General features: G+C 34.1%; 1 protein-coding gene across 6 annotated transcripts; it reads left to right on the forward strand.

Annotated features, from left to right (window-relative positions):
• The first annotated feature begins 56,920 nt into the window (after positions 1-56,920).
• LOC144246390 (uncharacterized) lies at positions 56,921-120,519 on the forward strand. 6 transcript variants are annotated; one of them, XR_014955569.1, is made up of 5 exons: positions 56,921-58,755; positions 102,452-102,484; positions 104,230-104,297; positions 115,904-116,090; positions 117,888-120,519. XR_014955569.1 is itself a non-coding variant. In XM_085580206.1 (4 exons), exons 1-4 carry the CDS (start codon positions 58,627-58,629, stop codon positions 117,896-117,898), a joined length of 360 nt encoding a protein of 119 aa, XP_085436332.1. In that variant the 5' UTR covers positions 56,921-58,626; the 3' UTR covers positions 117,899-120,519. The 6 variants fall into 6 exon arrangements, 2 of the variants coding, with proteins under 2 accessions (XP_085436332.1, XP_085436331.1); XR_014955571.1 differs by having other exon boundaries at positions 104,234-104,297; XR_014955570.1 differs by lacking the exons at positions 115,904-116,090; positions 117,888-120,519 and adding an exon at positions 105,153-112,111.
• The last annotated feature ends 6,895 nt before the right edge of the window (positions 120,520-127,414 follow it).

Here is a 127,414-nt window from a genome sequence, read left to right on the forward strand (position 1 = left end):
GCACCTAAAAGCAGCATAATTTATTATACCAGTATGATCATTTATATTAGAAAGGAGAAAAAAGATTTATTACCAAAAATTGATTGCAACTTTTGAAGTTAGAAAACTGTATGTGCTTAATTATGAATATATTAATTTTATGAAATTGACTAATGTCCCTGGCTTTAACAAGAAATTTAGGCTTTTAATTTTTTGATTCCTTGCTTAGAAGACAGGTTAATTTGCTTAAAATATTTGCAATATAATTTTGAATATATTGGAATGGACTATATTCTGATCTTTTCCCAATAAGTGATTATCTATTCTGTGTAACATGTTATATTACTTAATACACCTATTAACCTTTTTTTTTCTGAATATCTGATAATTTTTAATTATCTGTTAATCTCTCTGTGAAGGAAGAGAGTCACTTTCCAAACATCATTGAATAAAATTTGTGTTTATGGTATTTGTGGATGAAAACACCTACAGGAAGAAAATAGTATTCTTAGAAACAAAATTGCATAGAGAAATATTTTATAATTATTTTTAGATCAAAATATTATCTTATAACTGGGGTCATGATTGTATTGGGAATACTTCTTTTGATGTGTTTATAAAGGATGTATTTATACAGGATGTATTTAATATGATCCTTCCTCTGATGCACTAACCATAGAGTTGTAATATTAGCCTGTAAATAGATTGATATCTTTAAGTCTCAGTGGAGAGCCATTGAGCATGTTTATTCTGTGAAGTTTGTAATCCCATTTTGAAATCACTTATGGTTCTAGCATGTATAAATTCCTGAAGCAATTCAATTCTAGAAAAAATTATCTGTACTATAAAAAAAAAAATTTGTTTTACAATTACTTGAATTCAAATACATGACAGATCATGGATATAGTTAAATAACTGAAATTGAGATATGAAATCAAATATTAAAAAGTAGGATGAATCACAAGACAATTCCTACTCCTTCAAATACCTGCCCTATGTTTGCAATCTAGGTCTTGTGAGGGGGTCAGGAATAGTGGCTGCTTTTGAAAGATTTCATGACTCCTATAGTCATGATATTTTGTTTAATAGCCTTGAGTCCTGGTTCAGTGCTCAAGGTGTGACTATTGATCATCATACCCTAAGGCATAAGACTTTTATCATGTAATAAATCAGAAAAAAAATAATCATATGTATGGGAAAAGGAATTGGCAATTTTGTGTAAATAATGAGAACCTAAGTTTATATTCACACAGGCAGTTAACTCTAAGTTTAATTTGATGTGAAAACTTAGATCATACTTACATTGACTTGCATTTAAAAATATATTTTTCTTTAGATTATGTACAGTACACAATATTGTGAACAGCAGAATTGCTTCACTACATGTTTTCTTCAACAAACATTTAATCAGACATTAAGAACTCAGTTATCAGATACAGAGAAACAGCTACCATATCCATTAAATGCATTCTCTGTAGTTACTGTAGATTTCCTTAAAGCCTTAAAAAGTCACTCATGTTGCAACATGCATAGAGTTCTTTCAAATCAGTGTCAGGAATGTCAGTAAGCCATGAAGTCCGGGAAATAATTACATATATCCTCTGAAATTATCTTAATGACGTTTCAGCTGAGTAAACAGAATAACAGTAGTGAAGAAAGGAATTGCATCTCAGTGTAAGAAAATTAAGACACTGTTATCAGATTCCTATTAATAAACCTGAATGCTTTTTAAGTTCATTAGTAACTGCAGTCGGGTAGAACTGTTTTTTCTCGTTTGTCCTCATTTTGTTTTTGCCTTCTCCTTTGTCAACTGGCCACCTTATGGAACAAAATGTGCAACCAAATGACTGTTTTTAACTCAGCATACCTTTGTAACAGATTCAGAGTTTTGGCTTGTTCAAGCAAGCATTTCTTGCTCTTAAAATATAAAAAAGATTTATGCAGAAATCCAGGGTAAGATGCTTCACCCAAATATGGTCATTTTGATATAAACCTGTAAGAGATTTCAAAGGTACTTCAATTTTGAAAATTTTGTTCTGGTTCTTGTAAAGTTATAGCTTGTGAGACTTATGCAGATCTGCAGATAGATGTATACATAGTATAGTTCTGTATTACCTCCCCTGTTAGGTCTACCATCTGGAAAGTGGCTGGGGAAAGCAATCAGAAAAGCATCTTTGCACAGGGCATAGATGGTCACTAAACTGGCAAAAATTATTGGAATAATTTTGGGTACATTTTAATTTATTTTAAGAATAATTTTCAAAAATATAATAAGGCATTGGATATAAGAATTTCTAAGAGAGACCTGAGTTATTGTCACTCCTTGTATTTTGAGTAGTGAAATATTTCCCATACAGTAGTTGCACTACTACAAAAGTAGTGAAATATTTTTTCTGAGCTGCCAGAAAAGGACCTAAGGCAGCAACATCAAGAGAGTCTCAATATCACCTGATATATTTGTCTGTCACTGGCCCCACTGGAACATTTTCACTGACACACTTGCACACTTGATTTGTCAGAGAGGGGCTTGAAAAAAATTTCATCTACTTAAAAATACAGCAGGTAGAGACTTAGTCTCCCTTCTGAGAATAAGCTGTAGCTTCTTGAGCACACAATTGAGTTTGAAAGATTCAAACGAATCTCAAAAATATGGCTCTGTTTCAGACCTATCCCATTTCTGATTAGACTGGAAATACTAATAATGTGAGATTATACCTTTGTTCAACAGTAATCTTTGAGTGACAGTAAATGAAAATTAAGTAATGTAAGATTCACTATATGAACTCTAATGACACATTCTCACCAAGTCCTGAAAACTTAACAAACTGCAAAGGATGGTAACTTTTCAGTGAAGCCTTTAGAAAATTAGAGTTTCCTTGTGATTAATGTGCAGAAGTTTCTCTGGAGTTATAATTCAACAAATAATCTTCTTTGCTTCCTTTATTATTTTATTTTATTTAAAAAGGTGTATCACCAGTACTAACCTTAATAACCAGATATCTGTAACATTTTATTATGTCTCCAAGGAAGATCATCTTTTTGACTCACAAATTCAGCACTCTTTGATCACAATGCCATTCATGGTTAAGAATTCTTAACTTTTGTTTTGTCTTGAATGTCAAAGAGCACTTTATTAGCCATGAACTTCAAGAAATGGAAAGAGGGGAGGGTAAGGAAGGTGAGAAAAAGAGAGAGGTATTATGAACATTCACTATTTGAGACTAAAAATATTGGGTGTTCAGAAAGCAGAATTCGCTGTCCTGAGAAATAAACCTGAGAAATAAACCTTTCCTTCTGCATATGAAGTTCAGCTTCTAAATAAATTTCTTATTTTTTCCCCCCACTCTATTCACTCTTCACTGTTTAGTTCACTCTTCATTGTTAAGGTAATTGAAAATTCAATCATAATGTGCAATTTGATAAGTATTAGATGAAGCAATGGCTATAATTTCTGGTGAGGCCTTGTACTGTGACCTAAATCAAGTTAAAAGGGAAAGAGATTAGCTTGTCTAAGTATTCATTTGTCAGTGATAAGTTTTTAGAAAATCAAAATAGATATTAATATGTATTTTGAAAGACAGTAATAACTTTACTGTCACTTGTATATCAAATGTCTATTCATGACAAATTCCTATGAACTGTGAAGATTACTTAATATCTGGATTTCATGAGCATTTTTGTTTAAAGACAGACAAGTGGAAATTTGTTCTACCAATTGTATCTGACCAATTATATATGAAATTATGTAAACAGACATTACAGAATGCATCTTATTAATTATTCTGACGTGCTCATCTGCCTTGTTTCAGCAAGTGGCTTGCAATCTTTCATGATAGTAGCACAGTACTCACACACTAGAATTTAGATCCTTAGACAATTCAGGATATTTTAGTTGCAGTTTCTGATAAGTTTCTTTTCCCATAAACACAATGTGCTGGCTGTCTGTACATGTGTCATTGGTAGATTGGTTTGTCATTAATCAGAAAAGGAGAGCTGAAGAAATTCTTGTGAACACCTTTTGACATGAGAAAGCAGAAAGAAGGGTAAAACTCAGAACACAGCATTCAAGTATATGAAAACATTCTTACAGCAAAATTTGAAAAAAATTACAAATTTAAAATACTTTCTATAAATTTGCCTGTTTTGTTTTGCATCATATTTTGGAAACTAAATTAAAAAAAAAAGTTTTCAAAATTTAAGATTTTAATGTGCATGCCCAAATATTAGTACATTTTTTTTCAGGGAATAGCAAAAAAAACTAAATACACCTACACATCAGTAAAATTTCTGTATGCAGAGGTTTCTTTTCAATAGCATTCACCACTTAGTGGTGAATAACTGGACGTGGAAACAGGATAATATTCTTTGTAGCTTGTGAGAAATTAATATACTCTCTCCAAATAGCCTCCAGCTCTTGTAGCTGATCTATATTAAATGTGCTTTGACCTAGAACTGTGGCAGCAAGGATATGAGCCTTCTCTGTATCAAGCTCATTAGAAATAGAGAAAAGAATGATGGCCACTCTACAATTTATTTAAAATTTACATGTGCTGACTAAACTGACTGTTGGAGATTAATCAAGATAATGACCGGATGAAGGGTCAGTCTAGATTAAAGCAAGACAGACCATCAGCACTTTAACACTGGTTGACTGCTTGTTTCTTGTCCAACATTATCAGTGCCTCCATTCACCTGCTCCATTTGACTTTTTTGCCTGCCTCCTGAATGGGATACTTAATTGAGCTCATTATGTGCAACATATAAGATATTTGCTGATCAAATATGATGTTGAGAAGCACACTCTCACATCACATTTGCCTTCATATTTATCTGTTCTTTTCCTCCATGGTAATTGCATCTGTAATAACTGCACATCCCTACATGTATCTATTTTAGGTTTTAAGATATCCTAATAAAACCACTTGTTTCATATCTGAAATAGAGGAAGTCTAATTAGAAGAACATACTGTAGTAGTCCCAGATCAAAAGGAGAAGACAATGTTCTCCAAGGCTGTCCAGGAGCCAAACTGCCACAAAAGAAAGGGAGAATTTGCTTAGTATAAATTTTACATCTAAAACAAAACTTGACTCTTCTATCAGCATTTTTAGATCTACAAGGTTTTTTTGCATTTCCAGGAAAATTTGCGGGCTTGCTCTTACTCATGCCCTTTTAAAAGAAATACATTTTAATTTTGTCTATTCATTTTTAATCTTGCCTATTTGAAGTTTCTTGTGACAATTCTCTCTATCTGGCATTTTCACATCCAAAATCAGAGATTTTAATGGCCTTTGGTTTGGTTTCTCTAAGGCATATGTTGATAGAAATTTCTGGTGAAACATCACTGAATTTGATGATCCTCTCTGCATAAATAGATTCATTCAGTAGGATTATTTCCCCCAATACTTTATGCTTACAATTTGAATGTGATTGACATAGTTTTAAAAGAAAAGGAAAGAAGATCTTGCTATGAAATAATAAGACATTTTATTCTTTGGACTGCAAATATATCTTGCAGGGAGAATAAGAGTGAGCAAATTACTGTGGAATGCTTTGGTTTATGATCACTTCCAGAAAAAGGTACCTGGGAAAGAAAGATGTGTTTCTGATTGGATTTAAAAATGAAATGCTACAAGAGAACCGTTCTGGTTTCTGCTGTAGTAGAGTTAATTTCTCCTCAGTAGTTGTCACAGTGCTGTGTTTTGGATTTAGAATGATGATAACACACTGATGTTTTGGATTTTTGCTAAACCATGTTTATCCTATGTAATTTTTTCCCTTATTTTCCTTTATTTTCCCTCCTTGTCTCATGCTCTGACAAGTGAGGAGGTCCATGAAAGAAACTGGGAGAGAGTATAGCCTGGAAATGTGCTGCAAACTGACCAAAGGTGTATTCCAAACCACAGAATTTGTCATGCCCAGTGCATAAACTGAGGGGGGGTCACCCAGAAGTGGGGCTGATCTGGGTTCTGGAAAAGGGGTCTGGCACATTCAGTGGGTGCTGAGCAGCTGCATTGTGCATCACTTGTTTTTTCCATTATTATAATAATAATAACTAATTTTATTATTAACCATTATTATTATATTTTACTTAATTTTCAATTATTAAACTGTTTTTATGGCAACATTTAATTTTACTTTGATTCCTTCCCCATTCCACTAGTGTCAAAGGGTTGTTGAACAAGCACGTGGGTGGTGTTTTATCTCCGGCTAGGCTTAAAACCATGATGAGGAAATGCTTGATATAAGGGACAATATGGATTTTCACCTTCTAATCTATTACAACTGTGAGAATTATGCATGTATTATGCATGAAGTAGGACATGTGACCTTATGGTTAGAGCAGAAAGCCCACCTAGTGAGGGGTCCCAGAGAAGTCATAGTGATTTGCAATCTGGGAATTTTGCCATCAAGTTCAGTAAGACAAAGATTTTGTTCTAGAAACAAGTCCTAAAATAACTTCTTTCTCTTTATGTGATTTCTTGTGGCTGAGTTGATTCCACAGACTTGTGATATAAGAGTATTTTCTTGGCTTAAAATTATAGTTATACACTCTGCATTCTCCCACTGCAGAAGTAGAAAAAACAGCAATTTTACTTTGAAATTACAATAAGCAAGAACAGTTCTGTCATTCTGAAGGATGGCTGCTTTTTTTTTACTTCCTTTGATAAAAAAACCTGAAATTCAAGTGATTTTAAATTCATATGTGAAAACTAGGCACTGGACTCAAAGTTGTTGATATATTTCTCTCTCAACAGGGCATCCAAATATGACAAGATATGTGGGACCTTTTCTAGGTCTCAGGCAAGTATATTAAAGGTATGCATGATATGTATGTATGTAGATACATAATATATCTCTACATATTTTCTGTTTGCTTTATCTTCCAGCACTTACATTACACTTACAAATGTTTTTGACCTGTCCAGAGATATTTAAAAGATGCCCTTACAGGAAATGTGAGATTATATTCAATATTTAGTTACCTATATTGAGGTAAGATTTTTAGGATTGGCTTTTCTGAAATCCAAGAAAAAATATGCATGAACTGACTAATGGTTCATTTATAGAACAATAGAACAACTTAACATAATTCAGTACAACATAACATAATTCAGTATTTTTGCAAGTTATAAACAATATGGCAATCATAATTACTATGAATGTCTAAATTTAGGATTATGCAACATTATCAGAATAGGTTAATATCTCAATTGATGATAAATTTGGGTGTAAGCTGCTTAACAGAGTAGAGTTTTAATGAGATATATTCTGGAAAGGTACATACAGTCTTAGCACTAATAAATTCTATTTTCAGGCTTCCAATGCCAAAGAACAAACCAAACAGCTGCTGTCCTGCAATGATGTAAATAAGTAGCTTTCTGCTCCATATGAGGCCATTTTCCAAAGTCAGGATGTTATTTTGGCTCATGATAGAGACCATATTTAGTGCTTATATGCACATACAGAAGCCTGCCATGAAAAATGAAAGGTAAAAAAAATCCACACTAGTTACCCACACAGTTTTGACAGTGAGGAACTGCAATCACTTCCCCTTAGGTAAGTTTAATATAGAAATTTGCTGAACAAGAAGAAAATTGACAACTCTGTGAAAAAGATGGAAAGACACCAAGTGATCAAGATAGATGGATAACTGACAGTGTGAGCAGCAAACAAGCAAGCATACTGTACATATTTTTATTGCTCAATAAGAAGTACTATTACCCTCAAGAATAAATATATAGAGGCCTGGCACTATATCAGAATAAGAAAGTATGGGGTTCACTTATATGTGTTAAATGGAGTTATTGCCAAGTGCAAGCAGGTTACCACACCTGCTCACAATAAAGCACTGCTAAACAAGAAAGGAGGCTTGCAGGGTTTGTGGAGCGGAGATTTGTGTCTTGGGTAAGGCTGCAGCTGACTGAAAACCCACTAGAAACAGAGGTGCAGTCCAGTAATCTGCCTCATCGTGAGGAGAAAGACCTGGCCCTTTGGTGGAATGAGGAAAGGAGGCCTTCAGAAAGGTGAGTTTCAGGCTTTCTCTGCTGTAAATCTTTACAGGTGGATGGTTTTCTATCTCTCTGGGTGTCTGCAGTGATCTATTTATATCTAAGGAAGAAAAAAGCTCTTTGAAGTTTAAAGGGGAGGATTGGCAGCTTAGTCTCAGAAAAAGGTCTCGGAGGGGGAATGATGCTCAGTAGGTGAAATAGTTAAAAGCCCTTGCTTTTATTATTACACTTTTATTTTAAACTTTTATGCAAAGAGTTTGGATTTCCTTATAATCTTTACTACCCAGGAACCTGGACTAAGCAGGAAGTTCTGAGACCTGCCTTCAATTAGAGTTACTTGAGGCAGATTGATTCACACATCCTGGGGTAGCAGGTTCTGGAAGGCATTCTTCTGAGCCTCCTAGGGAAATTTAGTCAGCCTAGAAGCAATAGAAGCAAGCAGGTTGCTGTTTTTTAAGAAGTTCTTTAGAAATACACTTTTCTAGATAAAAATCAGGCCAACAAAGAAAATATGTATTTTGACTAGTGAACGCTTCCAATTGATACATTACTACCAGATCTTGTGGTATTTGCTTGCATTTCGATTGCATCTCTGAGCTACTTCATAGCCTTGTGTTAAATCAGAAAGGAAGAGTCTCTACAAACAGTTGAAACTGATCATATGTTGGCAGTTTGCACTGTTTGTGCAAACATCTATAACAATGCTTGCAATCTCCTTGGTAGAATTTCATTATGAAATAAATGATGAGGAGACAAAAGTTACTGGTACCTATTAATTGGATGGTGGCTGATGATCCTCAAATGTCTCAGCTGGGCTATAAGTGCATATAATTTTTTATTTTTTTCTTTGCTGGATTGCTAAATGCTGAAATCAGAAGATTTGTAACCTTCAAATCTATTGTTCAGATAATACATTCAAAAAATACCCTTTTTATTTTTGCCTTTGTTCTATAACATTACATGATAGTGACTACAGGATGCAAATATGTTCTTTTTAATCTAGTGCATGTTTTAAAGAACTACAATGCTTTAAACTACTTAATTTCACTACAGTGCAACAATAGTAAACACTGATAAATTATACAACAGCAGGAGGAAAATAGTAAGTTTTCTGGAGGGACAATGAGACATGTTTATTGCCTGTTCTCCAGGGATGGATTCCTAGAACATCAGCTCATACCTGTTGGTGATGTGTGAACGAAGTTGTGGATTATTGCCTTATCTAGCACACTTAATGTTGTAAAGTTTGCACTTGGTAGAAGAGAAAATATCTATTTTCACTGACTCTATAGAAAAGTTCCTTTTAGGCTCAGCAAATGACAAAAATATAAATTGAGTTATTAAGAAGTTATTCAATACTGCTCTTTTTTACTTTATTTTATAATTTCCAATGGATTAACAATAGGGAAATATTAACTATATTTTTCTTCAATTTTAGAGTCTGTGCATTTGATTTGAAATATAAAGTGCTTATTTGTTTACCTAAACCTTATGTGGTCTAAAGAGTTATGCACGTAGGTAACATTGCTCATGGGAGTGTTCTGGGGACTGAGTAGATGCTCAACCAAAAACCTTTGCAAGGTTTAGGCTTTTCTCTTAGACCCTAATCTGCAGGATAGCCAGATGTCTTCTGCACTCAGATGTGCATGAGTTATTGTAATTTGTAGTCATGAATTGTTGTCCTCTGGTGACTCACATTCCCTCATTTAAGCACTTAGAGACCAAATCTTACCAAGGAGACACTGCTTACACCAGGACATTTATTTACCAGGACAGTACAAAGGCATCTTTCATCTTTGGGATGCATAGGCCAAGAATTAAATTTGACAATGGGACTGTATTTGCTGAAAAAAAGGTGAACATATGTTAAAAACAGATATTAGAAATACCAAATAGTATGAAAACAGAATATTAACAGTGTGACTATCAGGAGAAAAGCAAGAAAAAATGGTAGAAAAAATAATAAGCAGCATCTGAAGTATCTGAATGTCAGCACCTACAGTAAAAAATCATGAAGGCTTTGTTACATATTGCAATATTTACCAAATTGCAGCTAATAAAAGTTTTCATCTATTGGCTGGCTATTCCCTTCTACTCTGAAGTAATATTAATAATGAATGCACTACAGAATTTCCTGGATTTTCTTAGGAAAAATCCCTCACCAAACTATTTCAAAATACCATTTTTTTATTAATAAATTTTGGATAGCAACCAATGCACAAATTCACTATCTTGACTTGGAGAAATATCAGTAGGACCTGAATTACTAGTTAAAATAGTATAGAAAAATTTTATGCATTCATGGTTAAGTAATATGACTTTTAAAAAGGAAGCATTAAAAATTCTTGATCAGCTATTACATTAAGATTGATTTTTTTTTAATAAGAGAAAAAAAGATTTTTAGATTCCTTTCATGCTATATTTTAATTATTTAGACTTTTTTTAATCTGTGTTCCAATCAAATATCAAAAAGTATAGAGGGCCCTCATTAACAGATCACTTTATGAAAATTAATTAATTAAAAAATTAATTAATTCTGTGACTATCAACCCTAATTTGGAGGACTTGAGAGTTGAAGAAGCTGTCTGACATCTGTGAGTAAATGTTAGTCAACACGAGAATGTTTAACTACTTGTGGAATAAATGGCCTCTTACACAGTGAAAACAATGGATTTGCCACTGCCCAAAGGGTATTTTCTTTTCAGTTATGCCTAGAAAGCACATTCATTTTCTAAGACAGTTTTTCTTGTCTCATTGATATCCTATTTTAAACTGGGATCAATCATCAGATGTACCAGGACCCTTACTTTCTTAGACAAATTTTGATAATGGTGGATTTTTAGGGGTTGAATTTAGAACAATTTAGGTCTTAGTGAGGTTGTTTTAAATAACACATTGCTGAAAAGAGAAACCACTAAGCCCATGAATGTGATGAGAAATAAACTGGTTTCTTATCTCTGGTGTCTTATTTCTTAAGATAAATTTAAGTTCTTATCTTAAACTGGATTCTTATCATTGATTACCTGGAGAGTGTCTGAAGAGTCACTGGAATTAACATAATTAATGGCTAAGAAATTAAAATAACACTGTTGATTTCCATGTTTGTTCATTTTTATTGCCAGTGCTGTGAATTTTGAAGGGCATCAGCACTAAGATAAATCAAAGATGCACTAATATTTATAATGATGCATTAAATATCATCATTAAACTAAGATCTCTTAGATTCTTTCTACCTCCCAATTTGTCTTGCAGTGCCCCCTCATGTATAGAGCAGTACCCAGGCTTCAGTCATACATCTCTTGTTCTAGGAGTTAAGCCTTTGAAGCCAGTTTGTGTCATTAAAATGGGGCAGATTTATGTCCACAAAGTCAGGCACAAGCTGCATGGCAATTACAGCAGCTGAGATGTTAGGAAGCTCTTCATACTCATCCTTTATTTACTAATTATTGTAGTTGAACTGATAGAGTACAGTTCTATCCCGTGACAGAACAAAAGATGAGACTAACTGAAATAAATTCCAGTCTTAGCTAAAGCCTGTACTTGCCTATGAAGAGACTGTCAAAACTTGAGACTTCCTGGATTAAAATGTAAGATGAATGTTGTTCTTCTACCATTCATTTCAAATTCCATGAAGATGAAGGACATGATTCTATAACTCCTACCATCTAGGCAAAGGTTTCTTGTTTTTTTGAAGGTCCAGAGTAATAAGCCGTCTGAAAAAGAGTTTGCTTGTTTGATTCCAGAGCTCAGTGAAATGAATCAAACTGGTTACTAGGTCACATATGTTGTGGGATCAAAACAGAAATCTGGATACTGAATTACTGGTGGGTTTTTTTTATTTGTTTGGTTGGTTTTTTTCTTTTTGTTTTTTGTTTCTTGGGGGTTTTTTTATGTAGTAGTGTAGTAGGAAGCAAAGAGATTAAGTATGCTGAAAATGCTTTTTAAAAAATCTTCCTGTCTGGTTTACAGAGGGCTTGCTTAATCTAAAGGTTCTAGAACAACAGATGTGTTTCTAATTACATTCTTGAAGTGAAATTCTGTTATTCAGAATCTGCAGTGCAGGAAATATCCTTCAGCAAAGGGCAACAGCTGCAAACCAAAGAGATGAGCTTTAAACATTTATCTAGTGATTGGCAGGTTTTTTGCCCCCTTAGGCCTTATAAAGTTTGTATTTATTCATGTAAAATGTGAAAAGAGGATTTTTAGCTGCTTTAAAATACACTAAACCATTTGCCTATTCATATAGTAAGTGGCCTGAAATGAAAGGAGACAGTGGCTACCTGTAGTACAAGATGTTGTGATTTAAATGAACAGTGTATTTTCAGGTAATAAATGTTTTAGTCACCCAAATACTCCTGTAAACAAAGATATGCCGACATTATTCATCTGAAGAGATTCAATGTTTCTATATAGACAGTCTAACTTTTTTAATACATCCATAGTGCTCATTAATTTTGAACAAAGGTGACAAAAATATTAGTAGAATTAGTGACTAGCCAAAAAATTATACCCAGGAAATTTACATGTGTGACTGGTTATGTAACCAAGAGAAAATCTTTTGTGCAAAAGCTATTTCTTGGTCATTGTAATAAATACTCCCTGCCAGTTTGAGGAATAAAGGGCTTTCTGTATCAAACAAAACAGCACTTTTTCATTCACTTATGATTTCCGCTTACTACTTCATGGTTTTTTTTACTTTCTTTTTTGGTGTTTTGTGAAAGGGAATGAAATAGATCTATGTGAAGAAAACATTCTCTTTTTCTATCATTAGAATGAATAGATGTTGAACTAATTCCTGCAAGAAGCATGTTTCCACTTGTGTTCTCTGGAATATCATACGGGATTGTTTAAGATACAATTTGTGGTTACTTGGGACAGTTAAGTCTTGTAAACCTGGACCACGGTGATAATCCAGTCTGTTGAAACACAGATTATGCAGAATCCAATATAATTTCTAATAATACTTCATTGAAGATTTCTGGTAGAAAAGGTACTGGTATTATAACAGTATTATTATTAACTCTCTTGAAGCAGATGACTTCACAAACATTTCTCTCCCCAACTCTGTCACCACAAAGTTCAAAAGAAAGGAAGTTTTTTGAGACTGCGGTATGGCAGAAATTTGTAAGGCACAATATTTGCAAAACTAATTTAGTTGCATATGGTTTATACCTGTATAAATTACATAGCAGCAATATCTACTCTTAAGAATTTTCCATTTGAATGGTTTATTAAATTTCTTATGCACATATGTAACATATACTCTCTAGATTTTTCTAAATACATATTATTGATGATTCAATGGCTATAAGATACAGAGAGAGCACATGATTTTCTTATGAATGTCTTCTGCTAGGAAAGAGCCACATTAATATCTTTTGTCTGTAGAGAATTCCTCCCCCTTGCAACTTCAATTTTGCTTTGCCAATACAGGATTAGAAAAGTTGGACTATTAAAATAAGTACATAAGAGATTTGTTATTTCTGCTTCACTGGACTAAAATTATATATTGCACAATCCATCTTTTGTGAAGCAGATAAAGAATATCAACTAGTTTTATTGCTGGGAAAAAAATGCAGAGAGATCAAGTGAAACAGAAATTATTATTTACTTTTAAAATTTAGAATATATATTTATTTATATTTTATATATTATATATCATATATTATATATTGTATATTGTATATAATATATTATATATTTATATATATTTAATTAATATATTATTTAGAAAATACCCCTGAAAACCACAAAAGAAAACTGAAGAACAGATGTCATTGTTTTGCGAAGAAAAAACATAAGGAAATGGAAGAGATGAAGTTGAAAATAGTGTAGAAAGGATGTATGCATGTTCCTCTGTAAAAACTCATAATTTCAAAAAGGATACTTTGTCAGTATCTAAATAGAAAATTTTATCTTCTGCCTGCATAATATTATATTGGCACTAAATTTTAGGAAAGGATGTTGGCCAAATGCATGACACTGGAAGGAAACAAGAAAACATTCTCTCCAAAGAGCATGTCAATGTCAATGATGCCCTGCACACAGCATTCAGGGTGGTCACTGGTGAATAGCTGGACTGGACAAAAAACTGCAGCCCAGAGAGCTGCCCCTCCCTGTACCCCAGGCTCCTGGGCCACACATTCTGGGGGCTGGTCTTGCCCGTGAAACCAAGGCCAAGAAGGTGTTCAGTAACTCTGCCTTCTCTGCATCCTCTCTCTGACACCAGATCCCTGCTCTAATTTACTAATTCTCCTTAGTTTTCCTTTCAATACTGGTTTATTTGAAGAAGACCTTCTGGCTATCCTCTACAGCCTTGGCCAGATTTAATTCTAAATGAGTCTTTGTTTTTCTTGTCTTATTTCTACCTTGAAAATGTGTCTATATTCATTTCAAGCTACCTGTCCCTCCTCCTGCCTTCTGTGTATCTCCTGCTTGTGTCTGAGTAATGACAGGAGTGTTCTTTTTCATCCAAACAGGTCTCTCTTCCTGTTTTGCACACCAGTGTTTCACTGGTGTGCAGTATCATGGAATTACAAACTTCTGTGCTGACTCACATTTAAAGATAACATAGAAATAAGTATCTGGAGGCAGGCAAAAGAGAATTGTTTAAGACAGAGGTATCATCCATTAAACAATTTATAGAATTATACACTGCTTTCCCTTAAAAGAGTTCAGAGTTTTATTGGCCACTGTATCACAGGTGAAATTTAGTACTTAATTTTGAAGGTACTGACTCACAGCAAGTTTGGGAATATTTCTCTTCTTGTCAACATATATAATATTATTATATATATGAAATCAGAGCCAGTGCATATACAGCACATATATATAGTCTTACCATGCTGCTGATTCTTTCTTTAGAAATCACTTTAAATTATAGGGGTGTATATTAAATTATACCCTCTGTGTTGTCTTATTAAATGACACAAATTCCTGTAATGTTTTGCAGTGGTGATTCATATTATTAAATTAAAACAGAAAAAAACGTTATTTTCTTCCTAGAAATCTGGTAATTTAGTTATGATATAGTCTTTTTGGCCATCACCTATAAATTCTTAAGTTTCATTGCATTCACCAAAAGATCTCCTTTTTCTTTTGAGATGCCACTGTTATTTATTCTTAAGACATCTTTTTTCACTTCTATACTCAAAGAGACTTGTCGTGCAAAAAAATCATCACTGAGTATCATTGGTGTATTTGTGTTTTTATGAAGCTTCTGCTCAGATCACCTCTGATGAATAAAAATACCATCAGCCATCTGAATAGCACAGTATATAGGAGCAGCCAAAAAGTTGTGCAATCATAAGTCCTTATGTGGCAGACAAATAATTTTGGTGATAAAAGGCAAAAAATATTAGGTGTAGCTACCCTCACTTAAACAGGCTAGTTTAATGGGGTAGCTAGAAATATTTTTTAAAATTTTGCTTGTTTTCTTTAGGAAGAAGTTTCTTCTGAATATATAAGATTCTTGTGACTATTTTGCTTTGATGTTAATTCAAAAATGGAGTTTTATTAAAATGTGAGTATTTATGCATTGTAGAACAAAATTATTTCCCCCATTAAAGTGAAAAATCCAAATTAAAAAAATAATGTATTTGTGCAAGGATGAGAAACTGCTGATAAACAAAAAATAATAAAAGAAAGAGGTTTGCCCCTTTCCACTGTCTCATCCATGGGAATTCTGAAGAGGGTACAGAGGGTAAGAACAGAAGGAGAATATTCAGTATAGTATTAAAGTGATATTAATGTAAGCAAGTTCTCTAGAGTAATGATGATCTCACACATGATTTATGAAGCATTTTTCATCCCTATATCTCCTGTATTGCTTCTTTTTATGAGGCAAAGGACAAGAACATAATCTGCAAATTACATATAGTGAAAGGATACAAAACAATAGTAGCAAAAAATAGTAGTTGTAAATCTTACAGCCTGTGAGCACAATTTTTTTATTTAAAAGAAAAATTAAAAATTGAAAAAGAAACCTTAGATTTGTGATAACTGTGGGTTTGATAACTCTCCTGAAATGCATCTACATTTTGTTTATTTTGTTCTGTGTTTTGGTAACAAATGTTCCCTCCACTTGCTCTTTCACAATGCCATTAAATATTCTTAGGTCTTGAATCAGATTTAATTGAAAATAAGGGTAATTAATACCATAAAATTAAAAAGGTTCTCAAGACTCAAAGTGTCAATCAGTGAAATTGCAAATGTGATGTAATATAATTTTTTGACTCATCATATTTTCCTTAGTTTCAATGGTTCAAAAAATGTTTCCATTTTTGGGTGGCTGGGCCATTGAAATTATGAAGAAAATAAAAATTCATTGCTAGTTGCAGACAAAGGCAAGAAAAGCCTCTGTTTTTCAAGATAGGTTCCCATCTTACACTTTGGAACAATTAGCTACTCAAATTCCATTTTATCTCTTTCAATTGTTTCTGGAATCCGCAGATGTACATTATTCTGATTATATCTAAGTAGCCTGGAAGATTACACATTTATTTTTATTTTATTTTATTTATTTTTTTTTTTACCAATATATAATTTTTGGGGCTGTCCACGCTATTAATCAGCTTGTGTGGGAAAAGTAGAGAATGCTGTCTCAGTAATCTCTTCATACTGTTTTCTATAGCTAAGAATCCTTCAACAAGCTCAAATTAATAATTAGTATTTCATCCTACAAGTTCAAAAAGTGATTAACTGTTCCAGAGTCCTAATTTTTATGCCAAAATTTTGGTGTCTTCTCTATATAGGACATTCATAAAATGATGAAGAGTTAGATCTTTCAAAATTGCCCCCCCATCAACACCTTAATACTGAAGAGTATTCATCATTTCTATTTACATTCCTTGCATTTCTAAATTTCATAGTTTGGTAGAATTAGAGTAACTTTAGTCATTAGCGTATGCAAGGACATGAGAAGTAATACGTATTTTCTTGCTAAGGAAGCAAAGTTCATCTTTTGATTACAATCTGCTAATCTCAACTTCCCCCGAGACAACTTCAGGCCATTCCCTCAAGTCCTGTCAGAAAAGAGAAACCATCAATATTATTTTGAAATGCAAACTGAACAATTTTCCCCAAGTGAAAACTATTTAAATTTGTTCTGATTTTGCCTATGTGTGAAAATATGTTTTCTTTTGGGTTTATCTGAAGAACTACACCTATTCTTATCAGAAGATTAAAAGGATAGATGGGCCAGCTAGCAAATTCTGCATGTGGAAATGTAGATCTGTATACATTTCTATGAATATGCATATATATATATATGCCTATTTTTATTATTTTCCTGAAAAGGCACTAAATATTTAGAAATATTTTATATTAACTAATTATTACATCATACAGTGAAAAATAAATCTGTAAGAAATTTAATTCCTGTTTCTTCATTGTCCTGAGTTTTTATGAGCAGGATAGAAAAGAGGAGATTGTCATTGTAAATATTAATTATAAGTAGCTCAAAATTAATTAAAACTTTACCTTGTGTCAGTGTGTAGGAAGATTTTTAAGGAGATTTTCTTACTTTTGGAGATTATAATCCATGAAATAAATGCTACCTAGTTTTTGTGTTACCTTATTTTTCTTTCCAGCATTGGATTTCATAAATAATGTCTCAGCTTGCTCCAGTCATGTGAGATAATCTTAATCTGTTGTTGAGTTTTGTGGAACTAGAGTGTGTGGGTTCTATCCTACAGTCTCTGAGCATGAGCCCAATTTAAGTGTTAACTAAATCTGTTTTCTGAATTTTATGCATTGTAATGCTTAATACTAAGTAATTTTTTTTTAAATCTCCCTTACATTATGTTAAACGACAAAGACTCTACACAAAGTTTAACGTTAAAGAGTTATATTCAGTTGTTTCAATGTAAATTTCTTCTATGGAGACCTTAATGTTAGACAAAATTTTATTTCTTACTTTGAGAGAAATGTAGATGCACTTTGAATTGGTTTTGGGTAAAAACAGTCAATGTTTTGTTAATTCTGGTGCTGCTGAACTGACTAGATTAATTCTGTTGTTTATGTATGTGTCTCACCTCCTGAAGCCCTCAAGGGCTTTCTCCATTTGTTTTTAAATACCCAGCATTTATAAAATACAATATAAAAAAGTATTAATATGAATATAAACAAGATTTGTAGCTAAATTCTAGAGATAATATTCCATCAGGGATTTGGAGGAGTAGTCTAACATATGGTAATTACATGAAGTGAACCTCAAAGAACTGGCAGGTTTAAAAGGACCAGGAAGAGAATTTCAAAGTTCAACATTTTCAAGTGAGGTTGAATTTTGAATATCTCAACTTCTTTTCAACCATTTAGTCAGTTTTCTATAACAGCTAAAGGAAAAGGTAATTAGTGAAAAGACATTAGGTTCTGCAAACATCTTTGATATTTCAGAACAGTTCTTAATTATATGTCCCTTTCTCTTATGATCCTAAAAAAAGGGTTACTCTCATCTGGGCATTTATTTACTTCTTTATTCCCATAAGAGTATGTAAGAGGGGCAGTAGAAAACTGGTGCCACTGAATAGCTACTTATTTCTTTGTACTTGGGACAGAATAAGTTACATGAAGTACTGAGGGGAAAGGAGGAAAACCTTAGCCAAAGAAAAAGTTAGAAAGGGATGTGTGTCACAGATAGGAAAGGCAAGATACTAGAAAACAAGAAAAACCTAGAGAGCAGGCAAGGTTACAAAAAAGCTGGAAGCCCTTGAATTGGCCACTGCTATATATTCTCAGGTTGTGGGTCTAATAGGACTTTTGAAGCTCTTTTTCTCTCCTACCTTCTCCTTTTATTTTCTTCCCCAAATATTATATTTAGCATCTCACTGTCTCAACCCTTATTTTCTTTTTATTATATTTTATCTGTTTTTCAGTCTCAACTCTTATAGTCGCTACACTGATACAGCTGTCTCAAGTTTTACAACTCTTAAAAAAATTGAGCAAACAATATTAATTTTATTTCATCTGCTCTTCATTTCTTTTTTATTTCTTCAAGTAATCTGTTTTGTTCCATTCAAAATGCTAAACTAGCTCTTACTCAAATTAAATGTCAGCAGAGATATATAGCAGCTATATGTTAGAAAATTATGCTTTTGCACTTTTGTTTTGTAAGCATTTAAATATCTTTTTATAAAAGATGCAATAATCGAAATGAATGAACACACTGATAAGTATGATGGCCATATCTCGTCTCTGAATTACAAAATTCTCTTCATTGATAAATGAGGACCCATCCTTTCTTTCAGATTCAAACTTTCACTGTTAAGATTGATTGGTTTTATGTAACTATTTTGCTTAGAATTTTTTCTTGTGTTTGCAAAAATGGAAGTGCTCTGAATAGAGAAAGAAAACTCCATAAAATTACTTAATGAATGCTGTGTGTATGTTATTGAAATTTATTGCTGCACTTATTAAGTGCTCTTGTAAGTGAGTGAAATATTGTGTTGATAGCATTCAGACTTTAATTTTGGTTACCTGGACTTATAAAACTTGTGCAAACAAATTACTGAATGCAAAAGCACGATGAGTTTAATTTAAATGGCTTCTGAATTTCTGAGTTTTAGTGGTTTAAGGATTCATGATGGATATTGTTGCATTATGACCAATTTTGAATCCCCAGCAACACCTTGCCAAGAAAAATCTATATTCCTTGTGCTTGTAATGGGAGCATACTAAAAGCTAGTATCTCTTTCCTCCTCTCAGAAAAGCAGACTAATATTAAAGAAGTTTTAAGTATTTAATAGGAAATAAAAGCTGTTATATCTAGATCTTAAATTGTTATTAGGTTTTACTAAGTGGAAATTATCTCCCACACTCTTCACTGTTAGGCCTTGTGTTAGGCTATCCTGCAACAGAAATACTGTCATGGCTGGAATGTCCTAGTGGGGCAGAGAATGGAATGGAATGGAATAAGAAAAGAAATTAAAATACAGAACTTTTCTAAATATTAATTAAGAGCAGAGGATGGTCATTGTATTGCCATTTATGGTTTCATTTTTGAATTATACTTTCAGCAGTAAAAGTTATTTTTATTTTTTCTCCTGTTAAGATTAGGGACAATTTGTGCCTTAGTGTACCTGTAAACAAATTTTATTTCTGTCCTGTCTGCATTCTTTCCAGTACATGTCCTGTCACAATTATATTTAGTGGTATGATTTTATTCATGAAAGTTTAGGGATATGATGTAATTCAAGAACGGCACTCCTATTAGTGTGTGTAATAAAGACACAGACAAATACTTGTTGTTAGTAGTGCTGTGAAGTGAGCTGTGTAAATAGAAAAAAGAAAAGCAACTCTTTAAAGCTAGGGATTTATATATCATTCACATAACCTCTGTGTCTGAATTAAATTCCAGTGGATCCAGGCTTTCTAAATGGATTCCACACACTTAGTTCTGCCCACTCAGAAGCCAGGCCAAACCATGACAGTGGCAAGTGCAATAAACACAGCCCATTTCACTTGTCTGCACAAGTTATCTACCCTTTGCATGTGGCTTTTTGAGAAAAAAAAAGAAGCCCTCGAAGTTCTGTCTCTGTTCACATGTAAGATATTGTCATGTATTCTGTCATCTCACAGGCATGGCAATTTCCTTGAAAAAAAACTGTTGGCTCTAGTCATCAGTAAGAGGAAGAACAACTTATATTTGAAATCAATGTTATATTTGGAAAACCTGAAAAATATATTCTAAACAGATTAGAGGAAATTAATAAAGCCCTCCAGTTGTCGGCAGAAGTAAGAAGTTTAACAGTTAGGTTTTATGTCCAGGTGGATAGTCAGCTTTCAAGCCCTTCTGCCATAAATTATGAATTATCTGAATACTTTGTCATAACGCCTCAAGAAAATGTTTGTAACTGTGAATATGTTTTTATAAACATTGAAAAATTGCCTTTTGTTAGCTCAATAGCTCCATTAAGCTAAGAATTGTGAAACTAAAGTTATTTGCATACTCATTTACTAGCAAATGTATCAACTTAATAGTTATGATGCTTTTCCATAAGTTAAAGACCCCTCAATTCATTTACATAGTTTTCAAATCTTGATTCTGCTATACCCATAATCAGTCTGTTATAAAACCTGTTCAGAGTCCCAAATGACATTAAGGAGTTTGTCACAAGAGAGACATAAGTAATGAGCAGTAAACAAGGTAGCATTTCTAGCAAACTTTTGGCAATGAGCATGTAGACATCATCAGGACATTACTGGGGAAAAAAAAGAAGAAATTTAGAGCAGCCTTTATGATTGCTCAGTAATTTAAAGACAGCGGGTTTGTTTTTTTTTTCCTAGTTCATTGTCTGTGCTTTTGGAATATGTGGAGGTTTGATGCATTTCAGCACAATTTTTTTTAAATACATGAGACTTAACAACTAAGTTAAAGAGACAAATCCCATGGTCTTCTCTTCTTCTCCTACATCATACTTTTATCCTCAAAAAACTAGATTCTGCTGGTATTGACTGTGTTTATCAAAGAGAGTGGAGTTAAAAAATTATATTCATCCAAGTATGATGAAGATGATACCTGGTTAGACGATAGATAGGATTATCTAGTTCCTAAGTTCATAGCTAAAGCACATACTTCATACTTGAAGACTTGAATATGAACAACAAGAGACAAATAAAACTTGTGAAATGTATCTAGGAGTGAACTGGGTGGAAAATGCTTGGAAGAACACCAGGACACAACACAAACCTAAAAAGCCACTAAGTTTTCATCATTCTACTGTTGTAGCAGAATGACGCATGTGTATTTTTAATCTTTTTTTTATTTTAACAATGAAGACTATGAATAACTATCTAAACTATGTTTTCGGATATACCAGAGATAAGCCATGTATGTGTGTTGTTGTTCCTAGAAAAAGGTATTATGAGCAAGATTTATTTTATTTTGCATCCCAGGTTTTTTAAGTAAATTACTACTTTGTATAAAATATTTTATTACCATATAAGGATCAAAGTTGAGCATTTTTCTTAATATGCAAACATTGTGAGACAATTTTTATAGTGTGTCTTATGTGTGTAAGTCCATCAGTTAATGGAAAAAAGTCTTGTCTCATGGTATTTCTTCTTTTTACTGACTGAAGTCTGTCTTGTGCATTCAGAATTATTTTTAAACCCCTCCCTTTATTCCAGAAGAGAACGTGTACTAACAGGAAGATATTACATATCCAAATTTAACTGAAAATTCTAGCCTTTTGGGATTTTAGCTGTGAATTCCAAGTGTGTTATTATTTTCTGCCGGTGGGTATTTTTGGAGTTTTTAGTGATGTACCAACTTTACAACATTCCTCCATCTTTACAACAAAGCAAGAAAGTCTGGTTGTGTTGGGTATAAGCACAAAGGTAATTTCGCACCATAGTAAGGCACCTTCAAAATTAGTCTGCTTTTACGTGTGCAAATTTTCACTTTTCTGTTTTTTTTCCTCTGAGTAAGACAAGTGTATCTCAGGCAGGTAAATATAGTAGAGTATAAATAATAGAGTGTTTGCTTGCTACTTGCATTTATCTTGGTAGAGCTACAATAATATTGGAGAAAGGGATTGCAACAGATTACTTTTGTATTGCCCTTTAAGCAGTGCGACTTTGCATAAACCATGTATTTTGGCAGAATCTGCTAGAAGAATCAGCTGGAAAAAAATAGATTAAATACCTTTAAATGTAGTGAGGATCTTTGTTTCGTGTGCAGAATTTTCCTGCTAGTGGCAGAAGTTTCATATTGGCCTTTGTTTCAACAATAAATCATGTTTTAGACTATTTTCCCTCCAGAGAGTGCCAGAGTCTTTTGTCCTCATACAGGAGTGTGGCTTGTGGCTGGCTGTCCTTGTATCTATGACACCATCCTCTGGTTCGCTGAGAACCAGGATAAGCTTTGACATTAATTTTATAACTCATACAAGAGAAAGGTAAATATTTCTTTAGACAGGTGTTAAGGCACCAAGAAGTCTAATTTACAATGGGAGATGATAATATAGCTAATGGCTATTTAAAACAAGAAGTGTGAGCAAAGAGGGTTGTTCTCCTATCATCAGTGATAAAGGAAAATTTAGGACCAAAAGAGTAGGAAAATGGAAGACTAGAACTTGAAAGACTACAGTTTAAACTCAAATGTCTTTTACTTCCATTTGATTTTATATTATTAAGGGACAATGAGCTATATGAAAACAGTTATACTGTTCCTCCAAATTTTAGTTTTATTCTTCTCAATTTTCTAAGTTCACTCTAAGAGAAAGGAAAACCTTTTGAAAATTGATAACTCTGCTGAAACAGGAAGCCCTTAATAGTTTTTTTCTTGTTATTAACCCAGCTGTTCTAATACAACTTGAAATATGCTCAATAGGTCTAATGTTCTAATCCAAGGCTTAGTCCATATGTCAGTTTTTAGACTAATATCTAGTCAGAGATTTAAAAAAATCATTTGAAACAATATGTGTTTAAAATTATAATTTTTAAAGAATTATCATTTTTATCATTATTATTTTTGAATTCAAAGTGGGTATTTCTTTTTGGTAATGTAGAAATAGAAAGTGAGAAAACAGTTATGAAACAGTCAAGTATATTTTGGTTTCTTTGTGTTTAGGCAAGCAGAAGAGAACTTTTAAATATGCATAGAGATCTAATGACTCCTGAAGATAAATTTGTTTGAGATATCATTTCATGTCACGAGGCCTGAAAACAAACAGTACTAAAAGTTTAGTCATAACAAAACCTTTAAAAATATCAGCTTTTGGCTCCATTCCTCATGTACTATGAAAAGGTGAATTGCCTCACAGTGGAGACACACTATCACTTTCTGGAATAGAAATATATTTTGGTTAAAATGACTTAAATCACAAATCTTAACAGATTTTGTATGGCCCTAACCAGTTACCTCTATATCACTCTGTTCAACTTTGGCCAACATGTATCATTGTCTTTGAAATTTCAAGAACAGATGATTTATGTTAGAATTTATTTCTGATGTAATTTCACATCTCTTTATTCATACAGCATGAGGTCATGGCAGAACTACTTTCATCTGTACAGAATGTTAAGATGATTATTACCTTGGAATGTTGAAAGTGGCAGATATTTGTTTTTTCTTGCTTGTTTTATTCAAGTGGTCAGGCTGAAATAAATATAATCTGGAACATTTCTGTGTTTTCACAGCCAGGGGTAAAGTAAAAGTACATTTACGTGTAAAGCATACAAATATGTTTATGAAATTCCTCAAAAGTTTATAAATTAGTGAATGCAAGGCTTCAATTTTGTCTTAACTAATTTTTAAAGCTAAGCTTAATTTTAAAAATGTATTTGTATTTGGCATTTATATTAGTTATTTGGATTAAACAATGAGAAAGCAATGAAAGCTTAAAAAGCTGAGAACAATTTGGTCAGAGATGAAGATAACCTACAAAAAATCTCTTTTAAATAAATATTTAATCAGTAAGTTATTGTATATTTAAGGATTTAATATTTAATAAGAAAATGAGCTGAATTGCAGTTTGATGGTGTCACATTTGGAAAGTTCAGTTCTTTAAACCTTTTTGAATCAGATTTTAATTTTTTGTGAAGTTCAAAAGAATCTAAGAAATAGTATTCTAGAAGATCTTGGGGTTCTGGTTGATTTTTTTTTTTTTTAATTTAATTCACAGTTTTAAAAATGCATTAAATAAGTGGATGTTATTATACCAAAATATTTTATCATGCCTACAAAAGTTCTTGAATTTGGTGGATTGATCTTAGCTGGATAACAGGTGCCTATCAAACCACTCTACCACATCTTCACAGGAAAGCAGGAGCAGGAAATAAGGGGAAGTAAAACACACATGGGTCAAGATAAAGGCAGTTTAATAAAGCAAAAGCAATAGTTGCATGCATGAAAGGAAAACAGAAGATTTTATCCCCTACTCCTGATCAGCAGACAATGTTCAGCCACTTTCTTGGAAGTTGGTTTTCAGCACGTGTAGTGGTTGCTCTGGAAGACAGACATCTTAAAAATGAATATCCTCTTTCTTTCACATAGCTTTTACTGCTGAGCATGTGTCATACATATGGTATGGAATATCCCTTTGGTCACTTTTGGGTCAGATGTCCTGGCTGTGTCTCCTCCCAAGATCTTGCCCATTCCCAGTCTGCTGGTGTGTGCGAGATGAGTGTTGGGGGGACAGTGCTATTCAGCAGTAGCCAAAACACTGGAGTGTTTACCAACACCTTTCCAGCTACCAACAGACATCACAATACTCTGGGGGCTGCCGTGGGGAAAATGAACTCCATCTCAGCCAGACCCTAGAGGCTGAACCAAAAAAGAGGGCACATTCAGCAACAAAGCACACAGTAGTGTGAAAGACAGTTTTTCTCCGTTTAGAAACTTTTGAGAAAGGAGAGAGCTGAATGTCCCTGAATGAATTGTTTCATAATTTCTGACTATTCTTCCCCAAACCTATACAACATTTCTTGCAGCTGGTATTTCCGCAAGCAAAATGCTTGAGAAAAACATTAGATACACAGGAGAATGAAGCAATAAAGCCATTTCCTTATTGAGAAATGACATCACAATATAGGAACTTCATGTCATTGTTGGCAAGAGATATTTGTCAAGCAGTACCAAGAATCTGGGGTATTTTTCTTTATTTTGGTGATTCAAAAAGCTACTGAAATACTATTGTGGCTCAAAGCAGCAATCATGTTTAGTACAATGTTGCTTGCCCTTGAAAATTCCAGCCTCATCTTGGTGGCTCTTAAGAGCACACAGAATGAAGGTTTGTTGAATGAAGTACTTTACTTGTCATACATACATTTCTATAAAAACTGAAAACAAAAAATTCCTAATCTTAGTGGGCAAATCTTGAGAGACACTGTGAAAATATAAAACAAAGACCCATATATCCAAATTTCAGAGAAGAGACCGAATTGCTAAAATATGTCTAAATGTCATTGAATATTGGTATTTTACAGGATTGTTGCTCTCTTATTGTAGATTCTTTGTTTATTTGTTTGAACTAGACTTTTTCATTAGATTATGACATATTTTGTGTTCCATCATTATTTCTCGTGAGATAAGTGAAATTGTCAACCTGCAACAGTTCAAGACAAAAATTTATATCCAAGAATTACTGAATTCTGTTTAATGAAACTCAAAACTAAACTAGTTTTAATTCTGAAGCATGAGATTTTAGTACAAGCAGTACTTTTGTGAAAACTTGCGCTCTCTATCCTTCTGCATTTGTGTGATAGCGTTCTCACAAGAACATGCTGAAAGCTCAAATGTGAAGAGCATGCCTCTGTGTCAGTAATTTCTGTTTATGTGAAAGGACATGATTAAAACTTGATGCATAAAATTATTTATGATCATCCTGGAAGTTACAAAGCTTTCTATGATTTTACATGCTGCCATAAAGCCTTATGCTATTTTGTAGTTCCCAAAACTTGAGGTCACATAGTCAGCAAATAAAAAAAAAAATCAAAAACAAACAACGACAACAAAAACCAAAAACCCATGCATGTTGTACTGCAGCATTTTGAAAAACAGATTCTATTTCAAATAATACTAAATCCTTGGCTACAAATAAATTAGTTTAATATATATATTTGGACAAATTACTGGGAGAAATTAACATGGACATTGAATTTCAGATTCCAAAGCAGAAAAGAAGAATGTGATAAATAATAACTCTGCTGTGCTTTTTCTTTTTTAGTGATTTAATTATTGCAGTGCTGCTTAATGCTCAATTTAATTTTCAAAGCTTTAAATTAATATGTAAAATTAAATCCAGCAAAACAAAACTCAGCAAACTGGATGAACCCTGCTCTCTTGGTAAAGATTATTTTCCATTTTAAAGTACAGAGATTGTCAGAAAATCCAGGGTTTGTGGCTTTTAGTTGTTTTCCTTATTTAGTTTAAAACTTAAAGTGAAAAAACCACACTTTTGTGTCTCCAAATATTTTTTTTTGTGTGTGTGAAATAGAGTTCTAACAAATTTTGTATAGTTCTGACCAATAGTGATAGCAGTGCAGCATATGCTCCCAAAACTCTCCAGCAGTGCTACATGATACTGATGTTCTTCCTGTCAGAGCTATAAGTCACTGTCCCTGAAAAATAGTCAAGAAATTGAGAAGTGATTCCTTAAACCACTGATCTGAAAAACTTGCAGATGCTATCACCCAAAATCTAGTTTTCTTAGAAGAACATACATTTTTCTTCTAAAATATATTTTTCTTAGCTGGAAAATACAGTTTTAGGTCAGCAAAATTACATCCATTATGTAGTTTTCTCAAGAAACTCTATAAAAGAAGATTTGAAATTTTCCTACATTTTTTATTGACGCACTTGGTATTCCAAATGGATGTCTTAGTTGAATTGGATTTGTTCGTATATTTAATAGGGGTTAAAGAGATAGAAAAATGCCCAAAAATGAGTTTAAAAACTCCCAAACCTGTAAAATATTTGAAGGGCTTTCTTGACAGTCTCCTCATTTAAGCCACCAAATAACAAATTAGTGTTCCCTATGAATCCTTTATAGATTTCAGTACGTTATTTTACCAGAGCCTATGCAAATCCTGAAGATATCTGTAACAGAAGTTGCCCAGATCTGTATTGTAGAGAAGGGAGCAGGGAGATCAAAAGGATAATCATTGTAAATTCAGGAAATAAAAGCAATTATCTCTGGATTTCCATCACTAATATAAGGTTAGCTTATACTTGCACTTTTTCTTTAACAACTTTTTCTCAGATTTTATTGTATTCTATTTTCTCAGCACAAAACTTACTCCATTTTCATAGCAGTGGATTTTTCCCTTCCCTTTTGTACCTCCCTGCTGACAGGTTAATCAGGTTACTTACATTAGCTGTGCTAGCATTCCACCGCATTTGACTATGTTCAGGCTTCTGCAAATACCTAAGCTGGATTTTTCAAAAATACTCAGTGTTAACCTCATTCCTCTTCTGAAACCAGCAGATAATTGAAGTCGTGTGTTCAGTGCAGCAGACTTGAGCCAAAGTGCCTAGAGTTTCTGAATAAAATATTCTTGATATTGAGCAAGTTTAGAAGTCTAATGCCACATTACAAATTCTCCACTGATACAGCATTTCATTTCTATTGCTCTTACCATGCCAAAACACAATATTCATTCTTATTCTATTTCCTTAAAAGCTCTTCTCAAGGTCTTCCTGATGTTTTTCCTTCCTTTCATCTTACCTTTTCTGGTACTTCCAAGAGCTTTCCAGAAGAGAAGACTGTGACTGCAGCACAGCCTTAACCCTCAGAGACAATGACTGTCTTTGGCAATTTTCACTCTGCCCAACACTTCATTGTCTGTTTCTCTAAATATTCTCTAAAGTGAATCTCACCAAACCAAACCAGTTTTACTTGGAATGTCAGTATCTTAAAAGAGGAAGAGCTACAGAGGAGCATTTGCAAGTTCTAATGTGGAGTTTATATACAAGTAGCCTACCACTCATTCCTCTTCCTTTCAACCTTTAAGCATTGCTAGTTGTAAAGGAATCTAACAGCTAGGCTGTAAAAATGGCATTAAAGGAAAATATCCCAGGAAATGAGAGTCATTCTTTTAGCTCTTGAGTTCTAAAAGTGTGGAAAGTGTCTAAAATCACAGCTTCCAGGTATCATTCCAACCACCACTTGGCAATGGAAAACTTGCACAAGTACCTGTATTATCACACAGGTATTTGCTGGCACAAACAGTCCATATGACCTGCAGCAGGAAATTTTTAAAACCTTCATGCTCATAGAAACCTCTTTAAAATATGTAGCTTTTCTTTTACACTCCCCACAGTCTTTTTGCTTCTGTAAAAATCCCAGAAATTTTGGGTCGCATTTAGTGCCTATTTTGAGCTCAGATTTTTTAAATTATGGATAAGTTAACCTAAAACTAAATTTATAAAATGAAGGGTAGCTAAAGTGTTATGAAATTTTAAGAAAAAAGAAATTCACCCCAGAAGGTGGGTGTAAAGCTTTTTTATGTAAAGCTGAAAAAGCAAGGTGGGAAAGATTCAAGAAATTGAGAATTTAACATGGAATTGAATGCTGTCATGTTGCATTAGTATTACATAAACATTACTGATGTATTTTAATGAGAATGATTTAATTAATTTTATTTTTAGTAGATTCTGATAGAGTAGAATTTTTTTAATCATCATTCTATAAACAAAATTGCTTTTCAAGTTAGCCAAGCTGTCAACATCTTTTTCTTTTCTTTTCTTTTCTTTCCCAAAGATGCAAAGAAAGATTTTTTTCCTATAACAAACTTAATAAATTTTCTAAACTGAGTTAGGATTTAAATCAGTTTGCTAGTGAGCATTTTGTCAGAATCCAATTACAGAACAAAATGAGAAAAAATTGTTCTTGTTCAATTCACACTTTTATAATGCTTAAGCATTTATAATACCTGTGGAATCTGAGCACTTTTACCATAATAGAATGCTGTAGCTATGATTTATCATAGTCTATTTACATTCAGGAATTTCTTTGGTGTATAAATTTATAAACTTGTTAGCCAATTCATGAATTTTCTAATATCCAGCACAGATAATTTTTATGAAAACACAAGCTTTTTACCTTTTATTTTTTTCTTACATAAACAATGACTTCAGAACATATCTCATGAGGCAGCTGGTGATTCTAGATGCAGGATAGAATGCAGTTCACTCTGGGAGTCTGCATCCCCTGTTATTAATGAAGTTCACAGCAATTCAGAGCCGAATATTTTTGAGCTTGTTTCAGGTCAGCTGTTGACATGGATGAAGCAATTAAATTACATTACTCATGGAGGTTGGTGATCTTTTTTTGGCCATGATTTTTCATTCCTACTGTCAAGCAAGGCATGAAATCTGCTATTCACAAGCCATTGCAACACAGCAGAAGTGATTTAACAGCAAACATATCTCTGCCTTATGGCTGGAGTACTGAACTATGCTTCTTCTGTATTACCTAAGGGATTCAATTTTAGCGTTTAAAGTTTTCAGATCTCAAGGTGCTCTTAAATTCCCAGATAAGCTGCTAATTCAACTTTCTCATCATAATGGAACTTGAATTAAAAAAAAAAAAAACAAAAACAACTGATATCTGTTTACTGGAATTGCCTTTGGTCTGATGTGACAGTTTCTGTATTTTCCAGGTATGGAATCCCCAAAAGTGAAGGAAGATCCCAAAACTAGAGTGACTCTTGGTGAATCCAATTAGCACATCTCATTCCAGGAGTGATTTGTATTCATTCACTCATGAAAATGATACAACATTTCTATCCTCACTGGCATCAGTGATTGGCAATAATATCCCTTCTGAGTAATCCACCACAAGAAATGTGTTTCTCTAGTATTGTAGAGATATAATAAAAAGATAAATATTATTTTTAAATAAATATAGTATATATAAGGCATTATAATAACATAAGGTCTCATATAAATATAAATGTATTTATATGTACATATAAATATATGTACGTCTATTTATTTATATTTTTATTTATATTTTATATATACATATTTACCATACTGTTTTTCAATTCCTTTCAGAGTTTAATCTATTACATTTGAGCATTACAAAAGGGTGACTTTTCATCCTGCAACTTTAGCTTCTGTTGTCTTTAACTTTTGTCCTGAGTCTAAATGCTGTGCCCAAAGAGGAAATTACATTAAGGTAAATAGCAAAAAAGCTCTATATAGGCTCTTTAATTTATGAAAATGGAGATGTGGTGATTGCTAAGGAAACAAAAAAAGTCCACAACTTTGACACTGCACCTGAGGCATTATCAAATCATTATAGACCAGAAAAGAAGATGAATATAAATATTTCATAACACGATTGGAATTTTCCACCCTTTTCTGGAATCCTTTGAATGTAGCCGTGATGGGATTTTTAATACTGAGGTCCATTTTGCCACAGAACCATGTCTGTGATATATATTCACCAACTTTTTGATAACTATCCAGAGAGATTTATTAGTGGATTTGTTAATGTCTCTGCCAACATGGAGTACATCGTGCTTCATTGTCAAGAATAGATTTAAACCTCATGAATATGCTCTGAAACAGTGGGAGGTCTATCAGAAATACTGTGATCTACAACTAGAGTAAACCCCTTAGGAGAGCTGGTTTCTTTTTGTTTTGCTTTGGTTCCATCACCTCCTAGGGTAATAGCAAGTAGTGAGAATTGTTCTAATTTGTAACTTTTATTCAAAGGAAATTACAGGGATGCACAATATGCTGGCTTTGGTGTTCATTTGGATCTTTGTTTTCTGCAGCTCCTAAAATGCTCCATTCTTGCCTGCTTCAGAAATCCCTTATTAAGAATCTGGTGATACTGAGTTTGTTCTCTCTTTTATGAGTTTTGGATACCATTAAACCCATTTAGCAGGGGAAAGAACTGGCTGCTAACAGTGACATGCAATCCTCATTTCCTAGATAATCATCTAAAAGAGAGTTGTTTCAGAGCTATGAGAATTATAAAAGTGCCCATATTTAAATAAACAATTATGTCCAATTTGTGAGAGACTCAGGACATATACTTACCTTAACAATTTTGAACACAAATTAGCCATTAATATGTTCAACTAAGTTAATATTAAAAGTAACAGACTTCATGTTCAAAGTTTTTACCACTGTTTTTCTTTTCCCCCTCATCGCTTTGCTAGTATGACAATTTCTTTATTCTCTAATTATTTAATGAATTTCACATCAAATTAAAACATTTACTATTTCCTTTCTGATATTTTAGTGAAAAAGAAGCAGGCCTGATGAAACATTCTAAACATGTATTGAACACACAAAACAAGCCAATATAAGCCTACTGCTTTCACTTTATATTTGAAGGACCATCTCCTTATTATGGTACAAAAAATAATCAATTTATTTGTATTATACCCATGGAACTAGAAAATTGTGTGCTTTGACACACTTTGAAGTGTAAATACAATAAATACCTGTCAGTCACTGGAGCAGGTTTTAAGACTAGACCACAGCAATTACTCTAAATCACAATGACCTGATTAAAATTCTGATTAAATAGAAGGGGAAGCTGTTACTCACAGAGGGCTGAAATTTTCTTTTTAACCAATGACAAATTACTTCTTTTTTACAAGCTTAAAAGCACAGTTTTGTTTTTGCTAATTTTTGTTTTTGTTTTCCATTGGTTTTCATTGCATGCAGATGTGTTTGATATTCTTTGGAACAATGAAAAAATTAAAACCTGGTCAAAGGAAGACACTTAAGATGCTGCAGATCTTATAAGCACATACACACTTTCTGTGTATGAAAAAATCAAATAAATCTTAGAGACTACATTTCAACATATATGAATGGCTCAATTCTGTTAGCCATACAAGAATAATATTCTCTTTATATCAGCTGTGAAATCCTTGTTCTGAACTGTATTTTGGATCTACCTCATGGGAAAAAAAAGTGACTTAAAAGTGTAACAGCTTAATCATATTAATTCAAAATTAATAATTTCCAAAAAGGAAACAAATAAATTTGGATTTAAAAAAAAGTTAAAACTTTAAAGTGCACAATCTAAATTTTTCTATTCTGTGTCTTTTCCTTTGTGTAGGAATAATCTAAAACTCATTGCAAACTCATAACAGTCTTTATCTCTTATTTTTTACTTCAATCTATACTAAATAAACATAGAGGCGAATACTAGAATTGATTTTTTTATTGTATTCTCCTGTGTTCCATAAACCTGAATGCACTGAAATTCCATGCTTATTTGGTCTAATCTTGGTGGAGAAATTCTAAAACAACATTGCACTGTTACACTTTCTATATAAAATAATTGAAATATTTTCATTTTTTTTTTGTTTATTAATTGGAGGCAATAATTTAGCTTTCAATATAAACACTAAGTAATGACTTTAAATGAACAGTGCATACCACATGCAATCAAAGATTCACAGTTCATAATTTTGAATCCATTGTAGCCATTGCTTAAGTCAAAGTGAACTAGAGGAGCTAAATTTTCATCTGACAAATATATCTGAATGGGCTCTAAACTCAGGACTTTCACAGACCATTATGAAGACCTGCTATTCAAAGATAATTATAAATAGTCATTACTTAATACAATATAAGACACCTGCCCAATATTTTGTGAGTTAGATACCCATGACCTAAAAGGTGGTGTAAAATCATATGGGCAAAATTATCAGGAGTCTGACTATTTTAATAGAGGTGATTAAGCAGATTTAAGACAATCTCAAAACAATTTGAATAAGAATGAGCAGGGTAAATGCAATTATAAATTGCATAAAGAATGTAGATTAAAAAAACATTCCAGTGACAACTATAAATCCTTGTAAGAAAGATATACTCTGGTCCCAAGTCATGTAATGTACATCCTGATTACTGAAAATTAAATTTAGCAAGATTAGAATAACCTTTTAACATTTTGAAAGAATGGTTGATACTACTGGGAGTTAACAGGCAAAAGGGAAGAGTGTATTTTCCTATTTTTAACTTCCTCTACATTCTCCAGGAGCATCTGTCCAGAGGCCAACAAAACGGATGGGCAATGAGTATAATTACTACATTAACAATGTCAGAAGACTTACAAGCCAGCACAATCTCCAACAAGGGTTCAAAGGAGATACAAAAAATCCTATTTAATCACCACATGTAAGTATGAGTAAAACAGTTTGAATATGACAGTTATGTGTATATAAAATATTAAAACCTAAATTTATGAAAAAATAGAATTATATTTAAAAATAACCCACCTCCTTATGATTGAATCCCAAGAATCTAATTTTTAGTCTTGCGAACAGAAATAGGTTTAAGGAAAAAAATTGGTGCTCTATTTCATATAATTCAGCACTTCATTTAAAGAGCTTTTGTTAAAATAACATAACAAAATATTTAAGAAGAGAAATAAAAACCTCGTCCTTAGACAATAGAGGTAGTGGAGTCTTATAAAATTAAGATAAATAATTTATCCAAATAAGATCTTTTAAACCAGATAAAGCAGTTAAACCAGTTAAAGCTCCATTGACATTTGAGTCTTGATGTCCAACGGAGCTGACCGTACTTGACAGAGGCAAGAATTCTCAAGGTGCTGGAGAAGGAACCCCAGCACCTGCTCTGGAGAGCAGGTGGACCTGCACTCCTTTGAGGGTGCTGATGGATCCCCAGTACCCTGCAGCCTGTAAACATTACTTTCCCCATTTTCAAATTCTTTACTGCTTGGCTGCTGTGCCCAAAAAAAGAAACAAAATAGATTTTGGAATGCACTGTCCTCTCTTAGAACTTCATTGAGCTGGGAAAGACTCTGTTTCAAATCAGCAGATTACACACACACAGAATTTTATTACAGGTAACGGTATGTTCAGCATCTCCATATTAATGTGGTTGATGGTCTCTAAATATCATCAGAAAGGCTTTTTCTATTGTTCTTTCAATGAGAAAGAATAGGAATTCAAGAGGAAATGCAGCCATGGTGATCAAATAAAAAATGTGCTACTGTTATAATAAATTCTGATCCAACAAGGATTAGTATAGGTAAGCAGTATTTCTGTGGTGCGTGGGACATCTAATTTCCACCACTTTCCTTATTAGCCTGTAGGTTACTGTTTTCAGTTGATTGATCCAACAGGAAGACAAACAGCTACTTCCTTTGGCTCTTAAAATTACAGATTATTTGATCCAAGGAACAAAAATAATTGCTTTCACAAAACAAATGTTGTCTGTAGCCTAAGCTATTCCACAGGTTTATGACAGTCTGTTTACTCTGATTTATAATCAAGATGTTCTTATTACCTTTTTGCTTGCTTTCTGTCTCTTATGCTCCAGCTTGGATTAAGACCAAGAGTGAAAGGGAATGATACAATGAAAGGCTAAGGAAAGGCTGGAGAAGATTGAACTATTTGGTTTCCCTGGATGTGGGAAAAAAAATAATGTGCTTATAAAAGGAGTGAGGCAAACGCACTGATTATTTTTATTATATTTTTTTATTTATGTGTTTGTTAGGTCAGTCCTAAATTAAGACCAGTTACAGAATAAGCCTAAGGTCACTGGAAAACAATATTACATATTCAGAAAGACAAATTATTGCAAACAGAACCTAAAAGGGCATAAATGAAAAGTCATAGTGAGATCTCTTGGTGCTGTAAAGCAGAGTAGTGTGAGAATGCCATGCCATTTGGCTGTATTTACTTTGTTACTGTAGAAAAATACAGGCAAATGGCATGGTATTCAATAACTGTCAGGAAGGCTGGAGACCAGGTATGAAAGTGCACCCCATGATAACTAAGGAAGGTTATATTTCATACTGGGGCTTAGAGAATAAACTGCTATTAACTTACTCCTCCTCATGTCTGTGAGCTGAGAGCTGATGCTGCTCTTTGTATGTTACAAGGCTAAGAACATTGGAGTGCACTGCTTACCATGTGTGCTTACCATGGCAATAAAATGCCACTGAGATGAGGTTTTCTGAGCAGCACAGTGGTGATCAGCAATAAGGAAATATTTTCAGTCCTTTGGAAAAGAGGTTTGTGTTTTAAATGCATAAGGCAACACAAAAACATAAATCTTACTGTGTTCTCTATACATTAGTTTGAAAATAGAAAAATGCACACAGAGATATGGAAAAAGATATTAACAAAATATCTCTAACATTGTAGGCCTGTATTCCCTTACATGAATCTTAGTTTAAACAAGATTTATGCATCCAGCCATTGTAAGTCAAAGAAGTTCAAGAAACTCAGGATTATGCTGATGTAAGTTTTATGCGTGTAGAACAGATGTAACAAAATAAATTCCTTCCTGTAAATTATAGTGTTTGGTTTTTTAGCAGTTTTAGGAAAGAAGGACATAATGATATTGTTATAGAAATACTGTAACTCTCTACCAAAATCACAGACTGCACTCCAGTGTTTATCTCCTGAAGGGTGGACTTCCATTTCTCATGGGCAGCATAGGTTTACACTCTTCGACTGATTCCTTGAACTGATCAAGCCAAGAAAGCCAAGTAGATGACATTCAGTTTTGCTTTGGAATCAGATAGAAATTAATGGATTTCCATTGATTAGGCATTGCTATTCTTTTTTCCACTGTATCTTTAATACTCTGGTATACCTCCATGATGATTTTTTTCTAATTTTATATCTGGATGCCTATTAGCAAGTCTTAAAAGAAGGGTTTGATTTTGAGGGGATACAAAAACTCACAAGCACACACAAGAAGCAAACTGGCCTTTTTGAGTCATGCTACTCTTCTTAAGTATTTTCTTACGATGTTTTATCTATGTTTATACGAGGTTATGTCTCTTAACAAGCTTGATTTTAAGTATGAGATTCTAAAAGAATGCTTTAAAAATATAAGATAGATAGTTTATGTCTATCAGCTAAATCAGTTACATGACTTATGTTGGAGTATGATTAGAAATATAGTAAACACCATATGTCACCAATACTGCACTGGAAGAAAATGCAGGATCAAAACCATAAAAAACAATGTGTGAAATTTATTAAATTTAAAAAAAAAAAAGAAGGAGAAATACATCTGCTTTTCAATTCTGATTTCATGAAAGACACAAATTCAGCAAGACAAACTAAAGAGAGTTTTGAGCAACAGGCCCAATCATGTGCCTAAAGTCAATATTGTTTCCTCAGAAAGAAGGGTGAATAGAAAAGCTGAAGTTGCAGCAAGCTTAATGACACAAATGCATTAACCACCATGGCTAATATTTACTTCTAAGTGTTCACTCTGCCATGTGCAGAAGCACTGTGAGATCAGAAAACAAAAAAGTCAAGCTTTAAACCAAAACTTTTTTCCAAGAATTATGACCTCTGTGCCTGATGGTTCTTTCCTTGAACACCTTCTGTATCCAGGGTGGTGAGAAACAGCAGTGTGGTAGCACTGAGGTCCAACCTATGCCACTTAGCTGAAAAGTTATCTGTGGGAGGGGACTTGGGAAACTGTCCCCCCGAACTACCCTGGGAGGTGACAGGTGTGTAGTTCCCCGCCTCCCCTGTTATCAATCAGTATGTCTGTCATCCCTTGGTTCTAGAAAGTTCTTTGTTCTTTATACCCCCATTGGTTCCTTCCCTGAAGCCGCTCTTTCCCCTTACCCTCATTGGTTATAACCCTGCCACTCGACCCTGACTCTGCCCCCGAAGCCTTCCTTCACTGAACGCTTCATGCCTGGACCCTCCCTCTCTTGTCCCAGTTATAATCCCCATTCCGCCCCCTGTTCGGCGCTCTCAGAGCGAGCTCCCTCCCGGAGAGGTTGTTTCCCTTCGCTCCCTGAATTGCTGTTCCTCAATAAACCCTCCTGGAATTAAAGCCGCCTGTGAGTCGTCCCGCCTTCATAGAGGAAGATTTCATTACGCTATCCGGCTTCCGAGGACTCGGCTCTCTGACAAGCAGAGTGGTCAGAGACCAAGAAGCCCTCAGTTATCTATGGAACTTTTCTCTAGTTTATCAAAAGCAAAACAATATCTACCTGTAAAAACAAAGAAATCTGTCATTATTTTGGTAATAAGAGATTATATTGGTTTGTCAGACAAAATAAAAATACTCTCATTGTAACTAGATCAATTCCCTAATAAACAACTCAGTATCTCAGAAGGCAAATAAGGATTTTATTAAGAATCAGCTGTTTTCTGAAAGATTACACCTGTGTAGAGTAAATAATAATTGTCCATAGACTCAAAAGTGTTTTTAATTGAAAGGAGAGCAAACAAAAAATTTAAATGTAAAGTAGATAATTTATAAATCTCAGATCTTTGTTCATGTTGTCTATTAATTTAATTTCCTATTTCATGTGGACATTGAAGAAAAAGTTATGTTTTTCAGCCTCATTTAAGAGAGGAAACACAGGCAGTTTCTAAATTGCTTTGGTGAGGGTTTTTTGTGGATTTGTTTGTATTTTTTTTGTTTGGGGAGCATTCAAAATTCTTGAAAGGGTTGTAATAAAAGAGGATCATCGTAATCCCCTACATAACCAGATTGCTGTTCAATGAATAAGATTGTCAGCTTTCCCTGCAGTTCAGCCATTTGCTAAATGCATGCATGACATTTCCTTAAAATTTGTAATGACACCCATTAATGCACTTTGTTTTAATGTATGTGCTCTGGGTGTAGACAGGAAATAGTAAACCTTAGATTTATTCATTGTTTCAGGTATAAAGTGAAAATGTAACTTTGAATGGAAGATATAATATTTGCATTCTCAAATTTACATCTATTTTGAAACCCTCTGGGCCATGACAAATACCAGATGCTATCAATACAAATTATAAAACATAATACTGTGGCATACCTGAGTGAATTCAAGCATCCATCTCTACTCACTGCCTCTTGCAAGGGCAACCACATTTCACATCGTCCCTCTCCCTTCTCATATTATCACCCCTTTTATTTAGAAAAAATAAATTAATATATTACCTATGAAAATCCCTTTTCTGGAATGTAATAGGCAAGTAACTTTGCTTTTTCCTGGAAGTTCTGTGCATGAAAACTCTTTATTAATCTTATGGATTTTGGTCCTAAAGGCAACCATGCAGTGAGAGTGGTACATTTCAGTCTTGCCTTTAGAATCCATTTATTTTACTGAGAACTTTTCCCTTTCTTTGATTTTTCAACCATTTAACTCAGTATTGCATTCTGATCATACCTATTTGCCAGAAATAACATAATCTTATTTTGCTGGACTTAAAATTATATTCAAAAAAATAGATTTCTTTCTTTAGTATTTTATTTGAAACAAAATTTAAAAGAGACTAACAGAATAAAATGAAAAATATAAACACCCAGTGATGTAACCTTTTTCACAGTACATTTATATTCAGTTACAGATAATGAGAAGGGTACCATTAAACTATCAACAATAATCAGGATGATGGCTACAGTGGGAGGTTTTTGGCTCCTTAATGGGAGTAGTACTGAGCTCAAGTTGAATTAAATACAAGAGAGGGATAAAAAATGGAGTAACTTTTATGACAGGGTCTGAAATTTACAGGTATTCACCAACTACTGGTTATCTTAAATAGTTAATATCAGTCTCTCCAAATGGCTTACCTTAATCAATGCAAGACTGTCTCAAGACACTTGTTCCAAATTTTTGAAGTTGTTGGCCAATAAAAGAAAAACTCATTTAAGACAGATGGTTAAATGTGCCTGAGGAATGAAAGCAGAATTGAATACCATTATTATGAAATTCATTAGCTTAAATGGCTTTGTTGGTTTGAGGTTTTTGTTTGTTTGCTTGGTTTGTTTTGTTTTAATTCAAAGAAAATATATCTGAAAAATATATATTTATCTTAGGAGTCCCACCAGTACTTTGTGATAGACTTTATGTAATTCCACGAGGAATGTTAACTGTTAACATAATTTGAATTTTTTAAATTATTCACTTTTCCTAAAAGTGCATGAACATAAGACATATATAGATAATTACTCACATGGATGCAAGACACACGCAAGCCCTGTCAGCCAGGTGTTCAGCTGAAGCTTTTGGAAGCAGCTGCTAGAACTTATCTACAGCATCAGGTCCATGATAATAATGCAAATGGTGTAAGGAAGCAGTTGGAAACTAAGATATCAGACTCTCAAAAAGAAAAGAAATAAGGAATAAAAATACAGAACACAGCTGCTGCTAAAGGGCAACTTTGTTCCAATATTGCCCTTCTTTTGCATAAAGAACAGCTGAAATTTATGACAAATAATTCCAGGAGTTTAAAGCCCAGATGGTTAAAGAATTCTGGTCTTAAAATGTTCTCACTTGTAGGCAAATAAAAAAAAGGCTTTGTCTCATTGAATACTGCTCAAAGGGCAACATTCAGGATGGTTTTAATTTCTTTATTTCTTTGTTTATCAAGTTTTGAAGTGTTCATGTCTGTCAAAATATCTCTGGACAACTGGACAATACAGAAACTTGCTGCAGAACATTCTTGCTTATCTATGTCTACGTAAGTAGAATCACCAGTCACTCCAAACATCCCTGTTGGAAACTACTGGAACATCTAGAGGCAATGTATGATCTTCTTTAACTGGTAAGGAATACTTCATTTGGAAATTATTCCTCAGCTTTTTTTTTCTCTCATTAACTTATGTTGTCTTTTTCAATACAATTTTGTGCAGTTCACAAGTCTCTTTGTCTCTTTTTCTCTATTTCCATTGCAGATACCATTTTTACTTTTCTCCCATATTTTTTCAGGATCTTCTTGCCAGTTTTGAGAAAATGCAAAGAATGTGAAAGTTCTCATCTGATTTGAAGTCTGAGCAGGCTATAAAATTATTATTTTTGTAATGTAAGCAGATATTTTCCAACCACAAGAGCTCAGTTTTATATTTATTCACATTTAATATCACCAGCAGCACACATTGGAGCAGCATTATGGCCGAGTAATAACTCACTACAGGAAACTTGTCTCTACTAAATTCTTTCAGTACATATTTTCTTCTTTCCTTATACTACAAGACCTATTATTGTAAAACACAAGTAATTACAGTCCAAATTCTCATGTCAAGTGCTCCCAAAGAAAGTAAATATTCATTAGTAATGGATCCTTAACTGCAAAAAAAAAAAAAAAACAAGTAGTATACATAATAAAATAAATATGGACTTATAATTTAGGGAATGACACCTAAAATTATCATGGTCAATTTTCATACAAGAATTGCAGACACTTAAAGCCCTCCTAAAATACAGCCTGGTAAAGACAGCACAGTTAGCCATTAAATGGCACTCTGTAGGGCTGTATAGCATGCTGAGAGATTGGTCACCCCGAAACAGTATTCTGTGCCAGTGAGTCCCTCCCATCTCTTCATGAAGGACCAAGCTTTGGAAGGGCTGAACACCAAAGGGTGTTGTCTTCCAGAGAGAGAAAGTGCTGCAGAATATTACCCAGAGAAACTTGTCTGTTTGAAAAGCAGCATTTCTTAGATCTAACTGTGTTTTTGTTGTCATACAGAAACCCTGTAATCTGGAAAAGACAAAAGTCTGGCAAGCTCTCTATGAAAGGTTTTCAACCCCTATACTAAGCTGGACACACAGAGAAAAGCTTACACAAAAAAGAACATTAAGTACCAAATATTTTTTTTGCCAAACTGTAACACTTATTTTAACAGCAAAACCTTAATCATTTCAGGTCTATCTCTCATGCAGATAGTTTTCTGCAGTATTATCGGCACATATACCTTAACTGAGACATATAATAGTGCAACTGAGTGAATTATAACCACTTTACTATTCACAATATTAAATTTCTAATGTGTTTTCAACATATTAGGGCACTGGATTAATATTGCCTGTACACCCGTCTTCTATTTATACACACCTACATATGTATTTAATGTCAGTGGTTGCTACATTCTAAACAGTAGGAAAGGGCTATATTAGACTAATGAAAATATTTCACTTCTGACAGTGGTCCTTTTGTATCAGCATTGGTGGTCACAGGACATATTTCTCCACCACCATCAATATTCTGTTCTCCTGTTGACAATTCCTTCATAGTTCTACTCACCTTTTTCTGTGTAATCTACTTTGCTGATATGGTCAGTGATATTACATATTACAGAAATTCGTCTTATTTAACATATTAAAAATTCAGCATATCCAGTCTTTTTCTGAAGACTTCCAGGGATGATGATACCCACACCTGCCTGGACAGCCAATTCCAAAGATTAATGACACTTTCCATGAAGGAATTCTTCCTGATGTCCAATCTGAACTTCTCCTAGTTGCCTGGGAAAAGAGGCCAACCCCCACCTTTCTACAACCTCCTTTCAGGTAGTTTTAGAGGGTCATAAGGATACCTGAGCCTTCCTCTTTCCAGGATAAACACCCCACCTTCCCCAGCCATCCCTCATATTATTTACTATCTAGATCTTGCAGAAGGTGGGATCTTATTAAAAATTTAATATTAATTTATGAGTCTACATATGCCTAGGAAATGTAGCTCCTTAGTTCTGCATGTTACTTTTTCACATGCATTTGTTTCTACTTCCAAACCTCTGAAACTAAAACTAAGACTAAAAAGCTAGTCAAATGCTATGCTTTCCCTTTGACAATGGAAAATAAAACATATCTGAATATAGAAGATAAGAGAGTTCAAAAAGCAATAACAATTACCTACAGAAGTGCTTCACTCAAAATGCCAATGAAGGTCATATTTTGAGCAGAATAAATAAAAGGACCAAAATATATCTGCAGTCTCCTTGATGGTATCTCTCCATTTTGCAATACATACCTGCTCAGTTCTCTTGCTCTTTTGAGATGATAAAATCCAGTATGTTTGGTATTTATTTTTTTGAAGAGACTGGGAGCGCTAATATTCTTAAACCTTATTAAAAATCACACAGTGATTTTCTGCTCAGGCCTGTTTCAATAGATATAAGCTGAAATCATCATTTGCATTGCACAAGAAATTTCACCATGGAGGGCTGTTTCTTTAGATACACAGCCTAGAATTCAATGACCAATTCAATAAGAACTTAAATGTAGCATTTATAATTCTAAAAGCCCATCCTACATATCTGTGTGTGTCTTAATAATAATGTACATAGTTTTGTTATTGAAGAAATGTTGTGAACTCCATTGGATATCAGTTAAAAATAATGGCAAATTAAAAGGATATTGACTTTGAAATATGAACGTGTTGCCATGTGGTTTTCTGTGATAGCTCCATCTATATCTAATAGAGCTGCTATTCTAGTATCAGAATTTTCTCTGCGTACTTATGGACATGCAGTAAGATGATATAGTACATTCAAACACATGCACATACCTTAGGAAACATTTAAAATTAAAAAAATATTTGAAGTGCTAAAATAAAAGCTAAATGTAGATCTCTCACTTCACTATGGAAATTTTCATTCATCTTGACTAAGGCTACTTTTATCCTCCTCCAGGTTAAAACTTCTAGGTGTTAATCTCCTTACGCACATTAATATGCATACCTAATAGCAAATTTAATTTAAATTGATGCATTTTGTGGAGATTAATGTCTCCAACAGCCCAATAACTTCCAAGTGTAAGCCGCTGTTCCTGCAAACCGAAGCTTAAGTCCTATTCAACACTATGATAAATAACTCATAAAAAGTAGTAGCTTGAAGAGAAAACCCACTGATTACACATTTTCCCCACTCTTTTGTGGATGACTGCTCATTCTCTTTCAGGGCAAGACATTATTATTCTGACCAAACATTTGTAGGTCTTAGCTTTATGCTGACAAGCTTTCCCAAGCTTCATTGAAGTGTAACCAAAAGCTTATTAAAACACGTGGATAACAACAATTAACTTCAGTGTGGTTTCAGGCAAGATTTGAACTGGATTTCAATTGTAAAGCTATCAAAGCAGCTGAATGGGGAGTTACCTATAATGCACATCAGAATTGTAAATGTGCTTCACAGAGTTCTATGAAATAACTACATTATTTGTCATATTTAATGCATTTTAAGGTCATAGAAAAATATAGCAGCAATAAAAAGTCATAAAGTGGTGAGATACAGTGCAGTCTATATTGCACAGTATATTGTTCAGAATGACTCTAAGAGGCTAGCAATAAGTCATAAGGAGGAATAGGCTAAATGACCCAGAAAAATTAAGTTAGTGTTGCCCATCAACTCAAGTACTTAATTCTCAGAAAAAAAAATGTTAAATCTTCCCAGAAGTGACTCTAGGCCAAACTTTGCAGAAAGAATAAATTCTGAGTTAATTTATCATTCTTTTTCTCCTTATACTGTGAGGTATAATCTTTATTCTGTGCTATGATATGAGTGTTATGCTATACTCTAAGTTGACAAATCTGAGTTTTCTTCATGTGTTCCCTATTCAGATTAATGTCCTTTGTCATTTAATATTCAGAAAATGGATCCTGAAAGTACAGATGTCACAATGCAGTAGTGTGCATTCATATTAGTTTAGAAGCCTTTAAATTGCATCATTTGTGAAAAAGAGGTTGACCTGTATGGTAAGTTTTAAAATAAAGTTTTAAGTTAAAGAAAAATAAATTAAAGGACTATAGCCTAATAATTAAAATTCCAATCCATGTTATATTTTGCAAAGCATCCAGAAGGAAAAAAAATATCCCTATATTTTGGCAATTATCCATAGTATATTTAGGGTTGTTTAGTCCATCTTAATTTCTTTAACAACCAGCAGATACACTCTTCCTCACCACTGTGCAGTGACTAAGACAGGGTCAGGTTGCAGCTAGACTGCAGAATCCCTGGGAGCTGGGAGAAGAGGGGGCAAAGGCCTCATCTTCCAGGATCTGTTCCACTGTCATACTACAGAGAACAAGACTCTCCTAGCATAAGAATTCCAACATGGAGTATATATGCCTATAATAACAATTCAATATAGCAGACCTGTTGTTAATATTTTAGAGTCATAACAGTGAATTTATTAATCTATTAAATTGTGCTTGATGGTATTTGCAGTTTATGGTAGAATTCTTTGTTGTTATTACCATGAGTACTCTTTTTATTAGCTGTAGTTAGAGGAATTATTTTTAAAATTAATATTAAGAAAACTACGAGCAGAATGGAATTTTAATTATTTATAATTAATCACATGTGTAGTACATAGTTTATACATTTAATAGTTGCTAGTTAATTGCTAATAGTTTAGAGTTGGCAGCATGGACAGTGGCACCCTCAGCAAGGCTGCTAGGACACAAAATCTCCGTGGGGTGCTCGACCAGTGCAGGGAGGGGATGCCATCCAAAGAGACCTTGGCAGGCTTGAGAGGTGGGCTTGTGCAAACCTCATGGAGTCTGCTGAAAACTTTGTTAAGATTAAATACATTTTTGCAATTAATATAATGGCGCTTTATTTAATTTTATTTTCAGGTGTATTTCAGAATTGGGTTTCCAGCTCAGAACAAGGAGCAATGGGTGTCCTGTGATATTGTGCAGCTCATCACTGATGACTAAATGGCAAGTTACTGAAAATAGCCATCATTGTACTCGCTTTATAGCAAGCCTTCGCTTTGAATGTCATCTAACATTTCTAGCAATAACATCCTGTATATGTTTTGATGTAAGATATCAGAGCTCAATTGCACCAAATGACCTTTTGAAAATAATGATTTGGTGCTTATTCATGGTGCATGGTGCTCTTGAAATTACTGGTAATATTTGTATTGCTATCTCTGAGCCTCCAATATTGCACTGATAAATTTTCAAAGTTGTACTGAGAAAATTTCTCCCTGAACTCTGGGGCACCCCAAAGTGACAGCAGATTATGTAGGTAGAGTTAGAAATAATAAAAAGAATGTCAGAATATCTCTTTCCTCTTTTCACTTACCTGCCACAACCAGACTCTACATTCCTCTTTATCCTGAATCAGCTACCCTTGCACTCACTTGGTGCATATTTTTCAGAAGAAATAATTTTTTCAATCTCTTCAAAGAAAGCCAAGGAAGAGAGTTATGATATCCATTACCTCAGAGAACAGAATGTTTTGAGAAAAAATAAAGGAAACATTTCTAAAGGCTGCTCCCTATGCATGCAATCTGTATTCAAGAAAAAAATTGGTCATTGTAACGAAAAATATAACTCCTGATGTCCATCTTGCATGGCAGCATTTGTCAAAGATGAAATTTTTTCAATGATGCAATGATTTTGAAACAAAATATTTGGTTGGTTTTTGTTGGCATATTCATTCCTATTTATGACATTTTTCAGCTCTTTTTCTTCAGGAGGAAGAGTTATGTGATTCATTATACAGATGGTGGGGTGAAGTAGTGTGTTAGATTTGTTTGGGATAGGAATAAATCTATTCATTTCCATTTGCATGAAATACTTATCCCAAATACAAGCTTTTTCTTCAGTAGTGTATTATTCCAAATCAAGATGTCCAGGATGGTTCTGTGTGCCATTCACATTCTCTAGACAGAGAGACATAATTCTGTCTCAGGAGAAACACAGAGAGAAAAGAAAACAATCTTTATCTCTGCTCCTTTGTTTCCCCTATGTGGAATTTGGTATGGAGATTGTTTACCTAAAGTGATTACTTAATTAGATTCTAGTAAAGTTTGTTTAAGTTCAATGACCAATTGAATCCAGCTGTGTCTCAGACTCTCAAGAGAGAAGTCATAAGTTTGTGAATTGATAGTTAAATAAGTAAGAAGTATGTAGAATAAGATAGTCTCTCTTTAAATAGTATATTAATGTAATATAGTATAGTTTTAATAAAGCTATCCTTCAGCCTTCGGACCTAGAACCAAACATCATCATTTCTTCTCAGTTGGGGTTGTTTTTTACTATAGTTCTGAGTTTTGCTTGAGACCAAATAGGAAAACATGGAGAGACTGGCATGACAAACTTTGCTTCTGTGTCTCTTTTACCTTCCTCCTCTCTTTCCCCATTTGGCTGCTGCTTGAGATTATCATGTCTTCTATTGTCTGACAATAGCAATGTAGGAAAAAGAACATAAGTAAACCCAGACTTCCACAGGCTATCTTTATCCTAACTTTACAGCTAGCATGAGAGTAGTTTTGGATAAAATGGAAATGTGTTCTGAAGGATTATAAAATTATGCACTTTGCTTTATCCTTTGGCCAAAGGGAAATCAGTCACACAATTTAAAAACTGAGTCTTGAGGAAGATAATTGTTAAATTTTTAAACCAATTTATGTGTTTAATATAATTTATTCCTGGTACTATTTAATTGCTAGAGGCCAAAATTAGACTATTTTTAGAGTAACTTAAGTAAATTTGCAGGCTTTTGAACAATATGCTCTGAGTGTACGTCTGTGTGACATATTCTTGAAGCACATGCATCTATCTTCACGAGCACTTGTCTTACTGTCAGCATGTCTGTGCCTCTAAGGACAAGCTGATGTTGTAGATGCTGCTTCCAGGAATCCTAACACCATTTTTAACAAGTGCAGTGAATGACTTCATGTCTTCTGAGTTGAAATTTGTGAAGCAAACCCACATCCCTAAAATATGGCCTTAATTTATAACAAATTGGTCCTATTGTGCAATGGGAAATCCAAACCCTCCATCTCCTGAATTCTCAATGGGCCAGGTGATTTAGATTATGGATACAAAATTGTTTTTAAGGATTCTGTTCAATGTCATCCTGCCCTTTCATATGCCATTCTTCCTGTTTGTTCAAAATAAACAGACTTTCGAGCAGAAAGGAAAAATCTATATCTGAATCCATTTCAGAATAAACTATACTCCCTTTTAAGAAAACAAAGTTTTTAGTTTATTTCTAGAAACTTATATTGTTCCACAACTACTTTTAGGAAGCCTAACTACAATAACAGTTTCTTGCTAAGTTAAGTTTGTATATTTATTCATTCCCTGCTTTGAGTAGTTTTACTTCTTATGCCTGAAAAAAATCACTGAAAAAGGTAAAGTTTCAAACAATTCAGAAGTTATAAAATGTTTCATAGTTAAAATATAAATATGACTATTTTGAACATATTTTTCCAATATTATAATGAAAATAATTTCTTGATGCTTAAAATATAACTATTAAAATAGCACTCAAGAAATCAGTGCTATATAGAAAGGGCATATGTGTCATTTAATCTTCTTTAACCTGAGAGGATTAAAATATTTTTAACCTTAAATATGCAATCAAATAATTATATCACACAGTTATTAAAATATTTTCCAGATTTGAGACATTATATTGTATTTCAAATCCCACTTTTGACCACAATGTCAAATACCAAGAAAGAATTAAATGTAGAAAGATTTTTTTTATTATTAATCATAATTTTCCTTTTTGATAAAATATCAGCTGTTCAAAATACAAACTCAAAGCCCAAACTTCTGTTCTAAGCTTCACTCAGTCAAAACCCACCAAAATCAATGTACTATGAAGTAACTGAAACTGTGATTTTTTTATCTGCTTATCCTTAGTTAATAACTCTCCTTCAATTCATATCCATGAATTCTTTGGGAAAATATTCTAAATATGTTGATGTATTGATTGACTGAATACTGCCAAAGTTCCAGGAAGAAGGTGAGTGCACAGGAGTACAGGAAATGCAGGCTTTGCAGGTCACTTAGACTGGTGTGCTGTGTAACCCTGGCACTCCTTTTACTATTCCATGCCTCTTTCTTTCCTTAGCATGATCATGGTTTCCTTTATTATGCTTTCTAGGTTATTATTAAAAAACCACCAGAACATAGAAAAAGGAAATGCACTGAGTTTGTCTGCTTTCATTTTAATGTACCTCTGGGCCCACAGTATTTTATCTGGTGATTGTCATTTGATTTGGTGTTTGTAAACACGATTCTTCAAAGTTCACTGGAGAAATTAATTGCCAAGGTTTTAACTTTCTTACTGGAGAGGTATGTACATGAAGGCATAATTTAAATAAGTCAAAATATGCACAAAATTTATTTCTACAGGTTTCATCATATTTATTTGATTCTTAGCTGTAATATGTCATTAAGGTGTTTTATACTGAAGTTTTGGAATAGTGATAAAACTGAGGGTGCTAGATATTGTGCAAACAGCAAGAAAATTATCTGACATCAAAATTTATGCACATTGATGATTGATGAAGTTCTAAAATTTTTATTTCTATCTATTGATTAACTTTTTAAAATTTTTTATTCTGTCTACAGTTGATTGTACACTTGTCTGCTTAGGGCCTGCTTAGGTCATTCTAATACATTTTTTGAGATCACTTTTTGTCTTAATTTTTCCAAAATCATACATCAAAACTTGATTTCATGTGAAATACAAGCTGAACATCACATATTTCAAGAATGCAGTTGGCTGTTTCTTGAGGCATTACCTTGTGCCAATAAAAAATTATAACTCCGGCTTTTGTCTTAAAATTCATTTTCTCAGGTAGAGTAAGTACAGTTTAACATAAGTTCTTATTCTTTATGGATGAGACATGCCAACATACCACATATGCACTCAGATACTGCCAATATTTTATTCATGACTCCACAAGTTGGGGAATTGCATTATTTACTGTGTTTATTAGTAACTTAACTATGATTGTGTTTATTTAGTTAGGTGCATAAATGTAGCCCATCTAAATGTCTTTCAGCAACGTTAAACCAGAATTTTATTTTTTTGTGGATTCCCTTGAGCCGCTCAAGACCAGGGTGGATGGGACCCACTAGTGGTGGGTTGTCTAGTGAGAGGATCTCTGTCCCTGACAGTGGGGTTAGAACTAGATGATCTTTAAGGTCCATTCCAGCACAGGTAATTCTATAGTTCTCTGCTTTATATACTCTTCTACATGTTAAAATTATATCAGGAATAAAAAGTTCACACTAAGCTCTGTAAAGGACAATGGTTCAACTTTCATGTAAAAGTTAAGTGTTTCCTCCAGCCTTCTCTCCATGTTGCATTCACTGATTTGCTGAAAGGTGCCAGCAGAGGTTGCCAGTGCCCTGAAAGTAGGAGGGGAAAATCAGAAGGCAGGGCAAGAATAAAAAGAGGAATTGTAAATGCTTTTCTTCAAAGACAGTTGACAGAGAACTTTGATCTAGTTTATAAAAAATGGAGCTTTGAAGAGCTTAGATATTCCCTACCTAATTGGGTGCCAAAGTTCATTATCATTCTCACAGTCCCTGACTATTCCAAAATTTTATATTTTTTTTCCTAACGTTGATTTTTTATCTAAAAAGTGCTGCAACGTCTTTCCCAGAGGCAAGTTCCACCTTTTGGAGTACAAAGCATTATTTTTTATTTCTAAAGGAATACAGTATCTTTTTCTCTTTGTCATTGAAAGCTTTGGGTTTGTTGTGTTTTAGTTTTTGTGGTTTTTTCTTTGGTGAGATATCATTTGAATTATGTTTTAAGTCTGAATTGCTAGGGGAACTGCTGCAATATAATTATGTTTGCAATGTGTTTTCCAGCTGAGAAAGTGAAGTGGGGTGGCAAGTTTTAGTTCGCAAGTTGCTGTGCAACTTAGACTTCAATTCTGTTATAATTGTGTTAAATTGAAATTAAAAAATAATAGCTTGCAGTTTTAGGTGTCAGTTTTCTGGGGCCTGCAGGGAAATACCATCTCCTCTGTGCTCTCTTCCACAGGCTGCAGGAGAATCTCTGCTCTGCCTGGAGCACCTCCTCCCCCTCCCACTTCTTTGCTGACCTTGGTGTTCACACTGTTTTTCTGTCGTTATTTTTTGCCTCTCCACTTGGCTTTCTGACATTTTTGCATTTTCTTAAATATGTTCATAATGAGAGTTTTTTCCACAACTCTTCTGGGAGTTGCTTTTTATTTTTCAGGCTTACAACTTACAATTATTTTCCTTGTTCTTGTTATTTTCTGAGTTTGTTTTGGGTCTTTTTTAACATCATTCTCTTCTTTACTTATTCTTCAAGATCTACAATATTGTCCCATCCCGTCCATCAGACATTATTTTTCCCAATCAGTTCTGACTTTACCCTCTTTCCTTTGACCTCATCAGTTAAAATCTAAAATATTCACCTTTTTAATTAACCTATCTCCAAGATCATCTGTGCATTTTATTCCATCAGAAATAATGTCTTCCTTTCAAGTATCCTTTCTCTTACATCTCTGCAAGGGAGGGTTTTCTCTGAAATACCCTACTTGCTAACTCTCATGTTTAGTGTCTTGATTCTACACAACACCATAAAAACTGGAATGTGATTCCAGACTGAATGTATGGAGACAGAGGAGGAAGACAGCCTCCAAATCTGTTATGGTTAATCAGTAAATATCACTGCATAACCCTGTGATTATTTACAGGATTTGTTAATCTTCCATTTTGACATGCATTTATCCTTGCCAAATAACAACATTTCACATATACAAGTCATTTGCTCAAACTCAGACAGGACTGGAATAATAATATTTTAAATTTCTTATTTTGAACCAAGAAAGCTGCTGTTATCTTGCAGAGTGATTTTTTTAAAAACCCACATAAATAAATTAATTCATAAAACTTGCTTGTTTCCCTAAAGTAAATATCAATGGTTGTTTAAGAAAACTTCCATTTAGGGTAAATGAGTAAACAGTCCCATTTCAAAACTACTTATTAGTGGTTGAGATTAATTAGTGTGAGGAATAATGAGGTATCTGAACTAAGAGTACCAAGAATTAAATTGATTGCATTAATTCTCGGATTAATAAAATCCAATTATTCTCATATGTAATTGGCACAAATTTTATTTGTACCTCCTTTATAATGTGTTTGCTAATGCCACCAGAAAGTAAACAAAACAAACTAATTGTAAATTAATATGAAGTTCAATTAAACCTCCAAACCCTGCCAAGCCAGCTTTGTGTACAGATTAGTTCAAAGTTCTTATTTATCCATGAATGCATTCAAAGCTAATGGACACAACAATACTCATTTGTGAGTGCCTGACGTGGGGAAATTGGAACAGCATCTTGTCTGGAGACAACTAGGTTTCTGGGTTCTGTAATGCTGGACAATTTTTACATTGTGAGACCATAGAACTTTCCTGGCTACATGAGGAACTATAATTGATTAATCGAATACATAAGATTGATTGGCAGGAGCTGAAACCAGTTTACAATATTCCAAGAGAGCAGGGGTTATTTTTAGTTTGATTTCAAGAAGATTATTAATCAATCCCCTTCATTTTTGCCAGCAGATTCTGTTTTGTTAATCATCATTGGAGAATGAGAAAGATCAAGGAATGTTTCTAACAAGAACAAATCTGTCTTAGAATGAAAAAAATATCTCAAAAAATATAGATATGGAAGACAAAGAAAAAAAAGTCATGCTCAGCTCTCTCACTGTGATGGTAAGCAAGAAGGAGGAGGATATCATGGTAAGTTCTATTAAAGAAATATCTGTTCAGGAAAGAGATGAATAATGTGTTTGGGTTTTTTCTTCTAAACCACTACAGGAATCATTCACAATGAAGGACCTGGAAATAATAGAAACATTTAATTATTGAATATCTATTAGCAAAGTAATGTTTAGACAACTTCAGATTATCTTGGAAAATCTTGGTATCAGCATTATGATAAGCTGTGGAAAAATATCAGAGGAACTGTTTTTTTATTAAATTTTGATCAAAAGTACTAGAATAACAGCAGAAATTATATTCAGCTATGTGTCTGATATTATGGCTATAAAGAAGTGATAGTAAAATGAAGACAATGGAGAAAAAGTGGATCCCAAAGACCTGAGGAGACTCATTGTTAGGGACATGGAACACTAATGGAAAGGATAAAGCATTGTAGCAGACCTGACAGATATTGAAAGTAACCATATTAATTCAACAATGGCCAACTGTCCCACATCAGGAGAAAGACAAAGATCCTTGTGAGAGATCCATAGGGCTGCCTTAGGAAATATTAAGCTTTCTAAATTTAAAGATTGAGAAGACACATAAAGAAAAGGGAAACAGTATTCAAACTCAGTCTTAAAGGAAGGAAATAATAAAAACCTCCCAGACCTAATACATGTATTTACTCGCAATAATAGATTTAAAATACAACAATAAGATGTATAGAAAATAAAGAAAATATGTTTATTCCTAGGTAGGAAGATATAATACTGAGTAAGAGAAGGGTTAAAACATTCAACTCTTTCTTAACTTAATTCCTGTCAAAATATGTTAATTATAAAAACAAAATTAATGGAATTCATTTTAGCAGAATAATACAGGATGAAAATGCTTATTGTTTTTCTTACCATATTGGAAACTCAGGTTTTATTAACTAGTACTACAAAAATTGTAACAGTCTGATTACAGAAAGAAAGCAGCAAGAGAGGCTCTTCCATTTTGCAGTTTTATTGTATATTTTATTTCTAAAAATCCTCCCTTTTTAACAGACTAATGTTTGTATCTTATTTGAGGATATCCAGTTGTAGTACACACTATCATAAACTGAATTAGTTACCATTTTTTTATGTGTCAGATAAAATTTCTATTATTACATGATTGTTTTGTTCTTATTCAGTATTTGTGTCGGTGGCACATCCTAAGGGACTCCATTTTACCTTTCTAAATGAGAAATATCTAACCACAGTCCATTTTCTGAATTTTTTTACTTTTAGTCATTTGACAAGTTCACAGCACTCATATGAATAAATACATATAAATGTAAAAATGTATTGTTAAAAAAGGAAGAGTGAAGGAAAAGAGAAATGTCACCTTTTTTCAGATGAGGAATATAAGGACAAAGTATACATAGGTAGTTTTTCAGGTTAACACTGTCCCTTCAGGATCTTTTGGGTTTTTAAAAGTATTTTAAGTTTGCATGAAATAGGTATGATTAAAAATAAAAAAAAACAAACAGACAAAAAAAAACCCCAAAAAACCCCAAAACAAAACAAAACCAAAAAGCTTCTCTAAAATACTGCATGTCCAAATTGTCTGAGACTGTTCCCAATGAACTGTGGTGAAAATAGCAACCACAGATGTTTTGATCTCTTCTTGCTTTGTCTACTGCTTTATTAATTCATAGATATTATACCACAATTCTGTTGTTTTGCCACTACTGCTGTTCAAATAAATTAATTCTTTTTTCAGATTTACTTTCTAATATGGAAAAGCCCCAAGCTTTTAAAGTTGTCACAAATGCCTAATACCTTCCTGATCACTCAGCATCCATGGAAAAAAACCCATAATCCTAAACAGAGATGGTCTGATACTCTGCTAGAAGATATTACTGCTGCTAAGTTTAATAAAATAGGATTGACTTGCTCTCTTTATCATGACCAAGATCACATTCTTATAACAATCCAAAATGACACACTGAAAACTGCTACTGAAATGCAGAACTTGGAGACTCCATCCTCAGTTCAGTAAAAATCCTTCTGGTGAGAGCCATTTGCTCCTCTGCTGCACTCAGAGCACAAACTCTCTTTTCCATGTAGTCAGGTTCAAGACACACTTCCAACTCTTTGAAATAGTCCTTAGCATAACTTCAGTGTCAGAAAAAGCCCCCTTGGTTTCCTCCTGTCTAACACTACACTTTCAGTAACTGTGATCTTGTTTCAATCCTCCAAAGAATCCATAGAAACTGTGCTAAAACTCCTGGAATTCCTGAAGAAATAATGTGACCAAAAAATTTGCACTGATTCACGAAAACTTACCAAAAAGAAGCAATGTTTATTAATCAACTGAAATACTAAGTCGTGATGTTTGCAGAATCAAGCCTTACCTTAATTTGGACTTACATACCAAATTGATTTTGCTTTTCTTTCCCAAAGAATCTTCCTTTCTCTGTTCTGATTACTGTAAAAATTAATAGCTGAACTATTCACATTTGGATCCTAGGCTTCCAGTTTTTACAGTCATGATGTCCACTCATTGTTCCCCAGGATGGGTGGGTACCTCTTCATTTCCATTCAGAGCAACAGAAGAAATAACGTGTTATTATTCAGATTTTCACTTTTCTTGGATCTCTAGAAAATAAAAATGCTCCCCAAGAAACATTTAAGGTGGGTAATTTTACAGGCAGGTAAGTATACTCAGTCAAGGATCTTGCTCAGAAAAGCATTACAAAACTTCTCCATATTGTACATAAGAATTTTAATTTTCCCTGAGAAAGGAAGAAGTAAATAATCTGTTTTACAGTGAAAACTTAAAAAATGAGAGCTCTAGAAGTTCAGCCATTAAAGGAGCTTCTAAATGTTTAAAGGACAGACTATATTTAGCTTCCTGAAATTTCTTGTAACATGTCTTGGGAAATCACAGAGATTGATTTTTTATTTTGTATCATTTTCAGTTAAAGCTGAATTTCTCATATTAAACTTGAACACAACTTTTAAACCCATAGAAAGTAAAAATTAGGTTAAAGTCACAAACTGAATGTTGAAAACATTCAGCTATCATTTCTCTCTGTTGTTTTTTGTTTTTTTTTTTTTAAGATTTACTTTGATGAGTCATACCGATGCAGTCACATGAAGGTTTATTTTCCTGGTGATGTATTCTTGTGGAGGCACAAAGATATCTATGCAGCCATCCATAACCCAAGCAGTATTAATGGGGCATTTGGAACACAGTACGCCTGAAATATTGAGGCAGAGTTTATCACAAGTTGCCATGAATTTGGCAAAATTTTTGTCTTCCATTTAAGAGAGGTAAAAATAATTCATAAGGCTGTATTATAAATAAGCAATTATTCAAAAGCCCAAAATATTTCTGTTTTGTGTAACTATTATTTTCCACTTACTAAATGGAAGTTGCCTTAGGAATACATAATTTATTCATTTTAAAGACTATAGTGATCATCTATTGTACTCTCTGGTTGGCCACATGCACACAAATGCTTTTTCCCCAAGCTGCAAACACCAAACTTTCAGTAGTTCTTTGAAGTTGTTATAGTTGTATAAAGCCAAGGTTTATCAGTCATAATTCATGAAGTCTTTTAGAAAACTATAAAGAAAACACAGTTTGAAAACAAAATGGTTTTTTTTAAATAAAGGATACCAAAGATAATATACCAATGATGAGAACATTCTTTTTCTACTAAAATCCTATCCTCTCACTTTTCTTGTTGCTTTTCTGTTCCCAATCCATGCAGCTTTTCAATGAGCATTTGTTTAGCCCAGAACATTGAAAATAACACTCTAACTGCAGCATGCCAACTATCAGCTTGTCTTCCATTCTAAAATCAGGATGCAAGCTCTTATCTCCAAGATCCCACTAGGACCAGATCCACTGCGAAAAGTAGAGTTTTAATCATTATACTAAACCTGCTTTGAAGTTAGGATTTAAAAAAACACCTGATCTAAGTAGGCCTGATGGTGTTCTGGTGTTGGTTTACTGTCAGAACAATAAAACACATCACACACATATAAAAATTTGTCATTTGGGCTGATTTTTCCACAGATATCCAGAAATAGAAAGAGAGTACATATACTATGCAACCTTTTGGTATATGCCCTCAAAAATGTCCCATTCTGCACTACTTATTTTATCATCAACTACAGTGAAATGTGTCTTTAACTAAAGTCTATATCTTAGATCATCCTTTTTCACCAAAGTCTGAGCAGATAGGTTTTTTGACATATTATTGAAAACACAGGAAATAAATAACATTATTTTCTATCTCTAGACAATATGCTTTAAAATTAAATGCCAGGAATAACCTTCCTACTCCATCCCTTTCTCCTTCCCCCTCACAAGCCTGCCACTTATTTTTATTTACTTATTTATACACAGAGACTTGATATTGCAAAGAGTAGTGCTCTGCAGGCCTTCCATTTGGAGTTATATTACATTAATATATCTGATAATTGCATGTTTTATTTTCTTCAGTCATTCAAGGAGTTCACAAAGTCTGTGAAAAACACAAAATATTTGGTGTGATGTTTTGATGTTATACAGATAACAGGAGAGGAAAAATATTATTTTGTAATTAGAACAGTGTTAACATACGCAAACTATTTCAGTCACCTTACAGTAACCTGTTCAGGCTACTAACCAATTTATAAAGTCTCAAAATAAACAAAACACAGATGAGGAGCCCTCTAAGACAGCTGTTATACTTATGTCTAAATGAAACAATGGAAGTAGAAGGTTTAAGAAAATTGTGGTGTGCAGTGTCTGAGTTATTGTTAAGGGAGGCCAGTATTAGAAATTAGATTAGCGTTATCTTCTTTTGATAACCCAGCAGAATGTTTGTCATGTCATAAACCAGACCCTGATCCTCCTAACAGAGGTTGTTGATATTCCTACAGCAGGTCTCAGTTAATACCAGTGGGAGGATATCAATCTAGTTTGTTTTCATTCAGGATAAATTGCTAAAAGGCAGATTTAAACAAAACAAAAGTTTTTCTATATTTGAAATAAGAATCATTTTATTCTTCCACCTGAAAGTTTCCCTTGTCTTCCTACCTAAGCTTGTAAAAGTCAGAGTAAGTCATGAGGACTTTCTCTGTAAATATTCTGGCTTGGGAACATTTTCCTAGGAGCTACTGGACACCAGTTCTACATTTTTCTCTTTAAATGCATATGCAGTTCTTCCCACATGATCACATCTAACTTTCCTTCCTCAAAGGGATGTTCAGTTAAAATGTGGGCACATTAGACAAAGGTACATTCACGGGACTCTAACTTAATATTTATAACTTTCAGGTACACAAGGTTATATTAAGACCCAACCCTTTAAAGCAATGACTGCTTCCTCAAGGACTGAAAACGTTCAGCTCTTATTCAAAAAGGACATTCCATCATCATAGAACTGTTTGTATTGGAGAGGACCTTAATCATTCAGTTCCAACCCCTTCCTTGGGAGGGACACTTTCAATAGACCAGATTACTAAAAGCTCCATCCAGCCTGGTCTTGGACATTGCTGGGGATGGGACATCCACAGCTTCTCTGAGCAACCTGTTCCTGTGCCTCACCACCCTCACAATAATAAATCATGAAAAAGTACCTTGTTTTTATCATTAAAAGAAACATAATGTTAATGTTTTAGTACATAGAGCCAGTCTACAGAACGAGTGACTACATTGACACGTATTCTGAACATATTCCATACCTTTATGTTTCTGGTGGTAAAACACACTTGACAGCAAGGTGAGTATTTCAAACACAGTTGCTACCAGAATTTATGATGAGACAAAAGATACCAATAAGTTACTAAAATATAGCAATGAAAAGATGAAGATTTTTAGCTAGATGATGTGTATAGCTCTAAATCTGCAATCTCCAAATCCTCTGTCTGAGATAAGAGATTCCTCTAAATCAACAAGGCAGGAAAGCATGTAAACATGATGTGCATTACAACACAGACATATTCTCCCGTCTGTCTTCAAATCTTCTGTAAAAGGAAGGGAGGGAAACAAAAAGGATTCAACACAATATCTGCCTTTAATTCTACTTCCAGCCCTTGCAACAGACAATAAAATTAAATCCCTGATGAAACACTGATGTGTTAATGACACTATAAACTATATCTTATTAGCAGCATGGTCCTTCTTTACATTTCAGTAAGCTTTCCACATCAGTAGTGTCTGTTGCACTGGTGGAAATGATACTAAAATTTATCTGGTGCATTTCTTTTATGTATTGTGAAAGAACTCTGTAGCGTCTCAACAAAATCCTTTGGCTAGTTTCTGTTGAACAGACATTGGTGTCCTCTACAGAAGGGAAATTTCATATCCATCACATTGTCACAGTGAGTTATTGTAGATTAGTTCACAGCTTAATGCTTCAGAAGAACTTAAAACTGTCCTCTTTATGCTGAGTTACCCCAAATATGCTCATCTCAAATAAGTGTAGGACTGGGTAGAAAATAAGTATTTTTCTTCCTCTAGTCCAGACACAATTTCTCTACCAGCAAGGACAGAAAAACATGACACATAATCTGGCGCTACAAATTATACACTAAGTGAGTTCACCAACATTTCTCAAAGGTGATACACTTTGCATTCAGTGTTTAGAGCCCATGAGCACACCAATTGGAAGAATAACACAGATCATCTTGATATCTCTTGCACGCCTGTGTAGGCACACAGTTTGTGGTCACGGGGAGTGGGGCTGCAGCCAAGCCTCATCCCCAGTGGTCACAGCTGTGAGCAGCAGGTGAGCAGCACTGACAGCAATGAGCCATGGAGTGCCCAGGGGCACTGAGCAACCACCAAAGGGAGCAGAGGGCACACAGGTGTACTGCATGAACATGAGGGGTATAAAAGGTTGGGCTAAAGAACAAGACTAATAGGTGCCTGAAGCCTTTTGGAGTGGTATCAGAAAGCTTAACCCACACAGAATAACCCCACAGTTACTCTGTGTGGGTTAAGCTTTCTGAAGGTGTATGGTGATACTTGTGTGCTGTGGCTGCCTCAACTGTGGCACGTGCTGTGACACACCTATGCACAGGATATTTCACTTTTCCCTGGAGAGGCTGCAGCTTAAGTATTTCATGGTACTTCAGAGACATAAGGTAAGGATAAGCCAAACAAAATAACAAGATACTATTTAAATAGAGTATTCTAAATTATGTTGCCAGTTACACTCTGATAGTGTTTGTCTCTCTATGTATCCTATACTTGCAGTCAAAAAGCCCTTAGATCAGAACAGTTTTGGGACTAATTTGTTCTCAATCCATTAATTAACTGTACCAAGTTTTAGCTAAGGCACCAGCTATGATGATTCTGAGAAATGGCTAGTTATAGTTATGATCAAAAACATGAAGTGACTAGAATCTTGTATTACTTGTGTATGTAAAGTTATGTTAAGCTTCTCTGGGTACCTCTGAAAGGTTTTCATGTATGGTCTTCTAGGACAGCTTTCCTGTCCCTGTCTTAATATCTTATATTTTTATATTATACCATGTAGAAATGTTGCCTAAGATGATTACAGAATATCCCTTCTCTTTTCTTATTACCAATTTCTGCTTTCTACTCAATTACTAGAGAAGACAGGTTTCCTTCTAGCCAATACTAGGAAGTTAAAAATTAAGTTTATCGGTTATTGGAATCACCAATGTAAAGAATATTTGTAGATTTTTGCCTATGTAAGAAAAATTAAATTACTTCTTCATGTGAAAACTGGAAACTTTTGCCTCAATTACACAAGACTTCACCAGGTAAAGTCTTGACACTGGCTAATCTTTTAATAGGCACTGTTGGCTTTTTCCCAGAAAGAAATGAAATTGATTAATTCTCTTTCAAGATTGATTAAGTCTCTTTCAAGAAATGACTATCAGCATCCAACCCTCACACCAGAAAAATCTCTCAGAAAGCACCAAATCTTTCATGGGGAAACAACAGCATGGGTATAAAGCAGTGGAATATTTACTGACTGCTTTACTTCTGTCCTCTGCTATAAATCCCCATTAGTTGCAGCAAGGTAAAGAGCATCTCATTTGCTGTAATGATAAATGTTATAATTTCTTAAGTGTAACAAATACAATTGTATTTATTGCAGCATTTGGCTTTACAAGTCTCTGTTCTGTTTTAACTGATAGTACTGTAAATCTTGGAGCCAAAAAAAAACAAAACTTCTTTTTTTACCACTTGCTTGGATTGATAAATTTGAATTTAAAAAATGGGAATAAGAGAGAAAAGAGGCATCTGGTGGCTTTGTGTTGCTGTTATAAGTACATCAAGTTGCAGCTAAAGTATTTTCATTGGTATAGTCTTGCATAATATTATATCTATATATATAATATTATATAATTTATTTTATACCATAACTATATAATTTACACATTATCCTAACATGTAACATAATTTTATATATTTATATAAAATATATAATACATGTCTGGGTTATAATATAATGTGCAGATGGGGAAAAATTTATCTCGGTGAAAAGCCCCTCTTTTCAGAAATTGTGAGTCTCTGCTTCTTTTGGCAATTATTGAAATTGTGATTCCTTTAGTGTCTCTGAAAATCAAAGTTAAGCACAAGAGGAATAACTGATCTTTTACTTATGTCTTTAACAAAAACCCTACTAATTCCAGCAAGAGCAAAATTTGGCTTTTAACCAGCAGGTTTGATCCATCAGTAAATAGTCCAATTCCTCCTGTTTAATACTTCCAAATAAAAGGTTAGTCATGCTCCAAAAATAATGTAAATTCACCTAAATGTTAATCTTCCTCTCAGGATTGCATTGCCTTAAGGTTACACATGCAATATCTTTAAAGATGTGTTCAGGCATACGTAACCTGGCTGTGCTTGGGAAAACATCTAGAAATAGTGATCTAAAGTGGCTAATGCATTATTAATTTTGGAGAATAGTTTAGAAAAATAAAGTAGCTTCCTGAAAAATTAAACTGTGGTATAACTTGTCTTTATTTTGTTCAAAGGTTCTAAGATAAATTGGCCATTGCTAACAATTATATAGAGAAAACTATCATTAAACTTGATTGTGTTCCTTGGAAACTATTCTTAAGAAAGGATAACATGTTTCTGTTCAGGTCCCAGATTACCACTGGAGAATTATCAAATGCCCCCTTTACACTTCAAAATGACAGCTTTGCCAAACTGAAAGGGATTTGAAATCAGTTGTCTTCTCATAGTTCCTCTCTATACTGCTTTACAGGACTGCCTTACAAATTGAGACAGGACTTTAGAGTGAAAGAATCTTTTCTTGAATAGCGGAAAAGGTGTCTGTAGTATAATATGTAACTTTCTCATAGGGTTTCTAAAAGTTTCAAATTTTTCAAAATATTTTGAGACTCTTTACATAGCTTTCTTGGAACTACAGCATTTCCATTGTCATATTAAAGAGTTCATTACCTCTTTTTCCCTTGTACATGCTTCTGTTATTTAAAATATTTGAGGGGGATTATGAGCACAATGTAAAATAACAACTGTCTGTCAGCATCTGCAGCTTGATGGCAATATCTGTCAGCTGCATAGAAAGCATTTTACAGGTGGCTGTGTGAAATCCTCCTATCCAAAAGGGAGCTGAGTCTTCCTTGGTTTCAGTGTTCTTGCACAGCTGAGTTCAGTCACAACTTTTAAGCAAGACTCGCAACATCAGGCCATATGTTTGATAACTGAAACATTTGCAGCAGGGCAAAGCCTGGGTGTGTGTTGATCACTTGGCTGCTGGGTTCTGCATCTGCTGTAACAAAAAAAAGTACATGATGAATGCTGCACCACATCTAAAAGGAAAACTGGTACTTCTGAAATGGTAATGGTCTGACAGATTGCCAGATGTTTTAAGGGGTGCTGCCAAAATCTGGTCAGCAGAGGATCTGCAGCAAGGATCAGCTTTAGTGGGGTTGAAGTTACCTGGACTACTGAATAGGAAAACATTGCAGCCCTGTATGTCTTATGGCACACAAAATTTCTATAATGTCCTTTTGTAAAAAAAAAAAAAAAGAGGAACTGCATGCCACATTATGGAAAAATAACAGTGATTACCCATTATAGTGCCTTCCTTATAAGGATTAAAGCACATGTTTTAATGATCAATAATGAAATTTCACCAAACATACCTCCTGGAGTCAGGCCTTTAAGGAACAGAGGGAGAAGAAAGTAAAAATATTTGCAAAACTACATCAGGGACAAAACAAACACACTGAATCATTATTTTCTGAATATGGGACATTGTTTTGTTATTGGTTTGGTTGGGTTTAATTAAAAAAATCTCATCCAGAAGTTTTTACATTTTTGATTATTAAAACAATAAGTGTGATTTGATTTAATGCCTAGTTCTATTACTTTCTGTTCATTTTAAAACACATACTTTCAACAGCTTTCTCTTTTTTGTTAATTCTTTATTTTTTAAGTAATTCAGATTTTGTTATTAAGGTAAATGAATCTATACTGTATAGTTAGGGCTTTCTTCTTTCATTTATAACAGACCCAATGCCATATGGACTTAAATTTTTGTCGTATTCCAAAAGACAAGTTCAAGCCTACTTTAGAGTATTTGTTTTACTTAAATTCTATGACATCGTGAGAGAATACTTCAGAGGATGATACTGTATGCTAGTGCTGAAAAGAACTAAGAAATACTTGTTTAAAATGTAGAAGTATCAGTTCACACCAAGGGAAACAATTTTAAATCACTATTTACATTGCATGACAAATAATACAAACAAAAGTGGAAATGTTATAGAGAATATAATATAAATTATATCCTTATCTAACATGAATACACTCATAGCCATTAAAAAGCTTAAGAATTTTAAGCATTTGATATTTTTCAACATCTGTATTTTTTTCTTTTCTGTAAGTACCTCTAAGGAAATTGTTAGCTTAAATATGGGTTTTGAGAGAGGAAAGGAATCCCTCTCCTCCTTCAATATTACAAAGTTAGAGTAGTAGGTTGGAGCAGAGTTTAGAAGCCTAGCTATTTTTTTTAACAAAAGTACATTAATTTTTTGGGATTTCTTAGATATTTGCCTAATGACTTGTAAAATTCTCCAGTCATGTTGTTTGTGGGGTTTTTTTCAGGAATTTGCTTCTTTATTAAAACAAATAAAACAGCAACCAAACCTCCTATTAAAGACTTATTGATAATCTCATCTCATAGGTGCTGCATGTGCAGAAAGGGCACAAGGTCCTCCAATACCTTCCAATCTTTTCTTACTAAAATTTAATTTCTTTGTGTCTGGCATTAATTGTGCTGCCTATCATTTCTGGTGAATATGCAGGCAGTTTTGAATATCTGCATTGCAGAACACCAAGAGAAGGGGCAGTTTGTGATTGACTTAAAGTGAAATTTGCTTAGTTGTCTGTGGGATGCTATTTGAATCTGTGCTATATTGCTCAGTAAAAGGAATCCTAGTGAACTAGTGAACTGACAAAGTTTGATAATAAAAATCGATTCAGAGCAACTAAAACTGTTATGAGTTAGTCTTGTACTGACTAATTTGGCAATGAAATGCAAATTAAATACAGTGTCATAAATGCAAAATAAGATGTGCAGGTGAAAAGAATTGTGTGAAGCACTAAGATAGGGTTGGTTTTTTTCGTTTCTGTACTTGCTTAAGAAGATGATTTGATGTGCCACTCTCAGGTGAAAATTCAGCAATGCTAAAAAAAGAGGTCTCAGACTGCAGTTATATCAGCAATCATTAACAAAGGAATTGAGAAATGAACAGCAGAAGTGCACTTCTGACTGAAGCAAAATCCAGAGTATTGCATGCAGGTCTTTCAAAATAGATAAAATAGAGCTAGAAAGATATGAAAAAAGCCAGTAAAATGCTGAACTCATGGAAATTCTGATGTATGAATTAAGAGCTATTTAACAGATGAGGGAACAGGGAAACTTGTCATGAATAGCTTGTAAAAAGAAAGCATTTTCCCAAATCAGAAGCTGCAAGAAGGGTGCAAGCATAAAAGTTTGTTTATTTTAGAAGTTTAAAGGAGATTTTTTTTCCAACAATATTCAACAGTGTTTACTCTAAATCAGTGGCACAAACATGTTTTTCATGATTGCATGAATGGATTAAAAATCCAAAATAGATAGTCTTCTTGAAGGAAAGGAAGTGGGGATTATTATGTGTAAGATTAATTGATAGGCATATGACCTCAAGTTCTCCAGAATATTTGTCTAATTTATCTTATTTTTCTGAAAGGAGTTGAATGTGTACACAGGAAAAGAAAGCTTGATAGGTGCGTGTTGCCTATTTTTATGGGAACAGTTGGCATTTGTTGTGAATTATGGCATGAAACAGAACCTAAAGCATTTTCTCTTTCTTTCTCCTAAAAGATGATCTAAACCTAAATCAGGTAGCCTGTAAAAAGAACTTATGGCCAGATTTTATACAGGTTATGTTAAGCAGAAAACTTTTTAACATAGGAGAATCAGAGGATGAACATATGTGTCACAATTATGTGAGGGAAGTGGTTCAGAACATATTTTGGATTTTTGAGATCTCCAGGTATATTGCCAGTGGTACTACTGACAAAAAAAAATCAACCAAAAGCATTTTAAGAGGGAAAGTTTAATGCTTATAGGAATTCTTGAGTCTATTAATAACAAATAAATCTTATACCAATTGCAGAAGACCTTCTGTTCATGCACTGAAAAAAATGCTTTGTCCTGTCAATAGCTAAGACTTTCTCTGCTCTAATTACCTTCATATTGCACACATAGTACTGGATTAATTCTGTCAGAGCAAGTGAAATATTCCCCAATTACTGCATATGTCACCATGGCCAAGAACAATGGTATAACTTCTCTGATGGATCTGAGAGAGTTTTGCAGAAACCTGCTTGGCCAGCAAGTGTGCTCTCTCTCTCTCTTTAGAACTTACTGAGCTCATTATGTAAAGAAATTTAAGACTGAACAGTACAAAAAATTCCTATGATAATAATTCTGTGAACTTCCTGAGAGAAATATTAAATATGTGCCACTGGACTAGGTAAAAGTTTGGGATACCCTACCATCTTTCAATACCAGAGAGGTAGACAGATGATCCTGGGTCACATTTACCAGTGTCTTCATCTCTTATTTCTATGATAACAAGAAACCAATTGAATAATGCTGAGCTATTGCAAAATGCATTTTTGTTGTCTGAATGAAACGAAAATTTGCCCGTGTTCCCACACAGTTGTCCATTGTTGTGGTAAATGCCAAAGGATATTGAGGCAGTGGGAGGGAAAACAAGACAGGCAGCAATAAAGGTCAGTATAAGCTGAGCCTGCCCGATTTGCTAAGCCCAAACTGCTCAGGAGAACTTCTGCAGCTCCCTCTCTGCTCAGGGGAGGCAACATAGCAAGAGAAAGGCTGTGTGGTGGTATAAGCACAGCCCGAGTGCTAGTGAAAATAACATGTGAAGGTGGAGAATGTCCATATTTTTTCTATTGTTAATTTGGTAGCTAAGCACTTGTTCAGCAATGAGGGACATTTTGGAGGTAATAGGTGAAGTCATCGTGCCTGCTTATACATGGAAATTACCTGTGGGAGAAGAGCACAGGATATGAAAGTGGTGGTCTGGAAAGTTCAGGCACATAAAGGGAAAAGTTTTGGCAAGGAAACTGTAAAGGACAATGGTTAAGAAACTGTAATATAGGTTGCTATTTTATGAGGGCCACATGGTGTGAAATGGCAAGTGGGTGCTACTGTGAGCACAGATGCCCATGGTGCTGAGCATCACTGTTCCTCCTGTGACTGTGGAATTCTTACTGTGGACATGTAACCCAGCCCACCAAGGTTGCTGCCTCTTGTTCTAGAATCTCATAAATTATGAGATGCAAAACTTGTAGAAAATATTTTCATTTCAGGCTTAATTATGAAGTTGTGAGCATATTTAATTTTATCATGGCAATAGACATTGTCCAAGTTTAGAAGTGTCAAGGAAGGAAATCCCTCTTAGTAAATTTTACTATCTTCTTTTCCTGAGGATTGGATAGAATTCTGCCACTCTCACCTTCATACCTATTAGCATATCCTGGGAAAATAATCTCATAGAGTCTGCTCTCCCCATCATATTTTTCCATCTCTTTGATGTAATATTTTCTCCCTTTATTCCCATAAGTAGTGTCTGCAAAGGAAGTCATGGACTCCTATAATCACTTTTTTATTTTCAATGCCACATATATAAATATAATCAGATCTTGGCTATCTTAAGATGTCCTGTTTACTGTGGAACAGTTTTCTGATGGGTTACAGTTATGCAAATGAGAACACACAAATTGTTAAATCTGGCTTGATTTCTTTCTCCCAGACCAGTTTAGAATAATAGAAGTAAGCTGCTCATTTTGCATCCACTAGATGCCTCATGGTAAGCTAACACCAGGACTTTTTAAATTTGAAATTAATAGCTGTATCAAGCAGAAAGATGCTTTTATTTAACACAGGAAAACAATTGGATGCCTGAGGCACCTGTGTTCTATTTTCTCATCCGTCATTAATTCACTGTGTCTTAAGCAGTTCACTTAAACCAAGATATTTATACTCACTCAGCTAAATATACCTGAATAAACAGCACTGTTTTACAATCTTTTTAGTGTATAAAAAAAAAATTACACTTCACCATTAAGTGCTTTCATGTGAATTTGAATTCTTAACTATATAAATTTGAAAAGCTTAAAATGACAATTTTTCTTTTGATTTCAACTATGTTTCATGGATATAAAATATTCACATTATAGGCTGCTTTAAGAAATTCTTGGTTTTCTAAGGAGATATAATACCTTCAGATAAAAATATTATCTAGAAATAAAATGCAATAATATTCATGGAGAGGAAAAATTTTTAGGGTGTAGGAAAATGTTGGGAATTAGTAGGAGTTAACCATGGAGTTCTCTTCCTCCCTGTTCTATCTACCTCCCTCCTAAAAAACCAGAAACTCATATCCTGTTTCCTAGTCCCTGATTCTCATTAGTGATCAAGCTGACTGATGATTTTCTGCTCAGCAATGTTGAATGTTGCATCAGAGCACAAAGAGCTGTATCAATTTCAAATAATCCAGTTATTTGCATTTGACCAATCCTATAAGCTTACAAATCAGCGTGAGTTACAGGTTTTTTTAATGAAGTCTAAAAATTTCTAAAACATATTTTTGGACCAGACTCTAGGCTTAGGGCTAGCCTGAGACATTGGGTAATACATTAAGATCCTACTTGCAACCTTAGTCTGCATGCATTTGAAAGTATTTTCTAAGCTCAGCTATATTTTAAATGAGGACAGTAAAAGTCAAGAATATCTTTAAAGCTTAGATTCATTCTGCTGATGTTACAAAAATATGAAATAAAAACACCAAACTTGAATTACACTTGTGTCAAGAGAAGCCAGTTACTAAGTGCTGATCATACAACCTGTGCTCTGGCTACCACAAACAGATGGGATTAAAAAGCCTCTGCATAAACCCCAAGGAGCAGATGGATATGAGTACTCAGATCCCATTTTCTCTGACCCATCAGCAATTTCTCATCTCCTACCATAAAATTAAACTGACATGACCTTTTGGGTTTGACCCACTCATCTGCAAGTCACTAGTTGTATGCTGTGTCTTGAAAATGTTTTCTGGCATAGCAACAAGTGTTGCAAAGAAAGAAAAGTATTTCCACAGGCAAGAATATTTAAGGCACATTTCTCTATATTATGTAAGGCTTTTTATATTGTTATAGCTCCAGATGGCAAGTTAAAATAATCTATGAAAACCTAAAGCTGTAATAAAATATCTGTCACTTTTATTTCATTTTTGCATTTATTCTATTTTTTTTTTTTACTTCTTTTAGCTAGTTTATCAAGCCTCTTAGTTCATGCAAGTTACATACAAGATTTGATTGTTGAAGACCAATAGAGATATGGTAGATGTAGCTGCAGTGAAATGACAGTGAGAATTTGTTCCACAAAATAATATGTGTAATAAATAATAATTTTTTTAATCAAACCTTGTCCAAAATACAAACTAGGGAACTTCCTTTTTATTTTGTATCTATTTCTATTGTATCTGCCACTACAAGTTTGATTTCTGTTACAATGAGGAGAGAAAATTTAATCTTATTCTTCCTTTGGACTTTAGGTGTCTCAAAACCACAAACTGCTTCTTTTCCACTGCCTATAATATTTAGTATCTCATCAGGAATCCCTTCAAGAATAATTCTTTTGCTTTTTTCCTGAGAACGCATCTTTTAAGTAATCTGATCAAGTATTTCTGTTGATTTTTTTCTAAAGTTAATATTTTTCTACTTTTTTGTTTCTCCTTGCCCAAATCCTCTTTACTCTGAATTTTTTAATCCTTCTGGGGCAATAGTGTTTGAAATATTTTCAAATTCTTCTTCATGTAACAGTATTGCCTGCATCTTCATTCATTGTTTCCTGTTTCCAAAAAATCTCCAAAAATTCCAGGAACTGTAAAGCTTACTTCATATATTCTAGCCTAATAATTTCTTTGAAAACCAGAATTGGTTAATTACCGCCCAGCAATTTTAACAAAGATCAAATAAATTAGCATGTTCAGCCTTTGAATACTTAATTATGTGGAGGCATCTTTGTGGATTTTTGTTAATTTTAGTGTAGACTGAGATAGCACTTCCTGTACTTTTACACCAATAATTTCTCTTTGAATTGGAGAATGAGTCTATCAGTCTGCCTCATTATGGTATCTGAAGAGCATGGAAAGGAAACTTCAGAAAAAAAACATAAGCAAAGAGTCATGATTATACACTTATGATAGGTCCCAATTATGTTATGCCAGATAAAAGGGATTTGTGTCCTGAAGTTATATACATGTGAACTGGAGAAGTCTTTCAGCTGAGCACACACACTGGATTTCATTATTTCCATGATGCCTTTCCAACATCACAAGTGTACAGCCAAGATAAGCCTTATTGGCTTTTCAAATTTTTGAAATGATCCTTCAAAACCTGTTTTCTTCAAGTATATTCTGCCTTTCATAACAAAGGGAGACTTCCTGTGACCTTTCTTTTTTTCTCCTGCTTCTGATTCATAAACTAGATGATTGCATCTGATTTACCCTTCAATGATCTCTAGTGTTACTGTACTCAGCTGGGAACTTATAAGTTAGCTGTGAAGCACTCGAGAGATGTGTGACCCAAACATCAGCATAAAGCAGTTATCCGTTTCTGCCTCTTGGTGGGTAAAATTAGAACAATAGCTCTTTTGCTTCTAAGAAACTTAGACAAATATTTGGGAGGATTTTTTGTCCTTAGCTACAGTCCACCTAAAGTTAGTCATCAGTCTTTAAGGAGAAGAACAAGGTATTTTATAGTAGTATGCTGACAACATGTATCAGCTAATTCTAAATGTTTAGACAATTCTACAGTGAGTTGCTGTATTTCTGTAATGCACTGTTGAAACTGAGGCAGTTTCAGTCAAAATATTGCATAAAGAAAATGTGCTGCCTTCTAACTTTGACTTAAATGCAGGGCTCTATGGAAAACAAATTAAAAACTTACAGCATCACTATTTAATGACCTATTGTACTATATTCCTAGTTTGTTCATATTTTGAGTGAATGTGAAATATAAGCACTGTTTCTCAATACTGCTATCTCTGGTTGGTTGGGGCTATCAGGTTTATTTCCTAATTGATAATAAACCTGAAGGACACATTCTGGCTGAGACAGCATGGAGTCAGATAAGGACAAGATTGAAGTTAGTAGCAACAAAGGAACATGAAGTTTGTCTGAAAATTTTCAGAAAAATTATATCTATTATTTCTGACTTAAATTTCCTTAACCAGAAGTTTCGCATCTTTATGAGGATAATGATAAAAACCAAAAAAGGAAAAACAAGCAAAAAGAAAAATATCCCCCAATTATCAAAATAATTTTGCATGTGTTAACGAGGCTCTGGAATGATCTCACGTGAGTTTATGACAGGCATGATATATGTGTGTGGGAGGCCTAGGAAGTACCAGATTCTTGCTGTCCGCTTCATGGTTTTATTTACCTCACAACTAATGTTTTCACTTTAGACTTGACTTATTCTTCTGCACTGATTATGTACTGTATAAACTGCAGGAGGAAGTGATCTTTGATAGATGATTGCAATCAGGATGATAATATATAATTTTGATTAACCAAGAGAGTTTGATTAATTTTGATGTTAGAATTAGAATAATCTTATGCTGGAAGAAAGAGCTGCTTGCTGTCATTTAAAAAGAGTAATAACATAGAAGATTGTTTATTTACAACTCATCCAAATACTGAGATGCAGCTTTCCTAAATTTTATCAGGAAAAGGTAAACAAGACAGTGCTGTAAAGTGAATTCAATATCAACAATGTCTTTACAAAGATATATGTATGTTGTATGCATTGTCTGTTTGCCTGAGCTCTATGGAATAATCCTCGTGTATGTGTTTCATTTCTGAAAAGACTACAGTGACTATTATTTGCCTGTGCTACCTGTGGTGCCATTTCCACAAAAGCCACACTAAGTGCAACTCTGTGTGTTGTCCTCTTTATGGTTTGTTATGTGCTGTATGCATGCATGAGAGTTTTAACTGGAAGTCACTTCTCTGTATCTATTTTTGTAGATTTTTCTTGGAATTGTTGAGGGTCAAATTGTATATTTATTTCATCAATCTTTTTTTGGCATAATTCCATCATATGATGTTTCTACACCTTTAATAAATAAAACAGCTATGTGTAGTATAAAAGACCATAAGAAACAGTACTGGGCAATGCACACTGCATTATGATAAAAAAAATTTAAGGAAAGGAGACCAAAAACTTATGATGGGCTGCTGGCTATCATTAATATCAAAATATAACCTTTTATTCCTTTTAATTTGAGAGCAACTATTAGGATAAGTTGCTATTCAAATAAAACAGGAAAGGTTCCCAACTTTGAAACTGACACAGATTGTGGTCGAGTAAAGGGCTACAACTTTAATTGCAGCACTTGTTAAACTCACATTACAAATTGCATTTATTTCTCCTGAATTAATTCTGTGACAATAATTAACTTTATTTAAAAGATCAATATTCCAGTGCCAAACAGAATCACATCCACTGTGACAGAAAGACACTTATAATGCATTTAATTCTGTTTTATTGATTTAGTTGCTGTTTTCTACTGTAAATTTAAGCAGAACTGCCAGGGTTACAGAGACTAGGAGAAGTGATAAAGATACCTTTCAATCACTTTCTGTGCATGCCTGGATGGATTCAGGACACAGAACATATGTTCTAAACCAGATAGACACAAAGTCTATTATAAAAACACAACCTAATACTCCCTTCTGGCCTCAGTATTTGGTCTGGCATATAGACATTTTAGACATTTTCATCTCTATTACCCAAAGCTGGGAAAAGTACACTGAAAATCTGTTATGGTAGTATCAGCATTTGCAATTGCAGCTTATTGAAACACTGATAAATGTTGTGCTTTAACGTTAGCATACAGTGAAAAATAGAAGCAGGTTTTCACTACTGTTGCTCCATGCGCAGCCAAACAGCACTGAAGGTTAAATACAAGTTGAACCACAGGCACAAGATATGAAATGCATTACAAGTTTTATTACTACTGTAATAATGGAGAGGAACATTCCAGTTATAATGGATAAGAAACACTTCAAACAGGTGAGAAGATACTTCTAAGGATAAATTTTAATTTGCTCATTGCTTTTGGCTGCAACACATGCATGTAAATACAGTGGTTTGCAGTAAAAAATGAGTTTGTGATAGAAAAATTTAAAACCTAAGTAGTAAATAGCTATTATGAATTCTTAAGTATTGTTTGGAAAGCTACTTTGTGCCTCATTCTGAGGCTTGCTTACATTCCTGCCTGCCCTGGGGGCAAGATTTGAGGATGGCTGTAGTCAACATTCCCCTTGGAAATAAGCTTTGGATTGCAAGGTCTCAGTCAATGCATTCACTCCTTAGAATTCTGTGAATTCTCAGTGGTGCTTTTCAGTATGATCAAATAACACAGAATTCTAGATTGATGAATACAGCACAAAGATAAACTAGAGAACCATTTTCTAATTTAGATGCAAGTAAAAGCATCACATTTTTGTCCTGGTTTAAGAAAAAAAAAAGTTCTACAGTTATTTTTTTGTGGTTTGTAAAAGTTAAAGGATATTTGGATCAGACTATATTAATTTAAAATGCTAAAATCATGAGCTTAAAGACTGTGCAAGCTAGAACAGTTTAAGTACTTCTTAAAAGCAAATTAGAATAGTTTAAATGCTTCACAACCCAGTGTAGTTATACATAATTTGAAACTTAAAGTTTGTGAGGGAGTTAAAAGCCAACTTTAAGACAAATATCACTCAGTAATAACCATATAATGAATTTGAAAACATTTCTCTAAAATTTGACCTGTAATAGCAGGAATTTTGAAGGGGGCAAAAAGAACCCATAAACAAAATAAAGCGGGTCTTTTTTTCTTTTTTCTTTTGTTGCTTCAATTAATTAAAAAAAAAAATCAACAAATGGCAAACACACAAACAAAAAACCAAAAAGAATCCACAAACAAAAAACCCCCAAAGAACAAGGAACACCCATATTGTTACAACTTAAAATAGAAGTATAATTTTCTTTTTACTGATTTTATTCTCAGTACCAAATTGCTGGTTCATATATACTACAAATCACCAGGCTGCATTTTCTGCACATTCTGTTATAGCAGGAACTGAAGGCTGCTTTGGCAAGAAAATTTTCTACTGTTTGAAGAAGTTTGCACCCTTGAGTTTTTTATCTGAACCCTATCAGCATATCATGTCTCTGAGTAGCCAAAAACCTCATACAAAAATGTTAAGAGAAGGGATGCTTTGAAGGTTTTTTTTAATAAAACCTGTCTAACCTGATTCAAGTTACTAACTGTCGAGGCAAAAATATGTTCATTTTTTCTCTTGCCTGTTCAACAAAGATCTAAATGTCCCTTTTTCTGTTATGAATTTGAATATTTTAAAGGAAATAAAATAATTTGTGTATGATATGGCACAAAAAAGGTCTAAGCTCCCTTTGCTAATGCAATGAGCTGCCTTGAAATGCACAGAAGTCAATGCAAACATTGACAGTCCTCCTAAACTTATAAAATACCCACAGAGTATGGAAAGCTTTTTTTCTAAGAATGCCCAAATGAGTTATAAAGGAATGCTTTATTTTTATGTTCTCATGGACCATTACATCTTTTTTGAAGCAGTGTTATTTTGAATCAGTAAATTTTGAATGTATAATACAGTAAGCTGAAGTTTATACTGAAAAAGCATTTATTATTCAAATGTCTTTTCTTCATCATTCATACACTAAACAGTATTAACATTGGTCTTAAAATTGTAGACTATGCTTCCACAATTTATTCAGGCAAATAGACCTTTCAGGTTCTGGATGCAGTGTTATAAGAATGCCTGCATGGATAAATTTTTTCTTAGACTTGCCATTTAATATAGTGCTGGTGAAGTTTTCCTCCTTTTGCTCTATTTTTTATCATAGTTTCTGTAATATAATGTTGCATTATTGTCAGGGAGAGATCACAACTGCAAGTTCTGTTTGGGGTCTAAACACTGCAGAAGAAATAATTGCAGTGGAAATAGTTTCAATACAGGTTTACTTTTTTTGAGGAAACCATTGCTTTCAAATCTGTTACTCTTGGAAGATAACAATGAGCTACTGGCTTCCAGACCCTGCAGCATGGAGAAATCAGAATCAACTTGTTCCATCTATTATTGAAATCCCAATCAGCAGTAAAACCTTCTTTGTACAACTACATGATATTGTAACCTTGAATACTTGCTGCTCTGGTTGAATTCAGAACTAAAAATGAGCTTTAATGACCAAAACTTTGTTCCTTATATATAGACAAGGTACCTGAAATAGCTTCTTGTAGCTTAAAGGTGTTATAGTAGTGGCTAAAGTATTATGACATGAGATAGGCAAGAAAGCTCAGGCTGTAAAAAGATTTATTTGAGAAAGCACAGGCGAAATAAATGTTACCATTTCTTACATGTGCTGAACCAAGGGAAAGAGTTTTAGTTAGGACCTTGCTCAGAATGACACTTTATGCTGTAAGCTAAAATCTGTGCCAGAACTGGGATGTGCAACCAGTACTCTCAAGGTCTCCTTTTGACATTTAAACCTCAAGGATAACCTTGATTTTATTCTATACTATGCTAGAAGGATTTTATTTAATGGAAGCAAAGCCTTATTCTCCTGTTAAGGCTTGGGGCAGCTAGTGTGGTTTCACATTACAGAAGAGCAGTAGGATTTTTTCATCTGTACAAAAAGGTACACACATTTTCCTTTGTATCCCAGAAATGCAATACAGATTCCTCGTGGTATTTTGCTTCCCTATAGGAGGGCTGAACTGGAAAGTAATCAGGAGCACCATTTCTGGTGTTGGTTGTCAGTTGACCATAGCCAGCAATGAAGCATCAAACCATCCCTTGCTTGTTGCCTTCCCACCCCTCTGCCTTGCTTCACCCCAGTAGGATAGGGAGAGTAAATGTGAGAAAGAAATTGTGTTTCAAGAAAAAGATGTTTTAATAAATAAAGGGAAAAAAGGCATCATTTACCACCTTCCACAAGTAGGTCAATGTCCAGCCACTCTCAATGAAATGGTTACTTTAAAATATTAACCTCTATTTTTCTGCTCCAAATATGAAAAATAATGATTATCACCAACAAGCTCTGCTACCTTCCCTGTTTTTTGGGAGTTTTAGTTTTTTTTATTATTTCCCTCTGCCCCTCTAATCCTTCTCCAAAGGACTTATATTAATAAAAATAAAATCTGACCTTATAAATTTCTTATTCAGTTTTACAGATCATGAGGTTTGAGCTATTCAGATAATGTCAGCAGCTGTTCTTAATATTTGTTTTACCCAGTGTGAACTGACCCTAAACTGAATGTTTGTCACTAAGAAATAGAATGCTTTAATGAGTTTATTATTCATTGTTAAAACTGTTATTTTTTGAATTTGTTTTCATACACATGGTTGAGAATACTTTGCAACAGTAACTCGGAATGTACAGGAGGGGTCAGTTTTTGTTCTATTAGCTACTGTCATGCAAAATACTGTTATTTCTTGTCCTTTTTAAGTGCAGGGAGGGTTGTAGCTGAAAAAGATTTTAACTTTTACCATTTAGAACTACTTTACCTTGTTAGTTTAGCCACTTGACACAAGAAGCCTGAACATATTTACAGAGATCATAAAATTTATATAACCATTCTTGGGAGTGTTCAGGGTTCTAGATTACAAACATCTAATTTAGCCTGGGAGTTTAAGCAAGTCACCTTTTCACTGTTCATTTTCTAAAAGATGGTGAAAAACCCATATACCTGAATGCTTTGACAGATATCTACCTCAGGCATGTAAGTTTTTATATTCTAAGGCTCTTATGTTCTAATGCAAATGGTTTAACTTCATTTCCTAAAACAGTTGGCACATTAGAATTTACTTGGCCTAAAACTCATAAGTGTGACAATTTAGCTTTCAAAACATCAGTTATTAGCTTTGTCATAAAAATGTAGCTGTCTGTATTCATTGGATTTTGATACAAAACTGCTATTTTATGCTTACTGTCCAAAAACTTGGGCAAGAACAGCTATTGTTCTTGTAGCTTTACCTTACAGCTGTCTGTAGGTCTCCTTTGTGTCCCTCAAAATTACAACACAAGAGGCTCTTGCCAGGGAGCAGCAAAAAGTGGCTGCTCTGAGCAGAAAATAGAGGTGGGAGGCAAGGAGGAGAGACAGGGCCAGTGCCCTCCCAGGTGAGGAGAGCAGCCCCAGCATGCCTGACAAGAAGGGCAGGGCAGATCTGGAGATCAGCCAGCACCTCAGTGCTCAGTGAACAAATCTGTGCTGATAGAGCAAAGCTGAGCTCAGGCTCAAAGCTGAGCACAAACACAGCTGCCACTGGTAAGGATGAGCCTTCTTGAGGGTCAAGGGCAAAAGGCTGAGTTTAAGGCAACTCCAGAGCAGGACAGTATGGGAGAATGTAGACAAGGTTTCTAATAGTTCTGATGGAAGCATCTTCCAAGGTCTCACAGTTGCACCATATCAGACTAAGGCCCAGAGGGAGAAGGGATTGCAGTCTCTGCTGATGCAGGTAGAACCCCTACAGCTGTGAGGTACAGCAAGTCTTATTTACACAGTGTAGAAGTGAAGTTTTCTCATATGTTTAGGCAAATTTCAGGATCACTGCAGTGTTACAGTAGATTTGGGTGGTAGAAGATGGATGAGTAAAACTTTGAGGTGAGGAAATGCAACTCAGGATGTAGCAGTAAGAGGTTCTTGTCTTCTTTCACTCTCTTCAGCTGTTCTATTACATAGAACATTGTCTGGGCTATTTGCTTTCAGCCTGGATTTAAATATGCAACTGTGAACAATTGAAGACTTTGTGCATTGAAAATGAGCAGCACCTGGTTGTGCTGCATCATTTAGCAAAGCCATTTCTACTCAAAGATTACTTTCAGTTGTAAACACATGAAGAATTCATGAAGGAAGGGTTGTGACAAAAAAAAAATTCTTCATGAAGATGTTATTCTGACAAGGCTCTGCATGCAATACCTAGTCCTTGCTTGCTTACATATAAAGTCTAACTTCAAAAGGCCTAAGTTCAGTGGATTTGGAGGTTGTTTGCTTTTTGTTTATAAGAATCAAAGAACTACTTTCTAAACAAAACCTTGCAGTATCAAATAAAATGTGAAATGCATTTGGTCTGATAATACATTTTTAATCCCCCCCCCCTTTTTTTTTTTTTTAATTTACTGAAATGCAGTAACAGTGCTGCATTTTCAAATGCACAGTAAGTTCAAAACTCTTGCCTGGACCACAGGTGGCAGTACATGTTTAAATATGAACATATCTAAGCATCTTTTGTCAGTATAGAAGGAAACTTGATTTTTGCTTGTTGTGGTTCAGCTAAGGGAGATCAAATATTATATTTCTTAGACTGTGTGAATTCAAATCCGAGTTGAAAAGGTTGGAATGTATGTACTAAAGTAACATTGCACCATATGAGAATGTCCTAAAGTAACTGTGATCACAATAAGTGACACTGTAGAATAAGAAAAGGTTCTGTTGTCTGTTCTGAGTTCTGACCAGTTTTTTTTAGGCAGATGAATTAATGTATTAAAGCTATACATGGATGAATTTATTTGTGACCACATTTCTACATGTGCCTGTAAGAGCTTGAGCATATTTCTCATCTGCTTTGGATTTGTTTGCATTTTTCCTAAAAGTAGGTAATGATAGCTGACAGCTTTTAATATAACTACCAGAAGCTAACTCAAGCTTTCAAGATTCTATTATTCTAAATTAAAATATGCTAGAAAAACTTAGGGAGCTATCTGTGACCAATAACAAAACATTGGTTTTGTCATCTGTAGTACTTAAATAATACATCTGCACCAATTAAATACTTTCTTTATTGTAGCACCTTTTACCATAGGTAGTCTGATAAATTCTGAGATATAAAGTGGTAAAATGTTCATAGTGAAATCACAAAATGGAAAAAAAGTACTAAGAGAAAAGCTTTTAGGCTTTATTTTTACATTTGAGATTCATCCTTCATTTGCAAAAGACCACCTAAGCATTCAGGAAGAGTGATGCAAGGCTTTCTTTTACCTGCTAATCTTCCTAAATGGCCAGAGGCATTATCCCATTACACCATTATCCCATATTCTTCCAGATATAATTTACTATTTCATTTTATAGTGTCAGAAAGTAAGGGGGGAAAAGTTATGTTTGCACGTATGAAAACAGCTGTAGTAGACTTTCTTGTCTAGAAGGAAAGGATCTTGGATTAAATTTCTCCAAAATACTTAAAAATCATTTCATTGCAAAAGGTTTTGTCTTTTCTTATGTAAAGAGAGGCTGTTGTTTTTCAAATGTAAAGAGAGTATCTGGCTCATAAATCTGTTTATAAAATGCCATCATGACACTACTTTCTGACTCCAATAACTAGTTTACTAGAAAACTGAATTTTGAAAGAGTTTATAGTAAAGAGATTTTGTATATTTGTTATCTAATTAGGAAAGATTTTTTTTTTTCCCCTGGACATTTATACAGAAAAGTCTATTCCTCTTCTGTCCTTATTTTGGAAGGTTAAAATAAAATTAATGATGATTAAAATAAATCAAGCAGCTCTCCAAAGACCATATTTAGGAGACTTTCCTTACCATTCTATTGATTAATTCCTTTTTCTTAAATATATGCATATATTATACATTGGTATAAATGAATATATATGTCTCTGTGCATATATATATAAGTTGAATACAACATTACATTAAAATTCCTATCAATTCTCTGTACAATGTATTCATCAACTTACCTCCTTTGGAGAAAATATCTTACTAGAAAATGCACAATATGTCCTGGGACTGCATTTACCATCTCCACGAAGCTTGACATTCAGCCACTGATTAACTGGTATCCTCGGGTTTTTCCTGTCTCTTCCACTACCAATTCATCATTTCAGAAAAATACTTTACCTGTAGTGTCTTCAAGTACTGAACTTTGAATGCAATATCACTACATTTTTAACATTTGTCCCTCTAGTATCAAATCACCTCAAAGTTAACTAATTTTTTTTTTTTTTTGCTAGTTTTGTTTTTCAGTAACAGTGCTACTCCTATGTTTAATCCTATTTCATTAGTACTCCTGGTCTTTATGCAAACACCATTAATAAAAATGTACTTTAAAAAAACATCTCCAGATATAAAGGTCGGTAGATGGGGTGTTGTGGTGATGTCGATGCTTAGACACACCAACTAGAAGATTTACATGTGTATTACCACACTGTTATGTTGTACATAGAATCTCCACAAATTCTGAGGTGAATACTTCAAAGTGTGCCATTAAAAATAGTAGATTTTTTTTTTTTTTGGCCCTGGGAAATGTTAAAGTTTGAAATAATCAGTCCTAGTATTCCATCTGCAAATAGCTGGGTGCATGTTTAAGTGATTTTGACCTCTACTTACTCTTTTCCTAATTTTCCTAATTTCAACAGAATGCATTTTTTGGTGAGGTAATATATAGAACTCTTCCATATGTGTGATAGAGATTTTATTACAGCATAAAGCCAGTCTTGCAGTATAAGATTATTTCTTTTGAACACTATGTACCTGTGAAATTATTTTCCTTTTACTCCAGAGTTTTTCTATCAACTAAGGAAATATTCTACATCTCCACAAATTGCAGGATTTTCACGTATTTATTCATGTAACATTCTATATCATTAAAAATGTAAGTTCAGTTTTTTAATGTAAAGGGTCCAATAGGTATAAAGCATTGGATATCACATTTTAATTGAGAAAATAATGGAATAGTCTAGCAATTAATAAATTTATCTGTAGAGTTTGACTTAATGTTAGTGACTATAGTTTACAATATTGAGATTTTAGAACTTCTTTAATACTGTGTCCCACTTCAGATGGTATGAGAAAAGAATCAATAGTCTTGATTAGTGTGAAAGGCTCAGATACTTGCATATATCTAAGAAACCTGCTTTAGGGGGTTCAGTCACATTTAGATTTTATTCCTATTGTCACATCATCAAAATTAAAAATGAAAACTTTTACATTAGCTTGAACTTATGGCCTTGTGTTGTCATTATTATTATTATTACATTTCTGTTGATTATTGCAAATAATAGGACTGAGAAGACACTACAACCAAACAGTAGTACATCTTGAAGGGAGTTTGATTAAAAAAAATTCATAATATAGGCCCAATATAAGAAAATTTTATAACTGAAAAGTATCTGCTAATACAGAATATTGTTTAGTTGCTTTTATTTTAAAAATTAAATTAATACCTTATCAATATAGAAACAGAATTTAAGTTGGTTTAGATTTGCCTCTACATTTTGAAATTGTTAGATTTCCACTCAGTAACTGTACTTTATTGTATTTCATGACTAATTGTTACTCTGATTCTTAAGATTTTTCTAAAGCCTTCTGAGTTTACATTCTTGTAGAGAACTTTCTCACACAACTTTCTGTAAACAATCTATTGTTTTATATTCCTCCATAGAGGCAGAGAAACTTAATATATAGTAGTTTGTCCAATGTCATTGGAGAGGTGACACATTCACCCCCAATCCACTGTCACCTTTGAAAAAATATAAATGCTAGAGTCAAAAAATAAGCTTCCTCTTTTTCACCTTTGCAATAGCAGTGGCTCACGTTGTGCCTTCACGTGTCCTATGGCGACAACTCATATTTCAGATTCCTGATTCTGAATTATTTTCCTTTGACAAACTAAAATATTTTTTTCTTTCATTTATCTTACAACTAAAATATTGCATAAATGCAACACACTAGAATAGTGCACTACAAACCTCTGTGTTCATAGATACTAGAAGAGCTCCTTGAGCCACCTACAAATTCACTTACATAAATACCTAAAACTGTTATAATCCCCCAGCTTGTGCAAAAGCCTGAAACTTTAGCCTGCTGGAGTCAGAAACTGTCCATTCTTCTGCTTTATTAGCCTGAGAGGGCTCGGTGCTGTGTAGGGGAGGTTGAGCACCGCTATGGGATGTGGTGGGCACAGAGCTTGCCCTGTAATCGCTGTGCTGAGCTGGGCTGCAGCCGCAGCTGCTCCTGCTGACTGCACAGGTGCTGCTCTCTGACTGCAGCCAGGCTGCCCCTGCCTCTCCAAAGGGCTGCCTGCTGCAGGGGGGAGCACATAAACACTGCTGGCAGCTGGGGTAAACAGAAATAGGTTTGGAATTGGTGTTTGAGCTGGAAAGCACCACTGAAATGTGCAAAAACTGAGATTGTAATGGCTTCTATTAATAATGAAATAAGAGTGTTATAAACAAAAATTTGTCCAGCCACATTAAAATGAAAAAAAGGAAATATTTATTTTGCAATCAAATTCTATCTAGCCAGCCACAAGGAAAGAACAGAGCCGAGCCCAGGGTTAGCCCTGGGTGTGTTCAACAAGAAGTGAGCCTCAGCAGAGGTTTTCCTCTATGCCCACACAATTCTGTCCTAGCACAAGAAGTTTTTATAGGCAAAATTCTGCCTGAGGCCAAGATTTCAGCAGTCAGTCTTCTCTTCCATTCAGAGTCCATAGGTTAATAAGATTTTCCTTTTTGATGATGAAGAAGAAAAATCCAGTGTCCAGAGTTGTTGAATCCCTTGATGAAATTTATGGAACGCTGCATTCACATGTATCTGCCCAAAGATTTCTATGATATCCATCTCGGGTAGTTTATGGGATGATCAGCGCCTGGGATCCCCAGTATCTCTCCAGACACGGCCCATCCCCATCTCCTGGCCAAGCCACATCCTTTTATTTGTAATTTGGGTTCTAATATATACCAGGTCTCACCTGCGAGGGTGGGGGGGGACTGCTAATACAAACACATATGCTCCAACAAATATTCAGTATCACATATATCATACTAGAAATGGTGCAAGTTATATCTACTACACATAACAAGAGCATCAGATATGCTTTTTCTTTCTAGAAATAATTTCTTAATGAAACCTCTTTGATTTAGTTAAGTGCCTTACACATGGTTAAGGGCCTAATCATTAAAATGTAAGACTTCTCTCTCTACACTAATAGAGGTACTGTGCATATGGCATAGAAACTCTGATGTTTCATTGATTAAATAAAAGGGAATTTTAAAAGTTAGGCTACTTCATACACAATTTTTGTTCTGTGTGCATGTCCCATTATGTCCTGTTAATATCCCATTTCCAAAGCACAAACTTGACAACAAAAGAATAATACATATTGAACCAGAAATGCAGTTTACTGTACTGTTATTTTTGTAACCTCTTGTAAAGAGGTAATTGGTGACTGAGCTCAAACATCTTTTGCACTTCTAAAAACAAAAAAAATACAAAGAGAAGACCAATGTCAAACAAAATACTTCAGGGGTCATTGAATAGGAACTCTTCTCCTGCATGTTTTATAGTTCCTTTCATGAGTCAATGCACGAGTGAAAAAGATCAGCACAGGGGAAATGGAAGACTTAAAAATACAGCATTTTTCTAGTCCTGCTTGGTATACCTTGTTAACTTTTTTGCCTGTTTATGCATCTCTTGACAGAAGGCAGAGTTTCTTTGTGGCATCCTATTTTATTTAAAATGTACTCATTTTAAGTTATTGTTTACTCTGCTCAAACTTGTTACCTCTTACCCTCTCTGCCCTTCAAGTGTGAAACAGTAATTCATTAGACATAACTGTGATACTCTATTGTGTATACAAAGTAGCTTCCCCTACCAGTGAAATTGTATTCCACGGAGGAGTTTTTATGGCAACTTTTTTTTGGGCAACAGAAGAAGAAGAATACTCAACTAGCTAGAAAAACATTCTGTTGTTTAACATGCAATTTTAATATAGTAACAGCTTGCAGAAGGAGTGTTGTTTTCCAAAATGAGCTAGTTTTATCACTTTTTAGGGTCTAATTGTACTTTCCTACCTCATGAGATTCAGATGTGGTACCCCACCATATTGCCTATTATTTATAATTCTTGTTCTGAATCTCAAATACAGAGCATGGAGAATTCCATGGCTTTTTAGTCATGCCACTTTTGAAAATACTAAGTCTGGCAGCTGAGCTGCTCTCTTCTTTAGCTCTTCATTCCAGGGCTGGAAGCTGATACTGAGTAAAAACTGGATGAAGGAGAAATGATCACACCTTTCCTCTGTGTTACTGACAAAAGGAACTGCAGAGCAGCTAATGGGGCAATGGAAGTGATGGCATATTCTGTAATGGCAGGCTGATTAGGCTGCTCAACTTCAAATTACAAAAAGTCAATCAGATCTTTCCAAAACTAATTTTCATCATTTTTTTACCATCAAATGTCCAGAAAGCAGCAGGTGTCAGTCTGTATCTAGAATGCCCACAATCTCCGGAGTCAGTGAAAGGTGCGATAGTGAAGTGTGGGCTGCTGTAAGAGGGACGCGAGTGAATGACTGAGAGTGAGGATGCAACCAGCTGTCAGCATCCTGCCGACACGTAGCACAGAAATACTGCTGTCTGCTGGGGAATTTGTGAGCTACCGTCTCAGCCACTGAATACTAGGTGGTGATTTCACCATACTGCTGAAACAAGAAGGAAGAAAAAGCTTTTCCTTTCCTAAATTTTCATGTAGCGCCACTGCCTCTGGACAGAGTTAAGTAACAGGGACTGCAGTGTCTGAAATTCCTGCTTCTCTTCCAGAGGAGTACAAATTCTGCTCCTCACTGTTGCGAGTGTCACTTAACAGTGAAAACTTTTCAGCGCACTTTACATGTTTTCTCTGCCTTTAAATGATAATCGATGTCAATTGCCAGCTCATTACAGAGCTTTTTCATGGATCATCAGAAATGCAGTACCTGAGGGGATGGCTTTTCTTTTTCCACTGAAAACCAGTTGTACCTGCTATTTACTCTGAGGTACAGAAATGTAGTCTACAAACTAGCAGACCAAAGCAAGGACTGCATCACACTCTAATTATTTCTGTTGGGAAATCTTATTTTCTCTATGGGTATAAAATTCTCTAATGATCTTTAACAAGAAAGAATTTAGCAATGACAGTCTATCTAAAGGAACATGATGTTTATATCTATGGGGATTTTTTGCTTTATATCACGAATCTCAAGTAAAGGGAGAACATTGCCTTCTCTTTCAAACTCATGCCATCCTCACAAATAATTACAGCATTAAAATTGGACACCTTTAGTATGAACAGTTCTCTGCTTAATACTTTTGCACAGCTTAGTGGGTTTCTTGTTTTTGAGTGGTGAATTTTTTCTTTTGTAATTTTGTTGTTTATCTAGGAGATTTATAATTTATGTATTAATTGTCCTGATGAAAATTGAGGTCAATTCCTTAAACTGTGCCTTTGAGCAGCCAAGAAGTTCAGATGAAGTCAGGAAAAGAAACAAAGGTGCCTTTATCAACAGTCTATGTGGTTATCCCCATACTGTAAATCAAAACAGTTCTATGATTTATTCCAGTTTACACAGAATTCACTGTGGCGTTGTCTAACAGTGAAGTGCTCAGTCATGGTTACAAAATACCTGCTCCAGCCTTAGGTATTTTTGAGAGATTCAGATGCTGATAGTTTGAGATTGTTCCGCTAGTTCATTGATATATGAGGAATTAAAGCTTACTGTGAGAAATTCCCAGGCTGGGGGACCAAAATCTGTTAGGGTTTTTGTGCTTTGTTTTGTTTTTCTGGTGTAAGAGCAAATCTGTGTCTCAGATATAGTACATATTCATTTATCACAGCAGAGGTCTGAGGTTTAGGAAGCCTGGGCTCTGAGAAAGAAAATATTCCTGTTCTATGACAGGCTTACGAAACAAACACGTTGTCATGCATTATTACTGAAGTATGCTTTAGTTCAACATGAACACCATAACCCAGGCCACTCACTCAAATTTATCAATGGATAGAGATGTTTTCTCACTGCAGCCTTCTTTTTAGAAAAATTCCCCCTTGTTACTGAAATTCTGAAGCAGAAAGTAGCTGTGCCAATAACTTGAGCCGAATAAAATGTAAACAAGTAAAATTAATATATTTTTTTTTTTTTTTTAATTTTGTCTCTCTCCAGGCAGGAAGAAAATGAAGTTGTGTGTCATTAAGCAAAGGACATAGTGAGTCTTGACTGTCAAAGGGATCAAAATTAAACCTCTGCTTTAAATAGGGGACACTGCAAAGGCCTGTATTTTATGCTCATATCACAGTGTAAATTCATCCTCTGATTACATACCACATGATGTTCTACTAAGCCAGAGCTATGTATTTCTTTTTTAAAAACTATGTGTAAATATCAGCACTGGAGTTTTATGTTAATTTTAGTTTTAGTTTTTCTTTAGTTTCTTTTTTTAGTGGAGGGAATGTTGCTGGTTTTAGGGATTTTTGTTGTTCCTTTGTTTGTTTGAGGTTCTTTAAAGAAACAGTCTTAAAATTTGGCTGAGAAATAAAATTTGAATTTAATAAAAGTATATGGTTATACTTATATGTAGAGTACAGATTGTATGATGAAACTGCTGGAAGCAGTTTTAGTAGAAGTTAAATGACAAGACTATGAAATTTCTTCTTAGTTTTTGATCTGTGTAACAAGTGGTAATTCAAATTGTATTTTTAATCACTGAATTTTGAAGTGTTTATTCTCTAGGCATCTCTTAATGGTAGTTATGTCGTATAATTCCCTGTGGATTAATAATGAAAGCTTTATATGGCACCATAAATCAGAGTTTAAGAAATAACAAAGGGCAGTAAAAAAATCTAGAAAGCAGATATAAGGACAACATGAAATGAGCAGCACATATTCGTTGCAGTTTTATAAAATTAAATAATATTCCATGTGTTAGCAGTGACTTTTCAAATCTTATTACTCAAGCTATCAGATAAACTGAAAATCTATAAAACCTCACTTGAATTGGTCTGGTTTTAAATGATGCTTTTCAAGGGGACTCTCCTAATACTTCAAGCCCTGTAATGATTTTCTTCACAGTTCTCAACAAATTAGCCTGTTCTTTTGATAAGTAATCAATGGTTCTTACATGTACTGTATAAATAGAAAAAAAATGCTGTTGTATTACTGGAAAGGTGTTGGTTGTTTGGGTTTTGTTTGTCTTTTTTCCTCTCCCTTTAGGCTTTAAAAAACAAACCCACGATAGCAGGATTCCCTTTAGCTTATGAATTAATTTCATAACCCATTAAAATACCTAGAAAAGCATCAGTTTGTATTCCTTGGGATATTTAACATTGTTCTGCTTCCAGCAGCACCTTCAAAGACTTGCAAAACTTTGGCATGGTTGTTGGAATGTGCTGTTGGACAGATCACCTGAGTGGGCTGTGCCAAATGAGATATCTCTGGTTATACCCGTCCATGAGTTAGAAAATGCTTGAACACTGAACAGCGATCTCTGTGAACTCAATGAATACTTTCTACTTGTTCATACAAAGTATTCCTATTGATATATCCTGCATGCAATTGCATATAACCCTCGGAAAATGCATTCTGCTCTGCTGTTTGCCTCCCACTCTTCTAATCTCACTGGGCCTCTATGTTCTTCTCCAATATATTCTTGCTTCCTGGTGACTGCAGTCTTGGCCTCTGTCTTTGGTCAGAACCACAAAGCTGTGATTGTGGAACTGAATAAAATAGTACAGCAAAAAGGTGATGGCATTTGCATTTCGAGATTTGATGTACCTCCTAAGATACTTCTACCCTGCTTCCATTTCAGTTATTGCTTTTACAGTACCTGTGAGTTAGTGGAAACAAAAGAAGAAAGCTAATAATATATTCAGGAGACAAGAAAATAGTGTGAATTCTACAAGGTATTATTGTAGCTTTTTTGTTCTTTATTTTCAATTCTACCATTAATGAGGTTTGATATTCCCTCTAGGCAATAACTTGACATAAATCAAAAGAATTTTAATTACTCTGAGAGAGATGATTGATTAGAGCAACTTTTTTCTTTAATTCCATGTTTGTTCATTTAGAATTTAATACGAATTTTTATTTTAATTACTTAACGTTTAACTGGCTGTAGAGGAAGGCAATGAGAACACTAGAAATCAATATTTGTTTTACATGTATACAGCATATACAGTCTGAGCAATCCTTTAGCTTAATTTTTATGATTTTTATTAAATAAAATGTATTTAATATTTTGCCGTAATTAATTTTTCTTCTTTAAGGGCAGTTTGTAATGGAATTTTTGGCTTAGATGCACCAAATTGCAAAACCTGAGACAAAACCTTAGGCTTCCTTTTCAGATACTTCTAGGTGCTACAATTCTGCAATTAGAGGACAACTCTTCCTCATGAACTGGTAAATGTGCCATTAAAATGATTTCAAACATGAACAAAACTACACACATATACATATATATATATATGTGTGTGTGTGTATACAGTAATATCTGATGCTGCTAAAGCTGGATCATTTTAAGTGAGATTTGGAAACCTCTCTGAAGAACTTACTATGGCAGGATATAGTTCTAACAATAAATGACTTTTAAAATAATATATTGGAAGTTTTTCTTGAATCTAGTATTTTGCTAAGGAAATATAGGGAACATTGGTCCAGAGCCTCAAAAAATGTTTAGTTTATGGGGGAATTGAACTGCAATTTAAGAGTTTTAGGCTTTGACTTCTGGTTTCTAAATATGATTTTTGTTATATCTTCTATACTAGAACCAGTACGTGTATTCGTCAATATAGACAGTACTTAATAAGGCACTGAGCAATTTTCTACTTTATATTCTAGCTCTGAAAGAACTTACATTTTTGATGTGCCTGATTCCTATGTTCTAATGCTTTAATTTCATTACAGATATGACTAATAAACTCAGGAAACTATATTTCATATTTATAGACAACAATCAGTTCAAATGAAAGGGTTTTTTCTATTTACTTCCAAATTATATATGAGGAGGTTTATTTATCTAACAATATTTCATGCAATTTTAAAAAAGTAATATTTTTCTCCTGGCAACATTAGTCTTGTGACTTTTTAACAGTGAACTAGTCAATTGAGTAAAAAAAAATTTACCTGATTTGTTAGTTGGGAAAAAAATTCCAAGGAGAAGCACTGGAGGGACTGTTATTTTTGTAGATATCAATAAAAATGAAAATTTATAAGGGGGAAAAACCTCAACATACATCAGTGCCAACACTGGCATGGAAGTCAACAGTTCATGTAGAATAGTGTAGAAAACAAGGTTGGTTTTGAGAGTGAAAGAGTTTGTGTCTGTCCTCAAAAACTGAATTTACAAGTAAACACCATTGGTACTTCATGCTGAAGTCACATTAATTCCAAATTAATTCATCTTGATTAATGTTGCTATGATGAATATCAAAGACATTAAAAATTATTAACCTATTTATTGAAGCATCTTGCAACCTGGAATAATGTTTTGTGGAACTGGCACTAGTGCTGTGCATCTGTCTTTGCTATTTATGTAGACCTAGATGCAGAATAATTTATAGGACAACTGCTATAGTTCTAAAAATGTAGGCTTCATGAGCTTGGCTGTTTCCATGCCTGATTGCAAATTCACTGGCACATGCCAACAGGCTCAGTGAATGCCACATGTGTTTCTGTTTCTTTGTTTTGTAAGCATGTGGTGTTATGTATCAATATATTCTTATTCCTGACTGCTCGAAAGTGATGAGCTTAACTTTCATACTTTAGGTTTCTTTTCCAAGGGTCATATATTAAAAGAAAAACAAAAGGTATATGCTAGCCACCTTTATCCCATTGCTCACCATTGGACTTCAAAAGATACTTTAACCTCTTTGAAGTTATCTAGCCCACTCAATAGGATTAGATACAGAAAAAGTTAGATACACATACAACTTTATAAATTTGAAACCCTAAGGTATTATTCTTTATGATGTCAAAATTTTAATTATTTCTCAAAAACTCCACTTGATGAAGAAAAAAGTAGGGTAATTTTTCAGTTGTAATAATACCCAGAAGCAACTTTTTTGGGAGATGATACAAATACTAAGGACTTATATCTATGAACACATTTCTAATAGAAATTAGTCCAGGAGATGGGATTTTACTAAAATAAATAGATGTGAAGAACAAAATATTTTTCTCTGTTCTTTTGGAAAAAAGGCTCATAAGAATTTGACATAGAAACAAGTAAACTATTTATGAATAGAAGAATAATTAAAAATAAAGCTAAAATATGTCTGATCACAAAGTAGATGAACTCTAGTTAACACAATGAAATTGTGTTGGATATCAGGAAGAACATGACACATATTTTGGTTTGCATTTCTATAATTAAATGTGTTTTGGAGGTGAGGAAGTAGTGCAATACAGCAGAGAAATAAGTATAAATGTGTTCTAGACAACTGTGACAGTTGAAGGGCAGGGAGTGTTGTTTGTTCATTTGTTTCTTAATTTAGGATGCTGTAATTGGGAAATGTTAATAAAAAGGATTACTTCTTCAGCTTTAACTCAAGCACAGAATAATAGCATGTTAGAGATAATGTGTGTTCCATTAAACAATTACATTGCTTTACAGTGGGAGGAATTTTATATTTACATGTGCAGTTTTAAGGATTTCATCTGCTAGGGCCTGATGTTTTAAATCTGCAATCTAAATTATTCAGGAAAAACAAATTTGTGAAAACTGTAGAGCTCATTAGTGTCCTTGGGTGCATCCTTGCTGAATTAGGTGAATAATCCCTTCACCCTACTCCCACAAACCCCCTAACACTGGATTGAGAATGCACAGAAAACACTGAAATTTCTTTCTGTTATGATATTATTATGCTACTGAAAGAAGCATGAAGGTTATCCATGTCTCAGAGGTGTCTGAGACACCTCAAAGCATTACTATTCCTGTAGTTCCTGCAGAGTTTAGTTAGCCTCACTCTTCTGGGGGATGATTTTTTTAATAACTTACCAGTAGAATTTTTTTTTTGGGGTGGGGTAAGGTATGGACATAATAATGGAACATTTTAATAATATTCCGTGACCCACCTCAGGATCAGGTGTGCCAGATGCACTGTATACATGCTCAACAGCAAAAACTTTAAGTGAAAAATAAATAAGGAACATGAAGGTTCTTTTCATTAATTTCTTCCACCCATTAGATTTTCTTTTGGTAATTCTCACTTTGAGGAGAGGTCTATAACCCACACTCTCCATTTCACTAATGCTTGTCTGTACTGTACCAGGGAAGGGGAGGCACTGTGAGGAGAAGTGAGAGATGTACAGGATTGTCTCCAGATTTCAATAAGGGTGTCCTGGTAACAAATGCTTCCCTAAAATGACCCCTTGAACAAAAGAAAAAGAATTATAAGAATAATAAAGATAGTGAGCAGATGCTGCATTACTTCAAAGGGTAAGCATCTCCCATTTGTGCAGATTCAGGCAAATCATGGATGGATTTTCCCAAGGTGTGCTCCACAAAGTTAATGCTGTCCATGGAGAAAAGCTGTCCCTTGTGGTTACTATTGTGAGCTATTATACAATTACCTTACAAGAAATCTATTCCTAAATTATGTTCTTATAAGAACCCCTTTGATGCCCTTAAAATAAAGGTAAGGCCATGGCTGGTACCAGATGGGAGACGCCTGCTGGCTCCTCTCTTACAATGAGCTGACTGAGGTTACTCTGCAGCCAAATTATTTGTGCAGCAGATCTCAGGCCTGAAAGCCACCCTGCATGTGCAGCCTGGCACAGACCTGCCCTTGCTCAGGGTTTTCTTAGATTTTATGTGGATCACCAGCTCTGAAACCTGCAACAGTGTTCCAGTCAGAATCTATACTGTATCCATTACTAAGGGAGTAAAACTTTATAAAAACAGAAAGATGAAAATATGTGGGGTTTGGGCAATGCTAAAGTTGGAACATATGCTGGGAAAATCTGTAGAGCTCAGAGGACCTGATCTCATTCTGAATAGGCCACCAGTCCTGTAGAGACATAGGCAGACAAGGCTGGGGAACAATTGTGATAACTGAAGGTGTTCTAGAGTGCCTGGAGGCACACGAGAATAAAACAAAAGTTTACTTTTCTGAGAGCAATTTTTTCTGCCTTCAAAAAAAGGAGCTGTAAAAGGTAGTAGGAAAGAAATCCACTTAGTTCACATTATATTTGTTCCACTGGACTTTGTAACCTTTCATTGACAGCTCTTCCTATTAAATCTTTTTCTACCTTGTCTAACATGTTTTTTGGCAAATTCTTCATCATCAAAATCTGTAAACCAGAAGGGGCTTTGTGAGATAGATATAGCAGGTGCAGAACTGAGGTGCAGTGCTTGCCTTTGTTACATAGTCCAGGGTTGTTTCCTTTTCAGTCATTACTGCTGGAGGTAGAGAGGGTTACAAAGGCACAAGGTGTGATTCTGGGGGATGTCCTCTGCAGGGCCAGCAGTTAGACTTCAATGATGCTTGTGGATACCTTCCAACTCAGAATATTCCATCACTCTATGATACAATTGTTTGCTGCAGTTGAGAATATGGGCATCTCAGGAAAGCAGGCAAGTTTAAAGATCTTTTGCTGAGATATATATAAAGATAGGCACTTCTTTAGAACTTGTTTCATTTTAAAATCCCTTAATCAATGGAAATATGCTATATGCAAAGTAATGCTCTTTATTTTTTTGTTTACTTTTGAATCCTCTTTGGATGAATCTGAATGGATTTCTGTTTGAACAGGAGTTTCTTTTGGAAACAATATTGAATAAAAATACACAATTACACGAAATTCACCATAACAACGGTGAGTTTTTCTAATAGCTGTTTTGCACTTTAAACAAGGGGGATTTTGATCTAGTCTGTATTAATCAATCTAATTGATAATCACTGTAGAACAAAGATAACCTAGTTGATGGCTACCAGATCATGAAGTCCTCTCTTAACATTTCATTTTAAAATTTATATTCTTTTTAGGATGCTACAGTAGCTCCTTGAGCTTCTTTTATTGTAAGGTTCTCTTCCCATTATCAACATTTGCTCTGATTTATTAACAACATTGTTGCAGCACTAATCAACAAATGTCAAATGAAAGATTATATGCTCCCATTAATCTTACTCAGTGTTCTTTTTGCCTATTCAAGGATACCATTTTTTATTTTTGGCACAGCATAGCACTGAGAGTTTATCATTATCTGTGAGTCCTTTTCAGAATCACTGTTTCTTGCAGCAAATTTTATCATGGTAGGTTTTGTGATTATGAATAAATTATTTCTGTTATGTGACCTTAAATATGAATTGGTTGTAATTTTTCTTTATTAGTCTGCTACATTTAGCTTTCCAAGAGAATCTGAAGAAAGGTTCTAAGAGCCAACATCCTCTAATCTATTACTTATACTATTACTATTACTAATACTAATACCTTCCATATTTCTCAGGCATTATCCCAGAAACTTCTTCTGACTTCAGCCAGATTTGATACCTGGAGATTCAGTGCAACATTGATAGTAGCAGAGAATCTGTTAACCTATTTCTGTCAATAACCCACTCCATATATTTAAAAATCTAGTAAGCAGGTGGCTGTAAGAATAAAATGGGTGATGATAAGGTCATAAGGCAAGTCACTGGGTGCAATCTATTTGAGGTTTGCTTTAATTATTAGCAATAAATGAAGCTGACATTTTTGATGATACCATGTGACTCTGATAAAGACATGCTATTTAAGATGAAAAAAAATTCTACATTTTCCTACTTTTTTAGTAACCCGCAAATAATCATAACTTTTAAAGATTTAACAATATAATAATGTAACACTTCCCATGAACTGTAGATAATGTAGACTAGAATATATTCTTATAAATAGGACATTCCGAATTCTATCCAAATGATATCTTTGTATCATCTTTAGGTGAATAAGTGGACTATCATTTTCCTCATATTTATTTCTTCTGGTTTTTACATAATGTACATTAAATTAAGTTTAAACATTTTGTCTGAAGACTTGGAGCTATTTACTTAATGTACTTGATTCTCATATGCTGTGGACTGAGTAATTGATTTTCCAGGTGAATATTTTCACTGGTGTCTATTCCATTCACACAATTGGAACAGTAAAAATGTCTGCAGTTTCTGTAATGAAAGATGCTAATGGCTGGATAGCTTCTGAGCATTAGTCTCCTCATCCTAATGTCACCTTCACATCTCTCATACTGCTGGAAATTACTGACTGACTGGCAATCTCCATTTTTATGTGACCTTTTGGGTATTTTCATTTTTCCTTGAATCACAAGTACTAATATTCCTCATGCTACTCAGAGGTTTCCAGGACTGGAGTTGATCAATAGAGTTATTGCTTCAATCAATCTGTAAGTTATCCAATTCATCTCCCTCTGGTAAAGTTTAGGTCTCCCACTCTTCTTCCCAGTGACTGGCAGAGCTACACCTGGAGTAACCTTCCATCCTGAACATGTATTTGAGCTAGGAAAAGCCTTTCAGCACTGAAGCAGGAGAGTCTGGGCTTCACCAGAGGTTTGCTGATGTTATAAGGGGATGCACCAGAGGCATCTGACAGACATTGGTATATGCATGTACAGCAGTTTTTCAGTTTAATGCTGCAAATATCTATGTAATAGAAATTCCAAGAAATCACAATGTGGCTTAAAAATAGGAATATGGAAATACATTCATTCCTCATAAAATTAGATATGATGTGCCCAAGGCAGTGTTTCATTTGCAGGTGTTTTAATGTTCTCTGAGGATGAAATTGTTCCAAGAGATCCAAGGTGCCTTTGTCTTACCTACATCAATTCACATGTGTTCTACAGTAATATGTGGTATATGGCTATTTCTACCCTAAACTCTATCTTTGTAAATTCTTCTTTGGACACATTAATATTTAGATTACCTAAAACAAAACATTTCTATAGCTGTATCCATATCCATATATGGGAAAGATACATCCCCTTCTTAGAGCTCTGGTGTTTGATGATGTGGTTTCATGCCTCATTTCTTCTCCTTGCACTTTTAAGGGATGTAAATGGCCTAAATCAATTACAACATGAAAGAGGGTAGGTGGACAGAAGAAGAGGGCAGCACTGTGACAATCTAAGACACAAAAACCTGCTAGTACAGTGTTCTTATTTGCTGAATTATACAGATTGGAGTAACATTTTATTGTGTGTCTTTTTGGTGGTTGTCTTTCTCAGATCATCATTTCTATTTTTAATTAAACTACTGAACCGTCATCAGCTTTGGGGCAAATTAATGTCATTCAATAATATGATTATATTTTGTTACTTCCTGTAAAAGCAATTGTGTTAGCCATTTTGACATGCCAGGGTAAGAATTCACATTTCTTGTTTGTGTGTGCTACAGAGCATGATTCATCTCTTGAATATTTGCAGGTTTAAAAGTGTATTGTTCAAAAATAAGCTATTTTTTTTATATCTCTTCCATGGTCAATGGAGAGATCTCTACTGATCTTAAATACTTGAAATGAGCAGGAATTTTCAATATTCCTCAAATGCTTTGGAACTACCCATTTCACATCATCAGAAAGGGAGCCAAAGAAAACAGCTGTCATTTATCCAACTAACCTTCAGACAGAGAACATCCTTTTTTACTGTGAAAAGTTCTGGGCTTTTATTGTTTTTTTTCCTTCAGGAAAGCTAAATGTGTCGTGACCTCTATCAGCTGTTTTGGAAGTACATGTGGATAAGTCAGAGGATTGTAGTTTGTCAGTGTTAGAGATGCTGATTTTCCTATTGAGTTTATAAGCAATTTTCATTTCTGTTGTTCTAATATATTTTTTTGTTTCTCACCTGAAGAAAACAGTGTTTTGAAAATCCCCAAAACTTTCTAGTGGCTTTCTAGAAGACACCTAATCCTCCTCTGGTGTGGGTGGCGATTTAAGTATGTGTATCTCCAATAGTTATAGTGTATTCAACACCTTTTGTTAGCAGTGCAGAATTCACAAAGGCACAATGTGCAGAAATAAAGTGCTGGTGACTCCCTCTTAAACCATTCAGATAGTATGAGATAAATAATTGACTTAGCCAAATATTTGACATCACATATACAAACGAACTAGTTTATCATGACTAGTCCTGCTGTGTTTTCAGAGCAATGATTAATAATTATTTTGAAAACAATTAAATCTGAAGGCATGATTTCAGTATTCAGTGTTGACTATTCTCTCCAAACACAAAGACAAAAACTTTTTGCTTTGCTGCTTCTGAAACAAACCAGGATGTTTTTTCATGCTGGATGATGTTTGCAACTTAATTTCCTCATCTTTACTGAATCTTGGTTAGCACATGACATGAGAAAAAAATTTTCTCTTTTTTTAAAATGTTTTAGATGTGTCTCTTGTCACCATTTTACTATATTTTTGTGTTAAACCCAGTCTTTTTAAGGTGCAAAGCTCAATAAATTAAATTACTATACATGCCCAACATCAGTTATCAATAATTGAAGTCCATGTTTGTATAACTTTGTCCTTTTCTGTGAGTTGTTTTCAGTGAATATAACATGACATAAACTTTTAAAGTCAAATTAATTCTCTTCACCTTTTCTAGAATTGCAACATAATCTGTGCAAAGTCTGATTCACTAGATTTGAACAATTTTCATTTCCTTAATATCCTCTTCTTCTAGCCAAATCCTAAGAGCTTAGCCTTTGGGATCTTTGAACATTTCAGAAAATTTGGGAGTGCTGTTTTGGTAATAAATGAAAATTCATCTTCCTAAGTTAACCCAAGTTCTGAATAACCAGTGCACTTGTTATGGACTTTATATTGCCTATTTTACTTGCTAATTGACTTTGGGGTCCATTAGCACTGCTTGGCAGACCTACATAACAGTGTATTAATAGATAATACATAATATTATATTAACTGATAATAAAATAGGTGAAGTGAAACACATTTAGAACAGCTTAAGATCAGCATTTGTATGATTTTGGAAGTTTGTTATTCACACCTGTTGAATATATACTGATTTCTTTAAAGTTTTAAAAAATATATCTAAGTACCTCAAACATTTTTTCAACAAAAGTAATCAATTATTTTAATTTCAAAACAGCCTAAAAATGCAGATAAAATTATTTTAATAAAATTTTAGATACCATTAAGACAAATTAATTAGTCTTGCTAAATTTGAGTTTTTGGGCATCTCTGATAAGAGCTAAAAATAGAAGTCAAGAAACCATTTTCCTACATAATGAAATAATTAGTACTTCTGAAATAATTGTATCATAATACTGCTGCTACTGAACATCATCTGCCAAATCTTTCTTTTTTTTATGAAGCTTCAGAATGAATGGTTTTTCTCAAACAAACAAACAAAAAAGTTATTCATTCCACAGGCTATAAGAAACAGCTGTGATTAATATATCTTCTGCAGCTCCCAATAGCTGCATATAACATTCCAGGGAAAAGCAAAAAAAATCTTAATGCCTGAGGCACTGCTGCAAACAAGGTCTTTTGAGGGGATCAAGTGAGCTTAATAATAACTGAGGAAAGCTGTTTCTGGCTGGAGTGGAAGAAGTAACAATGGAGAGTGCAAAGATGAGAGAAAGAATATTACTGACTTTCTTACTGCTTTTATTCCCTTTTTGTCTGAGTTATAATCCTGAGTCTGCAACTCTTTGTATATATGTGTGTGTGATAGGGGGCATATGTGGTGGACTTTTTTCATCTTTTTAAGATCAGTAGGTTTTTATTTTGTTGTAATGCATTTTTGGCCAGCTATCATCTTGATGCACCAACTGGTAAAGGCCAAGTGTGAACTTGCTTGCCAACAGAGCTTATGTATTTCTGTCCATTTTTGTCTGCTGAAAATAATCCTTTCTGCAGCAGCCAGCAACAGCAAGAACAGAAGCCAAGAATCAGTGATCAGATCTTTCTTTCCAAATTGTATCATGTTGCACAGTTAGAACCTGGAGGGGAGGCAGATGATGTATCTCCATTTTTAAAAGGCACTGAGACTTATTTGAATTATTTTAGTTTTATTTCTGATTATTTGAAAATTTGCAAGTAGTTGTAAGGCAAACTTCCTTGTTAGGAACATGATGGCAAACAAATCACAGTTTGAACACACTGAAGTGTATGGGGTTTTTTTCCTCCCAGTAAACCACTGATATTTAGATTTAAAGCTTTGAAATATCAGCTTTGCAAAGTTAGTAAATATTCTCATCCAATAATCACAGACTAGATTGAGGTATGTCCTACCTAAATGTGAAAACATAAGATGAAGTTCTGAATTTGAATGAAGCAGTTTGAAAATATACGCTTATGAAAGAAGATATATCTAAATCCACAGAAACATTTGCACAGATTTCTGTGAATCAGGATTTCTGTATCTGGTGTCCTTAAGAAGCCATTTTGTGTCATAACACCTGTTATAGATGTTTCTTCTTAGGAAAACTCTCTTCTAAGTATGAGATGAAGAAAAAAAATATGTGTTATTTAATACTGATGACCAGAAAGTTGATAATTTTTCTCTTTAGTCTGGTAAGTGGGATTTTTTTGACTTTCAAGAAAACACGAAACAGGTTAAGTCACACACCCTTAAATCAGTTATGCTTTCGTATTGTTTAGAGTATATCCATTAGATTCTAAAACAACTTAAAGAAAAGAAAAAGTAGCAATAGAAAATGATTAATTCTTTGGTTTTGAAGCAAATTGTCCTAAGAATTGACTAGAAAATATAAAATATGAGTTTGTTTTTCTTTTTTAATCTGAGATGGTTTAGGCCAGTCTTCATCCCAGAGAAGTAAGTGATGTAAGATGAGGCTGTTTTCCATCAGATGAGGCTGTGCTGCTGGACATTCAGGATGACAAGTTTCCTGGGACTCAGAGCATGCTCATGGGAGCTGAGGCTCATAGGCAATTCAACACTCTCCTTTGAGAGTTCTTGTCCTCTTCCCAGTTTTATGTATTTTACCTAATAACAATTTAATGCAAACACATAATTGAGACTGTAGAATTTAAGCTGATCAGATGAGATTTTTACAGTTAAGTTTTATAGCTCTCCATGAAAAACCAAGCTAGATTCTAGTGCTTCCCCTGGGTCCAATTAATCTTGGTTTCCTTTTTAGCAAGTGAACAACTCCAACAAGAGAGGTGCATACAGGTTGTTTGTAATGGTCCTCTCAGGGGAGGTAGGAAATGCAGGTTCTACTCTCCTGGGCAGGAAAGAAAACAACCTAAAAATCTGTTACATCCTACACACATTTGAACAGCCAGACAGCTATAAAAAGGTCAAAAACATCACTAACAATTTCCTTCTTAAAGAATTTATGCCGAAATTGCCTAGCTTCATGATCTTGCTAATGATTACATATGAGTTTAGAACTAAGATAATTAGCCAAGTCAAAGCTACTGTAGTTAGAAGCAAGATGGAAGCATAACTCTAGGTGGTAAAGCTTAATACTTACCTTAACCAGGCATTTCAGCATTTTTATTTTATTTTTAAAATTCCATGCAGGTCTTATTATTGGCTAATCTGTATGTTTAAATCTACTGTTAATAAAAAGAAATGGTGAAATGAAGTTATAATTTAACCAGCTGCATTCATTTTAAATCAATGCACTTTAACACATTTAAATCTTCAGAAAATATTTCTGTGATAATGCTCCTTAACCTGCACGCTGTATAGATGTGGAGGCTCTAAGAAAACTATGCAGTGAAATTTTTATTCTATAAGGCAAAAAAAAAAAGAAAAAAAAGAAAAGAAAAGGTAATCAAGGTAATCTCCTCAGTCCCAACAGAGAATGCTGGAAAGCTCAATGTTGAATATTTACATGTAAATCAAAATTTGGAAACTTTTGCCCTTCTCAAAAGATTTATAAGTCTAAATGAATCATTAACACAATTCACTTATTAAGATTTATTTGCTAATAGGGAAAACTCTTCTGCAGCATTACTAACTGGAGGGCCACATATGAGTTTAGATGAATATGGGATAATAATCATTAGCGCTCGCTTATTTAGGAGTTTAAAACAACATGCATATATAAGTGACAGATACAGAAGAGCTAAAACATAAGTTATGAGCAGAAGCAGAGTACATGCAAATGCTGTAATTTTCATAAAGAGCAGATTAATACAAATATTTTAGCCGTCATTCCTCTAAAAGCAAACAAAAGTATTGCTAAACATTTGAAGAAAACAATTTTTAGATAAATTAGCTTTCCAACTAATAGATGTCATTGCTTTCTAATTTCTATTGCCAACTGTTTAGCAGCATGCTGTTTATTGCTTATCATAAATAACAATATTTTACTAATAGCTTTTTAATGAGCAATAAATAATTGCTTTATTAATACGAAGTGCTATAATTTGTTTTATTCTTGGATTCATTCCTCTGCTTCTTGCTATGCAAATATTTTTTTTTTTTAAAGTGGGTTTGAATTATTTTTAAAAATGCAAGCAATTCTGAGTTAACTACCTGATAGATATTTGCTGATGGGCTGATACTTTAAGAACATGAAGATCATGCAAGTTCTTTCAGTTTATGATTTTGCTTTATCAAATTGCTTATTTTTTTTGTTTTGTTTTGGTTTTTTTGTGTTGAATTTAGATTATATTTGCCACATTCATTTGGACAGAAATAAAAAAAGAGTGCAAAATATGTACTTATTAGGTCAATTCTCAATGGATACCTAGCTTGCATGAAAACTACCATTCCACAAAAACTATTAAGTGTATAGAGAGAAACCACAGATCAAAATCCATAAAATTCAGAGGTAATTACCTAATAGTTAAAATATCTGGGAAAAGAAATTCAAGATAAAATTACTGTTATCACAATGAAAACCACATAAAATATGTTGAGTTTATTATTTTTTTCCTTCTCCATTTTGTCCCTCTCAATTTTCAATCAATCCTCTCTCCAAAATAGGGCTCAATCACTTTGCATTTTATACATAATTCCACTAATTCTTCCTCCAGTACCTGAACACATTTAGGAAGATATCATATCCTTTAACCGCAGCTGAGATACTTGCTGAGTTAAAGCTGAGGATAAATGAAATAAATACTTCAGATTCTTGTTCATTAATAGGATTTTCTCCCTAAAGTAGAGAAGAATATTTTATCTGAGATTAAACTTAAAATTCCAGTGGTCTTAACTGGTACACAATTTTTGACTAAGCTCAATGCAGAGATAAGTCTTCCTTATGGGAATATATTTTAAGGTACACTTAAGATGTAGGTATAGAATTCTCTTCAGTTTTAAACTCTGAAAACATCATATAAGATGCACATTTGTACTATAGTTGTATTAGAATTGTCTTGTTAAATTGGTAGCTGTTCTCAGTGGTACAGGATAATGACATGCAAAATTTTGTGTGTATTCTTGTTTTCTGAGGAGATAGTGTCTCCTATGGGGCTTCATTTTCCACTATTTTTATGCTTATAGAATTCTCCTTGCGACACCAAATGCCAATTTAGGAATGAATGTAAGTCTATGATGCTAATTCTGGTTTTGTTTAGGGACTTTCTGTGGTTGTTTTCCCCCTGCTCATTTGTGAGTTTTTTGGTTGTTGTTGTTGTATAAAATAATATATTATTTTCTTCTTGTTTCTAATAGAATGCCCTTGATCTCACCCTAAATTACATTGTAGAAATTTAACCTGTTTCTTCTGCTGACTGAAATCTTCTGGTCTGTATTGACAAAAGTCTATATATTTAAAACTACCCTCTGGGGTGCACAGGAATTTGACAGATTTACTGAGTGAAAGCCCTGATTCTGCCAGCTGTTTAGTAGTTTGCTTTAGCTAAATAAAAACAAAGTCCAGTGGAGGGCCACAGAGGTGGCTAAGAGACTAAAATATCTCTCTTATGAGGAGAGACTGTGGGAGCTGGGCCTGTTTAGTCCAAAGAAGACTGAGGAGGGGATCTAATTAATGCATATAAATATCTCAAAGTCAGGTGCCAAGGGGATAGTGCATCCAGTTTTTGTGGTTTGAAAATCCCAGTGACGCAAATACTGACAAAGAGAGTATGCCATATATATCAACAGATGTCTACATTAAGAAATTTGCATGCTTCATTTCAAAACATGGCAGTATGTGAAGAAAGATGCTCAGGGCTTAAAATATCTACTCCAGTTATAAGGGAATAAGGGGATCTGCAAATCCTATCTATTTGAACTGTGTGTTCTTATATTTTAAGTAGCCTAACCTACAAAGTAAACTAGCCTAGATATTTGTATTTAAGTATATCCTATCAAACATTCTTCAGCAAAAATTCTGTTCAGCATATAAAATAAAGTGATGCAGCCCAAGAAAAATAAAGCCATCCTTAATATCCTGAAAATACTTAATGATCAGAAAAATGTTTTCTTATAATTCTTCTTCTTATTGCTCTAAGAGATGCCTTAAAAGAATGTTGCTTTAGGACATGCAATTCCATTTCTCTGTGCACTCCCAGCATGGCTTTGTGATTGCTGAGGTACTGTCACAGATGGGCAAAATGCCAGACTGCAGTGCAGGGAGCACAGGAAACAATGTGAGGCCAAGTATTCAGACTTATAAAGTTCAGGGTATTTACTGAATCAACACCCTCTTTATAGTGTCTCTAACCATAAAATAAATAGCACCTGGAGGGGAACAGAACATAAGTGAATTTATCAATGTTTACCCTGGTGTCAAGAAAGTGGTGCTTTATTTATTTAAATTTTCACACAATCTCTTTTCCAATTATTTAGTTTAGATTGCTGGTGTCAATGAGTAAAATATGAGAAACCGGAGCACTATTATGTCGTTATCAGATTAATTCAGATGTTTAATGATAAATATTCAATTATATTACATCTTCACTTCCCCCTCTTCTAATTTAATCTTGCCTCTAAGAGGAGATAAAGTAAAGTTTATTGGCATCTCACTTCTGAGACTACTCTGCAAATATAATTTCTCTCAATACAGAGTGAAATTAGATCACCCACATGGCTTTACTGAGTATTTGATTGAGATAATTTGATTTTAAATTGTTACTTTTAATGTAGAATACCTTTTTTCTATTAAAATTGTATTATTAATAAATTATAGTATGCAAACAGAATAATGGAAACAATTACTGGATCTTCTATGTGAAAGTGTATAATTTCAACACCTGGCATGCAGAATTCAGACCACCTTTTCTAAAATCTTTTCTGTGGCTTTTTCAGGCATTCCAAAAAAGAGTTCTTTAACTGAGATTCCATACATTCCATATATATTATCATGTTTGTTCAACAAAAACTGTATTAAAATTCCAAGCATGCAAGATTCTTTAATCATCAGCTCAAACCTTCCTAATTAGAATATTCTAATTAAAATAATTAGTCTCTCTCCCAAAGGGCTAGCACATTGATCTGTATTACTTCTATATAAAACCGTGAACTAATGCCCTTTCCAAGATGAAGACCTATCAATAATAAAGGACCAAGAATTAAATGCTGATTAAAGAGGGTTCTAGTTCTGCATGTAATTTTATTAGCAGGTGTTTGTATTAATAATGTTCTGCTGTTATTTTATCTTTCATACCCACAATCTGCTCTGTGTCTGTATCTACCTAATGGTTCATGACGTGTCTGCTTTATTTGGTGCACAGAATTGTGTCATAATGTGGATATCTCTCATTTTCTTTCTCCTCCTCCTCTTTCTGCTCAAACAAAAACCCACTAGTCTGAGGGAGAATTTCCAAAATGGAAAGTGTCAGGAGAAAATTTCAGACTGGACAATTATTGTTTAGGAACTGAAAACTATACAGCTAATGGTAGGCAAATTTAATTAAAGACAGAGCTTGCCCTTCAGCATTTGTGTACTGTGGGCTGAGCCACCATCTGTGGAAGGTTGCATTTCAACTCACTGCACATATATTAAATCAAGAAATAATGAATAAAACAGCTGTAATATTGGGGTGTTGGGTTTCTCTCTGCCTCTACAAAAGTAATTGGACATGAAAATGTTCCAGGGAAAAAAAAAAAATTAGGTGAATATTCAAACCTGCTCAGCTCTGCTCATTGTTTTTACAGCATCTGAACATTAGAGAATGCTGATTTATGCAGGTTTAACATCCTTCTAACAGCATATTTATAAATGTCTTTATCTAAATGTCAACATCAATTTCAGTGGAGTATTATTTTGATTTTAAGTCTTGATCCTGGGAGTCTGGTATCTTGTGTCTATTTTTGTTTTTTTGCAGACTTGCTTCCTGGTTTGCACTCACTCTTTTAAACAAAATATTTAGAAACTTCATATATATTCCTAAATTCAAGGATAAGCAACTCACTGTAGAGTTTTCAAAAAAACTTACAGACCTGAATCTTCTTTAATGAACCTGGAAAATATTCTACAATATCAAGAGTCAACACTTAAAAAGGGAAAAGTGTAAATTTTCCTTTCTATATTTTCCAGGTTATCACAGGACGCTCCACTTTATTACGGAAGGTAAAAAAATGCTTTTGTTTTTCTTGATAAATAGCTTGTTTTCCAGTCTCTTTTTTCTGATTATCAGTATATCTGAAGCAGATGTGTTTTTTCCAACTTAAAATTATTTTAAAACAAAATGTTTTTATGCTATAAATACACCCTTTTCTTAAATTCAATAAAGTAGTATTGCAAACAATAATTTTTATCAGTAAGAGCAGCCAGTACAATAGTACTCCACTACAATAAAGCAACCATTATGGAATTTGTCTTTAAAATCTAAATAATAATTCATCTGTTTGAAAAGGAACACTGCCACCCTCTGTGCACACATTAGCTAAAGAATCTGAGATGAAAAAATCCAGTGTATCTTTCCCAACACAATCAGAAACACACAGGAGAGGAAGAGCAGCAGAATGAAAGCAACTCAGGTCAGAGAAAGAGTGAATATAAAGAAAATTTGGGAAAATATTAAACAGGGTTTTTTTTTACAGCTAATTCCACCAAAAGCAAGAAAAATTTATCTTCTGCCTTTCATTCTGAAGTTACTCTGCTTGTCCTTGTCTAATGCTGGAAATATTGTAATGTAGGTATTCCTTGCAAAATTATGCAGAAATTTCCATGTTAAATCATCAAGAGAATTCAACAGAGAAATTCAGATTCTGCTCACTTACAGCTACAGGTGGTGAGATTCTTTTCAGGGCCAAGGATTCATCAGTGTTTAAACTGATATGGTAGCAGCTGAAACAAATTTCTTCAACTTTACTGAATTCTATTTTTTCAAATAACATCACTCTACTGTTCCTTGTGTTGAGACAGTAGGAAAGCATCCTGAGTGTTTTTGAAATTAATGCAAGTTGCAGGCTGTGCAGAGGGACTGTCATGCATGTGATATCTGGGTAACTAGTGAATTACTATCTTAAATGCACTGAGTCCAATTATATGTTTCTGACTGGAAGTGAACAAAAAGAATTCATATTTTTAAACTCTGTGACAAAGTATTAACAAGCCTCTGAAGCATTTAGGAACCAAAACTTCAATTGACATGGTTAATACCTGTATTGTTCTTTGAATATTTTTATCTATACAATTTAGAAGGAAAATAGAAGTTATAGATAATAGTTACCTTAGACATCTTGTCATGCTCATAAACAGCCACTTGTTCACTGATGTCCCAGAATCAGTATTATGCTGTGAATATCTAGTAAGAAGCATCTTTAGAAATTCCTTTATGCTTTAATACAGAGTTTGGCAGTAGCCTTGCAGAAGGAAGAAAAAATCAGAATACCTTACATAAGAGCAAACATACAAACAAAAAAATAAAATATTACATGTAGGAAATGTAGGAATATTTTCATATGAAGGACATTATTAAAGTCAAAACTGAAGGATGATTAGAACAGTAATTACACTTTCTATACCCTTGAATGGGGAAAAACCCAAATTCATAGGATCAATATTTTCTGCAAATTAATTTTAAACATTTCTTTAACAATTTCTTTTATGCACTGGTTTGATATGTCTAGACTTTACTTTTAGAGTTATATGGTGGTAAGATTTAATTTAGAAGCAAAAGTTGTTTTGAAATGAAAGCTTGACAGAGTTGATTCTGTGAGAAAAACACACTATACTCATGGAGATTTTTCTTAGTAAAAGTTGAATGTTATTCTTATTAGAATTTAAAAATTGTTAAAATCAAAGCTTGATAGAGCAAAATTAGGTTTTATTAAGTATCTTATGGAACAAAATGTTTCTTCCCTTTCAAGACAGAGCTGTTAAAGAAACCTCTTGTGGACCTTTAAGACAGTTTTTCATTGAGTACACCTAGAAAAAGGTATGCTAAATTGAATTCTTGTCTCATGTGAAAATAGAACTTCTCAAATGGGAATAAATCTATGTGGTACATGGCATTTTACAGGACTGAGCTGAAATCCCCTGCCATTATGAGAACAAGGCTTTCACAGAACCACTTTTGCTTCAGACAGTCCAATTTTGCAAAATTTCAAAAAATACACAGATAACAGAAGAGCAATAGTGTAACTTGTAGAAGCAAAAAATCTAGGGCAAATATGCCTTCACTGAGATTAAAGGTGGCATTTATGATTGTCTCTGGGGTTATGCTGCACAGAAATCTGTGTATTCACAGCTAGAGTTCTCTTCTGTCAGGGGTGCAGGCAGTGTTCTCTTACATCTTCCCAGCTGGAAACTTCTTCCAGGAAGAAGGAGATGAACAGAAGGAGTAAATGACTGACTGTGTGCACAGTGCCACACTCAGAGCTTGGGATTCTGTGACCTGGGACACACCTTAGATGGACCAGACATGTTGACATTGGATGGACCGTGCCCAAATGCGTGGAGCAAAGTTGTTCTAGGTTGCAACCTGGCTGGGTTTCTTAGCAGGACTTTAGATTTGGTGAGGGAAGAGGATGTTGTTCTGAGTGCCAGAGGAATCAACAGGGAAGTACCTGTCAGTTGTCCCAAAGGAGTTAAGAGAGGGCTCCCCCACCCCGAGGTGAAGAGGTGGATTTCCCACCTGAAGTGCCTCTGCACCTGGGCATGCAGAGGGTGGAGTCCCTGCCCTGGGGGGCTCAGGGAGGTGTCAGCTGGGTCTCACAGGTCTCTTCCAACCCACACCATAATCCTAATCACACCATTGTAAATCTGTCTATTTATATCCCTGTTTGTGCAGGATTTTTCTGCTGGAGTATGACAAATATTAGAAGATCCTCAACCCACAGTTCTGCCATTGGAAAGTTGTAGTGCATTAATAACTGAATTCTGTCTAGCGGCGACACTGCTGTCATTACACAGGGACATTTTGACTCATGGTTGTCCACAAATTGGCATCTATTCTAGCAGCACATGTTCCCCAGTGTGGTAGCTCATCTCCCCTGTCTGTGTGCTGTCAGTTTATCACCACTTCAGCTTGGTGAAGGCTACAAAACACATGGCTAGATGCCCTTTCTGCATCTGGGAGCAATACTATATAGCAATAATTCTGTTAATAGAACCTACTTTCTATTAATTTGTTTTCATTTTTAACATGTGTAACTATATTAAAAAATGACAGCAATAAAAGAGGAAGAAGAATAATTTAATATGGGTAAAAGTGCAGCTTAGTCAGAAATTAAAACCATCATATTGAAATCACAGGTGGATAAAAGCAGTGCTTATTGCTTCCTTTATTCTAGTTTAAATAATTTATCAGCTCTGTACCCTATTTATTGATTCTCTGAGCATGTAGAAGGAGGAGGAATTGAAAATATTTGATGCACTTTCTTCCATTTTTATCAAATTCATGATATGTAATTGATTCATTATTTCAAATACTGGAAGCAAATAATGTTTGCTCCTTCTCCCTGATGGAAACACTGCAGAGTACATCAATACAATTCTTTAGGAAACCTGACATTTTTCAGAAGAAAACTAATTCTTCAGATAAGACATGGAATTTGTACCATCCTTTAGCCTAGACTGAATCTTCAGGAGCATGGCGATTATGTTCTGCCACAATAGGCATGCTATTGCAATTCCAAGTCAGAGTTTTTTTATACTGCAAAATAGAAGTATTATATCTTTATTCTTCCCTTGAATTAGCTCATTATTATTTGCTAGACCTGCAAATACCCTAATGGGGGAAAAAGTATGAAAAAAACAAAAATCCACAAAAATTGTTCCCATATTTCTTATCTCTTCTGATCTTTATAGGCTATGTAATTTTCTTTTAGCTTTTCCTAAGAGTAAGTTCATCATACTCTTCTCTAAGAGAGGACATGCCTAAGATAGTGTTGCACAGGAGATGAGATGGATCTTATTATTCTCTATTTCCTCAGCAGTGTCTTAAAGAGAATCACAGCCAATTTATCAGGTTGCTGTTTGCAAGAATTGGACTTTAACCTAACTACCTTCTTCAAAATTATGTTTGGATTTTTATAAGGTCTCTGTTTATGTTTAAGCATCTTGTCTGTCTGTCTTATTAAACATAAACCTTCTGCTGCCACAAAACTGCATGCTTTTGTTTTGAAACGCAGCAGTGAAATAAGAATTCCCATGCAAACAAAGAAAAAAATCCAGATTAAGGGAGAAATGGAAAAAATTACATATTAGTTTGGTGTCTTTACAAGATTTGAACATTGCTATAACAGAAAAAAAAATTCTTATTTTATTCACTGTTACTAAAATAAAAGTTTTCAGGTGGGAACCAAATCCTTGGATATTATCTATCAATTGCATTGATTACAAAGGAAGTACTCTGACTTACAGTGGCTGGAGGTATCGTCCCGATGATTTCAACAGAAATGGGATAGATCCCTCATTATTGCCACCGAGTAGCAATTTTTCTGTTTGTGACACAGTTTCCCAATCTAAAAGAATAATAATGCTGGCCACCTTACAGATACAGGGAGAAGAGTCCTAGTTCTCTTTTGCAGAACTTCTAGCAGCCTTGAGTGTATTATGCATGTATTGCCATCACCATAACAACAGAAACAAATGAAGGTAGGTAGCAACATGGAGCTCTTCTGTCTGAAGGAAACACAAAGCACATTTCAGAGGATAAAGCCTTGGCAGGCAAAAAAAAAAAAAAAAAAATTCTATGTCTACTCAGAGCTCACTTGAACCAACAGCAGACTCAGTTATTAGCTGAGACAAGTTTTCACTTGGAAGAACTGAAGAGGAAAAGTGGCTTATTTTTAAGCCACTTTATTGGTCCCCCAATACTGCAAATTGCAGCACTGTGCATGGAGTGCCAATTTAGCTTCAAAGAAACCAGGTATCACATCAAAAGCACTGTAGTCATAGCAGCACAGCAATTGGCACAGAAAAAATAAAATCCTAGTAAGTAGCTTATTTCAAGGTAAGAAGAGCACAAGGAGTCTTTTTGTGCTGCTGTGCTGTACACTAAGGAGATGCCCCTTGGTTTGGGTCAATACCATAACTGAGAGTGTTTTCTGTTGTACTGGGTGTCTGGAGGGGGATGGAGACAGTAACCTTTTTGTGACACCTTCTCATTCCCTTCACATACTTGAACATGCTTTGTATAAGAAAAAGTTGTGTTTCGGGTATTTGCATTTTAAGAAGTAATATTTCACTTCCTGGAACATTCTGGTACAGAGAGAATATTTTCTTTTCTTAAAATCCATTTCCTCTAGTATTTGTTATTCTGTAGTTTTACTGTTTAAGAATCCTGACAGTTCTAACTCAGATTTTCCATCAATAAACACCAAATAACCTGTGTTGGAAGTAATTATATAAGCTTTTTCTCACCCCTAGGTTCTTCTGAAATAAAATCTTTCAGATAGCCTCTCAGGGCAGATTTGTTTCTTTTATCTCTAAACAGTGCCAAGCAGCTGGGGCACGGAGCTAAGTATAAGCACATTTCTTATTGCATTGTCAAAAAAATGTATAAAACTTAGACATTCACACATCATAGATAGAAATAAATATGTGCTATTTTGATGTCCCCACTCAAGTATATAAAGTATACTTAAGTCTATAAAGATTTTCTCCAGCTACACTGACATATAAGGCCCATACACAAGATTTGGATGCTGTAGAATACTATAGATCTATTGACTCCCCTTGAGAAGTTACGCAAAAAAAAGTTCATTCAGGTAGCAATATTTTTGCTGCTATTTTATAGATTAGAAGTATTTCTTTATTTTTTTCAACTAGTTCCATCATTTCAAATATAGATTTCATTACAAGAAATAATAAATTTAAACTATGGAAAACTTTTCTGAAATATCCTTTTATCCTGTCAAATGTCAATAACGAAAATAAATTGGTATGGCCTTAATTCCATTGAGGTTGAACTAAGCCAGTAGTACACCATCACTAAAGACTCGAATTATACATCAGATGATTTAAACAAACAAATGGCAAGTCCAGCTCTAATTTTATCATTTATTAAAAAAATCCAGAACCCAAAACCCCCACAAAACCAAAACAAACAAAAAAATTATATCTTTTTTTTATTCTGCTTTCTCATTTTCAAGGAGAAACAAAGAAACCCCAGATAAAAACTACTACATCTATTGGTTCTCAGAGATTTCAACATCAGTATAAGAGTTACAGATTTAACAGTATAGTGCATGTAGGCTGAACAGAATAGTAAATCTTAACTTTAATTTTTATCTTCCCTCTCCTACATTTTTTTATCATATACTTCATATAGCTGATAAAAAGGTTGAGAGAGAAACCACAGCTATGTCTTTTTAATAGGGGCACTCCATTTTTATTCAATTTATATGAAATGAGAAGTAAAATCTTCATGTCACTCAAATAATTTCCCTAGCCAAACTACATGCTCATAAATGTCAATCTTCCTGACAAAATTTTTAAAGCACCTTTTCATTTTGTTTAATATAATTTGTATTTTATGGAGCCTTACAACTATAAAAAGTACAGGCAGTTTTTATTATTGAATCTCAGTGATTTTTTAAGTTAATGAATTCTTACAGCAGTAACCTCTTTACAAGACTGGAATTTTTCCTCAGTGTCAGTATGTGTTTCTTTTCTTCTTGCTTATATAGTGAATTTTCTACAAATAATATTCAAGGAGATTTTCTTGTTTATTAAAATAAATTGGCACATGACTGTTAATTTCTTTGAATAAGGATGTAACTGTAAAATTTTTCAGGTGACAACATTTTGAGCAGCACAAACCTTCTAAATTATTTCTTCATTAATAACTAAGAAAGAGGAAATGGTGTTCAGGTCGGTTAGATTTGACATTATCAACTTGCTGACCGATTTTGAATGGCATTTACAATGTGTTCTAGGAAACCTTTCATCACTTGAGTATTTTTTACTCAAAACTTGCTGTATTAAAATTACCCCTCTTATGAACTGGATTGCAACTGGCCCAAGGGCTTTTGGGAAACAAACAGGATCCATTGCATGAGTTGAACTAGCTGGATCTTTGGGTCATAGAGAAGATTGTATGGCTTCTGTACCTTATTTGTCCCTCAGGTGTTAAAGATGTAAGAAGAATGAGGAGAGATGGATCTATTAATTCTAACAGCCAAATCACTGATATTAGTTGTAGTTTAAAATTTATTGTTAATTTTTTGTGTGGCCGAGTGTTCAAGAGGAAATTAGTTCCTAGCTTAAGATTTGAGAATCATGCCCCAAGTTGCTGAATCTCAGCTATTTGCATCGAGAGAAGGTGTGGAATTAGTTATCAAATAAATACATTTAAAACATTTTGAAAAACAAAAATGAGAGATGATTCCGTTATCTTGGGTAGACACAAATGCAATTCTCTTCACTGCTTCACTTTCTTTTTTTAGCTGCAATATTTGTGTGGGCCATAACATTTTTAAACACCTGGCAAATCACAGTTAATGATTACAGTATGCTACATACCCATAATTCAGCTCAAAATATTACCAATACATCTTGCCCTGTGTGGGCTTTCACCTGCCATGAAGGTTAGTGCTTGGTCCATATTAATGGATAAGTAATTTTAAGTAATTTTTTAAATGGAAAAGGAATGTCACCCAAAAGGGAAAGGTTCAGGGTGCAAGGAAATCTAGGTCAGTCCAATGAATAGGGTGAATTTAAGTGTTAGATTTATCTCTGTGCTGGTATTGTTGTGAGACAAAGGAGAAATGCATTTGCTGCACAGGATAATTTAGCAATACAACATAAGGTTATTGGTGATGAGCACCTCACAATGCAAGTCTCCTTCTCAGCCCATGATGGCTGCAGCAAGGACTTTAAACTGGGACAATTGGGTCATAGAACTCCAATTATCTCATGGCTCTCATTTATCTCAGTATGGATTTTCCTCCACATGAACTTCAAGTCTTATTCTAAAATGTGTGATATCTGCATAGTTTGATTGGACCCTACAGATCTTGAGAACACAAGTGTTTTTTTCAGAACTAATCTCTAAATTACTACACAGAAAGATAATGTTGTCACTCTGAAAAGGGAGAGATATTTGATTTAGGAGTAGGACCTTTAAGAAAAGGGGGGTTTTATGAGTCAGATATTTCAGAACATGGAGTAAGTAATTTCTTACTTGATTTAACAATCAGTTCTGAGTTCATTGATTACTCATTTCATTTTGGTGTGTTTTAATTATATTTTATGTAGTATAATACTAGTTTGAATAGACAAAGAGTCTATTTTCCCTTTATCTTTCTTAGGAATTTGGATTCAGCCATTCCAACTTTACCCAGTTCAGTAGGCCTTTGTTCATAGGCAATGTGGAAATATGGCTTGGAATAAGGTCTGACCTTCAAATGAAGCCAATCAAAATACTTTGAGACATGAGTGAGAGTAAATTCTTGTCATTGTGCTTCTTCATGGTTGGTTCTTTAGGTCCATGCATGGTGAGTTTGTGGCAAGTAAACATAGTGGACATTATTCTGCATTAAAAGGGCTGCTGGATTTTACTGTCCTCTCTGCTAAATAATCATGGGTAAGTCATGACTGCTAACTGAGTTCTTAATTATGAGTTCTTGCTTTAAACAAGAAATTAGGTGCATTGGGTGCTTGAAACAAAGAGGATATTAAATTAAGAGTTATGTAATCTTTAGTAGAAAAGATACTTCTTCAGTCAGACATAAAAGTGCTTAAGCCAGCTCAGTGCCTCCTTGAAAGGCTTAAAGATCCCTGTGAAGCATTTCTGATTGTGTGCGTGACCAGCATAGTTTAGTTTTAAGGTTCCAGGCTGTAGGGAAAACACCCCCGTGTTTCCTGTGCAATATCAGAATGGGAATTTTAGATATTTAGAGTGCGGTCTTCTGGTGGTTTGCTGTTGGCTAGATGTCAGGTTCCCACAAAAGCCACTCTGTCCCTTCCCTCTTGAGATGCACAGGGGAGGGAAAATATATGCTCTAAAAACCAAAAAAGTAGGAATGTTGTAGGGAAAAGCATAATAATGTTAATAATATTATCATCTATTCTATATATGCTGCAGAAGTGCTACTCCTATGTATGTAGGAATATTATTTCTCTTATTCCTAATAATATGTATCTAAATAACACGTCAAGAGCTGACTTTTGAATGGAAACTATTTCCTATTTAGAAGTACTTCAAAAGCAATTAAATTCCAGTAGCCATAGCTTTTCTCAGTGTGTCTACACACAGATTGATAAAAGCCTAGAAAACAGGGAAAGTCATATTTTACTTTTGAAAGACAAAGCAGTTTTAAACAGACACACTGAAAAAGTATGAATCAGATTCTCAGGTTTTCAGAGTGCACACTTTGTGCTTTCAGATACTCTGCCTGAGTGGTGAGGTTGCAATCATGCTTTCATGTGAAAAGTGGCATCACAGCTGAAGCAACTGCGAAAGCTCTGTGCAGGTGTTCCCTTTTCAAATCTAGAGTAACCACAAAATCTGGTGTTAAAATATTAAAATCTACAGAAGAATTTGAAATGTGAAAGAGAGCCTGAATCTGGTCTTCAAGAAGTTGGGCACTATTCAGGTTGCTGAAGATATAATGGTTTGGTGGATTACAGAAAACAAAATGAGACACCTGGGTTTAAATAGATCCCAGACAGTGTGATTTTGGGCTGGAGATCATGAGGGTTATGCATAATTCAAAGATACAGTTAAAGGAATTCCTGAGTTTCTAGCACTGTCCACAGTATCACCCAAAGATATATATATTTTATATATATTTATAATATTTTATATTACAATTATATATATATTATATACTATTTATTATATATAATTATAAATTATAAATGATATAATATATATTATTTCTATATATATCAATTAATATATTATATCTATATATATTAAATTATATATCTGTACCTGGACAGGGACTTTGAGAATCTGAATGCTTTTAATGTTTTTGTTACATTAAAAATAAACATCCTTAACAATGAAGACAAAAAAGCAGAACTCTAAATTAAAATCAGGTTTTGCTTTACCTATAAAATAGCTTTAAGATTTGACTATCAGTTTTTGCTTCATTTAAAGGATTACATTTGTATTGAAATTCACACAAAATTACATATATATATATGTGCATATATATAGATATATTTCTGCACAAAACAAGCTGAACCAATTAATTGACTAAATTTGCAACATGGCAAGTTATCAGGAAAAAAGAAAAAGCAGAAAAAGAAAGAAAAAAGTTGCAGCAGACGTAGTGGAGACTGTATTTTGACATTCATAGACATTATTTGTGTTTGAGTTTGAAATCCATCCTGCAATTCTACCAACATAGTGCTTGTGTTCAAACAAAACTTAGAGATGCCAAGGCCATACTGCTTGTGTACTGCATTTATACAAGAAAGGACTGAACCTAACATCTGAATAATCCAGGTTATGTCCAGCACAGCAGCTGGTGCTTCACTGTGTAACATGTTTGCTGTCATGACATGGGTTTTTAGCTGCACCTTGTCTTCCTGTGTGTTACATTTTGTGATTAGTTAGATCTACAACTATAGACATAAAAACCTTAGAGATCCTTTATGGACATGATTTCAAAATCTGGCTATATTGCAATGAATCCTTATCTAATTTTGAAAAATTCTTAATGACCACTGTCCCAACTCTTTATTGTCACTTGCCAAAAGAAATTTTAAACTGATTTAAAACATTATTTTAAAATTTTAAATCTCAAAAACTCTTGAGACTTTAAACTACACAGATTTTGCCACAAAACATTGTGCCTCTGGCACTGTTTGATATTAGCATGAAGGAGAAATTTGACAAGTTACTCATGCAAAATTTCTAGTTGAATAAATATTCAATAATACTAATAATAAGGAGTCAAATCTTAATTTGAAAAATATTCCTGTACTGTCTTTGTTTTTTTTTTTTTTTCCTTCATGAAGTGATGAAATAGTGAAAGAATAAATAATTTTTGGGAAGTGTTTGCTCCGTTTTTCGGTTTGGGGTATTTTCCACACTCTGGAAGTTGCTAGCACAAGTAGTTTTGCTGCTCTCTATAAAAATTGTTTCTTCTCACTTCACAAAACAGAACACAGTGCTATTGAGAAAACAGATTTTACAAGATCACAGATTGCTATTTTACACATTCATATTAAACTTCAGAAAAACAAGTGACTTGTAAGCAATACAGTACACCTCCCTTACCTTGTTCTCTACATTTTTTCAATGAACATATGAAGATTTCCTTGTGCAGGGAAAATTTAAGAAGAAAAATCCTAATTAAACTACTTCAACAAGTGGTCACATTAAAAAAAAAATAGCATAGAATCATTAGCTTCCATAACTTTTCCACCATTGTTTTAGATAAATTGGCTAATCTTTATTTTCAATTACCTTGGTGGCAGTAAAGAGAAGAGCCTGACCAGCGTGAATCTAAGTACTGTCATTTTTGGTAAGGTTAATGTAGAGCAGAGTTGTCATTTATTTTGAAGAATATGTATTGCTATCTGAATTTGCTAGTAAATGTTATTTATTTATTGCTTTTCATCAGTAAAATTTTATTAACTGAGATTGCCATAAAAATGTATTATAGGAGATAGAGGGTTTTTCATTAAAAATTACAACTATTACTGTATTTTCTTTTCTGCTTCTTCTTTACCAGCCCAAACTTGTCTCAGTGATGTCAGAGCACATTCAGAATTGTCTGAAATAAGACCTGACAGCAGTTTTCACCATCATGAAGTGTTTCCATGATAGAATATATATCTGGCGGATATCTAAAGGGATCAAAATTCTAAAGTAAATTGTGAAATGCCAATACCAGTTTCTGAACACGCACTAAGGAAATCCTCTAGAAATTGTAGTGTCAAATTAATTCCAGTACCTAAGCAAATCTGGTATTTGTATCACTGGAAACATCAATTTGCTTTAGGGGAGATGTTGTCTTCAGTAAAACAGACTGAGGAAATAATCAGTGTATTGTGTCCATGGAACTTGCAAAAGTGATGTCTGTTTCCTCTGTCACAAGTCAGTACATTTCCCATAGGGTTATAGTTAATAGGGTGAATGTCTGTAAACGAGATTTAGTCTGAGCTTAAGTATTTGCTACAAATACTTCCAAATACAAATACTTCAAAAAGTATTTTATACAGAAGCCGTAATTTTTGCCATCACTACCACTGATCACGATCAGTTGAAAACCTGCTACATCCTATAAACTGAAATGGAGCCATGTCTGTACCTGGATAGGGGACTTCGAGCTGCCACCTTCCCATTACAGCTTCTGAATACCACTGACTGGGAATATGACAGTCTTTTCTTCGGCTTGCCAGTGAATGTTTGGATAAAGTCCAAAATATACCTGGAATTGCAGATTTGTTGGATGAGACAAAGAGGGCTTTTTAGAAAATTTTACTCTGCTTTTCTTTACAGCATAGACATTTAAAACCTATTTTTCTGGCTAAGTGCTTACTAATATCTCTTTTGTTCCTTTAGAATCTCTACCAGAATTGTCAGTAGTTAGTAGTACAGTAAAGGTGCTATTCTTTCTGTGGTTCTAAACACTTGACTAATTCCTGACTTCCTGCTGTAATAAAAGCTGCATTCCAACTTGAAATGGCTGTTTAACACTAATGGTTTGAGTTATACCTAATATAGATTTGCACACAAAGTGTTTTGGGCAAATATCATAGCTGGTTATGATTCAATTTCATATATTAATAAATATTGAACATGCATCGTACTTATATTCATTCATATTTGCAATGAACTGCCAATGAAAAAAGCTTAAGGAAAAATACACTTCAGAGATTAAACAATGATATATAACAAATACTACTTAAGAAGGTAATAAGTTCAATTCAATTATATAGCTGTTTTAAAACCAGACTGTTGTTTTGTGATCTGCATGAAATGAATGTCGTGTTTTCATAGTTTGGTGCCTACACCCCAGCAGAATACCAGAGTTCAGTAATTAGGCTTTACTTTTGGCAGGCCCAGATGATATCTTAGCTTTGCTTCTAAATAACTGCCCTGTTTTCTAGACATTCATAGTAAATTCCCCCAGAACCAAGAAGAATTTTTTTGAAACTTCAATTTGCAGTGATGTCATTTTGTAGATGTTGAGTTAGTGAATGAACTGTTGAATTCCTGAGAAAAACATCCATCAGACGTTGCATTGGCTCTAAATGTATAAAGGACTTTAAAAATTTCACTACTGAATAGATTGGGTTTCATAAACTTTTTTTCCTTTAACCTTTATCAATTTAAACAATGGCAATTGCAACTAAATACTTATTTGCCCTTGGTACCAAAGTTCTATCTGTAATCCTGCTCAAAATCTCTGATGTGATACATTTGACATTTTCCCATGGCTCTCATCAAGTTCAAAACTTGTTCCAAACCTATGCCCTTATGCTTTACTTTTTTTTTTTTTTTTTTTTTTTGTCGTTGTTCCTCTTCTCAGCCCTTGGTGCCAATGAGTAATTGGCAGGGTTTATTGGTCTTCTGCGCTAGCAGTTACAGGGTTTGCTTTCCCAAACTGCTTTATTCCTCTCTTGGCACAGGACAATGTGTACCCTTGGCCCTCTGCACACAGCGTGGAACAGCCCCAGCAGCAGGCGCCGAGGTGGCAGCAGCCGGTTTGGCAGCAGGAGAGGCAGCATCAGGAGCCTCGGCAGGAGCAGAGAACGCTTTTTGTGCTCTCACTGCGTCACAAAGCCAACATGCTCGCGGCTTTCGTGTGCGAAGGAGGTACTTCTGCTTTGATTAATTCTGTTTCAATTTCTCTCCATGGAAATTCTTATTTAAAGAAGGAAAAGAGGATGAAAGCTATTTTTTAATGTCTTTTTAAAAATGTATTTGAGTCCTGCTATGCAGGTTTCTCTTGCAGAAGTACTTTGTAAGTGGAACCCACACACTTCTTTAAATAGATCAGCCACAGTAAATGAAATTAATAAAGTAGAACAGCACAAAAACAGAAACTGGAGATGAAAATAACAGTGTAAAATACTTAGTGCTTTCTTTTAATGAAAGAAAATATTACAGTAGTTTTTCTAAGCCACTTAAAATTTGCCAAGTGAAACAACTCATTGCACTTCCCTAGTGAGATTGTTCTGTTATTTAACAGATCTCAGGAAATGTGTATTTTATATTCATTTTATGCTTTCACCCTCAATTTTACCATAAGCAGTGCTTTAACCAACTAATAATGCTCCTATGTGGAGTGAACCATTTAAAAATTTAAAGCCTTTTCCTCATTCTTTTTAGAAAAATGATTTCATTACAGGAAAGTTCTGATGGAATAATAGGTTGAATCAAATTCCTACTGTAATAATTTTACATGAGTCATAAAAATAATGAAGACTGCTGATGACAGCATTCCATTGATTTGTATAAAACAGTCAGTATTAAAAAAAAATCAAGTAAATTTTCACATATTATGATTATGTTGTGAATTACTCATACAGTGATGTCTTGGGTCTTTCACCAGATCTAGATATTTTTACCTTCAGTATACTTCAAAACAGTTTCCAACATTTCTACTTCTGTATAATAAGTGCACATTTATATGAGTTAAACAGTTTGAACCCAAATGAGAGATATCTGAAATGCTTTTAGTCTCCCAGTTCAGTTGGAAATCACTCTTACCTATAATTAATCACAACTTTGTTGTACCATTCCTTCATTCTAGCATTGAAGTATGTTGAGCAAGGTCCCACCTGATAATTTATAAGAAAAAAACTATATAAGTATTTATATCAGGATCAAAGGTTACTGTATAAGTGAGAATAAATTAATTCTACCCCAGTATAAACATCAGCATTTCTAGAACATTACTTAAGGTGTGTTAGGGTGTGAGGGAGGTCTCTTTTTTTCTTACAATACAAAAAGTAGTTACCGCCTGTGTCTTGCAACATATCTGTAAATAACAGCTTGCAGCAATTATGTTGGTGTTCTACTGCCATGCAATAAAATGAAATGCAGCAGTATGACTTATAGCAGAACACACCGTTTTGGTTTCTACAGCTGATAAGCAGAGAAGCATCCATTAATAAACTTCATCACATCTTTATGGAGAGGCAAATAATCAGGATTTGCTTGTGCAAAACAGGAAAGCAGTGGGTATTTTTTTATAATGATATTTGCCTAACAGAATGGTACATTTAAAGGTCAGCTTAGTAATGGAAATAAGATTTCAAGAGAGAGGTGTTCCTTTCCCTTTGTTGTACTGGCACACAGACAGTAGAGTATTGAGTTTTAAGCAAAATCTTACCATTACCACTTCTTCAAATATGAGTTAAAAAAAAAATAAAATCAAACCAAAAGAATTCTTTAGCATCTCTTCTACAGAAAAAAAACATATAAATCAATAGTTTTTGGAGAGTGAATTTGCAAAGACAAAACCAATAAAAAATCAGATCACATGTAAGTACTAAGCATGTCTTTTAATATTGAGTTTATGAATAATAGTAAAGCAGAACTGAGTTCTGGTACTTCTTTCTGTTTGTTTTTTTTTTTGTTTGTTTTGTTTTTTTTTTTTTGAGGTAGGTGGAAATTGACTTAAAGAGTATTTGCATTTTTCTCCATGCTTCTGCCCTGCCCTACCCCTATTTTCAGTTCGTTGGAAAAAAAAAATCAGAGGTGAGTAGATATGAAAATTTTTCTTTCTGTATTTCCAGAATGAAAAAATTCATGTTTTTTTCTCAAGACAGATGTTTTGTCTTTAGCTCAGTTCCTATGGTTACAAAATTCTTCAGTACCTTCTGTAGCAAACCAATATCAACTGTGAAAGTCTCAAAAATAAAGTACTTGACTGAAAAGAGATAGCACAGAAACAGGCCTAGGGGCATATCTAGAGCTACAGTTTTAGGAGAATAATTTCTCAAGGTTGACAAAACTAACATGAAACGTCTAGGTCCAATAAGCAAAGCAATTAAAGACAAGGGGGAATAAAATCAGTGACTCTATACCTGCTGCTTGACTCTTGCCCTGTATTTCATTCTGTTAGAATGCTGAGAGTTATCTTGTTAAAGCAATGAAGGATACTGGATCTAAGATAATATGGGTCAATCAGGAAAGCCTCTCAATTTTTACAGAACTGGTAGTAGTCTGGTCTGTTCTTTCATGCTGATCCTTGGGAAAGAAATTTTCTGCCCTACTTCTTGAATTTTCTTTGCAATTGCTTTACTGTCTGCAAGCACTAGGATTTCACAATTTTCTCTGCTTTTCCCTTCAACATTTTATCTTTGTAAGCATCCCCGGTACTGTTGTCTCTTCCTGGAAATACCTTTGCTGAATTTCTCCTGCTTAGAAAGGCCTTTTCCCTTCTCTTATCTAATCTCAGTATGTTTTTCTTTACCATAAGGGTCATTTCCTCTGTTGTAAGACATATTTAGTCAGCCTTTAATAAGAACAGAAGTCTTCATTCTATATTACTATCTCTCAAGTTTTCCTTCAGTGCTATGGCTGCTTTCCCTCATTCCTTTGTTTCCTCTAAACACAAGATGTTCAGTTCCTTTTTGCTTTATCAAGAGCCTGAAGTTCCAGAGGAAGGAGAACACAAAAAAATCATATCTAAGTCACTCAAAACTATTTCAGCACTTTCACAAGAACTGCATAGAGTTTTGTTACTTAATGATGACAGCCTCAGTTCTCTTTCTGAAGGCCTTTCACTGCTTCTAGAATTTGCATCAAATATCTGCAAATCTTCAGAAACAGATTTAAAATATTTACAAGGCTTGGAGTGTTTTACATTTACTGTCACCTTGTAACATTATTGATCTTGAATGTGGGTGCTTGCCTTGATTTAGCAGTGCTTAAAATATTTAATGTCTATAGTTTGCTTTGAGTATAACAAAATGAAAGAAAGCATCATAAAGGAATAAAGAGTAAATTAACATGTTTCTAAAGAAAAATAACTTACCTCATAGCATGTAATGTAATATTCTCACATAATGCTCACTGAACAAGCCTTTAAAAAGATTTCTTGGAGAGATAAATTTAGAAGCACAGAATGAAGGAAGAATATGTTAAGAATGCAAAAAATCTCTTCCAATAAGCAACAGACAAGAGGTGAAAAATGTAAAGGACTCTAAAGGGTCCTGTAGTTGTGCTTTTATTAAATCAGAGTTTTTAAAGATCACAGTTATAGGCTTCCCTTATTGATATTATTACTACTGTTTGTCTATATTTATATAGTAAGGATAAGATTTTTGCCCATGAAATATCTGCCAGACAGATATACAATTACCTCTGTAGTTCTGTCTGCATATGAGATACACCAGGTACTATATCTGGAACCAAAAGTGCACTAAGCACTTTATAACTGCAGAAGAGTGCAGATAAACTGTGAAAAATACCTTTGTCAAAGTATTCATCTACTCTAAATCTTAGCAATTAAGGTAACCTGTTGCTTCTAATGTCATTAAGAATATAGTAAAAAAAACCCTTTCATTTTTGTATCTATAGGGATTTTAAAATTGAGCACCCCTACCTTCTTTGGAGCCTGAAGCCATTTTTGCTACACCAGAGCAATTGAGTTTAAGGACCATTCCTCCCTTCTGCTTTCATGCATGTGTAGAGCTGAGGAAAAAGTGATCACTGCAAACACGAAACTATCTAGACTTTGGAGACCACCATAATTTAACATGTGCTACTACAACATCCTTCAGTTGCATGATTTTTCACTCTAGTTTATATATATGTGATATAGGAAGCAGAAGTTCAAGCTCCTAGTGCTTGAATCACTGGTTTATTATCCACTTGTTAAAACTGATTGCAGTGGTGATGTTTTTATTTTTTTCCAAATATGGAAGTTTATATTTGAGTTTATACCCATCATGACAAACAAAAAATCATGAAAGTGGCAAAATCTTCCATAAGATGTCTCTTCCCCAGTTTGATTTGTCAGTCTGTCTTCTTAGGGTCCACTTGAATGTCTTAGAAAGAGATTGAAATATTTCATGTGTGGTAGAAAATAGGCTATAAAATTATGCAGTTAGGAAAAATTAATTTATTTTCTGCTAGCTTGTAGATCATTGAATCTCATTATTCTTCTCTTTCTTCCAGTATCCATAAATGGTGAGCTGTGGCAACTATAGGTAGGATTTTGGAATTTTTTTGTAATGCATTTAGCATGTGTTTAAAAGTACAAAACTATAATAAAACTGTTTTAAGAACATAGGCAGCTTAAAGTGGTTCTTACTGTCTTTCGAATGCGATAACTTCCTGAAATGAAAATCAAAGAGAAGAAAAAAAGAGCAAAAATAAAATAATAAATTACACTGAAGTTAATGCAGCCATGATCCCCAAACTGGTGTTTTGCTTCCTAGGTCTATCAACCTACAAGTGCAAGATAGCAAAAAAAAGTTGGGTTCATATTTTCATGTGTTTCTAAGCAAGCAGGTTTGAACAAGCAGGTTTTATGAAAATTTTCTGCAACAGGTTTATTAATTTCTGGATGATATTGTATCAATTGAAACTAATCCATCATGAAGGTAGGGAGATCTGATACTTCTTTTATCCTCCGGAAGGGTGTGCATGAATCAGTAATTACAAAGCATTGCTCAGCTCCTTCATTTACTTTCATCTTGTGAGGAGATTAATAACCATCCTTGAGACATCACCTGCTTCCCATTCATCAAAGGGATGCCAGGGGCTGGAAGTTCTGGTGGATGACTAAGGGCAAGGCAAGGTTTGATGAGCTAGCAGCACCTTTGGACTCAGGGAGGAAGAGGAGGAGAAACAAATGCTAGTCTGTACACTGGAACCTCCCAAACATTCCACCTCCTTATTTTGACACAGGTTTCTTGTCCTTCTCTGCTTAGCTGGTTGCCCAGACCTAAGACAAAGAGATTGTTCTGTTTCAAAGAACTGTTGCTTAATTTCCTTTGAATGTCTCTCCCTTTGCTCACTTGTCACACCTCAACAAACAACATGTAAAACTTATTGCAAGTAGAGTATTGTGAGTCATGAATTTAAATTTGGAGAGGCATTTTGCATTTCATATCTCTATTTCTGTGACTGCATCAGATTCATGCATCTTTCCATTTCAATTTAACTTTAGACATGACATTCTTTTATTACTTCTGTTCAAAGTTTCCCCAAAGTCAAAAACAAATATTTAAGTACTGTGTGATGTTTCCTTTGGATTTATTTTTAATCTTATTTGCTGTTGATGTTTCTTTTTTTGCCACTTCTCAAATATGAGTAAAAGATTGAATATCTTGGGTAACATATTAAGTGATTAATCTATAGTTCATGTGTCATTTATATTTCTCCAGACGATTGAAAGGATTATTCTTCATTATCTTAATAGCACCTGGGTTTAGATCTGTTCTCAGTTGCAGTGAAAATTATGACATTGGACCCAATAAGTTAAGAATTATGAAAAAGGGTTTCTTGCAGATCACTGAAATTACTTATGGTTCACTGTTGATGCTAGTAATATAGATAAAAGACTTTAAAACTTACATTCATATTTACATACAAAAAGAACCCCATTTGTCTTAATACGCTTGAAACTTTGTTGAGTTTTCTATATTTATATTCAGTAAGGTGCGCAAAATAATGTCTTGAATTATTTTTTCCAAATTTCCCAGTTTGCATTCTTTAGTTACAGTTCAGCTGCCAGGGTTGAGCACCACATAATACTATATATATTCCCAAAGAGGAATTTTGTAAAGTGCTTGTTCTGATGGTTAAAATGTATATTTTGAAGTTCATTTATCTCACTATTTTATTTTATTAGCAAGGAAAAAAATGAAATTATAATGTATATGTTCACTTGATAAGACATTTCACAAAATACTATTTTCAAATACTTATAGTAGTTTTCAAAGATGAAATTTGCATTGTGTTATTCTAGTCATGGTATGAAAAGAACTCTTCTTTGCACTGTGGAACTATTATCTGTTACTTTGACTGAAACAAAGTAATTTTCAAAATATGATTACTGATTATTTTCTGCAAGCAGCCTACAGTGAAAATTGCTGACAGAAATTATCTGACAAGATAGAAAAATAGATAGTTTGTTTCATAGAATGAGAAATAATCATGTGTAGTAGAATAAGTAAAAATAATTGCTATTACACTTTTCAAGATTAGTACAGTTCTAAAGGAACTAGCGGTTTTTTTCTTTTTACTAAATTGTGAAACTTGATTTGCAATAGGATCTTAAAATAAGGTTCTCCAAAGGTAGTCAGTTTGGAATAATAAAGTTTTGCAAGATTCATTTCTTCATAAATTATTGTTACTCCTTTAAAGCCTGAACAAATATAAAGATGAATTTTATTCAAAAGGTACTTTTCTAAGATTTCTTACCTGTTTTCCTGCTTGTGAATAACCTTATAATTAGCTGGAACACAGCTCTTATTTATGTATTTCAAATTACTCTTAGCTGTGACAGGAAACTTAACAATAGGGAAGACTAATGTTGTTTCCTGTATTCTGGTCATGCACAGTTCATTAGAGGCCCAGTATAACCCTTCCTCATTATAAGTATAAGCCTTCCTCATGCCAGGAGCTGTCTCTTGTCATGCTGATGCTTCCAACCTGTTTCACATAGGTTTAGGGTCTGTTGATTTTTTTTGTCTAGTATACTTTCTTCTTGGAAATAGATGAGATAATTTGGTATAATTTTGCTTTTATTGTTATCCATATTACATTATAGTACATCCCTGGGCAATACAAGTACTAAAGTCATGTGGGTAATATTACAATGAATCATATATATTATTTTCATTACAGTTGATGAAAATATTACAATTATTTGATCAGGGAAATCTGAGACATAGGACTTCTGCTCTGAGTAAAAAACAGTCAAAGCATAAATATGCAGACAAGTGATTTGGTAAATTTAGATTTTTTGCTTTTCTTGTAATACGTGGAAAAAACTTCATTCTTTTGTCTCCTGTTGTACACAACAATTAACAATTTTGTATGAAGCTACTTCTGTGAGCTGAATGAAATAACCGTGGGGAAGTGACGTGATTATTTCCTTTGACTCTGTCTTTTGCAACTGTAATATCTGTAATCTGTTTATTGAGTATGTAGGTACTAATATTTCTTTTACTTGTTTAACTCAGAGATTAGTGTTTTCAGTTTAGACACATTAAAATCTCTGGTTTTGCCTCTCCTGGAGTTATTAATTATTCAGATATGCACCCAAGGAAGAACTCCACATAAAAAAAAATTATATTGAAATCCTGAAATTTTGCTCATTAATATTTGGCATATTAAAATAAAAATAGGAAAAAATACCTAAAGAAGTAAAAAGAGATTGGGAGCCTAGATATAGAGTACCACAATCTTTTTGTACAGGTCTTGTTCTGGACCAGATTACAAAGGATATGATCCAGAATCTGAATTTGTGGAAACTCTTGGTTTTAAAGCATTTTGAAGCACTCTATTCACCCTAAAAATAAAATTTTGAAGCTTAAACAGCTGAAACTATTCATAGAGTTAAGCAGAATTTTTCAAATTTCAGCCTAAACAAAAATTACATGATAGCTGTAAAAGTAACATAGGAAAAATTAGCATGTTGCAAAATTAGTTATTTGCTACCCTTTTGTTTCAGGTCATTTCTCTTGAAAGACAAATAAATGAGCAATTATATCACTAATTATAAAGGTAAATAGAATGCAATTATCTTTATTCATTAACTTTGAATGCTCAATAGAAATTTCTGAAGACCCAAGGAATATTTACTGGATACCCCTAGAGGAGTTTGCAAATAATCCTTCTACAGAGTAGATATACTCCAATATAAAAATGTATATAGTACCTGAAATATTCATCCGGCTTTAGAAGTAAGCTAGGAGATTTAATCACTCTAATATGCAGTGATAAGATGCTCACACTGAATAAATGTGCTTTCTGTTCAACTTTCCTCTTCCTCAGCATCAGTGGAATTTGGCTTGTCACAGTTGTTGTGCTGCTACTCTGTTTGCCCTCTTGCGCAAAGCTGCAACCACACACCATCAGCAGGGCACCACAACCATCACAAGCAATAGATGGTTAGGCCAGATCCATACAATGCAGGAATATTTTCCTTTTTAAAGTACAAGCTCATTATTCCATGTGTATGTGATAAGAGTTCATTTTGAATGAACGTGATTGCTCACATCCATATTTCTGTATGTCTAAAGACAGTCTGGCCTATGGTATTATTTTTGGGTAGTTTCTACATGTTGTTACATAGCTCTAAACAAAGTAAGATTTTGTGGCCCCCGCACAATATTGCCTTTCACCAATAGCAAATCCTTTTTCTTTCCAACACCCGTAAGGGTGCAGTTTCCTAAAACAACTAAAGGCTTCACTGGCAGAGCTGAGCATGGGTATGTCCTGGTGTGGGGCCTGACCTTGGCTGGAGGCCAGGTGCCCACCCAGCTGCTCTATCAGTCCCCCTCCTCACCTGGACTAGGGAGAAAAAATAAGATTTAAAACAATCTGTAGGTTGAGATTAGGCAGTTTACTATAGCAAACGCAGGAGATTGTTAGTTCATTCTTTGTTAAATGTTGAATAGTTGAATGTTAATTCATTCTTTGCCTTTACTTTGAGCTGAATACTAAGTCTTTTCTGTGTACTATTGCTTAAATATTCCTAGGTATTTTTTTCCAAGTCAAATATTCAGTTCAAAACATAATGTGTAAGTTTTTTTATTCATGCAGGAGGAAAACAAGCCAAAGTGAGCAACGTGAGCATTGATTTATAATTTAATACTAGTTTGAGGTTTACAATGAGTGTTATAGTTGCATAAGTTTGATTTCATCTGTGCTCTTACCAATTATTTTTTCATGAGGATCCTTCACAGTTACAATAACTTTGTCATGGGCAACTACATTTCTACATTTTTCTCTCTGCCAAAAAATAGAATCTTAGCCCTATAATTTAAAATTAAATTAGTTCAGAGCTAATTAATTGTTTTCATAGATAAGAGCTACGTGTTATTTTTAATAACATTTATAAAGACTAGTTACAAAGAAGGACAAATTCTAGTGCTATAAAACCCTCCCAGGGAATCTGGGACTAGGGAGTAGTAGAACCTGTAAGTATACATTAGAGGCTCTTTCTGCACTAGTTACCAGTTAAAATCCTCTCCTGGATTTTCCTCTAGGAGGAAATTGTTGGTGATCATGCAGGCTTTTGATCACATAAAAAAATTCTTCTGTGGAAGGCAAGCTGAAGATGTATATATAATGCTACGGAAATTGTAATGAGTGAAAAAGAAAACATTTTTTTTCTATATTCCCTCTGAGCAGACTCCGGCTATTGATTGTAATTAATGCATTTAAGAGAGTGCAAAACCTGGTTTTGCTACCGCCTATTATTTCAGTGATCATGCACTTTTTGGCATAGCAAGGAGGATATTCACCTTCTTTTGACAAAGGCACTTTGTCTTTCTGATTATTCACATATCTCAGACTTCATTTGAAAGTACATTATCATATGCATATAAATGATCCTGAGTAAAGCTTAGGAAACAAATGCAGAGAACTCTACTATGAAGAAGAGAATTTGGGGAAAATATTAAGAGAAAAAAAATAAAAATTTACTCCTTTTTGCAAATCTCTCCTCTCTTATGGTTCTTATATCCTCATGACAATGGTAACACTTTTTTTTAAATTAGAAATTTGTATGGCTCTAATTTTGCCCTTTCATAGAGTAAAGCTGGCATGTTTGTATCACTTCAACTTTGGTGATAAGAACCCTTATTGTGTGGACTTTTTGCTTTGTTTTTCATCTTGCTGCCTTCTGGGAAATATATTAATACATGAAGCACTGGGATTAAGGCAGCTGCATTCTGTCTTTTGACTTTCTGCCAGCCTTTAGAAGTCCTAGAGTCCACAGAACTGCAGGCTGCTGTGTGAGAATAAGGCCACTATTCAGGATGGAGGATGATTAATGTCCCTGCACTGTTGCCCCAAGGAACTGACCTTTGCACGGGTGAAACCTGGTTCAATGCAAAATGCCTAACTCATCTTTCATTGAAATTACTCCTCATGGCCACAGCGTGGCCAAGATATTGAATGGTTAAGTGAATCACAAAACAATAATTTTATGAATAAGTGTAAGCTCTCCATGTATGGTTTTTACAAACAGGAGCTGTGTAGGAACTGAAGCAAAGGAAATGTGTACGAGAAGAGAACAATGCATAATGTATGGTTATTTTTCCTTTCTCTCTTACGTGTTCTTAAATTACTCAGCTGTAATAGCAATTACATGAATCATGCTCCTTGATTTTAACCTTCTCAATTGTTATATAACAATAGCTTAGGAGCTTTATAAATCACTTTTATTACGGCTGTGAAACTGTTCAATTATTAAATTTTTAAAGAACAAACTATTTTCTGGGTCTTCTTTCTATTGCTGTCAGCAAATTATCCCAGCAAATCTATCTATCATACTCTGGCACTTCTACATCTTAACGATAATGTAATTAGAACTCATTAATTTTTTTTTTTTTAATTCTTTGTTGTTTATACCTCATTCCCTAGGCATCTTCTCTATGGACTTTCTCATGAGCAAGCTCTGCATAAGCAGTGTCTGTGTCCAGTATTTTCAGAAGTTGTTTGTTTCTTCTGTCATTTCTGGGAAAGCTTCTATCATCTAAAGTCAATGAGGGTAAGAAAAATATGCAGTAAAAAAGACCCTCAGGTTAGCATTCAGGTTTAGTCAATACCAGAACAGCCAATGGCAAAAAATATTAATGAATTTAAGAATACAAATTGAATCCCTAAATGTAGTTGTGATATTGATTAATTCATTTACATAGGATAGAAATATAGAAAGGACAGCAGTCAGTGGTGAGGTTTCCTTGCTGTAGACAAAACTTTTTCTCCAATCAAAAAACTCTATTTGATAAAATGACATTTCAATATACTGAATTTTAAGTTTCCATTTTAAGGAAGTCTTGAGTCCTTGTATTCTTACAAATATGTGACATAATAGAGTCAGGAAAGGAAGAAGCTCTACAGAGATCTAGCTGATGGCAGCTTGCATGAATTTCTCTACTCTGTTTTCAATAGCATATTAACATTGTATCACAATGGAAAACTAAGTTAAATAATTTGCC

The sequence above is a fragment of the Lonchura striata genome, chromosome 5, assembly GCF_050655825.1.
Source record: "Lonchura striata isolate lonStrDom1 chromosome 5, ASM5065582v1, whole genome shotgun sequence".
Taxonomy (NCBI): domain Eukaryota; kingdom Metazoa; phylum Chordata; class Aves; order Passeriformes; family Estrildidae; genus Lonchura; species Lonchura striata.

Excerpts from the sequence above, each read along its gene's own strand:
- LOC144246390 (XM_085580205.1), top strand. The coding sequence starts at position 58,627 with ATGGTGATACTTGTGTGCTGTGGCTGCCTCAACTGTGGCACGTGCTGT. Across the intron at positions 58,756-102,451 it reads TGGTACTTCAGAGACATAAG|GTTATCACAGGACGCTCCAC; the intron begins GTAAGGATAAGC and ends TATATTTTCCAG. Across the intron at positions 102,485-115,903 it reads GCTCCACTTTATTACGGAAG|GACAATGTGTACCCTTGGCC; the intron begins GTAAAAAAATGC and ends CTCTTGGCACAG.